This window comes from Rhinolophus sinicus, linkage group LG16 (assembly GCF_036562045.2).
Source record: "Rhinolophus sinicus isolate RSC01 linkage group LG16, ASM3656204v1, whole genome shotgun sequence".
Classification (NCBI taxonomy): domain Eukaryota; kingdom Metazoa; phylum Chordata; class Mammalia; order Chiroptera; family Rhinolophidae; genus Rhinolophus; species Rhinolophus sinicus.
In genome coordinates, this window is record NC_133765.1 from 18,080,518 (window position 1) to 18,224,696 (window position 144,179).

At 45.6% G+C, this 144,179-nt stretch overlaps 1 protein-coding gene, 1 pseudogene and 2 gene segments (V, D, J or C); 1 reads left to right on the forward strand and 3 right to left on the reverse strand.

Moving 5' to 3' along the window:
• Nucleotides 1-913: 913 nt before the first annotated feature.
• Nucleotides 914-87,804, reverse strand: LOC109433834 (sodium/glucose cotransporter 1). Of its 8 annotated transcripts, XM_074321428.1 has the most exons (17): nt 86,860-87,804; nt 62,222-62,573; nt 58,876-58,968; nt 57,875-57,946; nt 53,505-53,609; nt 51,921-51,980; nt 46,643-46,747; nt 44,960-45,065; nt 43,914-43,994; nt 37,554-37,774; nt 30,920-31,055; nt 28,519-28,626; nt 26,904-27,054; nt 11,062-11,230; nt 8,662-8,877; nt 6,251-6,350; nt 915-3,586 (listed from the first exon to the last, which is right to left on the reverse strand). In XM_074321428.1, exons 2-17 carry the CDS (start codon nt 62,459-62,461, stop codon nt 3,342-3,344), a joined length of 2,208 nt encoding a protein of 735 aa, XP_074177529.1. In that variant the 5' UTR covers nt 62,462-62,573; nt 86,860-87,804; the 3' UTR covers nt 915-3,341. The 8 variants fall into 8 exon arrangements, with proteins under 8 accessions (XP_074177533.1, XP_074177529.1, XP_074177530.1 ...); XM_074321432.1 differs by lacking the exon at nt 8,662-8,877 and having other exon boundaries at nt 914-3,586; XM_074321429.1 differs by lacking the exon at nt 51,921-51,980.
• On the forward strand, nt 14,399-19,349 carry LOC141569224 (transcription initiation factor TFIID subunit 9-like; annotated as a pseudogene).
• A 24,556-nt stretch (nt 87,805-112,360) lies between the features above and the next one.
• Nucleotides 112,361-144,179, reverse strand: part of LOC109439166 (immunoglobulin lambda-1 light chain) — a 316,010-nt gene continuing 284,191 nt past the window's right edge. The window contains 2 exon segments of the V gene segment in view: nt 112,361-112,811; nt 117,976-118,012. Of these exon segments, the coding sequence occupies nt 112,492-112,811; nt 117,976-118,012 (357 nt within the window).
• Nucleotides 121,140-144,179, reverse strand: part of LOC109439815 (putative non-functional immunoglobulin lambda variable 1-50) — a 370,373-nt gene continuing 347,333 nt past the window's right edge. Inside the window, 2 exon segments of the V gene segment in view lie at nt 121,140-121,619; nt 123,040-123,076. Coding sequence covers nt 121,303-121,619; nt 123,040-123,076 — 354 coding nt within the window.

Here is a 144,179-nt window from a genome sequence, read left to right on the forward strand (position 1 = left end):
GACACTTCCCAACTCATTCTATGAGGCTAATATTACTCTGATGCCCAAACTGGATAAAGACATCATAAGAAAAGAAAACTACAGATCAATATCCTTTATGAATATAGATACAAAAACACAACCAAAATATTAGCAAACCAAATCCAGCCAACTAAAAAGCATTATACACCATGACCAACTGGGATTTACCCCAGCAATGCAAGGTTGGTTTAACATACAAAATCTATGTAACAAATACATGGAATGAAGCATAGAAACCAGATGATCATCTTAATAGATGATCAAATTTGACAAAATCCAACATATATATACCTATACCGTGTTTCCCCCAAAGTAAGACCTAGCCGGACAATCAGCTCTAATGCATCGTTTGGGGCAAAAATTAATATAACACCCAGTCTTATTTTACTATAATATAAGACTGGGTCTTATAATATAATATAATATAATATAATATAATATAATATAATATAATATAATACCGGGTCTTATATTAATTTTTGCTTCAAAAGACTCATTAGAGCTGATTGTCCAGCTAGGTCTTATTTTTGGGGAAACTCCCAAAAGTCTCCTCTCAGAAAACTAGGAACATAGGGGAACTTCCTCAACAAGATGACATATGCAAAAACTCATAGCTAACATCGTACTCAATGGTGAAAGACCGGATGCTGTCCCTCTAAGAGCAGGAACAAGACAACGATGTCTTTTCCCGCTATTTCTATTCTATGTTGTACTGGAGGTTCTAGCTAGGACAGTTAGACAAGAAAATGAAATAAAAGTCATCCAAATTGGAAAGAAAGTAAACTATGTTTGCAGACTACATGATTTTGAATATGAAAAAAATCCCAAGGAACACACTTAAAAACTATCAGAACTGATGAGTTCAGCAATTTTTTTTTTTTTTAAATTGGGGAAGGGGAACAGGACTTTATTGGGGAACAGTGTGTACTTCCGGGGCTTTTTTCCAAGTCAAGTTGTTGTCCTTTCAATCTTAGTTGTGGAGAGTGCCGTTCAGCTTCAAGTTGCTGTCCTTTCAGTCTTAGTTGTGGAGGGTGCAGTTCAGCTCCAGGTCCAGTTGCAGTTTTCTAGTTGCAGGGGGCACAGCCCACCATCCCTTGCGGGACTCGAGGAGTTGAACCGGTAACCTTGTGGTTGAGAGCCCACTGGCCCATGTGGGAATCGAACCGGCAGCCTTAGGAGTTAGGAGCATGGGGCTCTAACCGCCTGAGCCACCGGGCCGGCCCGAGTTCAGCAAGTTTGAAGCACAGAAGATTAATATACAAAAATTGTTTTTCTATACACTAGCAACAGAAGTCTAAAAATGCAATTAAGAAAACAATTCCATTTACAATAGCATCAAAAATAATAAAGAACCTAGGAATAAATTTAGCAAACAAAGGTACAAAACTTGAGCACTGAAAACAAAATGTTGAAAGAAATTAAAGAGGAGCTAAATAAATGGAAAGATGTCCCATGTTCATAGGTCAGAAGACAATATTGCCAAGATGGCAGTTAAGTATCTTCATGCAACTCAAACACAGCATGTCCCAAATGGCACTCAACTTTCTCCCTCATCTGCTCTTTTTCCAGTGTGGCCTGTCTTTGGAATTGGTGCACCCTTTGCCCGTGTGATCAAGCCAGAGTCACTCCTGGCCCCTTGCTCCAGAAGTCTAATCACTACAGTCCTATTACTTCTAATTGCTGGCTTGATGTCATTCCCTTCTCTTTTCCTCTCTGCCACTAATTAGCCCCATTGCTCTAACAGTCTCCTGCTAGGTGTTCTGGCCTCCCTTTCATTTTTCCAGCACCAGCCAGCAAATCTGATCCTATACCTTCCCTTCCGAAGCTCCCACGGACTTATCTCAAAGCATCAAAGGCCTATAGGTGAGGCCTCTGTGCACCTTGCCCAGCCACTTCTCATGGTTTTCCTGTGCACAGGCCGCGTCTCCGCATTCTCAAGCCTGCCTTGAACTCTTGCCTCATGTCTGCCCACAGGTTGTCCCTTCTGTTCTCCAGCTAACTGACCTCCTTCTGTCACGGGAGGCCTTCCCTGGCCCTGAGGCTAGGTGGGGCTCCCTGAGGTTTACACAATGGGTAGAGGGCCAGTGTGTGGCCTTGGTGTCAGGGAGGGCTGCTTCGGGCCTTGTGCCCACTCCCTATTTACTAGGGTCACTTGCTAAGCCTCAGTTTCCTCCTCTGTGAAATGTGGTTAATTCTAGTCCTTCCACAAGGGTGGTCCTGTGGCCTGCACGTGATAATGCCCTCACCCCAGGCCAAAAACAGCAGGCCACACTAAATGCTGGCAGTCACTGCGAGCGTTTCATTGTATTTCCCTACAGACCATGTGCTCGGTTCATGGCTATTTCTTTGCAGCATCTGGCACATAGTAGGCACTCAAAACTGGCAGCTGAAGGATTAAACCAGGGGTGAGGGGCTGGTCATGTGAGTGTGTCTTCAGAGTGTGAGTTTTGTGAGGCCAGTGGGTCTCTCCAAATCACTTCAAGGCACTTGGAACTTTTTCGAAAGACACAAATCATTTATTTTGGTCTGAGAAGAAAGAGGGAGCCCCTGCAGAAACACAGCCCAGGAGTGGCCTATACTTGACAGCGAAAGAGAATCTAACCCCTGGACTCAACTCCCAGTAATGTCCCAATAGCGGGCAGGCTGGTCGGGGCTGGGAAGGGCTCAGCAAGGGGCATGGCAGCAGCCAGACAGTGCTGAGCAGGGGGGGGGGGGAGGCCTGTTCACTGGGGCAGAGACCACCTAAGCCCCTCCACTAGTCCAGGCAGGAGCTCATTTCCATCCACGGGCAGCTTTGTCTCCAGCTGGCCTGTGTAGTCATTAGTGGGCACAACGCCTGTGGGTGGGAACCCCAGCATGGGCTGGTGCTTACACTAGATGGCACCTTTGCCAGCAGGGCCACATTTTTAAAAAAGAGAACAAGGCAAACGGAGATTGGGTATAGGAAGGAAATGGTTACAATAAAGTAAACACAAGCAAAAATCCCAAATACGTCTAGCGATAAAAAGCCAAAATTAAATTTAAAGTAAAAGTCAGTGTTTATGCCATTCGGAGAAAATGACTCATTTTCTGAAGGAACAGATGTTCTCATTTGCATAGTCTCTGTAATCACAAGTGGACTTCACTGTGTCCCCTCAGCACGCGTGCCCTGCAGCCGGTGGCACTTGATGAGTGACACCGAGGGAGCGATTTCATTAGCGTAATCCTTGGTACCATATCCATGGGCCTCCCGGTAGGAACCCCGCCCCCCAGTGATGAGGGGGTCTGGAAGAGGCAGCAGTTCTCCTGCTCTCCTCAGACGCCCCCGGGCCCCAGCTGCTTTAGTAATAGTAGACGTGGCACAGGACCGTAGTCAGTATCAACAGGAACCCACAGGTGTTGACAATGTTTCTCCAGCATGGCGACTCTGCCATGTCACTGTGCTCTGTCCCTTCCGGTGTGGCACCATGCTCCATTTCCTCCATATTTGCCTTTTCTGGGGCCAGTTTGGCACCTGGCCTTGGCTCCAGGCCACAGAACACGCTGCAGACCTCCTGGAGGCAGCTCTGGGACTCCTTGAATACATCTGGAACAGAGGGAACAGGCAGAGGTCAGGAGGCACAGGCCAGGACACAGACGAAGGGCTTGGTATGGCTCACGTCTCGGCAGTGAATCCAGCAGGAAGGCCAACAGCCTTGCTCCTGATATGAAGAACAGGCCGCAGGCCCTGCTATGGAACACATACTTCCATCCTCAGAGTCCCGGGAGAGTGGGGCGAGGGATGAGGGGAGCATGTGGGGGCAAAGGGGGGCTGCCTGGGCCATGCTTACCTTCTACCAGCAGAGCCTTCAGCTAGGGCGGGGGGGCCCTGAACTGGGTGGCAGACATGTCGCAGGGGCCCCTGCCATCACAGTAGTGTGCTCAGCCTGCCCAGTCTCAGGCACATGGCCGAATACAGCTCTATAGGGCTAGGGAACGTGGCTACTCCTCTGAACCCCCTTTCCAGTCACTACTCTTCAGAGGACGGAGGGACCCCACGGATTTCTTAACAGTCACCACTCTCCTTGGCAACCTCTCAGGGAGTGACTTCTCCAGGCAGGCCCAAAATAAGGCTCTCCAGGCCCTGGAAGGGGAATCACTGGTGCTTTCCAGGAGGCAAAGGACGCAAGTCTAGGAATTCTAGGAAAGTTTCCACTCACTTCTCTAGGCCAAATTTGTGGAAACGCCGAAGTCTGGGGCTGAGCCTTCACTCCTGCAGTGCAGCCTGTGCCGCCCTGTGTTCGGGGCCGGCTCAGACGGTCAGCACCACGGCCAGCACCGGCGCAGCCCCGCGGGCCCCGCGCCGCTGGGATGCTTTCCTCCCTGTGACCAGGCAAGCAGGTGCCCAGCAGTGTGCGCTGTGATGTGCTCTGTGTCTTACCCCGCTGGGCAGCCTCCATGCCAGCTGCACCCTGAGGCTGAGGTGGCACCAGGGATGATGGAACCCATTAGTCAGGGACAGAGGAGCCCCTGATGCTGCAGCCGGAGGACCCCCAAGCCAGGGACACAGACGTCTGCCCCTGGCGCTGAGGAGAAGTCCCGAGAAGTATACTCTGGCCCCGCTCTCTCAGATGCCCATGTTGTCACACCACCATGCTGCTGCCAGGCCCAGATAGGCCGCTGTATGTGAACAGCAACTGATCATTCGATCATAGCCCCAGAGCAGTTTGATAGAGGTGGGATAGGACAGTGGCCAAGAGCCTACACGGAGAGGTCAGACTGCTTGTGTTCAAACCCCAGTTACACTACTGCCTGGTTACCTCTGGCCCCGGGGCAAGTCACTTAACGGTCTAGTGCCTCAGTTTCCCCATCGTTAAAGTGGGGCTAACACTTGTACCTATCGCAGGTGGGGATAATTTAGACAGAGCCTGGCACATACCAAATGAGCAATAAATGTTAGCCACTGTCATCATCACCCACCCGTGACAGTGGAAAGGGGGAGAAGGGGAATTGAGAGGTGCACCAAGAACAGTCACCTGGCACACTGTGGGCACCAATGAGCCAGTCCCTTCCCCACTTCGAGAAGAGAAATTCCCAGGGAGTCCTGTATCCTCCAGGTCCATGGGGCAGCCTTGCTCAGACAGGCCTCTCCCTCGCCCCACGCCTGCCTGGCAGAAGTCCAAGGAACCCACCCAACCTGGGGTCTCCTCTGCAGGTGTCAGGAGGGAGCCCAGGCCTCTTTTGGCTCTGAAGTTCCCTGGCAGGAGTGGAGAAGGCGCCCTAGGATGCTGCGTTCTCCTCAGGCACGCTTTTCCTTCCCTCCCTTCCTCTCTCCTTCTCTTCCCCCCCTTCCCTCCCTCCCTCCTCTCCCTCCCTGTCCTCCTGCTTTCCCTTTCTCCCTCCCCAGCACTCTCTGCCCCAGACGCAGGACTAATCTCATTAGGCCTTTATCCCTGTTTGCGTCATGGCCTGGAGAAGCTCAGGTTACCCTCTCCTATAGCCCTGAAGGCTCCTTTCCTGACTCCATCTGCTGAAATCCTTCCTCTGGGCCCCTGGGCACCTCCAGGGCTCAAGCCTCTCCCTGAACATTCTCTCTCTTCTTGATCAGACTGAAATCTAGTTGTCCTGGGATCTGTCTTGCCCTGGTGCCCTCTTAGGTGGGGTTGCTTCCCCCCTTACAGACTATCTTCAGCTCCCCCATCGGAGAAACCCTCTCATTTTGAATCTCTGTGTAAGGCCTCCCCATCTTCCTCGCCGGTCCACCAGGTTTCTCTCTTCGAGGCACACGATCTCTGTGTGGTGAAACCCACCAGCCAGTTCTCAGGCATCTTTCTTCACCCATCAGCATTTGCCTCAGTGGACTGGCACATCACCCTTCCCACCCCCCACCCCCGATGCCTCCAGGTCACCAAACCTCTGTTTTTGTGCCCCTCACCTGGCTCCTCCTCGTGGCCTGGAGTCGCCCTCGCTTCATGTCAGACCCCTTCTCTTCTCCCCCAACACCTGCCCTCCAGGGGTGCTGATGTCTCCCACATGGGCCTTTTCAGCCCAGACCACTCCCAACGGATGTCCTAGAGTCATCTCTACCTCAACAAACCCCAAATACCCCTAAAGGTATCTTAGGAAAAATGAAAGATGGAGCATCTGCCTGGAAGAACAATTCTGGGAGTGGAGAAGGTAGGGCAGGGGGTGCTGGAGTGGGAGCACAGGCCACGTCCGCCCCAGAAAACTAAACAGGGTCCTCTCCCAAGGCTTTGGCTCCCCCTCTCACCTGGCTCTGCGTGAAACGTAGGTATGGATCTCTTCCCTTGTACTTTTGCATCCAAATCTACCCTTTCTTCTTTTCGTAAACTCCAACAGAACCCGAGGAGCTGGGGGGAGAGCAGGGACATGTCACCACGTAGGGCCCTGTTACACAGGCCAAAGGGTGCCCTGGTTGGGAGCTGGGCATCAAGGCCTTGCTGGACTGAAAAGGGATCTGGTCCTTAGACTCCAACAAGAGACAGAAGGAATGTGGGGGGCATTTCAGTTCTGGCTCGTGTACCATGGGGCGGTGGTGTGGCCTTGGCAAACCATGACGACCTGTCTGGGTCTGTGTCCTATGGCTGCATAGTAAGGGGTGGGAGACAACACGCTCAGTTCTGAGGGTCCAGAAACCTGTGCCCTTCAGGGTGGGAGAGACCACCCATCACCCTTGCTCTGCTCCTTCTGGTAGAGGAGGCTGTCTTATCTGATGAATGGGATAGGGCAGACTGGGGAGCTGCTATCCTTCCAGAAGCCCCTCCTGGTGGCCGGCACAGACAAGCTGACTCAGCCCAGAAGAGGCTTTACCTGCTTTACTTAGTAGCCTGGCCCCTGGCCACGCACAGCTGCTCGAGCTCAATAAGATATTTGTAGGTGCAGAAGGGGAGCGCCCTTCCCTTCTGGTCTGTGATTTTGTTCTCTTCCTAAAAACATTTATGGAAACTTGGGGAAGTATAAAAATCTAGCCAGTTGTTGCTTTCTTTTTTGCTTTTTTCTTTTTCTTTTCTTTTTTTAAGGGTTAGGGTCAGCAGAAACACAACTAAGTGAACATTTCCTTCAAGTCTATCCTGGAATAGGTTTTAATCTATTATTATACCAGCCTCGGTATATTTGAATCTCAGTCCACCCTCCACACCCACCCCCCAACCTGTGGCAGTGATGTGATGAGTTTGGGCTGGGCCCCCTCCCTAGCCAGCCCCCTCTAAGACCTGCCCCAGCTCCACCTCGCGGACTGAAGTGTCAGAACGAAACTTCTGTTATGTTCAACGACAGAGACTGGGTTTAGCCTTGAATTGCTTCCTGATGCTGCCATATGTGCGTATTTACCTTTATACTATCAGCCTCCTGTGGATGAGGTCCCCAGGTGCACTGGAAGAGCCTGCGTTCACCTGCTGTCCCCTATCCCCACCCCATGTACTGCTAAGCAGAGGACCTGGCCTAGTGCCTGGACATTGACACGGATCCATAAACACTAATTTTCCTCTTCATTTCCCCTCCCCTATCAGCGGCTACTTTGTGTTCTCCAGAGCACCTGGCCTACTGCTAGGCCGGTGGGAAACACTCAACAAGTACTTGGCTGCCTCAGAAGCAGGCAAAACCAAACAGCTGACAGTAAGAGAATGGCAGAAAAGAACACAATCTGAATGATTAAGACCTTGAGCAACAGGAAATTAAATCCATCACCCCCATCTTAAGGTGCTACAGCAGGGAAGTCTCCCACTGTCACTGATGCGGGGTGGGTGGGTGCGTGGTGGGCCTTCCCCTCCTGACAATCCTGGCTGTTCTCCCCACTGGCTCCATGCCTCTTCCAGCTGGGCTGTGTGTGCAAGAGAGGAAAGAATCAAATGGAAATTACTGAGAAGTGGGGCGGGGGAAAGCCTCAGGCTGACCTGGGGGGCAGGCTTCTAAGTTCATGGCTTTTAGCCAAACTCCAGGCAAAGGTGCAAGGGAGGTCTTATCTTACAGACCTTTATTCCTTCTGAGCGCTTCCCAGAACCCTTCTGCTTTCTGGCTCAGCCCAGTTCCTGTCCTGTGGAGCCTACTGGCTCTGCCAAAGGAGGCCCCATGGTGGGACCAGGTCAGAGCACAGCCATGCCACTTACCAGTTTTGGTACCTTGGACAAAGGACTTAACATCTCTGAGCCCAGGCTTTCTAATATTCCAACTGTGGTGACTGACACGTGCCTCTTGGGAGGTGGGAAACGGCTGCTCCAGGAGAGGCTGACAGGCACCCAGCCCTGAGCCTGCCCCAGGCAGCTGTCTGAATTACTGTCCCCTCCCCCTTCCTGTTGGCTTAATTCCCTCTGGATGGGTAACAGCTGGGACTGGCCTGATTACATTAATTCATACTGAGGTTAGGAAACTTAACACTTCCAAAGAAAATTTGCATTTTAAAAGCCAAACTTCTCATTCTAAATGAATACCTAATTGGCAGAGGATTGTTGAAAAGCTTTGTAGTTTAGTTTTCTTTTTAAGGCAGGGCACTTTCTGTGTTATTTCCCTATATCTGACCCATTCCGCCTCCCGCCACCCCTCCCACTTTCAGAAAGAGTGCAGGAATGCAGCCACTTTTCTCCAAAGCTAGCAGAGTCAAGTTACTGCTCACTGGGATTAGAAGACTGTTGGTCGACACTTGAATATGGTAACAGCAGCTCTTACGTGCTCATCCGGAATCGGGTCTGTGAGTACGGAGATCCCCAGCATGGTGAGAAGACTGACTATGAAGAGGAATATGGCAAAATAGAGGAAGGGTACGTCGCAGATGATTGGAGGACACTTGTTGTTTGCTGAGCAGCTCTGGGGTCCATAGACAGTCATGGATACCATTCGAAGGAAGCCAATCAGCAGTCCACCAGCCAGCCCCCAGAAGGCACCCTGCCAAAGGAGGGCCCCCGAGAGAGTCACCTGAGAGGAAGACGGTGATGAGACTGACCATCTTCAGCCTCGCCTCCCTGACTAGTTAGAGTTCTAGTTAATCTTGTTATAAAGGCTTCAGATACCTTGCAGAAGCAGAGTGTGAGCACCAAATACCTTCCTGGGCTGAACAAAGACTTGAGTCATTTGCCCTCTGTCTTACGTCAATCAGAGAACTTAAGAAACATTGGAAACACTTTGAAGATCACAAGTAGGCATCTCAAACATATCGTGTCCAAAAAGACCCCAGTTCTCCCCATCGCTGTAAAGGGCACCTCCATCTCCCTGGTTGCTCAGGTTGAAACCCCAGGCGTCATCCCTGGGGTTTTTTCTTTCTATCCTGCCCTACCACCAACCCATCAGCAAATCCTGCTGGCTCTCCCTCTAAAATGTATCCAGCATCCAACCACTTCCCATCTTCTCTATGGCTACCACCTGAATCCCAACCTGCCATCTTTTCTCACACGGGTGCTCTCCCTCCCTGGTCTCCTGGTTGCCCACTGTCCCCACAGAAGCCAGAATGAATGATCTCTTCAAAGGAAGTGACCTTGAATCTGAACCTTGAAGGATGAGCCAGAAATATTAAGATCCAGGAAGGGACCCAAAGGGAGAGAAGGGCAGCAATGGCACCAGGGACCTCAAAACTGCCTGCATACATTCAAACTAAGTCTTCTCCTGCCATCTTGGCTAATGTCCTTGTATCCCCCACCCAACCCCCAGCGCCTGCCCTGCCACCCTCCATGATCCTTTTAAAAAAATCTTTTAAATCTTATCAGAAATTGCTATGCATTCACTGGGTGTCATCTGTCTCCTCCAACTAGACTGTCCACTCTGTAAGAGCGAGGAGTTCATCTTGGCCCTGGAGCTGTAAGTGGAGCTTGATTCAGGAGGAGACAGAAGTTACAGTATGTGAACAAATGTGTTAGAGAAAGCGCTCAAACCAAAGGCCAGGTGATCCACAGGAACCATTTATCAAAGGAGATGTGTAGACAGATCTAGAAACGGAAGGGCAGCAGAAGCCAGGTGAGCATGCCATCTCACACAGGAGAGAGGGTCTGGAGAAGTTCTCTGGGTTGAAGAGAGCACCTACAACATGCTTGTAACCTTGAATCAGTGACAGCGGGAGAGCCACTGCCCAGATCCCCCATTTTCCTTGGTGATAGGCCTTGATCCCTGAAGGCTGGTGTCACAGGTGAGAGGCAGATTCTCCTGACTGTCTGCCCCTCTTGCCCAGGCCCTTCCTAGGGGAGCAAAGAGGAGAGGCTCTGGTAGCGCTCTCTCCCCACATGATCAGTGCTCACTTGAGTCCTGGTGATGTGGGTGGAGCAGGGAGCATAAGCAGGTTGGTCTAGAGGACTGAACACCTGGGATGAGCGTGGGAGGAAGCATCAGCCAGGAGGAGGAGGAAAAAGGTGTTTCTGGCAAGGAGAACGGTCCACGCAAGTGAAGGGAGGCCAGAGAAGTCACAGGCAGTTAGGTAATCAGTCCTGCAAGCTGGTAGGATGGGTGGGGGTCTACGGGCTGTGCACGCAGAAGGCAAGGGCTGAGAGGAAGGAAGGAAGGGGCCAGATCACTGAGCACCTCACTTTGCTCAAGGACTTGTGCAAGGCCCACCCAGCCAGTCAGTGCCATTAGGGGAAACAAGTTCAAATATGACTCAAATAATAAATGAAAATATTCTGGCAAACTGTGCTTTCAAAGTCTTACTGATGAAGCAATTGAACTAGTCACTGGGATCTTTATTTAGTTTTAAGCGTGGCTGGGAGATGGTCCTCACTGCAGGGAAGGTTCCCACGACTGTACATTCCCCGGTGAGTATGAAACCTCTGAGCATGACACATCCATAGAAGAATAATTTCCTACAGCCAGATATGCGTGAGGAAGGGTCACGCACACTTTGCATCGTCTATGGCATGGATGCAAGTGGATTACATTCCAAAGGAAAGAAAACAAATCAGAGCTTGCGTTTATCCCACATGCATAAGAAGGAGCCCGGACCAAATCTGCCCAGGAGGAAATCATCTCTCAGAAAGCAAATGATGCAACACTATGAACCCTTGAAGTAGAAAAGCCCCTCCTAGGGCAATTCTGGCAAGGACCACTATGATGTGAAGGCAAACCATGGCTGTGCCAACACCCACCTACCTGCTCAGTGACTCTGCTGCAAAACATGGCAAGCAGGAAGATGGCAGCAATGGGTGGCACCAGGGAACTCAAAACTGCCTCCATAGTTATAAACAGTTGTTCACTGTGTGTCGTTTCAATGATAGGGACCCAGAAGATGGTGACAACAATTAAGATTATAACAAAAAACCTGTAAATTAAACCAACAGTCAATGGGAGTTTGAAGATTTTTTTTCCTTTGCCAATAAAATATCTGCAAACCATAAACTATTAACTCAATTATTCCTTAGGTTAAATTCAGGTGCCCATTCAGAAGTCTGGGACAGAGGAGACAGCCATGCCCCTAAACACTAATAGGGCCATATGGCTGCAGACATCAATCCTACGAATTCTGAACAAGTAAAACTGAGTGTCTGTTTGCCTGTTACTGGATCATGGATAGGCTTTTACCATATGTGGAGGATGGGTTTGGGGCAGTCAGGCTTAAAATATATAATACATGGAAAATATTAATTTCTTGAAAGGTAAATACATTTTAAAACGTTTCAGACAAATTAGGATGGCACATGATTTTAAACAGTTCAACAAGTTCAGGAACTTATTTTATTATTTAAATTTTGCTGAAAATTTTCAGGAACTAAGTAGAGGTTCCAAACGTCCATTGCCTTTTCTAAGTACAAACATATTTAATGTGTATCCATATATAAAATGACAGCATATCAAATGTCACCCCAAAGGTGAATAAATCTTATTAGTTCTGTGTCAACAAAAGCTTAAAAATGATAGTTTTGAGAGACTGAGGGTAAGTTAGAAAGGACTGATACCTTGAGAGTCAAAGAAGAAGCAAGGAAGTCCTGTCCAGCAATGAACAAGTAGCTCCAGTAATGAAGGGCTAGCGGGCGTGGGACCAACCCTCCCACAGATAACAATGATAAATTCTGGATCAAATATGAAAACAAGGACACTGAAGAGTAGCTGAAAGCAGGCAGAACTGAGGGAAGGGGGTGGGATTCAACCCTTTCAAGAATGAAACTATACTGGGTGCGATCTACATGTATCCAGCATTTCCCCTGCCTTGAGGCCCTCCCTACGTAGTTTGCATGATGTGGGGTGGCTAGAAGTTAAACAGAAAGCCTCACTCTTAGTGGATTGAGGAGTCATCAGGGTGGGGATTCAGAGTGGTTGAAAATGTTTGAGGAAAATTCCAGAAAGGTGGGAGCCCAGAGCAAGGAGGTCTAAATCTATGTATAAACCCCACTTAAACCCTTGGCTGACCCATGAATTATGCCTGTGGGGGAGAATCTCCAAATAGTCCACTAATAAGCAACTGCTGGAAAGCAGAAAAAGATTTCAGCTCCTGCCTACAGTGGGGGAGACAAAAATTGGACTTTGAATCTCATCAGATTAGAGGGGCTATCTAACCACCTCAGGCTTTTCATTGAAACCCCTGAATATCTGTGCCTTAGATACTATATCCCAGGACTAAGAATTTGCTGTAGGACTAGGGCAAGACTGAAACAGACCCACCCTAACAAAGTGTAAAACCAGGCTTCCACAGTTTAAGATGATCAGCTAGTAACTTACCTGCATGCTTGAACAAAAACCAATACTCTTCAGAGGAACATGATATAGAGTCTTTACAATATATTATCCACAATGTTCAGTATACAATAAAATGTACTAAGCATGTGAAGAAATAAGAAAATGTGGCCTATAGTCAAGAAAAAAAGTAATCAATAGAAACTGACCCCAAGATGACTCAGGTATTAAAATGAGCAGATGAGGACCTCAAAAGCAGTTATTAAATCTACATTAAAAGACTTAAAGGAAATGATGATTATGAAGTAACAGATAGGAAATTATGACAGAAAATTGGAAACCATAAAAACTTTAAAAAGAAACCAAGTAGAAATTCCAGAACTAAAATTCCAGTTCTATATATGAAATGAAAATTTCACTGGATGGCTTTAACAGATTGGAAACGGCAGAATAAAGGGTCAATAAACCTAACGACAGGCTGATAGAAATCTAAACTGAGGAACACAGAGAAAATTTTTTAAAAAAATAAACAGAGCTTCACTGATCTGTGGGACAATATCAAAGGGGCTAATATGTTTGTAGAGTCTCCCCCAAATAGGAGAGATGGAGCAGAAAAATATGCAAAGAAATAATGGTCAATAATATCCTCAATTTGATGAAAATGATTAATTTACAGATTCATAACCTTAGCAAACTCCAATCAGGATAAACACACACATGCACACACACTCTTAAGCACAACATAATAAAACTGCTAAAAACCAAAAATGAAGAGAACATCTTGAAAGCCGTACAAAAAAAGATACACTAAGTACAGGGAGCAGTACTATGAATTATGGCTGACTTCTCATCAGAAACAAGAGGACACGAGAAAATGGCAGAGCATCTTTAAAGTGGTAAAAGGAAAATATTATCAACCCAGAATTCTATATCCAGCAAAAATATTCTTCAAAAATAAAGATGGGACATGGGATAGGGGTTAAGGATGGGTGAAAGGGGCAGGGATTAAGAAACACAAATTGGTTGTTATACAGTATTCATGGGCATGTAGGGTATAGCATAAGGAACATAGTCAATAATATTGTAATAACTAGATATGGTTCCAGATAGGTACTAGATCTATCAGGGTGACAGATGGCAATGGGGTTGGGGGTTGGGTAGTTGGTAGTTAATGCAGAATGGGAAATATAATCAACAATGTTGTAAGGTTCATGTAAGGTGGCAGATGGGCACTGGACTTATCAGGGGGATCACATCATAGACTGTGTAGATGCCTGACCAATGTGCTATACACCTGAAGAGCTGAAGTAGAACAATATTGAATGTCAACTATTACTAAATATATAGGTGTATATAGTTACAGTATGTGGAGTACAACATAGGGAAGACAGTCGATGGTATTGTAACAGCTGTATAAGATGTCTGAGGGGTAGTAGCTTGGGGGGTGGGTTATCACTTTCTGAAGGGTTTAAATGTCTATTATGTTGCTTTGTACAACTGAAACTAATAAAAAAATTAAAAGAAATAAAGATGGAATAAAAACATTTTCTGATAAAAACTGAGAGAATCTGTCACCAGCAGACCTGCATTACAAGACATGCTGAAGAAAGTCCTTTAGGGTAAAGGGAAATGACACAGATGGAAACTCAAACCAAAAGAAGGAATAATGAACACCCAGATCATAAAATATATGGGTAAATATAAAATACTATTTTATTTTCTTATTTTAATTTGTTTAAAAAGGCAATTGGCTACTTAAAACAAAAATATATATATACCACTATAACTATATTGTAAGGTTTATAATGTAAATGGATATAAAAACATGACAACAATAACAAAAGATGGAAGGGGAAATGGCATATACTGTTACAGTGTACTTACATTTTACAAAAAATGGTACAATATTAACTTTAAGTAGACTGTTAGAGATTAAGAATGCCTATTGTAATGCCTAGAGCAACCAAAAGAAATTGAAATGGAATATTAAAAACTATTTCCAACCATATTAATGATTCATTAATTTGTTTAAAAAGGCAATTGGTTAGATTAAAAAAATCAAGATCTAACTATATATGCTCTACAAGGGACTAACTTTAAATATATTTATAGATTAAAAGTAAAAGGTGTTACAAACACTAAGCATAAGAAAGCTGGTGTGGGCTTTATGAATAATGAAGTAAACCTTAAGACAAGAAGTATTATCAGAGGTAAAATAGGACATTTCATAATGATGAAAGAGTTAATTCCTCAGGAAGCCATACAAGGATAAATGAGTAAGCACCTAATACCAGAACTTCAATGCATATAAAACAAAACAATAAAACAAAAACAACAACAAAAACAAAACAAAAATGACAGAACTATAGCAAGGGAGAAATAGACAATGACACAATCATAAATGAAGATGTTAATACCCTTCTCTCAGTACAGAATATACTGAGAGTATACATGTATATATATAATCTACACACTAAATATATAACATGTAATAGAACTAAGCAAAACTTAAGTATACAAAAGTATCAATAAATTTCAAGAGGTTAAAATCTCATAAAGTGTGTTCTTGGATCACAGTGGAAGCAAATTAAAATCACTAATAATAATAGGAAAGTGCCAAATACTTAGAAATGTAACAGCATACTTCTAAATAATCCATAATCAAAGAAAAAAATCACAAAGAAATTACACAATATTTTGAAGTGAATGAAAATGAAGACACAACACATAAAAATTTGTGGTGTGCAGCTGAAGCAGAACTTGGAGGGAAATTTATAGCTTTAAATGGCAATAGTAAAAATAGGAAAGGTTTTAAACCAATGATCTGAATTTCTACTTTAAGAAGCTAGAAAAAAGAAGAGCAGAGCAAATCCAAAGTAAATAGAAAAATGGAATAAACAGAAGTGAATGGGAAAAAACCCCCAGAGGAATAAACAAATCCAAAAGTTGGTTCTTTGGAAATATTATTAAAATTGATAAACCCCTAGGCAAGCTTAATTAGAGAAAAAGAGAAAAATCCATAAATTGCTAATATCAACAATGAAAGAGGGATAATTAGTACAGACCCTACAGATATTTAAAGGATAATAAGGTAAAATTATGGGAGGTGCTAGGAGCCATCTCAGTGAGGATGCTTCTGAACATCTTGCTCATTGGCATACGGGGGGTTGGAAAAATCACACTAGGCTAAGAACTTGCAGCAAGATCAGGACTGAAATACATTACTTGGGTGATTTAGCTGGAGAAGTCTGATCACTCCATATAATGCAGGCTACTGGCAAGATGGCTGCTCCCAAGAGAACGCCAAAAGATGTAGAGATGATGGCAGAAAGCCAGAAGGATATGGGAATTACAGAATATGAGCCAGAAGTTATAAATCAGATGTTAGAGTTTGCTTTCTGATATGTGACTACAATTCTAGATGATGCAGACATTTTCCAGGCCGTGCTAAGAAAGCTACTATTGATGCAGATAAAGTGCATTTGGCAAACCACTGTCATCCTGACCACTCTTTCACCTTGCCTCCACTAAGAGATTTCTGTAAAATTAAATATTGCAAGGCAAAGAAATCAAATCCCTTTACCACTGGTCAAGTCATATTCAGGTTGTAGATTGCCACAAGATAGAAATTGCTTAACTGTTCCAAACTAGAGACTTAAGTCTTTACAAAAAAATGTATTTAATCCTGCAGGCAGAATTACAGTTCCACTCGGTTCAGTTACTAGCAGACCAAGTACTCCTGCACTAGGCACAATAATCCCACAAATCATGTCTGTTTCAACTAAAGCAGGGACTCCAAAATCCCCCAGAGGGCCAGGTTAACAGTACAGATGCCTGATTCACAGTCCCTATCTGTAAAAGCATCAATTCTTGCAACATCAGCAGTTCAGAATGTTCTGATTAACACATGATTAATTGGGTCCAAAATCATTCTTTTTTTTTTTTTTTTCCCCCGTGAAAAAAATTTTATATTTAGAAATAGCCAGCTGGACTCAGTTTAGATGATCCCAATTTTGTTGGCAACATCCAAAGCACCATAGTCAGGAGCCAGTGGAACATATGCCTTCTTCTCTTATCAGACCCGATCAGACCTTGGCCACAGTGTCACAGAGCTTCTTCACAGCCTGTTTGATCTGGTGCTCGCTGGCCTTGACATCCATCCACAATGAACACAAGTGTATTGCTGTCTCCTATCTTCTTCATGGCCGACTCGGTAGTTATGGGGAATTGGATGATGGCACAGCGGTCAAGCTTGTTTCTCCTGGGGGTACTCTTCGGAAGATATGTGGGCTGCCTTCAGAGCCGCAGTGTCTTAGCCTTTGGAAGGTGGGTGATGCATGGATCTTCTTTTTGTGGATGCCTTTCAGCACCGTTTTCTTTGCTTTCAAAGCCCTTGCTTTGGCTTTGAGAGGGGCAGCGGCTTCCTGCTTCGCCTTTGGCGTCATCTTCGTGAAAAGCCAAAATCATTCTTATTACCACTAACACAGCATCACCATAAAATAATGCCAATAAACAATCAAATGAATTGAAAAGAAAACAATGATGATGATGATGGCTATGGTAACTTGCAGTTGAGCTTTGATGTATACAACATGTACACTTGGTCTTGAGTCCACTGTACTAAAATTAAACATGCATACTAGATGTTATCAAGTTGTGTTTTAGAAAACTTAAATAGTATTTAATGAGTGAATATAGTTACCGCACTTTTCAAATGAGACGTTGGGTTTTCTTTAATAGGAATAGTAATAGGTTTTCATCAGCCTTTAAGTGTAAAATATAAAGTTGTCATTCATCAAAAAAAAGAAAAGAAAAATTATGAACTAGCAATAACTAACAATTCAGATGAAATGGACAAATACCTTGAAAAATTCAACACAGCCTACAGAAAACCTCAATAGCCATACATCTATTAAAACCGAGTTCATAACATTAATAAAAATATTACCATGAAGAACACTACATATCTACAAAGTTTCATGGCTGAATTCTACCAAACATTTATAAAGAAATAATACTAATCTCACACAAACTCTTTCAGAAAACAGAAGAGTTAGCAATTCTCAAATCATTTTATGAGGGCAGACTAACCCTCAAACCAAATACTGTCAAAGACATTATAAGAAAATTATCAGTATCTCTCATAAATACAGATGGAAAAATCTTTAACAAAATATTAACAAATCAAACCAACTAACATACAAAAGAGAATACAACATGACCAAACAGGGTTTTGCTCAGGTTTATAAGGTTGGTTTAACACTCAAAAATTCAATAATTGAAATTCACTGCATTAACAGCGTAAGAGAGAAAAACATATGATCATTCTAATACGTGCAAAAAAAAACACTGGACACAATTCAACATCCTAGGATATTCTAGTTCACTTTTGGAAGATTTTTGCTTAGCCTTTTAGCCTTTCACAATGCACAGCTTCGGAATTCAACCAAGTCTTGGGGGGGAGCCTTGTGTATGTTTGAGGCCTCTCAATTTGGAGCTTGAGCTCCACGAGACTGCCAAAGGTTGTACAAGTAACTCTGTCTCCTAGTAGTGGCCTTTGTCTGGAATTTTCATCTAGTCCTTGTTGCTTTGGAGTGTCTTAGGAACAGAAGAGAATTTCCTCAACCTGCCTAAACCAGAAACAAACAAACAAAAAAACAACGAAAAACCCTACAGCTAATTATACTTAATGGTGAGAGATTAAACACTTCTCTGAGATTGAGAATAATGCAAAGGTTTACTTTCACCACTTCTATTGAACACTGTATCCAGTCACAGCCAGTGCAACAAAGCAAGAAAAAGAAAATACTTATAGATTGTAAAGGAAGAAGCCTATTTTTATTCATGAAGGTATGATTGTGTACATAGAAAATTCCAAGGAATCTACAAAATATGAGTAGCTACTAGAACCAATAAGTCAATTTCGTAAGGTTCACGGTATCAATGTGAATTAAAAAAATCAATTGTATTTCTTTATACTAATAGCTAACAGTCGGTAATTTATAACAATTCCATCAAAAACAAAAAATTCTTAGGAATAATGTGTAACATCTCCACACTGAAAACTAGAAAACAGAGAAATTAGAGAAGATTGAAGTAAAGAGAGATGTGCCAAGGTCACAGACTAGAAGATTCAATCTTAAGGTGTTCATTCTCGCCATACTGATTATAGATCCAATACAATCCCAATAAAAATCCCCAAATACTTCTTAAAATTGACAAGTTGAGTCCAAAAATTATATGGAAAAGCAAAAGATCTAAAATAGCTAATTTTGAAGAATAAAGTTGGAGGACTCATACTACCTAATTCAAGACTTACTATAAAGAGAGTTTAGTGATGCCAGACATACAGATTAATGGAAATAGAGTCCAAATAGATCTACACATATGTGGTCAACTGATATTAGCCAAAGGAGCCAAAATGTTGGTGAGGATATGGAGCAACTAGAAATTGTCACACATTGCTCATGGGAATTAAATGAGTGCAACCATTTTGGAAAACAGTTTGGCAGTTTCTCATAAAGTTGCAGGATCAAAATCAACGTACACTAACAATGAATTATCTGAAAAAGAAATAAAGAAAACAATCCCATGTACAATAGCATCAAAAACAGTAAAATACTTAGGAATATATTTAACCAAGGAGGAGAAGATCTTTACACTGAAAACTATACTAAGACACGGATGAAAGACATTGAAGATATAAATACAAAGGTATGCTGTTCATGGATTAGATGAATTAATATTGTTAAAATATCCATATTACCCAAAGCTATCTACAGATTCAATGCAATCCTTATCAACTTTCCGAAGGCATTTTTTTACAGAAATAGAAAAAAAAGTCCTAAAATTCGTTTGGAACCACAAAAGACCCTGAATAGCCAAAGCAATTCTGAGGAAAAAAAACAACAACAAAGCTGGAGGCATCAAACTTCTAATTTCAAACTATTACAAAGCAATAGTAATCAAAACAGTGTATTACTGACACAACAACAGATACATATGCATTTCTCTAACAATTAAGTTCTGAACTCATCCTAGAAAAAGTGCTCCCTACCTCATTGCTGAATATCACTACGGTCACCTTCGAAGTTCTCCCCTTGGGAAGCTATGCACCTACACCAGTGCCTAGTCCACCCTTCAAAGCAATTTGGGAACTCTTTTTCTGGAATGGCCATCAGAGCTGTCATATTACCCTTGATGCCCTGAATGTCATCAAAATGTCTTCCTTTCAATATTGCCTTTATCTGATTCAGGTAAAGAAAGAAGTCACTGGGGGCCAGATCAGGTGAGTAGGGAGGGTGTTCCAATACAGTTATTTGTTCACTGGCTAAAAACTCCCTCACAGACAGTGCTGTGTGAGCTGGTGCATTGTCGTGATGCAAGAGCCATGAATTGTTGGCGAAAAGTTCAGGTCGTCTTTTTCACATAGCCTTTTTAGCACTTCCAAATAGTAAACTTGGTTAATTGTCTGTCCAGTTGGTACAAATTCATAATGAATAATCCCTCTGATATCGTAAAAGGGTTAACAACATCATTGCAACAAGTTTGTGAACTTAACTGTCACAGCATCGTAGACCAAAGGAACAGAATTGAGAGCCTAGAAATAAACCCATGCATATATGGCCAACAAATATTTGACAAGGGAGCCAAGAATACTTAAGGGAGAAAAGATAATCTATTCAATAAATGATGCTGGATATTCACAGCAGCAGAATGAAATTGGACTCCTATCTTATAATACTCACAAAAATTAACTTGAAATAGATTAAAGATAAATATAAGACCAAAAACTAAAACTCCCAAGAAGAAAATAAAGAGAAAAAATTCCTTCACATTAGTCTTGGCAATGGTCTTTTTAATTTTTCTTTTAAATTAGGGAATATTGGGGAACAGTGTGTTTTTCCAGGACCGATCAGCTCCATGTCAAGTTGTTTTCCATTTAGTTGTGGAGGGCGCAGCTCAGCGCCAGGTCAAGTCGTTTTCAGTCTAGTTGTGGAGGGTGCAGCTCACTGGCCCATGTGGGAATCGAACTGGCAACCTTGGTGTTATGAGCACTGTGCTCTAACCACTGAGCCAACTGGCTGCCCGGCAATGGTCTTCTTGATATAACTATCAAAAGTACCAGCAACAAAAGCAAAAATATCCAGAGAAATCCAAAACACTAATTCGAAAAAATTTATGTACCTCTATGTTTATTGCAGCACTACTCACAATAGCCAAGACATGGAAACAACCAAATGCTCATCGGTAGAAGACTGGATTAAGAAACTGTGGTACATTTATACAGTGGAGTATTACTCGGCCATAAAGAAGAAAGAAATCTTACCATTTGCAAAGATATGGATGGGCCTAGAGAACATAATGCTAAGTGAAATAAGTCAGATGGAGAAAGACAAATACCATATGATCTCACTTATATGCGGAATCTAAATAATAGAATAAATGAACACACTAATCAGAAACAGTCTCAGAGATATAGAGGAAAAGCTGAGGGTTGCAAGATGGGACGGGGGGTGGGGACAAGGGAGAAGGTGAGGGGATTAGAAAGCACAATCTGTAACCACAAGATGGCCACAGGGATATGAAAGTCAGTTTGGGGAATATAATCAATAATGTTGTAAAGATTTTGTATGGTATCTGATGGACACGTCTTATTAGAGAGACCACTTCAGGGACGATGCAGATGCCTGTAACTGTGCTGTACACCTGAAGCTGAAGCTGAATAATAATGAATGTCAACTATAATTTTGTGTGTGTGTGTGTGTGTGTGTGTGTGTGTGTGTGTATTCACAAGAAGTGGAGTACAGCATAAGAAATAGAGACAGTGGAAATGTAACGGCTGTATGCGATGTCAGAGGAGCAGTAGATTGGGGGAGGGAGGTTATCACTTTGTGATGGGTATAAATGATAATGTCTATCACATTGTTTTGTACACCTGAAACTAATAAAAAGAAAAAAAAAGACAAGAGATAACAAGTGCTGGTGAGGATGTGGAGAAAAGGGAACTCTCCTTTGTATACTGTTGGTGGGAATGTACCATATTTTGCATGTATAATACATTTTTGCCAAAATTTGTGAGGGAAGAATAAGGATGAGCATTATACATGGGTGGTACTAATTCTGTATCTATATAAACGTTTTTAATTCATTTATTTATGCTTATGAGTTAGAAGTGTAACTCTAGAAATCAACAACGATATCCGTATGCAAAATAATACCTTGAATATGTAATTGGTTTTGTTGAACTTACAACAAACTTGCGACAACGAAGAGTTCTTGGCCTTCTATGATGTATAGTTATAAATTTGTTACCGGTACATAAAATTTCTTGTACCTTGTATCTGTTCTTGTGTTTTGTAATTTTTTGCTACATAAAATTTCTTATACCATAATGTTAAAAAATAAATGCTAAACTTCCTTTATAATACAAAAAACAAGTTTCTAAATGTAAACAGATAAAATTTTGAATTAAAAAAATTAAAATGAAGCATTTTTTCCCCTGAAAGTTTGGGCCAAAAACAAGGGTGCGCATTATACATGGGAGCACATGACACAGGGCAAAATATGGTAAATTGGTACTGCCACTATGGAAAGCAGTATGGAAGTGCTCCAAAAACATGAAACTAGAACTACCATACAATGCAGCAATTCCACTTCTGGGTAGATCTCTGATGGAAACAATCACTATCTTGAAGAGATCTGCACTGCTATGTCCACTGCAGTGTTATACACAATTGTCAAGACATGGAAATAACCTAAATGTCCATTGACGGATGAATGGATAAAGAAAATGTGGTATTATACACAATGATATATTATTCAGCCAAAGAAAAGAAGAAAATCCTGTCATTTGTGACAACACGGGTGGACCCTGAGGCCATTATGCTAAGTGAAATAAGTCAGAGAGAGAAAAACACTTATACGTGGAATCTAAAAAAATGGACCTCACAGAAACAGAGCAGATTGGTCATTGCCAGAGGCAGGGGGTAGAAGAAACATGTGAAGGTGGTCAAAAGGTACAACCTGTAAGTTAAATAAGTCCTGGGAATGTAATGTACAGCATGCTGACCATAGTTAACAGCACTGGATTGTATTTTTGAAAGTTGCAAAGAGAGCAGATTTAAAAGGTCTCATCTCAACGAAAAAATTAGTAACTATATGAAGTGATGGGTGTTAAACTAAACTTCTTGTGGCAATTATTTCACAATACAGACACACATTAAACCATTATGTTGTATACCTTAAACTTACATGTTACATGTCAATTAGATCTCAAGAAAACTGGAAAAAGTGATGTCTCTTCTAAGCGTATATAATTGGTTTTATAAAATAGTCTGATAATCTTAACATTTTAGTTCAGAATCCACTCACATTTCATGAAATTACTGATATAAGGTGTGATAAAAAAATAAGGTGAATGTTTACATAAAAAATATTTTTTACAGTAAAAGATACATTGCCATTAATTCTCCTCAAAATACTCCCCCTCGCTTCAGACACACTTACCCCATCGTTCTTGCCACTTTCTGAAGCAGTTCTGGAAGTCCTCTTTCGTGTCTTTAGTTGTGCTGTTGTGGCTTCTTTGATGTCCTGAATTGATACAAAATGTTTACCTTTTATGGTCATTTTGACTTTGGGGACGAGCCAGAAATCGCATGGTAACCAGGTGTGGTGAATAGGACACACTAATGTTTTTATTTGACAGAAACTGCTGTCTACCAGAAGCGATATGTGACATGGAAACTTTCTGTTGTGATCACAAAATATGGTGAATGCTGCTGCTGAGTGCCATCCAACGGAAAGGCAGGGAATTTCAATATGGGAAGTGACGCATCAAACCTTATTAACAGTGTGTGACAAGTTTCAACTTGTTCAGTGCTGTCAGTCAGGTGTGAGCTATGGTTGAGAGAAGCTGTTTTTTTTTAATTAAAGTTTATTGGGGTGACAATTATTAGGAAGGCTACATAAGTCTCAGGTGTACAATTCTGTAATACATCATCTATATATCACATTGTGCTAAGTTGTATTTTAAAGTGTGATGTAAATCCTCCTCCATCCTGACAACACTCCGTGTCACACATCGCTTCTGCAATTTCTGTCAAATAAAAACATTACAGTGTGTCCTCATTCACCTTATTCACTGGATCTGGCGCTGTGCAACTTCTGGCTCTTCCCCAAAGTCAGAATTATTCAGGACATTGAGGCAGCCACGACACTGCTACTAAAAACATAAAAGAGGACTTCCAGAACTGCTTCAGAAAGTGGCAAGAATGATGGGGTGTGTTTGAAGCGAGGCGGTGCATCTTGAGGGGGATTAACGACAATGCGTCTTTTATTGTAATAAATTTTTTACTTAACCACTCACTGTATTGTTTGATCACATCTTGTATATTTGGGTATATGTGCCATCCTATCATTTGTTTTCTATTTAACCCACCTTTTATGTTCTTTTTATCCCCTTTTAAATTCTTTTGGGCTAATCAAATATTTTATTATTCCATATTTTCCTTCTATTAACTGGTTAAACATTCTTGAACTTTTTTTTATTGCTTAGTCTAGAGATTACATGCATACTTGACATATCATAGTCTGGTAGAAGTTTTACTTTTTTAAAAAAAAATGATTTTTTTTCTTTTTTATTGGGGAAGGGGAATAGGACTTTATTGGGGAACAGTGTGTATTTCCAGGAATTTTTCCAAGTCAAGTTATTGTCCTTCAGTCCTAGTTGTGGAGGGCGCAGCTCAGCTCCAGGTCCAGTTGCTGTTGTTAGTTGCAGGGGGTAGAGCCCACCATCCCTTGCGGGAGTCGAACTGGCAACCCTGTGGTTGAGAAGCCGCGCTCCAAACAACTGAAACATCTGGGAGCTCAGCAGCAGCTCAGCTCAAGGTGCCCTGTTCAATCTTAGTTGCAGGGGGGCACAGCCCACCATCCTTTGTGGGAGTTGAGGAGTCGAACCAGCAACCTTGTGGTTGAGAGCCCACTGGCCCATGTGGGAATCGAACTGGCAGCCTTCGGTGTTAGGAGCACAGAGCTCCAATTGCCTCAGCCACTGGACCAGCCAGAAGTTTTACTTTTATTACATCCCAAATAATTCTATAATCAGATAGTAAGTTCCATTTAGTTTCTTCGCATACTCTCTGCTATTATTGTCACATATTTTGCTTTCAATGTTATCTAGCCCATAAACATTTTTTTCTTATTGATATTTTCAACAGTCAATATTCATTTATATTTCCCACATATTTACCCTTTCTGGTACTCTTCATTCTTTTCTGAAGTTCACATCCTCTATATAGGTTGTTTTCCTTCAGTCTGAGGAACTTCCTTTGGTATCTCTTATAGTTGAAGTCTAATGTAATAAATTCTTTCAACTTGCATTTATTTAAAAATATATTTATTTCACCTTTTTTGTGGAGAATATTTTTGATGGTTAATGAATTCTAGGTTGGTAGTTTTTGTTTTGTTTTGTTTTGTTTTTTAGCACTTGAAGATGTCACATCATTATCTTCTGGCTTTTATAGTTTCTGTTGAAAATTCTGCTGTCAGTCTCTTTTGAAGATAATGTGATTTATTTTCCTCTGGCTAATCTAAAGATTTTCTCTTTATCTTCATTTTTCAGTAGGCTTCCTTTGTATTTATCCTGCTTGCAATTTGTTGAATTTCTCAAATCTGTGAATAATTGTCCATCAGTTTTGGGAAATTCTTGGCCATTATCTTTCCAAAATTGATTCTACCCAATTTGCTCCTCTCTTTCTGTGATTCTAATTGTACTCTGTGTGTATCTTTCCTTTTTTCCTTTGGATATTGTCAATGTTCCATTTCTAATCCACTAATTGTGTCTTCTGTTATACCCACTCAGTTGTTAACCCATCCACTGAGTTCTTAATTTCAGATATTTATTTTTCAATTCTAAAAATTTTTTCAATTCTTTTAGAAATTCTAATTGTCTGGTGAAATTCTCAATATTTTCATCTATTTTTGTACATTTTCCCTCTATTTTCTTGTACATATTAATCACGGTTATTTTAAAATCCTTTTCTGCTATCTTCACCTGTGGGTCTACTTTTAGTAAATATATTTTACTTATATGTTGTATATTTATATATTAGTATAAATATAGTTGTAAGGGTGGACATTCTTGCCTTGTTCCTTTCTAGTTTCTTCGTTAAGTATGATGTAAGCTTTTAGATGATATGTACTATATGTTTTGTCATGTTGAAAGGTACCCATTTTACCAAATACCTTTTCATCATCTGTAAAGAGAGACATACGATTTTTCGTTTTTGATCTGTTAATATGTTGAGTTATATTACTACATTTTCTAACATTAAACCATCCTATATTTCTGGGGGGGAAAATCACAGTTGGTAAAGAGATATCATTCTTTTAACATTCTTTTAATATATTGTTGAATTTGTGGCTAATATTTTATTTACAACTTTTGCATTAGTATTTAAAAGTGAGATTACTCTTTAGTTTTAATTTTTTTTCTGTGCTATATTTGTTACGTTTTGGCATCAATATCTTGAGCTTCGTAAAACGAATTTAAGTCTTCATTTTTTTCTATGTTCTATAACACTGTAAATAAAAGTGGTACCTGTTTCTTAAAATTGCTCAGAACAGTGATTTTAAACTATGGAATACTAATCAAAATGTAAAGACAAACTCAAAAGAAGGGCTAGACAAATAGAATAGATGGGCAACATGCACCTTGAAGCAAGACAAAAGAAGCATATGGACACAAGGTAGGCCATGTTACATGTGTGCAGGCTGGATGTGGCGCAAGGGCAGCCAGTGTGAAACCCTATGGAACACAGACAGGAACCACGTTTTACATGTGTATGTATCCCCCCCTCCAGGCTTAGCATGGGATTGTGGCATCATGGTTGACAGCATGGCCCTGAGATGGACAAATTCTCCTGCTTACTGTGCGACCTCAGGTAGATCAATTCTCTTCCCTCAGCCACTTTCCCCCCATTTTCCCAAAGAGAATAAGATCAGTAAAACTTACCTTTAAAGGATATCATGAGGACTGAATGAGATACTGTATGTACATTTCCTCACAAGGACTATTTTGGAGGTACAGTAAACTATACTCATTTTTATCACCGTGATTACTTAATTTTTTTCCCAAATGGAAAGTTTTCTTTGTGATTATACAAGCAATACATCTTCACTGCAAAATGGCAGCAAAAATAATACATCCATACTGTAAACAGGATGATTCTATGTATAGAATTCTAGCCTAAATTTTTCATGTAATACCATTGTGGTCGTTTCATTTGACAGCAGTAACTAATGCAATTAGAGGAATCCTTCACCTTCCTGTCACCATGAGTTCCTTTTCAGTGGCCATAGGCCGCATCTGGGTATAGATGTCCATTGTGAACAGGGCACTGGCACTGTTGAAAACAGAAGTCAGGGAGGACATGAGAGAGGCCAGTAGTGCAGACAGCATCAAACCTTGTATACCTGGAAGAGAAGGGACATTTCCTGGACCTCCTCTGTTCATGCCAGGAGATGCCTTAGGTCTCCTAAGGAACTTTTCTATACACTTAATTTTCTCCTACAAAACATCCAAAGTGTATTTGGAGTGTAATTCCATCTAAGATAGATGCATGCACTACATTTGTCCTGACTTTGTGATGAGGTTTACTAGTTTCCTGCCGTGTCTTTACACAATAATGGGAGCTAAGGTCTTCTGAGTGTTACTCTGTGCCAGAACAGCCCTGCAGGCATCAGCCTGCACGGCCCCTCCCTCCCACCCTGTGAGATGGGCACCACTTCCCTCTCCCCATTTACAGATGAGAAGCCAGAGGCTCAGAGAAGTTTCAGACAACAGGCAAGTGAGACTGTTCCTCGTTCCTCAGTGTCCTCATCTGTAAACTGGGAATACAAGTACTTACCACGTAAGGCTGTTATTAGGATGAAGACAAATTAAGAAGATAGGTTAACACAATTCCCAATACAGAGCAAGCACTCAGCAAATGTTAGCTATAAACATGCCAATCTACTATTATTACCTGAAAGGCCACCATGTGGCAAGGACTTTGCTCTGTCGGGAGATTTCTATGTGCTGCCGGGTAAGGTAACCAGGGCCTGAACTGAAGGTCCACTGCAGCAAGTCCCCACTGTATTCAGCGGGCTCCTTGGGCCAGGCAAAGACTAGTGTCCGTGGCTTTGCCTTCCTTCAGGGGTCCTAAGCCCACTCTCCTTCGCCGCCCTGGGTGCTCTAAGACAGGCTCAGCTGGAAAATCCAGACAACTTCCTTCCTGAACTGTGGGATGGTTAGCAATCCCCTGTCAGATTCCACCTATATAGTATTGTACAGAAAAGTCTCAACTTTTCCAGCCTACTGATTTCCAGAGCTAATGTGAAATTACTTTTGTTAGTTGTACTATCCGTTTGGCCATTTCCATGGGATTTCGGGAAGCAGGTGAGATGAATGCATAAGCTCACTGTCATCTCGCAGTTAAAGCTATTTCACTCTTGGCAAACTGCCCATCTCCTCGCCCACCCCATTGGATGTGAGCTCTTTGAGAGCAGGACTAGGTTTCTCTCACCCCTGTGCTCATGGCTTAGAATAATGTCTAGTACAGTGTGGTGCCCATGTGCAGAACGAAGGAGCAAAGGCATGAGCTAAGCCGGGGAAGTGAACAACACAAGTCGCGAGCACAAGTTGTGCCCCTGCCAGCATGTGCCCTATGAGTGTGAATGTGTGAGGAACGAAGAGAGAGGAGGCCCAGCTCCTTCCCTCAAGGCAAGCAAGCTGCCTTCTACTCAACTAATGTCTTCCACTCCACAGCCTCCATTTCTACCCAGAAGGATGGGCTGACTGGTAGATGAGCCCTCACTTACAGCCTGATGGCACAGGCTCCAATGGGGACACAAATCATGGGGTTTCTATAGCCTTCGATGGCAGGGCCCATTTCTTACCACTGGGCAGCAGCTCTACCACCAGCACTGGGTAGGCCATGGGGCTGCAACCAGCTCTGATGCCACAGTGCTTTTCACATTCAGAAGGTACAACACATGCCACTTTTTCTGCAAAGAGAGATATAGTCATACCAACATGTTGACATTACAGCTCCAAAATCTAGCTCAGGGAAAGGGAAACAAATAGGAGTTGTAGATTCTTAACTTGTTAGATTCTTGGTCTACGGGTGACCCTCTAATTCATGATCACACACCCTCTTCAGGAGCTTGTGGTGGAAGCGTAAGCTAGGAGTTAGGCACCAAGGAGTCAAACGAATTAATGCTTCTACCAATTCATGGCTTGACCCAAAGAAGTCCCCTGACCTCAGCAAGCCTTTCAATGATCCCAGCTACATGTTAAGAAAGCAAACGGGTTCTTCATCCGCCTACTAATGTGTGTGCAACTCATAATCTTATTCCCTTAGCCCTGATAGGGGTGTTGTTTTAGAGTATTTGGGAAGAAATTTCACACAAAGTAAAGAAAGTGAATGTGATATGCCCTTCAAGAGCTTAAATAAAGGATATAAAGTTACCATATGAAAACAAAACAAAAACAAACACAAAACAATAAATCACCATAGACTAGAAGGAGGCAGGATATTGCCTAGGTTTATGTGTGAAACAAATTATTTTAATGGGGACAGTTATCTAAGCTTAAGAAGTGGTCGCCAAACATCCAGAGAAAGAATATAATAACTCAAGGGGGTGGCTACAGTGAACGTCTGTTTTCATCTGCCCACTCTCCTTTCCCTCTGCACTGGGTGACAGGCATGGCTTGGGAGGGGCCCAAGAGCCAGACTTGGCCATTCTGGATATTCCTTCTCTTTGGTCACAATGACTGGCCCTATTACTCAAGTGAGTTCACTAGGACTCATCTGAGATTTCTGTGGGAACTACTGGGAAAGGAAACACCCTGTGGGGACTGTTGAGCTGGTGGCACGGAGGCCTGGTGCTGCTGGTGACAATCTCGCCACCAGATGGCCTGAGGATGACATCAGCTCAGAAGAAATAGGAGACAAGAATGCACATCATTTTCAAACAAAAGAGGCTTACACAGAAAGCCAGATTTGGAGAATCACACCTTCGCAGTGTCTGGTCCCCAGCTCTGGCCAGGGGAGAGACCCAGAATCTAGGGCCAGAAGCACTTAGGTTACTAGGAAATCATATTCTTCCAGGAACATGGGCAGGTGCCAAGCTTTCATGATAAATGGCTTTTTGGCTTTAGATATTTGGCACGGGTAAATGGATCTATGAGGACTAGGGATGAGTGGTTCCGGGCCCTTCTCCACTCCAAGGGCTCTTCCCAGTGCATTCCATGAACTCTATTCACCTCTTAGTCAGAGGCTGGAGGGAATTTGGGTTCCTGAGGCCCATTCCAGCTAGAGGGAGGAGCTATTCCCCGCTCTCCCTCCCCTTCCCTTAGCGGCTTTTAGAAGCCATAATACATGCAATTCTGCCCAATCTTCTTCCTCAGTGAATGGGGCAGTCCATGGTGTGGAGTGTGGGTGGGGAGGCAGGGCTGTGAAGCCCAGGGGACTCTGGCGTCCTGGAAAGCACAGGGGCCTATTTTCTATTCATTGAGGAGGCACCACCCATGAGGCCCAAAAGAGCGCTGCCTGACAACCAAAGACCAAAGGTAGGAATGTTGAAACATCACTCCTTTCTGTTAAAACCGGAAAGGAACTAGGATTAAGAAAAGAGGCATGTCTCAGGGGCCGACTGAAGGATAAATTAGGGTTCGTGATGTCTTCTGTGCATGTTACTGAGCAGTAAGAAGTGTTTACACTCTGTTTGGCCTGCACAGCACTGCAGCAGAAGACTCTCATGGAAGTTGCCAGATTGGCGCAGTGGCTATACCTATCAGAGTATGTGCTCCGTAAAGGTTGAATGAATAAACAAACTGGTACCCCGAGAGACAGTACAGCTAATAAAACTAGGCTGAAATGGGGATGAGATACATCCACAGAATTATGATAGCTCATTAAGGGATAAAGGGGTGTTCTTATAGCATTTAATGGAAAGAATGTGGGCCTCAGAGTCAGACCTACTTTGGGGTTCTACTGAACTCCCCCTCCGACAAGCCCCACCTGAAGATCTCAGCCTTCCTGGGGACAGTGCCTCCACGCTGTGACAGAGACCAGGCCTGGTCGCAGGGAGCACCAGTCGGCTCTTCCCTGCCCAAACTTCTCTCTCTGGAATTTCTCTCTTGCTATCTACCTCCAAGATCTCTGCCAGGCGTCTGTTCAGCTGTAACTCTAATCCAGACCGATGGCAGCAATCTCGGGTACCTCAACACCGGTACGCGGTGGGCAACCTGAGAACCCCACTGCGTGGGGTGAACACATCAGAATCAAGAATTTACCCGGGTACAGGATGCGGCTGATCATTCCGGGCATCACTATGACGAACATGGGCAGCAGCTTCAGGTACCCACAAAGGACACAGCCGCCTTTCACGTGAGACAGATTCTTCCCCGCCAGGCACCTCTGGACAAAGATCTGCCAAGGAAATACAGGTGGGTGAGGGAATGGCTCACCTGAGTGCATGAAGCCTGAGCCGTCTTGGCAGAGATAGGACAACTGTGACCTGCTGCAGCCACCAGATGTGTCCTCTGGTGGGTTTCTGCTAAGCTGCTCACCCCAATCATCCGGGGGCACACACATCTCTGGGGCATCCAAGGCCAGAGGAGATGTGTGTGACCAGTGAGCATGTTTTGCTCAATGCACAGCTGCTGGAGGGGACAGGGATGGAACACACGACCTTGGTCTCACTGCTATCACGGCACATCCAGCACGGCAGCACAGTGCGTACATGCTGTCCCTCTTCAAGGCTATAGAGAACATCTCTGCCGGGCAGAAGGAAGAGAGCCCTGTGACATCAATCAAAGCAAAGGTGGGTCCCTGGCAACAAATGTGTGCACACAACTGGAACCAATTTCATTCATCTAAATTGAGATGAATTAGTATAGACCTTTAAAATGCAAAAATGTCCTGGAAGATGTTTCACAACCCATTTCATGGGGCTCCTGCTGTAAGAGGTAGTGTGCACTCAGGCTGAACAGAATGGTACAGCTGGCAGGTGGAGAAGCACTTAAGAAAGAACATAAAGTCACGGTCCAGTGCATCAAAACAACATAGTATTAAGTATGCACTAAAATTATATTTTTGAAGAACATTTAAATAATGTGAAAAAATGCTCACAGTTTGATGGTAATTAAAATTTCTTCTTAAATCATTTTCTTTACTAGTTAGGATATTCTACTTTTATACTTTTAATAATTACCCTAAAAATTTTTAACATGGGGCAGCCAGATGGCTCACTTGGTTAGAGCGTGAACTCTCAACAACAAGGTTGCCAGTTCAAGTGTACCCCGCAACTAAAGACTGAAAACAGCAGCTGGACTTGGAGCTGAGCTGCGCCCTCCACAACTAGATTGAAGTCCAATGACTTGGAGCTGATGGGCCCTGGAGAAACACACTGTTCCCCAATAAAATTTATGTAAAAATGTTTTTAACATGGATACAACTTCAAGTCTAAAGAAAACCAATAGACCACCCTTCTGTACAATTTAAAGCCAGATTTAACTCCAAACTGCAGTCCAATATTTCAGTTCTGTCCTCTTTTACTTGTGATATTAATAATAATCAGCCAATGCTAATTCATTCAAATCAAAAAAGCCAATGCTTAAGGAGTACAGTCAATAATATTGTAATAACTATGTACAAGGTGTGATCACAAAATACGGTGAACGTTAATTTAAAAATTTATTACGGTAAAAGACACATTGCCATTAATCCCTCTCAGAATACCCCCACCCTCTTTAAACAAACTTATCCCATTGTTCTTGCCACTTTCTGAAGCAGTTCTGGAAGTCCTCTTTTGTGAGTGTCTTTGGTTGCGCTGTCGTGGCTCCTTGATGTCTTGATTCAATTCAAAACGTTTACCTTTCATGGTCATTTTTACTTTGGGGAAGAGCTAGAAGTCGCACGGTGCCAGATCCAGTGAATAAGGTGGATGAGGACACACCGTAATGTTTTTATTTGACAGAAATTGCAGAAGCGATGTGTGACGCGGAGCATTGTCATGATGGAGGATGAAGTAAAAGCACTCATGAAAGAGGACTTCCACAACCGCTTCAGAAATTGGCCAGAATGATGGGATAAGTGTGTTCAAAGCGAGGGGGACTAATGACAATGTGTCTTTTACTGTAATACATTTTTTAAATTTAAACATTCACCGTATCTTTTGATCACACTTATATGGTATCAGATGGGCACTAGATTTATCGGGTAAGTTATATAAATGTATAATTACTATGTTGTACACCTGAAACTAATATAATATTGTATGCCAGCTGTAATCAAAAAAATTTTGAAAAAAGAACCCCCAAAGCCAATGCTTTAGATTTTCTCATGTGCCTGTCAACATCCTTGCTAACAACTCCTTCTTGCTCTTTAGCAGTTCTTTTTTCTATAGGTACATCTTTCAGTCTTTAAGAAAAATAATGTTTTTGTTTTGCCCTTGGTTTTGACATTTTCCTTAGCACTTTGAGAATTTTACTCCTCTACCTTTGGGTTACATTGTTGCTATGAGAAGTCTGTTGTCAGTATAATTGTCTTCTTTTATAAGTACAGGCAATCTTTACTCTCAGGAGGCTTTCAAAATCTCCTTGTCTTCCATATTCTGAAATTTCATTATGATGTGACATTATGTAGATTTTTGCATTATTTCTTTTGAGATTCACTGTGATTCCTGAATCTGATGATTCCTGCTGTTTCTTTCAACAATTGTAAAGATTCTCAGCATTTTCTCTTCAAATATCGCTTTTCTTTTCTTCCGGAACTCCAATGAGATGTATTTTAACCATCATTCTATCTTCCATGTCACTTTGTTTCTCTTTCACACTTTCCATTTTTGTGCTTTCTGGGTAATTTCTTCAGTTTTCTCTTCCAGATTACTGTATTTTTTTCCCTTTAGATTTGTTTAATCTGATATTTTAACCTTTACTGAGTTTTACATTTCAGTAAGTATATTTTTTCACTTCTAGAAGTTTCAGTTTTCAAATCTGATTGATCTTTTTTGATAGAATTGTGTTAATGCTTTCAGTCCCATTCATTCCTTTAAATACTTATTTTATATTTCGTTATCTAATACTTCAATTTTCTGAAGTTTGAGGGTACTAACTCTGTGTCCTGCTCAAGATGGTTTGATTCTTCCATGTTTTCTAATTTTGGATTGGGGGCTCATACTGAGCAGGCATTTATTTATGGGAATCCTACAAAACCTTGGTTAGGGTGCATCCCTCCAGAGAGAATTTGCTGATACTCCTGCCAAGTCGGTATGTAATACTTTTTGGATGAGTTTATGTTCATTTCTTCCCATGGGGTTTTCTTGATCATACAAGGAAAATTAAAAACCCATACATACTGGAACCCTGGTTGAAGTTTTTTTTTTTTTTTTTTTGCTGTTGTTTCTCCTTGCTGGTGGGCAAATTTTTTCCTAGTTTACCCTTTCACTGAGGTTATAACCTTTCAAGAATCCAAGTTCTACATGGAGGTTTCTCTCTTTACCATGCATGAACTCCTGTTCTCACCTGGCCACTTAAACCTAAGGCTTTCAAAACCAAGCTTGGTAAATGCTGTCAGGGCATCGTCAGTGTCAGTGTCAGCTTAGCTCTTTTGATTTCAGTTCTTTCTTTGTTTTCAGCCTCTGGAGATTTTCCTTTCTTAAGAGCTCCTCTATGAATCTAAAAAAAAAATGTTTGTTATATTTTACTCGGCATTCCTAGGAGCTTTGTACTAGGAGGTAGTTTAGGAAATCTAGTTGACCTATTGTCAGAAGTGGAAGTCCAGTGGCAACTTCCAAAGTTATGGTTACAGAAGAAATTGAAAAGGAAAATACCGAAAGATTTTTCTTATCTTCTAGGCAAAATAGCATAATTAAAACACATAATAATAATAAAAAAAGACACAAAAAGAAGAAGAGCTATACATTTGACTTAAATTTTTGCCTCGTAAGACATTCAAAAATGGAAAAAAGAAGGCACAAAATGGGAGAAGTTATTTTCAACACATTTTAACTAAAAATAGGTTAATCGATGTACAGGGAAATTTTATAAATCAATGAATGGTTTATAAACATGAACATTTGCAATAGAAAGGGAACACTAACTTTGATGTTATTCCCCCCAAAAGCATTCCATTCTTCTTGTTATTAGAATTGTATTACAAAAACAAAAACCAAAAACCAAAAAACAAAACAAAAAAAACTGTATTCAATTATTACTATTATACTCTGAATTTCATCAATAAAAGTTTTGTGGAAAAACAACAACAAAACAACAACAAAAAACACACACATAATAAATAGAAGGGAAAGAATACAAATTTCTAGTTACGTTACAGAGAACATCCACGTATTGTGCTCTAGATCTCATCTTGTTTCTTGTCCCTCCATTCGGTATATTCTGAAGATCCATCAGCATTGCTAGGTGTACATCTAGTGCACTGCTTCTCACTGCTGCGTAGTATTCCACAGTATTACCCTGCCCCCATTTCATCTATCCGCTTTATAGCAACTGGCATAATCAACACTGTGATCAGTGTCTTACATATTGTCCCTGGTGAACTCGCATGAAGATTTTTTAGGTATATTCCCAGGAACATCACTGCTAGGTCATAGAGTACAATATACGTAATTTTATTAAATACTGTCAGATTACCTTCCAGAACCGACAGCACCAGAAGTGCACAGGGTTCCTCAACAGCCATATCTCCCCAACACTTGGCATTATCAAGCATTCTAATTTTTGCCAGTCTCCTTGTGACTTTAAATTGCACTTTGCAATATCTCTGGATGTTACGTTTGTTAACATTTACACTCATTTGAATTTCCTTTGCTATAAATTGCGTGTCATTATCATTTGCCCACATTTCTACTGGAGCTCCTTGTTCTTGTGGATTTGCCATTGTCTTTCGTTCGTTACAAACTTTTCTAATACTCTTTCCTAATCTGTCATCTGCCAACTTTGTCCATGGTGTTGTTAAAAAGTCCTTATATGAATGTGAACAAACCGATATGATTTATTCTCCCCTCTGTCTCAAAAACGTTCTCTAACATTAACGTCCCTTAATTGTATACTTTTACACTTCACGTCTAAATCTTTAATCCATCTGAAGTCCACCTTGTATAAATGTTAGGTAGGGATGAAGTTTTGTGACTTCGAATAGTAAGCTGGTTTTCCTAAAAACATCAAAGAGTATGCATCTCCCCCATTGATTAATGGAGCACCCTTGAATATAAATTACTATGAGTACATGAGTCTGTCTCTGAGCTCTTTATTTTATATATAATCTATTCTTGAAAATTTCAAATTGTTTTATTACTGCTATTTGATAGACGTTTAAGTATCTTGTCAGGCAAGTTCTCCCCCTTGGTTCTTCATTTTCAAACTTGAGTTAGCTATCTGTGATATTTTCTTGTTCCACAAAATGTTTAATTGTTTTTTTATTGTAATGTAACACACGAAAGTACACTGTATCACAGGACAGAGCATATGGTATAACCACCATCCAAATCAAGAGATGAAACACTGCAGGTACCTCAGAAGCCTCTCTGTGACTTAAAAAAAAAAAAAAAAAATCAGCTGAAATTCACAAAACATGGAATTAACCATTTAAAGTGAACAGTTCAGGAGCATTTGCTGCATCTCAACATTGGGCAACTACCACCTTTCTCTATACGTTTTCATTGCCCCAGAATACCCATATCCATTCAGCAGCCACTGCATCCCTCCCCCCCTCACCCCCAAGCAAGCACTAATCAGATTTCTGTTTCTATGGATTTGCCTATTCCAGATATTGGGTCATATATAATAGGTGACCTTTTATGTCTGGCTTCTTTCACTTAGCATAATGTTTTGAAGAGTCACCCAACTTGTAGCATGTATCAGTACTTCATTCCTTTTTACGGCCGAATAATATTCCAATGCATGAATATACATTTTGTTTATCCATTTATTAGTTAGTGGATATTTGTGTTGTTTTTCCCCTTTTGGTGACTGAGTAATGCTGCTATGTGTAATTCTTTTCTTAACTTTAACCCCTTTCCTTGTTCCAGAAATGACCACTTTCATGACTATCTTATTTCTTCCTTGCTTTTCTTTATAAGTTTTTTGCCACTTGATTTGTATACCTAAACAACACAACTTAGCATTGGTTGTGTTAAACTTTACACAAATGTGACTATATAGTATCTAGCCTTCATAATCTAGCTTTCATTGGCATCACGCTTTGAAGATTTATCCATGTTATTGTACGTAGCCATACTTCCTTTTTATTTCTATACTGCCTTTTCACTATGTGAATATTTCACAATTTATTTAATGATCTACAATTGAGGGAGAGCCATATAATTTTTAGAATAAGTTTGAGCCTTTAAAAAAATCCAACTGAAATACTGATTGGTTGCATTTAATATATTGACTCAATCGAGGAGAGCTGACTTATTTTTCACATCCAAAAATATTGTGCTTTTTGTTTCTATTTATTTAGTTTTTAAACTTTTATTTATTTAAGTGTGTTTTTCCAGGACCCATCAGCTCCAAGTCAAGTAGTTGTTTCAATCTAGTTGTGGAGGGTGCAACTCACAGTGGCCCATGTGGAACTCAAACTGGCAACCTTGCTGCAAAGAGCACCGTGCTCTAACCAACTGAGCTAACCGGCCACCCCCAAAATGTGCTTTTTAGATAATGACAGGGAAGAAAAAAAAAAGAAAACAGTTCATGTGTTATAGATGGGACTGTGGGAGAAATTCCTTTTAAACAGAATTTCACATAAAGTTATTTGGGCAATAAATAAAGATTGGAAGGGAAACGACCACCGAATGCAGACAGGCGCACAGCTGCCTGCAGTTGCAGAGACTGTAGTGGAGCCTGGAATGCATCTGGGACCACCAGCCCCCAATACAGTCACTTCGGCTGCAAAGTGTCTAATTACCTGATTGGAGCACCAGTAATACAAAGAGACGATGGAGACACCAAAGACGATTCCAGGCCAAGGGAGATCTGCAGTGATGGGATTTCGGAAGATATGGAAAGAATCCAGGCGAGGGAGGTAGCATTCTGGCTTGGCAGTCCAGTTTCCTTCACGGATTATGCTTGGCTTAGCGTTTAAGTAATTATTCAGTAGCTCCCGGTATCCTCCCACTTCCGTAAAGGCTTAAAAACACAGTAACATTTATCAGTACCTTCAAGTGTACAATAACACATGTCTAAAGAACCAAGATTACAAAGTAAGACACAATTTGATTAACTGAATCTAATATAAAAAGTGCACTGGACTGACAATAGTCAAGACTGTATGTGCCTAAGAAAACACACCAATTATTTCCAAGAGAAAGAAGAGTATAGTGGACATTGGTGGCTGTGTACACAGCAACAACTGCTCCTGCTTCTGGCAGCAGAACCCCTCTTTCAAGCTGCATTCCAACCTATGTCGCTTAGGTGGGCCTTGTCAAACTGTCTACCATTCCAGTTGGGTATGTGACCCAGGCCTGTCCATTGGGCAATGACTGATAGAATGGACTTGAGGTCCAAGCTCAGCTAATCAGAATTTGTTCCAGGATTAATTATTTTGCTTAAGGAACCAAAAAAGCCTGCTTCTTTCTTTTGTGGTTCTCAGCTAGTATGGCAGTTTGAAACACTTTTGTCTACCAGGTCCATGCAGAACCCTGGATTTAGCTATGCCTAAAGGTAACGTGCCCCCGGAACTTTTAGTTATGTGAGTCAAGAAAGTATTTATTTGCTTATACTAGTTTTGAACTAAAGTACTATCACAAGTTATTGAAAGAACCTTTTTTCTTAATTTTTTTAAATTGGGGAATATTGGGGAACAGTGTGTTTTCCCAGGACCTATCCTCTCCAAGTCATCCTAGTTGTGGAGGGCGCAGTTCAGCTCCAAGTCCAGTCACCGTTTTCAATCTTAGTTGCAGGGGGTGCAGCCCACCATCCTGTGAGGGAATTGAACCAGCAACCTTGCTGTTAAGAGCTCACACTCTAACCAACTGAGACATCCGGCAGCCCCACTGGATGGTGGACAGCTCGTTGTCTTCAATCTAGTTGTGGAGGGTGCTGCTCACTGGCCCATGTGGGAATCGAACCGGCAACACTGTTGTTAAGAGCTTGCGCTCTAACCAATTGAACCACTTGGCTGTCCCAAAAGAATCTTGACTTTCCTGCAGTGCTAGCAAAACATTTATGAAGTTTCGTATTTTAAATTTTCTTCAGAGCCTGTGACATTTCTCCCTCAGTATCGTAAGTGGTGTAAAATCTTAACATTAAAGAAAAATATTTTCTAAAAGGCACTAGAACACCCTAATTCCACCTACTTAACTGAAAAATACTTTTATTTTGGCAATTAAGCCATGTTCCTTTGATACAGACTTAATTTTTGAAATGGGTTCAGAATCACTTGGAATCAAGACTGGTCAAAACAAGGACACTGTGTGACTATAAAGTGAATTAGATACTTAACTGTATTTCTAAAAATGAATTCCATGTGCATTTTTAAAAAGGTGAAATACAAAACTATAGTTATTAGAAGACAACAGGAGGACGTCACTATGAACTTGAGTTAGGTAATACATTCTTAAACAAGAAACAAAAAGGAAACAGAAGGTTGATAAATTTGACCTCAAAATTTAAAATTCATGTGAACGAAGTCAAGTTAATGTGTTGTTAGACTAAAAGAAGAGATTTACATCATGTAAAAAGGACTCTTATATATCACTAGCCAAGGAAAAACTACTGGAAAGAAATATACTAAGACTATGAACAGGTAATTCACAAAAGAGGAAATACAGATGGCCACTAAGTATATGAAAATATGCTCAACCTAACCAGTGTCTGGAAACTGAGTTAAAACAAAAATGAGACACCTTTTTTCTTCTTTACCTATTGGGCATATTTTTTAAAAGTCTTAAAATATTAAGTGTTAGCTGGGAGATTAGGAAACATATATTCTCGTACATTGTTGAGAATATAAATTAATACAATAGTTCCCCTTTATTAGTGGGGGATACATTCCAAGACCCCTGTGGATACCTGAAATTGCTGATAGTACCAAATCCTATATGTCCTATACATACAATACCTATGACAAAGTTTAATTTAGAAATTAGGCACAGTAAGAGATTTACAATAATAACTACAATAAAATAGAACAATTGTAACAATATACTATAATAAAAGTTATGTGAATGTGGTCTCTCTTTCAAAATATCTTATTGTAATGCATTCACCTTTTCACTTAAAGAAAGCACTTTATGGCTTCTCTTGGTATATCTAAATTGCCAGCATCACTGCTCTTGAGCTTTGGGGCCATTATTAAGTAAAATAAGGGTGACTTGAATACAAGCACTGCAATACCATGACAGTTGATCTGATAACTGAGACGGCTACTAAATGACTAACTGGCGGGTAGTGTATACAGTGGGGATTCACTGGACAAAGGGATGATTCACATCCCAGGTGGAATGAAGTGGGATGTTATCACACTACTCAGAATGGTGTGCAATTTAAAACTTATGAATTTTTTATTTCTGGAATTTTCCATTTAATATTTTTGGACTGCAGTTAACTGCAGGTAACTGAAACCATGGAAAGTGAAACCACGGATAAGGGGGGCTACTCTCTAGCTAGTGTGGAGAAGAATTTGGGATATCTCTTGACACAGCTGTATTTATTCCAATAATGCAAGGTTGAGTTAACATTCAAAACCAAGTCAATGTAATTCACTGTGTTAACAGAATAAACGCAAAAAATAATCATCTCAGTAGATGTGGAAGAAACACCTGCTATGATTCAAAACTTGCTTATGATAAACAATCTTAGCAAACTAGGAATGGAAGGGGACTTTGTTAGTATGACACAGAGTATCTACAAAAAATCGACAGCAAGTATTTTATTTAATGGTGAAATATTCAAAGTTTTCCCTCCAAGATTGGGAATGAAGCAAGAATGTCTGCTGTCTCTACTTCTATTCAATACTGTACTAAAGGTTATGGCCAGTGTAATGAGGCAAGAAAAAGAAACAAAATGTATAAAGTTTGGAAGGGACGGAAACAAAAAACTTCTTGACTTGGGTGCTGGTTAGACGAATGTGTTCACTTTGTGATATTTCACCTAGCTACACACCACTTTGTGCACTTTTCAATAAAAAGTTTATTACAAATAGAACAACAAAACGATGTAGTAGATCTCTATTCACTGACATAGAAATCAGCTTATGATATAGTACCAGAGGTGGAAAAAGAGGCACAAAATTTTGTTTTCATTCTATTAAAATGTATGTCTCATAGATTAAAATGTTTGTATATATAAAGACTATCTCTGGAAGGATAGTCACAAAACTTGTAACACTGGTTGTCTGTGCTGTTGAACTGAGAAAATGAGGGCAACAAGGATTTCACTGTGTACCTTTTGTGTTGTTTATCTTGTGTATATATTACCTACAAATAAAAGTGCATGTGCCTGGGTTCCCATGGTGACTAATTGGAAGGATAACATTCATTTCGATGTACAAGTTCTTGTATATTTTTAAAAGAAAACAATTATGCCATTACTTTATAATAGTTTACTTATCAAAAGAACTAACATGAAAGTCCCAATTAAAAAATCTCATTAAGGACATACAAAAAGCAAATAGACATATGAAAAAATGCTCAACATCACTAATCATCAGAGAAATGCAAATCAAAACCACAATGAGATATCACCTCACCCCAGTCAGAATGGCTATCATCAACAAGACAAATAATAACAAATGTTGGAGAGGCTGTGGAGAAAAAGGAACCCTCATACACTGTTGGTGGGAATGCAGACTGGTGCAGCCGTTATGGAAGGCAGTGTGGAGGTTCCTCAAAGAATTACGAATAGAATTGCCATATGACCCAGCAATCCCTTTCCTGGGTATCTACCCAAAAAAATCTGAAAACATTTAGAGATAAAGACACGTGTACTCCAATGTTCATTGCAGCTTTGTTTACGGTGGCCAAGACATGGAAACAACCAAAATGTCCTTCGATAGATGAATGGATAAAGAAGTTGTGGTATATACACACAATGGAATACTATTCGGCAGTAAGAAAAGATGATATAGGAACATTTGTGACAACATGGATGGATCTTGAGAGAGTAATGCTGAGCGAAACAAGTCAGACAGAAAAAGCAGAGAACCATGTGATTTCACTGATATGTGGTATATAAACCAAAAACAACAAAAGAACAAGACAAACAAATGAGAAACAGAAACTCATAGACACAGACAATAGTTTAGTGGTTGCCAGAGGGTAAGGGGGGCGGGGGGTGGGGGGTGGGAGATGAGGGTAAGGGGGATCGAATATATGGTGATGGAAGGAGAACTGATTCTGGGTGATGAACACACAATGGGATTTATAGATGATGTAATACAGAATTGTACACCTGAAATCTATGTAATTTTACTAACAATTGTCACCCCAATAAATCTAATAAATAAAAAAAAAATCTCATTAAATGTCTCAGGAAATGTCTTAGTTTGTTTGGGCTGCTATAATAAAATGTCATAGATTAGGTGACTTATATACAGCAAATATTTACTTCCCACAGTTCTGGAGCCTGGGAAGTCCAAGATCAAGGTGCTGTCCAATTGGTGTCCAGTGAGGGACCACTTCCTGGTTCACAGACGGCCGTCTTCTACTGTGCACTCACATGGCAGAGGAATGAAGGAGCTCCCTACGGTCTTTTTTATAAGGGCACTAATGTCATTCATGGGGGCAGAGCCTCCCAAAGGCCCTGCCTTCTAAACCATCACATTGAGGGTAAGGATTTCAACACACAAATTTTGAGGGGACACAGACACTCAGTCTATAATAGTAAAGATTATAAAAGTGTTTAGAAATATAATTGCTAACATTAAATGGAATATCTCACCAGCCCCTAAAGTTTAATTGGATGTCATTTTCAACTATTTGGGTGGACTTGGCAGGTTTAAAAAATGTTGATGTTTAATATTAGCACACAATGAAACACAATGGCTCAATGTGTTTTACAGTTTATGGCTGTGTCACTCAAATTAGTCACTGCTTCTCAGCTCATTTAAAAATTCCTTGGATCATGCCTGACATATATTTTGTGTTCCAGCAACACCGTATTAAGTATACTTCATGGCGCACTAATGCTTACTGAATGGTAAGACTGAAGATTGTGTGTTTCTGTTTGAGTCCATCTTTTCTCATTCTATGGGGCTCACAACATGCTCCGTGGAACCGTAATCCTTCAATTGTACTCACATATCATTTCAATACCTGAGCCAAGACCCATCTCTTATCCATGGAGCAGTGTATAACACCAACCTTTAAGGTCACACTCCTAGCGAGTGGAAGGAAACGTCTCTTTTAAGGTTAAGTGTACTTGCTATTACAGGTATTGTAATATGTGAGTTCACATAGTGGGCTTTGGTGTTAAAGAGACTCAGCTCTGAGTCCTGCTCTTGGTGTGTCCTGCAAGCAAGTTCTTTAACTGAGATGCAGTTTCTTCATGTATAAAATGGGGACAACAGTAGTTATGCCTCAAGGCGATTGTGAGGATCACAGAGGCAACACAGATAAAGGCCTACATTGTACCTGATACTCAATTCATATCAGCGATTATTTTCATTCTTATTATTTAATAATTGGTTGGATTCTTATCTTCCTTCTATGGCCCAGTTTCCCTTTACTTCACTTCTTTCTTTTTTTTTTTTTTGATGAATGAATAACTTCCCATGTACCCCCAGCTACACCGTATAAGGGATGGTTCTGGTTCTCAAGAAGTTTTGGATCTGGCAGTGCATGATTTATTCATGTGATACAATCAGTGAACAATCAGTGACACAATCAATGAACAATGTGGCAGTGATGAAAGTCCAGAGAAGAAAGATGTGCAGATGAAATAATCAAAGAATCACACCTTTGGGGATGATCTTCCATTGACCATTTAAATCAGTGACAGACGGATTTAACTGAGTGAACGAAAAGGAGAGTGACTTCTAACTGGAGAGGAAGAGCATGGACAGAGGCACAGAAGGGGGATGAGAGTGGCGGACCACTCTTGACTGCTGTTCTAAAGCACTAGAGCTTGTCATTGCCACTCCTATTCCTTTCTTCTCGAGTGAGCAGAACTTCCCTCCCCAGTTTTCAGCATGACCTTGGATAATGCTCTTGGCTTCTTAGGGCCTCAGTCTCCTCATCTGTGAGGTGAAGGTGCTGAAATGGCCCCAGGCAGCGATCAGATTCAAAGATCCCACCCATAGTGCCCAGTCTTCTCAAGCTTTACTTACCAAAGCCCGTCAGCAGGGCTGATCCTAGAACCATAGTGCCAGCATGTAAGGCATTGGTATAAACCACAGCTGCAAAACCACCTGAATGGGCCAGAGAAAGAAGAATAAAAGCCACATTTGAGTCTTTCCATTGAAAGGTGCTTCAGCATCCTGCTCTACATATTGTTTCCTCCCAGATCTCCACATTCACACCTTTTCTCCCTTAAATTCAGTGGGTCTTCTAACTACTTATGCTTAGTCTCGGGAATCCTGTGTTCTCTCGTTAATATCCGTCACAATCTTTTGTTGGATTCTTATACAACCCTTCTGTGTTCCTATTTCCCTTTACTTTCCATTTTTAAAAAATAAAAACCTGATAGTTTTTCTAAGGGGGAAAAAACCTGGTAGTTTTCCTAAAATCTGTTTGGAAGCAACAGTGGCATCCCTGGCCTCTACCTGCTAGATGCCAGTAGCACTCCCCAGTTGTGACAACCAAAAATGTCCCCTGGGAAGAAAAACCACTCCCCACTCTTTAACACTGAGGACCATCGGTTGAGTGCATTCCATTCCCAACCCTGATTCTCTCCACTAGACTGTGGTGAATGGCCAGGAACACTCACTAGCATCCAAGATTTGTGTTGTGGCTGGAAACAAACATACGAGAGCCCTCACTTTCAAAATCCAGGCAGAGATTGTCTAGGACAGAGCTGCCTTCACAGAAGATCCCATCTAATGACCTGACCAGGTTACTAGGTGATCAGGATGGTCTGAAGTTGCTGCCTCCCCATCCTTCCCTTTGTGCGGAGCTCCCACTCTTTTACCAGGCAGTGTGCTGTCCTCTGGAAAGGCCCCACCAGCCCGATCTGATTTCTAGGGGTAGGACTCCATTTAGGCACCCCTGTCTTGATTATTTTCACTGTTCTCTCCACCCCCAGGCCTCAGGAATGTGATCTACAGACTTAGACAAAATGGTAAAGCTGAAGGCTCCTGCCTTAATATCTGCAAGGACTCCACTAAGTAGAGTTTTTGTGTCAATAGAAATACCTGGGTGGCTGGAGTAACCTCACCTGTGATGGTATAAATGCCAGTAATTGTCAGCAAGACTATGGTGGCCAGGTAAACATCCAACCCCAAAACCATTCTCATGAACATGGCACCAGTGCTGATCTCCAGCTGAAATGAGTACAAAGACAGCAGCCTGCACTTTCGTTTCCAGCTCAATCGACAGCAATTCCATGAAAACACTGATCTTAGAAGCCATTTGTGGTGAGCACATTCACTCCATCACTAGTGGACATCGGGTGAGGGTTACCCAAGTTCTGCTGGGCGATAAGGCTTGTGCCCCACAAGTTCAGCCAAGGTCAGCGCCTTTAGGGCTTGAATTGACCCAAATAATCCAGTTAATACAATGGGGCCTCTTCCTCCCTGGAGCCTCAGAGTGGGGAGTGTGCTCAGAGAGTGAGCTGTTCTGCAGTTCTGCCATTGAGAAAAGGCAAAGGGAACAGTTTATTAAGAGTTAGCAAGCTTTTTCTGTACAGGGCCAGATGGTAAATACTGTAGGCTTTGCAGGCCACACACGGTCTCTGTTTTCTCACAACCTTTTAGAATTGTAACAACCATTCTTAGCTTAAGGACTGTACAAAGCAGAACACTAGGAGGATTGGCCTGGATTTTTTGATCCCTGGCTTAGTTGAGAGTGATTTTGAAGCATCTGCCCTTCATTTAATGGGCTAACTTCTTGCTTTGTTATTTCGGTCCCCAAAGCCAGGGATACAACAGGCAGAGATTCCCCCTACATTCATCCATCCATGTTTTTTACTAATCATGTGATAGATATTTAGTGGGGTTCAGAAGACACAAGGGTTACCAAAATTCAGTCACTATCTTTAAGTAGTTTATAATTAATGAAGGAGACAGAGCCCTAAACAGTTAATTTCCATGCAATGTGATAAGTGACACTCATTCGATCATTCAAGAAAAAAACATTTATTGAGTGCCTTATGTGCTAAACATGTTCTCAGCACAGGGGACAATGCAGTAAACAAGCCAGACAAGGTCCTGGGCCACAAGAAGTTTACACCAAAGTGGAGAAGACAGCTAACAAGCAAGGAAAAAAATAAATTCCTCTCATATGGTGACAAGTATTACAAAGAAAATAAAAAGCCAGTAATGGAGTAGAGATTGAGTGGCACATCTGTGGAAGGCCTTTCCAAGGAAGTGATATTTGAAAAATCTGGGGGAAGAACATACCAGACACGGTATAGAGCAGGTGTCAAGGGCTTTATGTGGGAATAAGCTTGCTGGATTTGAGAAACAATAAGGCAGGCAGTGTGGCTAAAGCACAGTGACTATAGGGGACAAGGCCAGAGAAGCAGGGGCTAGGACAAGACAGTCCTTACCGGTCCTAACAAGGGGTTCAGGTTTTCTTGTAAGGGTGGTGTAAACAATTCCTGGATTGTTTTAAGCAGGGGAGTGACATTACCTTATGATATGACATGAGTAAACACAAGGTTCTCTGGGAATACAGAGGAAGGACCTGTAATCCAGGCTTGGGAGGCAGAGAAGATGCCTCCGCTTTTTATTTTTTGCAAAGTATTATTAAGCTACTTTTTTCTTTACTCTGGTTTAGATAGCAGAGGCTAACAAGTAACTTATGGGGCCCTAGAGTGAACTGCAGGGATAAATCAGCCTAGTCCGGCCTATTGATTTTTGATTGTTTTCTTTCGCGGGCTGGCTTTTATACAACTTACTGAGATATCATTGAAGACATAGAGGAATAAACACAGAAGAGCGAGAAGGAACTGAATCCGGTAGCTACCAAACCTCTTCTTCAAATATTCTGGCATTGTCACCACCTGTATGAGCAACAGGAGAAGTCACTGTCAGACAGAGTGCCAGAGGAGGCAGACCCAAAGGGATGGGCCTTGGTCACACAGTGCTGGTTGTCAGAGATGCAGCTGACGGTGGGAGTGGCCCAGGAAGACAGGGTGCAAGGTCGCTGCCTGTGGCTTTGCATTATATGGCACCTGTTACGATGAGAGAACTAAGAAAGGACAGGCACTACCACGGTCTTCAAGAAGCTTGGCATCTAGCTTCCTGTGCCGTCTTCAGAATGCAGAAGGAAATCCAGCAATTGAAAATGTCTAATTATGACTAATCACTTTGGTGAAATAATCACAGTGCAAAGTCAAATGCTTTATCACATACTACAAATATGACAAGTGCTCAAGATTGACAGAACTTGACTCTGTGTCAACGCTGCTCATGTGCGTGCTGGGGTCTCAAACAATCCTGTTCATTTCTACCTGCATCATCTCAGGCTGTGTGTCCCCCAGTGGCAGGGAGTGTGCCCTCTTTGTTCATTCAATTCCCGGACCCGAGCACAGTGCCTGGCTCAGGGGAGGTGAATAAATAACTGTTAAATGAATACTGTCCCATATGCTGTCCCAAATGGCCTCATATGCTCTTTGTCCGCCTACCTCACTCATGTCTAACTCAAATCCCATCTGCTTTATGAAGACTTCCCTGGGGGCTTGTGAAGACAGGGACCACATGCCCTCTCCTAAATGCCTACAGCTTTTATTATTTTCATCTTTGACTTGGTTTGTAATCATATATTGTCATATACGGCTCACTGTCTCAGTCTGGCTCTAAGCTGTTTTACACTTGCTACTTGAGTTAGTCTGCTAGGGCTGCCACAAAAAAGTATGGCAGACTGACTGAGTGTATTGCCTCACAGTTCTGGAGGCTGGAAGTTCAAGATGTCAGCCTTGTTGGCTCCTTCTGAGGGCCTTGAGGGACGGATCTGTTCCAGGCCTCTCTCCTTGGCTTGTTCATGGCTGTCTGCTCCCTATGTCTTCATATCCTCTTTTCTCTGTACATGTCTGTGTCCAAATGGCTTCTTCTTATAAGGTCTCACTGGATTAGGACCCACCCTAATAATCTCATTTTAATTTCTTTAAAGACCTTATCTCAAAATGCAGTCGCAATCTGAGGTAATTTTCCTGGGATTATGGCTTCACAATTGCAAGTGTTAGGGTGCACGGCAAATAAGTCTCACATTTTTAATGACCTCTCCACAAATATTTTAAACTTTAACCGCTTCAGGAGGCATTATTTGCATACAGTAAAATTCTCTCCCTTGAAGTATAAAGTTTTATGAGTTTGGGAAATGTATACAGTTGTGTAATCACCACCACATTCAAGACATAAAGCATTGTCAATACCCGCACAAAGCCCCCTAAGGCAGAGTCAAGGCCTTCATCTCACCGCTGCTCCCAGACAACCAGTATCAGCTGCTGCCACAGACTTGCCTTTTCTAGAGTTTTAAATAAATGGAATCATGCAGTATGTACTTTTTTATGTCCCACTTTTTTCACTTGGCATGATGTTTCTGAGATTTAGCCACGTGGTTCCATAATTCCTCTTTAGTTTTGAGTAGTGTATCACATCACATGGTGTTTATCCATTCTACTCCAATTTAGATTTTTTCTAGGTTTGGTTATTATGAATAGAACTGCTATGACCCTTTGTGTGCAAATTTGTGTGTGGACATGTGTTTTCATTTCTCTGGGGAAAGTAAATATCTATACCTAGGAATAGAATGGCTGGATCGTAAGGTGTAATTTGTTCAGAAACTGCCAAGCTGTTTTCCAATGTGGCCGCACCATTCTGCATTCCCTTGAGAAATGTATGAGAGTCCCAGTTGCTCCACAACCACTCCAACTCTTGCTAACGTCATTCTTTTTAATCTTAGCCATTCTAGTGAATGAGCAGCGGTATCTTATTTTAAGTAGCATTTACCTAATGATCAATGATAGTCAACATCTTTTCATGTGATTATTTGCCATTTACATATTTTCTTTGGTGAAATGTCTATTCAAACCTTCTTCACGTTATTGTGTTATTAGAGGATTTTTTAAAGAAAAATATATACATATTAATGTATTCTGGATACAAGTCTTTATATTGTATATATATCCTACAAATATTTCCTCTCAGTCTTTATCTTGACTTTTCATTTTCTTAAAAATATGTTTCCAAGAGTTAAAGCTTTAAATTTTATTTTTAAGTCTGATTATATAAATTTCTTCCTTTATGGTTTGTACTTTTGGTCCTAGGTAAGGAACGTTTATCTACTTAATCACCTTCAAAATTTTTTGCAGTAAGTTTTTTTAATTGAAGTAACTGACATATTATATTAGTTTCAGGTATACAACATAATAATTCAATATTTGTATATATTTTACCTTCATTTTTGAAGAATGCTTTTGCTGGATATAGAAGTTTTGGTTGAGTTTTCTCTTTGTTTTGGCATTTGACTCTCATTCTAATGTTTTCTGGACTCCATTGTATCTGATGAGAAGTCATCCATTGACTGTAGGTTTTTACTACGGTGGTTATCGCGAGGCTTACATAAAATATTTCATAGATACAATAGTCTATTTTAAGCTGATAACTCTGCATACAAAAATTCTACCCTTTTTACTCCTCCCAACATTTTATGTTTATGATGTCACAATTTATCTCTTTTTATATTATGTATCCATTAACAAATAATTGTAACTATAGTTATTTTTAAGTTTTGTCATTTAACCTTTAAGCTAGAGTTAAGTGATTAACATACTACCGTATTACAGTATTTGCATATTCTGTATTTGACTATATACTTACCTATACCAGTGTGTTGTATATTTTCATGTTAGTAATTAGCAGCCTTTTATTTCAGCTTGAAGAACTCCTTTCAGAATTTCTGGTAAGGCAGCTATAGTGGTGATGAAGTCCTTCAATTTTTGTTTGTTTGGGAAAGTATTTCTCCTTTATTTCTGAAGGACAACTTTGCCAGGTGAAGTATTCTTGTTTGGCAGTTTTTTTCTTTCATCACTTTGAGTAAATCATCCCACTGTCTCCTGGCCTGCATGGCTTCTGCTGAGAAATCCACTAATAGCCTTGTGGGGCTTCCCCTGTATATGAAGAATTTTTTTCTCTTACTGCTTTAAAATTTTTCTCTTTGTATTTGATTTTAGACAGTTTATTATAATGTGTCTTGGAGAAGATAGTTTTTGGGTGAAATTTGGCAGGGGGGGGGACTTATGAACTTCATGATCTTGGATATATAAATCTCTCCCAAGATTTAGTAAGTTCTCAGCCATTATTTATTTAAATAAGCTTTCTGCCCCATCCTCTCTCTCTTCATCTGGGACTCCAATAATAATGTAGATTGTTTCTCTTAATGGTACCCACCCCATGGTTCACATTGGCTTTCTTCACTCCTTTTCATTCTTTTCTCTTTGTTCTTTTCTGATTGGATAATTTCAAATGACTTGTCTTCTATTTCACAGATTCTTTCTTCTGCTTGATTCAGTCTGATGTCAATGCTCTCTATTACATTTTCATTTCATTCATTGTATTCTTCAGCCTTAGAATTTCTGTTTGGTTATTTTTATGATTTCTCTCTGTTAAACTTCTTGTTTTCCTTATTTTGTTGAATTGCCTTTCTGTGTTTCCTTGTAGCTCACTGAGCTTCCTTCAAACAACTATTTTGAATTCTTTATCAGGTATATCTCAGATGTCCATTTTTTGGGGTCAGTTACTGGAAAATTATTGTGTTCCTTTGGTGGTGTCATGTTTCCTTGATTTTTCACGTTCCTTGAAATCTTGCATTGCTGCCTTTGCATTTGAGGAAGCAGTCATGTCTAGTCTTTACCGACTGGCTTTTGAAGAGAAATACCTTCCCATCAGCCCTACTAGGGATTCTGAGGCTTTCTCAGACCTTTTCTATGGATAAACCTGCTCCACACTTCTTGTTCCCTCATGTGGGGCAATTCTAAAGATAATATGTTTTCTCTTGATACTGCAAAGCCAGGCTGAGTGCTGCCAGCCTCCTGTTTGCTTGCTTTCCCAAGGGTGTTCAAATTTGTGTGCTTTCTCCCAATCCCACAGAGTCAAGCTGGCTTTCTGTGCATGCTCACTACCTTTCTGCAAAGGCTCCTTCTTGCCACCATCAGGGTGGAAGTGTATGTGGGTGAGGCGTGCAGAATGTCGGGGTGCCTATGGACCAGCTGGGGGGATCTGCAGGTGAGAAGTTCCCAGTGGGTCATTGGCAGACTTTCTAATAGTCTGCAGAGCAATTAGAAGGATCCATATTCCTTCGACGCCATCTGAGCGCCCTGGTTGCTATTCTCTCAGCCACTTCCTGCCCCCTAGTCATAGAGCAAACATCAGTATTCTGAATGGGGTAGAAAAACACATCTTTTTGGCAGCACTCTGAACAATGGCAGTAGCCAGGCACTTACTCCATGCTCTCACTTTTTGCCATGGGAGAAATCTTAGGCTGAGAAGGTCTCTTGGTACTAAGCTGTGCCACCTTGGGGGAGAGACGACACAGGCGAAACTCATTTTTTTTTCTCTAGCAGAGCACTAGAACTTCTCCACTTCCACAAAGGCCCTCTCATCTGTGGGTGATAGTCTAACTTGCTGTGTTCTTTGGGGGAAGTCAGTAGGAAGCTCTTATTTTGCCACGTTGATGATGTCACTCCACATATCCCTGCAGTGAGCAGCATGGATGGTCTCTTTGTTCTCCTCTCTCATGTCACTGACATGTCTTTGTCTCCTGAGGAACAGATTGGCAGTTCCTCAAAAATCCTGTTTGGATTTTGTTTGGGATTTCATTCCATTCACAGACCAATTTGGAGAGAACTAACACCTTTAGTATATTGTCTTCCAATCATTAACATTGTTGTTCTCTTCATTTATTTAGGTCTTATTTTTAAATAAAGTTTTAAAATGTTTTCTAAAATAGCCTTAAGAGACAAACTCTTGAGTAAGGTCCACAGTGAAACAGCAGGCAGTTACTGGTGTCTGTTTACCCAAGGTAGATTAATGTTAATCTCAGGATTTAGGGAAGTCAGTACAAGGATCAAAAGGCTGAGAAGTTGAACTTATCTTCCAGGATGTTTTTATGGACAAATGTAATACTTGTAAGAAAAAGTATCGTAGAGAATAGAGTAAATGATAATGGACACTCACCCCAGCCTTAATGTAAATAGGAGAAAATATCCAACCAAGAACACAGAGCAGAAATGGAGCCTGAAACCAAGAACAATTACATCACAGTTCCATCTAGGTCATGCTCCTGAATGAGATGCAAGCTCAGTTACTATCTGTTTTGAGCCTAACTGAGGTATCACTATTGGGAACCTTACAAATAACAGCCCAAGCATCCACCTTCCAGTACAATAAACTTAACTGACAGATACTTGATCTTTACCTATAATGAGGTACATTCTTAATTGTGGTGGGTTAACTGAGACAGTTTTCAAGGTATTTATTTTTAATTTATTGTTTGTTCACTTCCAGATAGGACTGAAGGTGGCTTATAATTAAATATGAAAGATAGTTTAAAAAAAGGAAAGAAAAATCAGAAACCAGATAAATGGGAGAGAAACTATATAAAAATTTCAAACAAGTTATTGAAATTGAGTGAAAAATTGGCTCTGGCTTTATTTACAAAGAAGGGGTAAGGTGAGTTGAATATATGAAGGAGATGCTAGTAAATTCTGAGAGGAAATGGTGGTAAAGACAAGGGCTTCGTATTAGGTTTGGAATTGACTCTGCTAAAAGTATTCTTTATTTTTGTAGTCTATAGGGGGAAAGATGAGACTCAGAATGTAGGGAGCTTTCTGATTTATCCAACCCCCCCAAAAAAAGGCCAGATGATTTATATAGAGATAGGTTAATTAACATAAAACTTATAATTTAGATGAACAAATCCTATAATAAATATATACCACTGATTAAATAAATAACCCATTTTATAAGTTTTATAGTGGAAACTTGGTATTCCTAGGACATCAATTAGGACTGTTGTAGTAGCTAGTTGAATATCTTAATGAGCTCAGCTCAGGTAAGCCCATTCTCAATATACACTGCAAATATATACATATAAATATATATATATATGCATACATGTATATACACACATATTACATACAGATATAAACATATATATGTTTATATATAACAGATATGTTACAGATATATATAACAGATATATGATATATTTATATAACAGATATATATAACAGATATATACAGATATATGTTTATATCTGTATGTATATGTGTGTATGTATAAATACTATATATAAGACCCTATATTATATATTATATTATATTATATTATATTATATTATATTATATTATACCTGGTCTTATATTATATAAGACTGGGTATTATATTGTATTATAAGATCTGGTCTTATATTATATTAAAATAAGACCAGGTCTTGTATTAATTTTTTTCTCCAAAAGACGCATTAGAACTCATGGTGCAGCTAGGTCTTATTTTCGGGGGAACATGGTGTGACCTTTTACATACCTGACTAGTCTCCTAACAGTTCTATGCTTACTGTAGTCCTATGGTCCTTAAAATATAAAATTAATTTACTTAGAAGAAGGAAAACTAGCACAATTTTTTTGAGAAATCAAAGACTCGGTTCCTTTCTTCCATGACTTCTCAAGAAGTCAAGGTTGAAAGCAAGTTTTATGGTTATGAATTTTATTTGGACAATGATAAAGGTGGAGGTTAGTTGTTACAAAGGTATTACTTACATTCCACTCGAAGGCCCCAACAGCAATTCCTGAAGTCACTGCTGTTCCAGCCAGGCCCATTAAGTGGCCAGTGCCAATATTTGAAGCAAAAAGAGAAGTACCTATCTGATAATCAAAAGATGATTCTATATCAGAACATTTAGTCCAAGTCCAAGAATTAATTTTCACAAATGTAAACTCAAACTGAATTTTATAGTTTCTCAAAAGGGATTATTCCCTGGGAAAAATTTCCATTCATGTCTCTTCTACATAAAACCTAACCATAAATTAGAAGCCAAGGGAAGACGGAGAATGTGAAAAAGGTAGAATAGCCATTCTCATGTTGCCACCCTCCACAAGCTCCACTGATTTACTTGCAATTTCCTAATGCAAAAATACTAGCAGGAGTGAACTTCCATAGTATTTAGAAATAATTTTAAAATATTAACACTCTGGTTGTCTATAAGACACTGGTTAAAATACTAAGGTACAATGAAGTACAATATAGCATAAATAAAGAATAAAGAAAATCTATTAAGTAATAAAGATATGGTAAACAATATGTATAATACCTCATTAAAATTTTATGTGTGCACATCACACTTGTGCACATATATGTTTATATACAGGAGTGATGCTGGCAGCATATATAAAACAGAATACTTCTGGGAAGTGGAATTATGGGTATAGAGATGGAATGGGGAGAAAATTTCAAGTTCTACACTTGGACTGTAACTTTTTATTTTTTTTACAACCAGCATCTGTGGCTTTCAAAATAAAAAATCCCAGAGGCATTCAAAATGAACAAAATCCCTCCTAAACCAATATTAGCTTTTTAATTAAAAAGAGACAGCCATTCAATTCCAAACAAAAATCCAACTATTATGCTGTTGACACGAGATACATTTAAAACCAAATCACCAAGAAAATAACAAAGCCTTTTAGGTAAAGACAAACAAAAAAGCAAACAAAAAAACAGCACTGACAACATTAACTTAAGATAAAATAGCATTTAAGACCAAAAGCACTAAGCAAGACAAAAAGGTTTTGTTGTCATAACTATAAAAGGTAAAAGGCTCTAATAAGACATAGTTGAGAACACATGGGCATCAAACATCTTAGCAACAACAAATATAAGGCAAAAAAAATCTTAGAAGAGGCTCATAATAAGTACTCAAATAATGATACTATTGGGAATGTATTGCTATTACTGTTAGGAATGTTCACTGCATTTATCATAATAGTGAAAAATTACATACAACCTAAACTGCCCAATAATATGGCACATCAATGGTGGAATATACATATAATATTATACAATTACACATAAATATAAAATATTTATATCTACCTACCCAAGTTTATATAGACCCAGGGAAGACACTAGTACATTATTAAATGAAAAGATAGGTCAAAAAGTCACCATTCATTAATTCAATAACTATATAAATGTCGATTGCCACCTATGGCCCAGGCACTGTTCTGGGTATTAGGGCTACATTAGTGAGTGAAACAGATAAAAATCCCTGCCCTCATGAAGCTAACATCCTTTTGAGAAGAAGAGAATAAACAAAATGAATAGGGGGTTATTTTCTAGCATAATAAACAATGATAAGTACTGCAGAAAAAAAGAAAGGTGGGAAAGTTAACAGGAAGTGCTAAGCACTTGGGCAGTTGGAGTAGACTAAGAGGAGATCTGAGGAACACCAGAAGAGGCGAGGGAGCAAGCCCTGGGCTCTCTGGGGAGAGCCCGCAGGCAGCTGGAGCAGCAGGAGCAAAGGCCCTGAGGCAGGAGCACAGCTGCCTGTTTAAGGACATTGGCTAGAACTGGAGATGGGTCCTGAAGGGCAAGGCCAGAGAGGTAAGGAGCTGTAGATGATCTGTGGCCTAACGCAGGCCATTTAACAGCTGGGCTTTCATTCTGGGTGACATGGGAGCTCCCAGAGGATTTTAAACATAAAAGTGACATGGTCCAACTCAAGTTTTAACAGGCTCCCATTAGCTGCTTTGTTGAGAATAGATATGAGGAGCAAAGATGGAAGGAAGGAGCCCAGAAAAGAGGCTGTTATAATTAATCTAGGGGAGAGACAATGGCAGCATGAACCTAGAGGCAGAGCTGATCAAGGAGTCAGATTTCAAATACATTTTCCCCCTGATGGACTGGTGTAAGAGAGAATAAAGTCTAACATGACTCCATGCTTGTCAACCTGAGCACTTAGGGTGAAGCTGCTATTCAGGACACAGGGACGAGAGTAGGAGGGGCAGATGTGCAGAGGGAAGTCCAGAGTTCCTTCTGGAGTTGTTCAGTGTGAGACACCTGATACACCTCTCGAGTGCATGTGTCACACAGGCAGTGGGACACACAAGGCTGAAGCTCAAGGGAGAGACCGGGATGTGTTAGCATGTAATTGATATTCAAAGCCATGAGACTAGAGGAGGTTGCCAAGCGTGTGAGTGTAGTTGGAGAGAGGTCAGGCCCTGGCCCTGGGGAACGCTAGCATTGAGAAGCCAGGGAGACACAAATGAGTGACTGGTGATGCGGCAGGAAAGGAGCCAGGTGACAAAACGGGGAGGGAGGGAGGACTGAGAGTGTCAGAGTTTCATCAACGTCAGGCCAGGTAAGATGTGGACCGAGCACTGACTACAAGAATAACAGGAAGGAAGGAAGGGAGGGAGGTGGGGAGGGAGGGAAGGAAGGAAGGGTAGGAAGGAGGGAAGGGAGGGAGGGAGGGAAGGGAGGGAGGGAGGGAGGAAGAGAGGAATGGGGGAAGGGAGCCATGTAGAGGACCCTGACAAGAGCAATTGATATCCATCAGATATCTGCTGATTAACAAAAAGCGCTGGAGTGGCAAAATTATTATTTTATCTCAATTTCCTTTAATAATACCATAATATATTTTGTTCATTAAGCAATAACCCTAATAATGAAAAAAGAAATTAATAAATCATAACATATATAAACATTGGGAGGCCAAAGCATGTTACTGTCATCTGAAAACCATTACAAGTGTCACAGTAATACAAGATAACATGGGCAGCAGATGGCTATTTTTCTGGGTACAGAATACAGAACTTTAAGGCCTAAGAGTGGCTCAGGAAAAAGACTGGGGGCCTCACTCCCAGGGAGAGATTGTGTTGCTAGAATCTTCTTATGAAAAAGAAGCTAAGGTAGGAGGCCCATTGCAAACATTTCTTTGCCACATTCAATCTCTTTCTAAACCAGGTTTACAAAAAAAGAAGATTTAAGCATAATTCAGTGTTAACACCAGGGAAATGTTTGTCCCCAAATCTCTCAGCTAACCGAGGCAAAGCCATTTCTGTTAGGTTGTTTGATCCATCAGAGTTAATGAATGTGCCTTCCTCTTCCCTTTGAATAAAGGCACCTTCTCCTCCCAAGATGAGACTTCTTTCTATAAAACGTTCCCCCAGTGTGAAGGACTGAATCCTTGCCATAGACTGGTTAACATTTGATGACAAAGACTATTTGTGAGTAAGGGCCTGCTACTTGTACAATTCTCTCAGTGTACCTTATATTCCTGTGCAGGAATATATGTATGTTTTTACATAATAAGTTACAAAGCAGCCCTGGCTCAGGCTTAGCTTGGGGCCTCAGACGTAGAGCCCTGCCAGGTTCCCACATCCTCCTCCTTCCTGAGGCAACCCCCCAACCCCACCATGGGTACGTGGCCGTGGACAGGCAGCTGCCTCTGCTGCTGTGGGGGTTTCAGGGCACTGCTCTCAGGTGGAATCGCTTTGTATAATGAATAAATTATTTAATACAACAACCACGAGTTATGTTTCCAGCCCTTAGTCTCTGTGTCCCTCCCTCCAGCATCACGCTGTTCCACACCTCCATGCTTTGGTTACACTGCTCCCTCTGCCTGAAACGACCACACACTCTACTGGCAAACACCTACTCCACCTCCAAAACCTGCTCAAACAACCTCACCTCTGTAAGACCTTTCCTGTCTTGCATCACGTACCACCTCCACCCAGTAAGCCTGAGTTTACCTTTCATCCATACCTGGCCCACGTGCCTCCTATTAGACCTATTGTCCTGCTCTGTGATGTACTCTAATTCATTGGATGCACGTCTAACTCCCATTCTAGATTGTGCGCTTCCAGAGGGCAGAACTGTCTATTTCCTATCTACGTCCTGGGACCCAGAACAATGCCTTGTACATACTAGGCACGTAATAAACGACTACTGAACTAAACTGAGGTACATGGAAACATTTAGGTAAGAAATTACTTAAGAGTTAAAGGAACTACCAACGAAATGGCTTTCCTGATTGAAAAACTTCTAATTATTTTGGGTACGAGACATCTAAATTAACACAATGAAACAAGTTAAATGCCAAAGTGGGTTGCCACATGAAAGGCTCACTCACCTGCCACCATGCTAGATTTCGGCCAGCCAGGTAGAACTCTTCTACAGTCCCACGACTTCTTGACAGTATAGTCTTAAAAAAAGCCAAAGCAAAACAAAAACAAACAAATAAGAAACAATGGAACACAAGAAATCAAGCTGCTTCAGTGACAAAGGTCTCTCAAACGACTCACTTATGGGGTAAATCTCTTTAGCAGAGATGCCAAATCCATTCCCCCCTTCTTTCTTTTTGGGAATAGAAGCCTCTACCCCCTGAATTAGACGAGGGCTCTTGTCTGCCTTGCTGGAGACCAGTCTCTTCCAGCTCTGACATTGCATGGGAATGTCCACTTCTGTACACTCTTGTGAAAATAACAGTTTTATTTTTCCCCCAAATGTTAACCAGTGCCATGGTTTCTGGCAGAGTCTGGGAGGTAAGTGGTTTAGTGAATGAATGGATCAATCAGGAAGGGCAAATTTGAACATGTGCTTGGCTTCTTTCAGGACAGCAGTCATGCTGCCATTATTATGGTGTCTTTCCAGTGGTGTCCTGTCTACACAGGGTCCCTAGCTCTGATTCCTAGCCCCCAGTGTGGATAAAAGACAATCCTGGGGATTTCCTGGGTTGCCTGGGACTAGCACAACCTAAGGATAACAGCTGATTGACAGAAATGTATTTCTGTGGGAAGAGTGAACTTATTATCAACATCTGAGGTATCTGCATTATCATGGGGGTCCCCTTATATCATAAAGCCTTAAACCAAAGAAACGACTCTACGTCAGACACATTAAGTTAGTCTCATTGTATCCTTTCACTAAATATTTATCAAGAACCTACTATGTGCAGAGTTGACCTTTCCTAAGGAAGTTACCAGTGGTATGTAGGAAGAGGTGCATTAAAACTTTTAAAACAAATTTACAAAATGTTCTAAGATGAATAAAATCATCCTCTTTTCATTGAAGAAAGAACCAGACAAGAAGAAGAGATGCTGGGAAGAAGGTGACTTACACACATGTCCCTACCTCTCTTCTCTTCCCTGCTCTCTTTCTGGAATAATACAACAGTGGCAGCCAGGTTGGTAGGGTGGAAGATGCATTCAACACCTTCTCAAATCTCTGGGTGGAGATTGATAAAAAAAATAAAACAAATAATAAAAGGTATAAGTTTTTCCCCTTTAACACAGTGTAAGATCCAAGGCACAGGCAACACAGACTGATTTCCCAGTTCCCTGTGGGTGCTCTGCAGACAGAAGCTGATGACTGCCTTCAGAAAAGGGTCCCATCTGTGCCAATGTGGGCAATTTGGTTCAGTGAGAAAGGGTGGTTGGTTTAATAACTGGAACAAAATGAAGCTAGACTCCTCTACCACATCATATATAAAAGCAAATTCCAGATGTTCTAGAGAGTTACATATTCTTAAATATTCATAAAATATTACAAGAAAATTTAGAACAATATTTGTATAAACTTGGAGTGGGGGAAATTTTTCCTAAGCAAGGCAGGAAATCTAGAAGACGTGAAAAAAAAAGAGGGATAGTTGATTTCTTCAAAGTGAAGAAAAATTCAAATGACAAAAAGACACCACTACCAGAGTCTAGGCCAGTAGTTCTCAACCAGCGGTGATTTTTTGCCCCATCTGTCCAGGGGATATGTGGCAATGTCTGGAGACATTTTTCGTTGTGAATTACCAGGGGCGAGGGATATTTCTAAACATCCTGCAACACAAAGCACAGACCCCTACAACAAGGAATTATCTGGTCTCAAATGTCAGCAGTGTTTAGGTTGAGAAGCACTGGCCTAGACAAATGATAGTTTGGAAAAAATGTATCAGCAATTCAAATGACAGACAGGTTGGTAACAACAAAGTCAAACAATCCAATTCAAAAATGGGCAAATACACTGATTAGTCACAGAAGAGGAGAATCAATGGACAGTAAACTCGTGAAAAGATGCTCAACTTCACAAGGAGTCTAGGAAATGCAAATCAAAGCTACAACGAGATACCACTATTCACCTATCAGACTGGCAAAAAAGCAAACACAAAACCCAACAAGTAGCAGTAATGAGCAAGGCTGGAGAGGGCTTGGGGAAAAGGTCACACTCATGTACTACTTGTGAGAAATGTTAAATCTCAACAATCTTTGTGACTTGCCATTTAATAAAATCTACTAAAATTTCAAGTAAACATACCCTTCTGACCCAGCAACTCCAATTTAGGAATCCATGCTACACAGATTAAAAGCACCAACACATTAAGAGAAAAGGAAAGAAAAACCAACTGGGCAACAATCTAAGTGTCAATAAGTTGGGAAGAGCTGAACAGCACGCGCATTTGGATGAATATTATGCAGCTAATAAAAACATGAGCTAGATCTGTATCTATTGACCTGTACGCCTCTGTCCATCATACAGTAAGTGAAAAAAAAGCAAGCTGAAGAATAATATATGGTATGATCACATTTTTTGTAAAGACAAAACACAAAAACTCGACATATGTGTCCATATATTTGCATAAGCACTGAGAAAAGGAAGGAAGGATACACGGTTATCTGATGAGATATCCCATGGTTATCTCAGAGAGATGGGAATGGATGGGGAAGAAGATCAGCAGATTCTTCAGATATTTATACATCTTTTCGCTTCTTACAATAAGCATGTTATACTTTCATAATTAAAAACAATATATGATTTATAAAAATAATCAAAGGAAGATAACAGTTCAAAGATGGAAAAAGATCAAAACATTCTGGATAACCATGGATGTTTTATGGCTCCAAGAAGAACAGAAGGAACAGCAGGTTTCCCTTGGAAGTGACCAGATGGCTTACTAGTCCTCTGACCTTGGCCAGACCTAGGCCCCAACTGGTCTGGGAAGAAAGCTGGGGTGGGGCTTCCTAATTCAGTAACAGCAACTGAGAGCAGGATCCCAAAACAAGTACTACTCAGAGCTCCTGCCTAGGCCACCTGGAAGGACGTTTTTCATAATTGAGGTCAATTTTAAAAAAATAATTTGTTAGAATGATTTGGAGAAATACCTCAGATTTCTCCTTTACCTTTGGAATAAGGGGCCTCTATTTTCTCTTCTGGTAAAGAATTCTCTCAATAGGGTGGATATGTCTCAATTACTCTATCTGCCCACTAGTAGCATAATATGACTCGTAAGCCCTCACAAGAGTGTCCAATGGTCGTACTTCGAAGGGCCAAATTTTGCACAGTAAGGTCCTGCTTGTGACCTGGTGAGGCACCCCAAAATAAAGGTCACACGAGCATGAAAGCTTCAGCTGGGGGTATGGCTCAACTAGAATGAAAACTCTCCCACTGGGCAGTGAACGGTGGCATTATTACCAGATGCTTCTGCTTGGTGATGCAGGCCAGGCAGAGGCCTTCGATGGTTAACAGTGTAGCTGAGGCACAATATCATGACATCAGCCAAAGCCTTCACACCCATCTGGCCTTTCACTGGAACAAGGGCCATCTCCCCCTGGGCCGGGTCTGGCCCTGAGTGGCATGGTTAAGGGACACCTTTCTGAGCGCTTACATGCTAAGTTCTAGTGGGTGAATGGCAGTAATAGAGACAGGGTCTCTTCCCTATTAAGAGAACCTTGTACTAGAAAACATAAACTCTTTATTCAAATTTCAAGAGCACACTTAGATCCGTAAGTTACGCATGCGTTAACCTGTGAGCTCTTGCTAGCAAGGCAAAGCGGTTAAGCTCACGAGTCAGATCAGGCAGCTCTAGCTTTGCATCTGAACTTCATGATTCCCTGGTTGTTACTTAACTTCTTTGAACTTCCATTTTCTCACCGGTGAACTTGGAGGAACTATGCATAACAGTGTGTGCTGCTTACAGCAGGGTTGTGAGGATGGGAGGCCCCTAAGCACCTAGTCACCAGTAGCTGTCATTCGTATGACCATCATCATGATGATTATAACAACAACTTCTTGTGAAATACTACGTAGGTTCCAGGCAGGAGGCACAGGGTCATTTGACCCAGGCGTTTATTGGGGCGGGGAAAGAAGGTGGGGTTGGTCTGAGGACACGCACTAACTCTTGGCTGGAAGGGTGGGGAGTAACGAGGCAAAGGGAGGGCAGAGAGGTCTCGGCTGAGGGCTGTGCACAGGCAGGAGCGGGCATGAGAGGGTGGGATGAGAGGTGGGGGGACCCGGTAACTGGCACAATTATTTATCGTAGAGTAAGAGTTAGTCTGGGCTGGGGCGAGCGCGAGGCGAGAGGCAGGCTCAGTAACTGTCTTTCCGAGCCATATCGGAGCCCCGGACAACAGGAGAAACCAGTAACACTGCTCCTGTCTTTATTTATAAACCCAGCCTGTGTCCAGCGCCCTGCCGTCCCCTCTGGGCTTCGACGTACCCACAGCCCGACGCCCAGGACCAGCACGACGTACAAAACCATCACCAGGATGTCTACGGCACTGTTGATGGGGAGGCCCACAGGATTCCAGTTCATGGTGATGACCCGGTTCATGACCCGGTAAAGGTCATGGCGCTGCTCCTGGACCGGCTCTTCCCATAGGCGGCGACGGTTTCGATTTTGGCTTTGGCTTTGGTTCCACCTCCGCCGCAGGGCATCCTGGGAACGGCCGCGGGGCATCCTGGGAACGGCCGCGGGGCAGCCTGGGAGTTCCCGTCAGGCACCGTGGCCCATTGCTGCCCTCTGCCCCGTTCCCGCCAGACTGCAGAGACCTCCTTCCTTAGTGGTTACTCTGTTTAGTGAAGAAAACGAAAAGCACGTCTTCACTGCTAGTCCAGGCACGATGCCATCCCTTTGTTGGCCACAATCGCTTTATCCTAGGGTAACAGTTGGTCTGGGACTAGCGTGAGGATACTGTGGCAGGCTCAGTAACTGGCTTTCCCAGCCGTGTTGGAGCCTGGGGAAAAGGAGAAACCAGTAACACTGCTTCTGTCTTTATTTATCATTTTGATATTTTGTTCATTGTGGATTTTGGCATTAATTTTGATTTATTAAAATATTTCATTAGAATATTAGCACCGCCTTAAACTTTGCCCTCAGGAAACTCTCACTTGCCTCACTCTAGTCAATGCCCTGATTACACCTACTGATCACAGAGAGTCCTCCGTTTTTTGCAGTTTGATTTTTATTGGCGATGTGCAAATTTTCAAACAAGGCCAAGTGTTACTCTCCTTGCTGTGTTTCTCTGCTAAATTGTCTTTTTAGAAATCTAATCAGCAATGCTAATAATGGTACTAGTCAACATTTACATCGTTCTTGCTAGGTGCCAGCTCTTCTATGCACTTTGCATATATTAACCCATTTGGTTCTCACAATAACCAATTAGTCTGAGTTTATGACCACAGGACAGGGAGGCTTGACCTTGTAGCCAGTCAGAAGTCTATGGTCTCAGCCTGCCCAGCAGAATTTTGTGGTCCTAGTTCAGTGATGTTCAAAAGAAATATAATGTGAATCACAAATGTTGTTTTTTCCAGCTTTATTGAGGTATAATTGACTATTACAGATTGTATATATTTAAGGTGTACTACGTGATGCTTTGATATATGTGTACATTGTGAAATAATTACCGTAATCAAGCAAATAAACATCAATGACTTTAGTTACCATTTTTGTCTGTGTGTGATGAGAACACCTGAGATTTACTGTCCTAGCAAATTTTAAGTATACGTTATTATTAACTATAGTCACCAGGCTGTACATCAGGTCTCTACAACTTATTCATCTTATAACTTAAAGCTTGTACCCTTTGATCAATATCTCCTCTTTTCCCCAACCCACTAGCTTCTAGTAACCATGATTCTACTCTGTTGCTATGAGTTAAACTTCTTAAAAAAGATTTTACTGTTCACTACATTATTTTTAAAATATTGCATAATAAGTGAGACCATGCAATATTTGTCTTTCTGTGTCTGGTTTATTTCACTTAGCATAATGTCCTCCATGTTTTTCCATGATGTTGCAAATGGCAGGATTTCCTTCTTTTTAAAGGTTGAGTAATATATATATATATATATATATATATATATATATATATATATATGCACACACACAGAGGCTGACAAAAAAATGTATACACATTTTAAGAAAGGAAAAAACTGTATTAAAATTGTAATACAGTTCTCCTTCCATCACCATATATTTGATCCCATTTACCCATGAGGGTACCATCTCCCCGCCCCCTTACCCTCTGGTACCCACTAAACTATTGTCTATGTCTATGAGTTTTTGTTTGTTTGTTTATCTTGTTCCTTTGTTGCTCTCAGTTTTATGTCCCACATATCAGTAAAAAAAAAATTATACAATGAATGACACTAGCATTTATTTGGTTAACAGCACCTTTGAGAAACGTCATACTACACATTGCTACTGTAATTCAATTCAACTTCGAAAAGTAATACATAGATAACATCTCATAAAATGTGTACATTTTTTGACACCCCAGGTATCTCTCTCTCTGTGTATATACATACATTATATATAAATTGTATATATATATATATCATACATGTAATATTGTATATATACTACATATATTATATATATCATGTTTCCCCGAAAATAAGACTGGGTCTTCTATTAATTTTTGCTCCAAAAGACACATTACGGCTTATGTTCAGGGGATGTCATCCTGAAAAATCATGCTAGGACTTATTTTCCGGTTAGGTCTTATTTTTGGGGAAACACTGTGTGTGTGTGTGTGTGTGTGTGTGTGTGTGCGCATATATATGTGTATATATATATATATATATATATATATATATATATATAATAGATCTATATATCTCATAGATCTATATATCTCACATTATCCATTCATTTGTCCATGAACACTTAGGCTCTTTCCATATCTTAGTTACTATAAACAATGCTGCAATTAACATTGAGTGCAGATATCACTTTGAGATAGTGATTTAATTTCCTTTGGATGTATACCCAGAAGTGGGATTGCTAGAGTATATGATAGTTATATTTTTAATGTTTTGGGGACCCTTTATGCTGTTTTTCAATTATGGTTGTACCAATTTACGTTCTAACCAACAGTGTACCAGTATTCTCTTTTCTCCATGTCCTCACCAACGCTTGTTATCTTTTCACTTGTTGATAATCCTAACAGGTGTGAGGTGATATTTCATTATGGTTTTGATGTGTATTTCCTTGATTATTAATAATGTTGAGCATCTTTTCATGTACCTGTTGACCATTTATATGTTTTCTTTGGAGAAGCATCTCTTCAGGGCCTTTGCCCAATTTTTAATTCGGTTATTTGGTTTTTTGCTATTGAGTTGTATGAGTTCCTTACATATTTTGGATATTAACCTCTTATCAGATATATGGTTTGTAAATCTTTTCTCCCATTCTGTAGGTTGCTTTTTCATTTTGTTGATTGTTTCCTTTGCTGTGTATCACATATAATTTAAAAAATTCCAGTAGTCACATCAAAAAAGTAAAGAGGTAAAATTAATTTAAATAATATATTTTATTTAATTGAATATGTCTAAAACGTTATCACTTCAATATGTAATCAATGAAAAAATTGTTGACATTTTATCTTCTTTTCCCCCATATTAAGTCTTTGAAATCTGGTGTATATGTTACACTTACAGTACATCTCAATTCATACACTAACTTTCCATCAGAAATAAGGTATCAAGTTGTTCTAAACATACTTAAAATTTTCCAGTAACTGAATATGGTACCAAAAATTTCATTTTCCTTTAAGTCAATGACAAAACTGGTTCATCTTTTTAGAAGAATTGATTTGATTTTGAAGCAAAAGCATATATCAGTTTCAAAATTGTATCTGTCCAAGTTAACTAATTCACTAACTCTTGATGTCTACTCAATATTATTAAAATCTAAATCAAAGAGGCAATACACACTTTGAAAAGCATTTCTAAATCAATCAATATCACAAAGCATTCTTCAAATTTTTCTTGTAGTTTTTGCCGCCAATTATATCACAAAGACAGTTGCAATTAGAATCTTTGACATATTGACTCATGTTAGGAGAAATGTGTAAAATCATTATTATTGGTTTGTATTATGAAGTTTCAATTTCAACATAAATTCTTATGCTTGGCTAGCTAGGTCACAAATAAGCTCTTCCTGTCTTTGACTATTCAAATTTAGCTCATTCACATATAGTACATATTAGTGAGAAATATTAGTACAGACTGCCATTTTTATCTTTGATTATTAAATATTTGACAACCATTCCTTTTGTTTCAAGAAAATCTTGAATTGCAACTGACATTATAGTAATTCTTTGTAAAATTTCTAACACTCAACCAATGATCATTGGCAAAAGCACATCATTAAATTCATTGCCCTCATTTCTTCATCAGTTCCATAAAATGGTGACTCATATTATTTGCACATATATACCAAATGATTTTAACAACTGAATCCATTCATGATGGTTTTCATAAAGTCTGCTTTAAAAACTAAGCACAAATATTTTTAAATATGTATGATAGGGTGGAATATGCAATATGGAAACATCAATCTCTTATTTTAAAATTATATTTGGAATTTTGACTTAACATAGCTGGAGCACTGTCCATCACGGTAAAAACATTTTTTCCACATTTAGCTGAAATTCTTCTTTGATAAATGTAAAAGGTTAAAGATATCTATGCCACAAATTTGATCTTTTAGGTCATGAATTGGTAACATTTGTTCATAGGTTTGTGTGTTCTATGAGACAAAATATATTCACCGTATTAATGGGGCAGTGTCTCAGCTCATATGACTCAACTAAAGCTAAAGAAAGGTGCCTGCAAATTATGTATTTTTTCTTTTGTTGTTCATGCTTTTGGTGTTGTATCTAAGAAATCGTTGCCTAATCCGAAGATTTATGAGTACTTATGTTTTCCTGTTTTAATTTTTAAAATTTTTATTAAATTTATTGGGGACATTGATTAGTAAAATTATATAGTTTTCAAGTGTACAGTTCTATAATACATGATCTATATATTGCATTGTGTGTCACCATCCAGGGTCAGTTCTCCTTCCATCACCAGATATTTGACCCCCTTTACCTTCTTTTACCAACCTCCTACTCCCTTATCCTCTGCTAACCAATAAACTGTTGTCTGTCTATGATTTTTTTTTTTCGTTTGTCTTGTCTGTTTGTTGCTTTCAATTTTATATCCCATATATGAGTAAAGTCATATGGCTCTTGACTTTTTCTGTCTGACTTATTTTGCTTAGCATGATAATCTCAAGATCCGTCCATGCTGTTGCAAATGGCAGCATTTCATCTTTTCTAATGGCTGAGTAATATTCCAATGTACTCATATACATGTCCTACACCTTCTTTATTCAATCATATATTGAAGGACACTTTGGTTGTTTTCCATGTCTTGGCTACTGTGAATAATGCTGCAATGAACATAGTGGTACATATATCTTTATGGATATATGTTTTCAGATTTTTTTGGTCTTACATATTTTCTTTTAAGTATGTTACAGTTTTAACTCTTACAAGGTCTGACAATTAAGTTTGTGAACTCATCCTAGAAAAAGTGCTACATACCTCATTGCTGAATATCACTACAGTCACCTTTGAAGTACTCCCCTTGGGAAGCTATACACCAATGTCAGCGCCTAGTCCACCCTTCAAAGCAATTTTGAAACTCTGTCTGGAATCGCCATCAGAGCTGTCATCGTATTATCCTTGGTGTCCTGAATGTCATCAAAATATCTTCCTTTCAATATTTCCTTTATCTTTGGGTAAAGAAAGAAGTCATTGAGGGCCAGATCAGGTGAGTAGGGAGAGTATTACAATACAGTTATCTGTTTACTGGCTAAAAACTCCCTCACAGACAGTGCCGTGTGAGCTGGTGCATTGTCGTGATGCAAGAGCTATGAATTGTTGGTGAAAAGTTCAGGTCGTGTAACTTTTTCACGCAGGCTTTTCAGCACTTCTAAATAGTCAATTTGGTTAACTGTTTGTCCAGTTGGTACAAATTCGTAATGAATAATCCCTCTGATGTCAAAAAAGGTTAGCAACATTGTTGCAAGAAAGTTCTCAAACTTAATTGTCAGACCTCGGTACATCTAGTCCTCTGATCTGTTTTGAATTAATTTTGTACATGGTGTGAGGTAGTGGTTCAGTTTAATTTTTTTGCCTGTGGATATACAGTTTTCCCACCACCATTTGTTAAAAAGACTATTCTTTCCCCATTGACTAGTCTTGGCACCCTTATCAAAAATCAATTGATCATAGAAATATGGGAGTATTTCTGGCCCCTTAATTCTGTTCCATTGATCTGTATGTCTATCCCTCTGTCAGTATCACGTTGTGTTGATCATTGTTGCTTTGTAGTAAAATAGGGAACTGTCAGTCCTTAAACTTTTTTTCAAGATTGTTTTGGCTCTTCTGGGTGCTTTGAGTTTCCATATCATTTTTTGAATCAGCTTGCTAATATCTACACAGAAGCCAGCTGGGATTCTTATAAGAATTGGATTGAATCTGTAGACCATTTTGGCGAGCATTATCATCTTATTAAATCTTCCCATCCATGAACATAGGATATATCTCCATTTGGTTAGATCTTCTTTAATTTCTTTCCAAAATGATTAGCAGTTTTCAGAGTATAAGTTTTGCACTACAATTGTTAAATTTATTCCTAAGTATTCTACTCTTTTTGATGTTACTGTAAATGGAATTATTTTCTTAGTTTCATTTTTGGATCATTGCTAGTGTACAGAAATGCAATTAATTTTCTCCCAGCATCATTGAGATATAATTGACAAACAAAAATTATATATGTTTATGGTGTACAGTGTGAAGTTTTGATATATGTATACACTGTGAAATGATTACCATAATCAAGCTAATTATCATATCCATCACCTCACATAGTTATACTTTTTTTGTGGGGTGAGAACATATAAGATCTGTTTTCTTAGTGAAGTTCAAGTATACAATATAGTATTGTATTATGTTGTGCATTAGATCTCCAGGACTTATTCTTCTTGCTTAACTTGAACTTTGTACCCCTTGACCAACATTTCACAATTAAATTTGTTGATATTGTAACCTGCAACTTTGCTGTGTTTGTTCATCAGGTCTAGTAGTGTTTTGGTGGATTCCTTAGGATTTTCTATCTACAAGGTAATGTCATCTATGAATAGAGACAGTTTCACTTCTCTCCTTTCAATCTGGATACCTTTTATTTCTTTTTCTTGCCTAATTGCTCTGGCTAGAACCTCTTTCCCTTACCATGACCATTTGATAAGCTTCACTAATTGCAGCTGATTGTTCTATCTTCAACAATACTGTGGGGACATACATTACTTCATAGACTGACCCAATTAAATTTAGACTCATTTTCAGAGAGAGTTTTGAGGTCAGTGTTTGAGATTTGTTCTGACCCCAGGAGGGTTCTTCTTAGTTGTCTCTTGATTTTCTCTGATAAATTAGGTGGCCTGTGGTTTACTTATATCGAATGAAGCTACCAATCTCCTCTTCATTGCATTTCACCACAAGCTCCATTGTTTTGAGAGCCTTTAGGTTTGAACTTCCTCTTACTGTGTTGCAAAGAAAGTCAGTTTCTTTGGGAAGGGCTTCAACTGCCTTTCCCTTTGTTTCATCCTGCCTTCCTCCCTGGGCAAAATCTCTGATTCATAACTCTGTCGCTGGGGGCTAGTGGTGGCTTCTCTCTGAGTGACAATCCTGTTTTAGGAGCCGGGCACTCATCAGGGGTCCTCTGATCGTCTTGGCTTGCTTCTCTCACTTTACAAATGAGCTTGGGAAAGGGTGATAGGTGTGTCAGTATTTTCACTGTGCTGCCCCCAAGGTGGAGCCTCTGTGTCACAAGTGAAGGTTGAGCAGGAAAGAGCCCCTACCTCTTGCCACACTCACCTGGAATTTAGCCTCTGCTACAGGTAGCTGCGGAGCAGCGGTGCAAGGTATGCACTGGTGGGATGCAAAATGCTGATGGACTGCCTCCCTCAGGAAGATACTATTGCCCTTGATTTGGAGCTGGGTTAAGAGGATGCCGTGTGTTCTTGGCTGTATCTACCTGGAGTGGAATTTCCATCACATTAGGTTGGGGGGGCGAGGGGAGGAAGGGAACAGGTCATGGTTGAAATACTAAAGACTCTCACTGCTTTTGCCAAGTTTTAGTAGACTTTCTTGAATAAATATTTTCGAATCTTCTTCGGTGACATCATAAAAATGGCGGCGTGAGGTGAGCCCCTTGAAATATCCCCTGGAATTTACAACAGATTGAACAACTGTAACTCCACAAAGGATTCCCTGCACAGCAGACAGGCAAGATGAAGGGTCTCACTACTGAATTCACCTAAAGGTAGACGAATTGCGTGAGCGGGGAGGAGGGAAGGGGAGAAGTGCGGAGACAGAGCTGCGTGGGCGCAGGACGCAGACCTAGCTCAGTGCTCCGAGCTCGCTGCATCCTGGAACTACCGCAGCTGCGGGAGAGGGAAGAACTTGGACTGCTAGGGCTCCGTTTATGGCCCACAGGGCTGAAGGGACAGCATATAACACGGCTGAACCCAACGCTCATGGCAGAGACCTCGGAGCAAAGACTGAGGGAAGAAGGCTGAAAACGGTGGTTTAAGCCCTCACTGCCGAGCAGAGAACAGAAACCTTAGGCCCTGAGACTAGCTGCCGCCTCCCTACCCTCCCAGAGCTCGCTCTGCCCCCACCTGCCTGGTGCTAGAAGTGGAACAGTAGCAGTGTCAGATCAAAAGAACAGAATATTTGCTGTTCTGAGAACTGTGGTCCTCAGACACAGATTCGCAGCCCAACTAGTTCCGGCAAAGGGGAGGGAGCTGTGGAAGGAGGACTGGCTGTGGTGGTGGTCGCCACCATTGCTCTGGGCCACCTCTCACAACCCATCCTACCCCTGTACCCACCTATCTGGGTGGATCCCTGCAGGAGTAAACAGAGCTGCTGAAACACACAGACTCTGAACCTGGTGCAGGAAGAGCTTTGGAACTTCAAAAGCTCTCCGCATCCCCACACAGACATGGCACCCTATGACCCAGGTGAACTGTTCACAGAGAAGAAGCCCGCCTTCCAAGGAATCCCCCATTGTGTGAGAAGCCGGAATAGTGCAGAGAAAACATAACACTACAGTGTGAGAGAGAATAAAAGGCTGCAGTCAGAGAGAAAATAGAACATTCTACCAACATACTGGAAAACAAAAGAAAGACCTCTACCTGTCGGCAGAACCCACTCCTGTAAATGTCTAGGAAGAGAAATAATAAATCATTAATTGCCATGAATAACCAAGGCACAAGACAGCTCAGATAGAAAACGAAAAGTCTCAAGAAAATAAAGTTAAAGACATGGAAATATGTGACTTAAATGACAGAGAATTCAAGATTGCAGTTCTGAAAAAATACAAAGAGATGCAAGAAAACACAGACAGGCAGTTTAATGAACTCAGAAACACAATCGAAGAACAAAATGAACATTTTACAAAAGAGATTGAAATTTTAAAAAGAACCAAATAGAATTTCTGGAGATTAAGAACTCAATAGAAGAAATAAAGAATGAAATAGCCAGCTTAGGTAGTAGAGTTGACCAGATGAAGTAAAGAATCAGTGACGTCAAAGATAGAAACCTGGAAATGACATGGATAGAAGAAGAAAGAAACTTGAGACTTAAAAGAAATGAAAGAACTGTACAAGAACTTTCTGACTCCATCAGAAAGAGCAACATAAGAATAATGGGCATACCAGAAGGAGAAGAAAGAGAGAAGGGAACAGAGAGTATATTCAAGCAGTTGATGGAACTTCCCAAACTTGTGGAAAGAACTGGATCCTTGAATCCAAGAAACAAATAGAACACCTAATTATCTCAACCCCAACAGGCCTTCTCCAAGGCATATTGTATAGAAGCTGTCAAAAATTAATGACAAAGAAAGAATCCTCAAGGTAGCCAGGGAAAAGAAGATGGTAACCTACAAAGGGAAGCCCATTAGAATATCATCAGATTTTTCGGTAGAAACTCTGCAAGCCAGGAGGGAGTGGAACCAAATATTCAAACTATTGAAAGAGAGAAACTATGAGCCAAGAATAATGTAGCCAGCAAAGATATCCTTTAGATATAAAGGAGGACTAAAGACCTTTCCAGACAGACAGAGCTGAGGGAATTTTGTAACACGCAACCTGCACTACAAGAAATACTAAAGGAGTCTATTCGATCACCATCAACAGGGACAATCTGTGGCAACCAAAACATAAAAAAGGGGGAGAGTAAAGGCCGGAACCGAGATACGGGAATGGGGAAAGTAAGCATGCTGAAGAAATTGAATACTCTAAATATCAAGCTTTCTTTTACATAAACTTAATGGTAGCCACTCAAAACAAAATTCAGAACTGAAATATATACTGTAATAAAAGAAGAAACAGAGGGAAAATTCACAGTATACCACCACACAGAAATAACAGACAACAACAAAAAGGTAAAGAAACAATGGAGACACAGTCTTACCAGAAAACTAAAGATAGAATGATAGGAAATCCTCACATATCAATAATCACCCTAAATGTAAATGGACTGAACTCACCAATAAAAAGGCACAGAGTAGCAGATTGGATCAAAAAACTAAACCCAACCATATGCTGTCTCCAAGAGACACATCTCAGCTACAAGGACAAGCATAGACTCAAAGTGAAAGGGTGGAAATTGACACTCCAAGCAAATGGTACCCAGAGAAAATCAGGTGTAGCCATACTGATATCAGATGAAACAGACTTCAGGGTGAAACAGGTAACAAGAGAAAAAGATGGACATTTCATAATGGTAAAGGGGACTATACAACAAGAAGATATAACAGTCATCAATATTTATGCCCCCAATCACAGAGCACCAAAATATACCACGCAACTACTAACAGAACTAAAAAGAGAAATTGACCAAAACACAATTATACTACAGGACCTAAATACATCATTGACAGCTATGGATAGATCATCCAAACAGAAAATAAATAATGAAATAGAAGCCCTAAATGACGCATTAGATGAAATGGACATAATCAACATTTATAGAGCACTTCAACATGAAACATCAGACTACACATTTTCTTCTAGTGTACATGGAAGATTCTGAAGGATAGACAATATATTGGGACATAAACTAACCTCAGCAAATTTAAGAAGATTCAAATCATACCAAGCATATTCTCTGATCACAAGGCTTTGAAATTAGATATCAACTGCAAAAAGAAAGCAGGAAAAAACACAAATACATGGAGATTAAACAACATACTTTTAAAGAACGACTGGGTCAAAGAAGAAATTAGAGGAGAGATCAAAAGATACATAGAAACAAATGACAATGAAAATACATCCTACCAAAATTTTGGGATGCAGCAAAAGCAGTTTTAAGAGGGAAATTTATATCATTACAGGCCTATCTCAAGAAACAAGAAAAATCCCAAATAAATAACCTCATGTTACACCTTAAAGAACTAGAAAAAGAAGAACAAATGAAACCCAAGGTCAGCAGAAGAAAGGAAATAATAAAAATCAGAGCAGAACTAAATGAAATAGAGAACAAAAAGACAATAGAAAAAATTAATGTGACAGAGAGCTGGTTCTTTGAAAAGATTAACAAAATTGACAAACCTTTGGCTAGACTCACTAAGATGAAAAGAGAAAAGACACTGATTAACAAAATCAGAAATGAAAGAGGGGAAGTTATCACGGATGCCACAGAAATACAAAGGATCATTCAACAATACTATGAAGGACTATATGCCACCAAATTCAATAACCTAGAAGAAATGGACAAGTTCTTAGAAACATATAGCCTTCCTAGGCTGACCCATGAAGAATTGGAAAATCTAAATAGACTGATCACCAGTAATGAAATTGAATCAGTCATCCAAAACTTTCCCAAAAGCAAAAGTCCAGGACCAGATGGCTTTACTAGTGAATTCTACCAAACCTTCAAAGAGGACCTAATACCAGTCCTGCTCAAACTCTTCCAAAAATTGAAGAGGAGACAGTACTCCCTAACTCATTTTATGAGGCCAACATTACCCTGATACCAAAAAGGACAACACACAAAAAGAAAACTACAGACCAATATCTCTGACGAATACAGATGCAAAAATCCTAAACAAAATTCTAGTAAATCGAATGCAACAATATATTAAAAGATTATTCATCATGACCAAGTGGGGTTCATCACAGGGACACAAAGATGGTTCAACGTATGCAATTCCATCAATGTGATAAAATACATAAACAAAATAAAGGACAAAAATCATATGATTATATCAATTGATGCAGAAAAAGCATTTGACAAGATACAACATCCATTTATGATTAAAACACTTAATAAAATAGGTATAGAAGGAAAATACCTTAACATAATAAAGGCCATATATGACAAACCCTCAGCTAATCTCATAATTAATGGTGAAAAACTGAAGCCCTTTGCTCTATGTTCAGGAACACGACAGGGCTGTCCCCTATCACCTCTGCTTTTCAACATAGTGTTGGAAGTCCTCACCAGAGCAATCAGGCAAGAGAAAGAAATAAAAGGCATCCAAATTGGGAATGAAGAAGTTAAATTGTGACCCTTTGCAGATGACATGATGCTATATATAGAAAACCCTAAAGACTCCACCAAAAAGCTATTAGAAACAATTAACGAACACAGTAAAGTTGCCGGCTACAAAGTCAATGTACAAAAGTCCATTGCATTCCTATATACTAACAATGAAATCTCAGAAAAAGAAAAAAATTCCTTTTGCAATTGCAGCAAAAAGAATAAAATACATAGGTATAAACTTAACCAAGGATGTGAAAGACCTATATGATGAAAACTATAAGACATTTTTAAAAGAAATTGAAGAAGACACAAAGAAATGGAAAGACATTCCGTGCTCATGGATTGGAAGAATCGACATAGTTAAAATGGCCATATTACCCAAAGCAATATGCAGATTTAATGCAAACCCCATCAAAATCCCAATGGCAGTTTTTAAAGAAATAGAACAAAAAATCACCAGATTTGTTTGGAACCATAAAAGACCCTGAATAGCCAAAGCAATCTTAAGAAAAAAGAACAATACTGGAGGTATCACACTCCCTGACTTTAGCTTGTACTACAAGGCTACAATAATCAAACAGCATGGTATTGGCAGAAAAACAGACACATAGACCAATGGAATAGAATGGAGAACTCAGAACTAAAACCACATAAATATGGACAGATAATTTTTGACAAAGAAGCAAAAAACATACAATGGAGAAAAGACAGTCCCATCAATAAATGGTGCTGGGAGAACTGGAAAGCCATGTGCAAAAGAATGAAACTGGACGGCTATTTGTCACTATGTACCAAAATTAATTCAAAATTGATCAAAGACTTAAGCATAAGACCTGACACAATAAACTGCATAGAAGAAAACATAGGTACTAAACTTATGGACCTTGGGTTCAAAGAGCATTTTATGAATTTGACTCCAAAGGCAAGGGAAGTAAAAGCTATAATAAATGAATGGGACTATATCAAACTTAAAATCTTCTGCACAACAAAAGAAACCATCTACAAAATAAAGAGGCAATCAACTGAATGGGAGAAGATTTTTGCAAACAGTGCCTCCGATAAGGGGCTAATATCCAAAATATACAAGGAACTCATGCAACTCAACAACAAAAATAAACAAACAACCCAATTGATAAATGGGCAGAGGACCTGAAGAGACATTTCTCCAAAGAGGACATACAAATGGCAAATAGACATATAAAAAATGCTCAACATCACTAATCATCAGAGAAATGCAAATAAAAACCACAATGAGATATCACCTCACCCCAGTCAGAATGGCTATCATCAACAAGACAAATAGTAACAAGTGTTGGAGAGGCTGTGGAGAAAAAGGAACCCTCATACACTGTTGGTGGGAATGCAGACTGGTACAGCCGTTACGGAAGGCAGTGTGGAGGTTCCTCAAAAAATTACGAGTAGAATTGCCATATGACCCAGCAATCCCTTTCCTGGGTATCTACCCAAAAAATCTGAAAACATTTATCCATAAAGACAAGTGTGCTCCAATGTTCATTGCAGCTTTATTTACGGTGGCCAAGACATGGAAACAACCAAAATGTCCTTCGATAGATGAATGGATAAAGAAGTTGTGGTATATATACACAATGGAATACTATTCGGCAGTAAGAAAAGATGATATAGGAACATTGGTGACAACATGGCTGGATCTTGAGAGTATGATGCTAAGCGAAATAAGTCAGACAGAAAAAGTAGAGAACCATATGATTTCACTGATATGTGGTGTATAAACCAAAAACAACAAAAGAACAAGACAAACAAATGAGACACAAAAACTCATAGACACAGACAATAGTTTACTGTTTACCAGAGGGTAAGGGGGGGAAGCTGTTGGTAGATGAGGGGAAAGGGGATCAAATATATGGTGATGGAAAGAGAACTGACTCTGGGTGGTGAACACACAATGTGATTTATAGATGATGTAATACAGAATTGCACACCTGAAATCTATGTAACTTTACTAACAATTGTCACCCAATAAACTTTAATAAAAAAATAAATAAATAAATAAACATTTCATTTTCTGTTTGCCCTTAGTACATTCCCAGAGACTTGAAATATATATTTAAATAGATTTATTTACTATGTTAAGTCTATATGAAGACTTTAAATATTTATATATAAAGACTATATATTTCTTAAAATTTATATACTTTATACATTTTAAAATTAATATACTATATTTTATGGATTATTGTAAATATACAATTATTAAGTACATAAGCACATATATTTGAGAAATAATTTTCACCAGTTTTTTTTGGGAGTGGGTCTGTGGAGCTCTTCACATTGCCATTCCAGAAGTGGGATTCTCCCTCTCCCCAACTCGTTTTTGAAGCTCTAGATGTGGATGCCCGCTAACTCCCACTGCAGGAAGACTTGAGGATAGATGCTCCAGTGATTCAAACTTTTTACCTTGTTTTTTTATTAAAAAATTTTTTTTGCTGGCCACACATGAATTCGTATGCTAAAACTCTTGTTACCTTGAATTTTAATTTTCTAAGCCCTTCTGAAGGCAGAGCACTCCTAACCTGGCTAGTGCCTAAGGCAGTCCTCTTTTAGGACTGGATCCATGCTCTCCACCCCATCACTGTACAGGGAGACATGAGAAACCAGCTAGTTTTAAGTGCCAGCCCTCTTCCAGCATTCATGCCACCTGGTGGGCAAGTTTTGTGTAGACCACCGTCAGTCTAGATTAGATTTCGTGGTCTCTGGCACCCTCCAGCGATGAAACATCTCAGCCTGGTGGTTAGGGGTAGTTTGACCGCATTTCATTTGTGAAGAAGTGGTGTTTGACCCAGTGAGTATGCTGGCCCTTTACAAGGAAGCAGATTTGGAGCTTGGTAGCTGAGTGGCAAGAGTAATCAACCTGTGTACCAATGCCCACAGGCTGCGGGCTGGCATTTCCCCTGGGGTGAGTCAGGTTTGGACTCCCGGGGAGGGCATTCAACGTGTGTGCTCCACCAGGTCTCTAGCTCAGTATTCCTCCCAGGTCAGTGTCCAGAGGAGCCCCACTGGTTTGGACTCATGTACCCATCTCAGCAGATTTTGGTGGTAGTCACACAGGAGATAATAGGAGCATCATAGTATAGTCCGCCCAGGTTTGCTAGCCAGCAGGGAAAAGATTGAGAAGAGAGGCTGGTTTGGAGTCTTTTTTTTTTTAAATACTTAGACCCTCCAAGGACATAAAGCATCCTTTTCCATCCTTTTCTCTCCCAGATCCTTTCTTCCCCGTATCACTTAGCAATAGGTGATCTCCTCAATGACTTAGAGTCAGTTATTCCCAGCAGACAATTTCCTTCCAGCAGAGAGGGTGTCTACTGGGATTGACCAAATTGCAAACATCCCACCACCCCATCCCTCTATTGGTTGTCAAGCCAAATTGCCTGAATTTGTGACCCAAAGGTGGAGAGGCCTGTTGTCCTTTTCACCACCCGGAATCTATGATGGTTTGTACTCCGGAGCTGCATCCCGTGCTCCATTTAGCTTGACTGGCTGACCAGGGGGTCTAGTTGCTTGTGAAGGATCATTGAGAAAAAACAAAATCCAACCCTCCTTGACAGTAGTATGTCCTGGAATGTTGGTTTTAATTCTTGCAGGCCAATCCTCCCTGCCTTCCGACTTTCCAGGCAATTTCCCATATGAAAAGTCCTAAAACGGGTGGAGAGATGATCTTTTTTGAAGAACATGGCATTGCGGTCCATCCTGTGTGAGGCCATCCCTGAAGTCAGCAGTTGTGTACGCTAAGACGTCATTAGGGATGTGGAAAGACGACAGGGTGACTTCCTCCATCCACAAAACTTGGAGGCAGGGAATGTTTGAAGAGAGAAAGCTGCATGTATAGCCTCACTGTCACCATACGAAACCTCTGGGAGAGGTTCCCTCCTTTTTGACATGCAATGCAGCCTGTATGTGCTCTGGGACACATGACTGGCCCATCGCTTGTTACTAGAACGAGGCCTGAGGCATTTGCAAGAGTGTTTGTATTTGGTCCCAAGTTGTTGTAGCTTCTCAGTCCATTAGATAATCTCAATTTCTTTTATACACTACTGGACCAGCTTCTCTAATGACGCTATTCTGGGATTAAACCTCGCTCATCCTACTGTGTTTCTCCGAAAATAAGACCTAACTGGAAAATAAGCCCTACCATGATTTTTCAGGATGACATCCCCTGAACATAAGCCCTAATGTGTCTTTTGGAGCAAACCTTAATATAAGGCCTGGTCTTATTTTCGGGGAAACATGGTAGTAGACCTTGCCTTCCACAGCTCATTGGAGAGGGGAAGAACATCGGCACCCGTTCTTTGCCCCCTCGCCACAATCGCCATCCCAAAGCAAGCTGCCTGTGTTCTCACTGGCTGACCTATCCCATCCGGTTGAGCCTCAGTTTGGATCAGGCTGACCAGCAGTTGGGTTGTTCGGTCACCACACTCTCTTTCTGCTGTTCCCTGTGGCATCTGCCTGTTTGCATTCTGCAGGACCAATGTTTGGAGGCCTCATCCCTCAGAACATGGGATAAAGTGAAGGTGTGAGCCTGGAAATTTTGATGCAAAATATTGGACTGTTTCCCACCAGTCTCCGATGAAGACTACTCAAAACCAATCAGCCTTGTCTACTACGGAGAAGTAGATTTCTCCCTTCAGCAAATGGTAGTTGATTTCTTTGTACCAGGGGATTGATGTTTGAATTAATCTTTCCCACTCACCCTGCCCTAGGTCCCTTTAGATTCTACCTGGCTACACCAGGCCACAGGTGAGTGAGGTGTATTGATGTACCCTAAACAAATTCCATCATGGTACCTCCCATTTCCTGTCTCCTACTTCTCTCTGAAAGAACACATTTTCATTTTGATTTTGGCTTTTAGATCAATGATCAATGATAGCAACTGGTGGGGGATGACTCCTGTTTCCAGGACATCTTGTGATGCTGTGTTGTGTCAATCGGGGTCGAGTCAAACCAATCAAGTAATTTGAACTGGAAATCTTTAAAGAATTGTTAACCCATGAAGAGGTTAACTTGGTAAAAGGGCTCTGAGAGGTACACTAATGTACCATCTGCTGCCTCTATGCTGAAGGAGGCTGGACATCGAAGGAACTAAGGGCTTAGGAGAGGCTGAGGCTCTGACCTTTTCCAAGAGGGCATGGATTTGCAGGGATAAGCAGCCTGCCAGAGGCAAAGAAATGTGCCCCGTGGGCATGGGCCAGGGCTGGTCCATAGACGTGGTCACCACTGCAGAGGGTGGGAATGGGCTGGGCAGGTCTGCAGGAGCAGCTCCTGGGGTGGGGCGACGGCTGCCTGAGCATGTTGCAGGCACTGGTCTGTATAAGTGGCAGCCAGGGTATTTATGTTTGAATTAATAATCTTTCTCGCATTGCCCCTCCAGGGAGCTGGGAAATGGTGTCCTGGGCTAAGCAGTTGCTTTCTGGAAGAATACTCTGGAAGGGGAACCAAAGCTTTGGTGGTCAGCAATCTGTTGGAAACTTGGGTGGCCAAGGGCTAAGTGTTACAGGGGCTACCCTCATCTCCCCACCCATCCTACTGTAGGTGGGGATATAGGCCTCTGAGATTTGGGAGGCAAGGGTTACGTGTAAAATCAGAGGGAAGTCTTGGAACACAGAAAACCCCTGGGGTACAGGGCCAGATTCCAGGTCTCAGGAGGGAAGACTCTTCATGAACAAGTGCTTCCAGGTGTGCTAGCTGAGTGACTGCTGTCTAGGGGTGCGTGGTGACTGCTTCAAGTTGAAGCACTATTCTGGTAACTCCGTTGGGGTAAGCTGGTGGTTTCTGGGGGTGGTTAAATGTGGGAATTTACTGCCTTACCAGGTCACTTCTTACTCCAACCCAGGAGACACCCCATTCCAGTTCCAATGTGGAGGGCGATCTGCAGGGGCCTCCTTTTTGATGCCCCCAGGTGTTAAATCTTTCTTGCAGATGATGGGCCCCAAAGCTGAACAAGAAAGAGGAGAGAAACCCTGGGGAGGTGGTGGTGGTGTTTCCCACTCCTTTGCTCACATTCTGGGCCCCTGTACGTGGGCTGGGATTTGCTTGGCTTTGCCACTGGGTGTCGCTGTCTGCTCGTATAGCAGCACAGGGAGGAGACATTCCTGCCTAGGCGGGAGTAGTAAAGAACAGGGCAGCTGCAGAGTTAGTGGCATGCAGACCCGACTGCACCAGCTCACGAGAACTAATACTGAATGATCTCTTCCAACTCTGTTCAGTGATACACCTTAGTAGCTTGAAATCAGCCCTGGTGGGAAGTATTGACCCATGGAAATGAAACTGGCAAATGCTACAAATTAGGGCTCCCCCCACCCCCCAGGTTGCTTGTTCAACATTTACCAGCACACCATTGGGTGTAGTGACCATTCAGTGACACCAAACTGAGGCTCTCGGAGTTTACTGAATTAGTGGCAGAACTGGAAAAGAATTCTACTGTGTGTGAAGCACCGTGTGAACAAACCCTTCTCTGTCCAATCTGAAGAGGGAGACCCTACGTGTCATTGCTGTGGAGTCTTCCCTGGCATCTGACACACACGTGGGCTTTGCCTGCATTATTTGAGAGCTACAAGGGAGATTGTAGTAACAGCGTGGGGGTGGGGAATGGAAAAGCCTGACAATATCAAGTGCTGCAAAGACTTAAGGAAATAGGACCCTCACACTGCTGGTGGGGGTGGGGTGTAAATTAGCACAGCCAGGGAGCCGGAAACTGCGAATGTGCCTGCCTTCTGGCTCAGGGGTTCCACCTCTGGGTATTATTTGGAATAGCACTATTTGTTAATTGATGCATTATTTGTAGTAGCAAAAAGATGGAAACCTAAATGTCTAGTATATACCATCCCAACACAGTATATACCATATACTAGTATAGTATATACGTATAACTAGGAATATATATATATATATATATATATATATACACACACACACACACACACACACACACACATATATAGTGGTGTGTATATATATACTAGTATATGGGTGTGTGTATGTATAAATGTATATATATCTTGGTCTCCGGTGATACCTGAGACAGATTTTTCCAGCCTACAAGTCACCCAACCTGGAGAACTACTTGCCTTATGTTGCTCTGATCTGTGTGACAATAAAGACCTTATTATTTAAGCTCCCTCAAATGATACATACATGTGTAAAAATATATATCAATATATAAAATATTTTATATATATATGGTGGTACATGTATATGAGGGGCTATTCAACAATTAGGGTGGATGACCTAGATCTCTATATATTATCATGGCCAGATCTCAAGAATGTTGAGTGAAAAAAAATATAGCCAAATGATATGTACAGCATAAATCCATTCCTATAAATTTTAAAACCTGGAAATAAATTCAGATTTCTTATCACAACTTAACCTGACCTATAATTGTCATTGACGTGCACAAATTTATTTCTTTATGGTCTCTCTCCCTGTCTTAAACGTAAGGCAAGGACTTTGTTGTGCTCCCTTCTGTGGCCACTTCTGTTTCCACACTGTTCGCAGAAAAGAAGAATTGTACATCCACTTTGGAAAACAGTTTGGCGGTTACTTAAAAAGTTAGGCAGCTAACTATATCTACCATATGATCCAGACATTCCACCCAAGAGATAAGACAACATATGTTTATACAAATACTTTACACAAATGTTTGCCTCGCATGTAATAAGTGATCAATAAATACTTGAATGAATGGTTCAGAAAGGGAAAGATGTAGTCTGAGAGGGAAGGCTGTGTAACACCAGGTGGCCTCAGGCAACACGGGTCTGAATCTGACTGGCAGATCATCTAGCCCCTTGCCAGAAGGTGCGGGAGGCTGGGGCTGGTCTTTTACCTGGATGAGAGGTGGACCTGTTGTGGAATTGGCTGCTGAAGTGAGACTGGGCCATCTACACACCAGTCACTGGCTCTTGTGCTCAATAAAAAGGAAAGAAAGCTGGAAAATGAGGGAGGTGCCTTCTTGCCACTATGGCCTTGCAGCATCTCTCCAGCACCCTCTATTGGCAAAGCCTAGCACTGCACCAGCTAGCAAAACAACTTTCCATCTAAGAACACCTGAGGACATGGTGAGGCCAAAAAGGAATATCCACGGAGCCATAGATGGGGGAGTCATACCACTATATTCTCGCTGGCGGCATCCGCCTCTCTGCAATCCACTCTTGCTAGCTCAGCCACCATCTTCTTGTAGCCCCCATTTTTTGCTAGCGTAGCCACAGCAGTTATATTAGTGGCCAATGGCTCACTGGTTACAGCTGACGGCCAACTAGCCACAGCTGATGGCCATCCAATCACAGTTGATGGCCATTTACTACTTGAGCCAGCACTTTTCTATGTGAGGCCGAGAGCCTGGAAACTGCTCTTTGGGGCTCTGTTCCCACAAACGGAGTCTTCAGTAAGCCAGTTCACTTTTAATTAGGCCAGTTGCTTCTGGACAATGGAGTATATGCTAAGACCAGTTAATTCCACGTTGCACTTCCTTTGCTGTGGAATATGTAAATTCCTTGATTGACACAATGCTGTGGACAATTCCATGATAGATGGTGGCTAAGGCATTCTAAGGATCCAGGGATGGTGGTGCTGGAAGAAGCATTACAGGGAAGGAAGGCAAATCCATATGCAGAATTTGTACCCCTTCCCAGATGGAAGAGGTGCAATGGAATCAACCTGCCACCAGGTGGCTGCCTGGTCCCCCAGGGAATGGTGCTATACATGGGGCTCCGCGTTGTTCTCTGCTCTTGGCCGATTAGCCACTAGGTGGCAGCAGTATCTGGGTCAGCCTGGTAAGCGGGAGGTGGTGTCCACCAGTTCACGCCCTGCACCCCTGCCTTCCGCCATGGCGCTTTTTTTCACGAGCCCAGTGGGCAAACACTAGCATGGTTGGGAATGAGGGCCATTGACATTAGGGAGTGTGTCATTTTGTCCACCTGATGATGGAGGTCTCCTCGCAGAGTGTTCATCTGTCATTTGGTGAGATGGGATGTGAATATCTTTACACAGAGTCCATTCCAAGATCATTGATCCTCCTGAGTCCCTGACTGTCTCAGTCAGATAACAAAACACCATAGACTGGGTGGGTTAAACTGCAGACATTTATTTCTCACAGTTCTGGAGTCTGGGAAGTCCTAGATCAAGGTGCTGGCAGATGCAGTTCCTGGTGAGGGTCACATTCCTGGCTTGCAAATGGCTGCCTTCTCACTGTGTGCTAGTACGGACTTTCCTCTGTGCGTGGAGATGGAGATGGAGATGGAGATGGAGATGATGGAGATGGATAGATAGATTTCTCTCTTGCCTTCCCTGACCTCCCAAAGGCCCCATCACCAAATACCACCATAATGGTGGGAAGGGCTTAAACATAGGAATTTTGGGAGGACACAAACAGCCCATAATACTGACCATCTAGCCCAATCACTGGTAACTCCTATGAACCAGTGTAGATCCATATTTCTTGCCATTGCTCAATCCAGGTCAAGCAGATCTGAAACGTACCCCTCAGTCTTCTGTCCCTGGGAGAGTTGTCCTTCACTGCCATCCTTCAGGGTTACCCCTGAGTGAGGCTGTAGTGCTGCAGCTAGCCACCGCCAGGTGGTCCCAGCATATTGTGCAAACCCATGAGGAAACCAGGCTCAAGACCTCCCTCTCTATGTCATGTGCAGGCATGAGACTCTGCTCTAACAGAGCCATTTTGCCTTCTTGAGGGGAAGCCAGCCAATGTGCAAACCAGAGCATGGCAGGGAGAATCCTAGAGAAACAGGGCCAGGGCCTCTGGGTTTCAGGTGGCCCTGAGTGTCCCATGTCTAGATTTCCAATTCCATGAGCCAATAATTCCTTCCTTCTTTGAGGCCTTTTTTTTTTTTTTTCTTTTTCTTTTTTCCGGTGTGTCTCACAGGATCACTGACTGGCACTAAGCAGAGGTCTGCACACATGCTCTGGAAACATGGAGAGGTGCCCAGCACTTCTGCTCCCACCTCAGAGAATGAAGGAAAAGGCCAAGAATTTCCACAATACTAAGGCAATCAAACTATTGAAATATAAGGGGCACAGACATGACTCTTGCACACAATGTAAATGCTTGGTACACATTTCACAAATGAATGTTTCATAATTCTTTATGAAATTTGGAGAAGAGCTCCCTTTCTGGGAATGGTGGGCGAGGTGATTCAGTTGAGTTAAAAGTAACTGAAAAGATACTATGGATGGGAAAAGACACTATGAAGTTCCTATCTCAAAGAAAGCTGGTGTAGGTAGTTATATTGATATCAGATTTAAAATTTTTAAGGTCAAGAAGCATTACCTGAAGCAACCTGAAGCCAATAACAGCAGATTGGAAGACTTCACTGACTTGACCACTTACATCTAGAACATGCATCCAGAGTTACAGTATGTATATTCCTTTCAAGCAGAAAAGGAGCATTGACAATATTGACCATATACTGGGTCATAAAGCAAGCCTAAACAAATTTCAAATCACTGAAACCATTCTGCATATATTCTATAAGCAAAATACTAGAAATCACTGACAAACTAGAAATCAACAACTAGACATCCTCAGATGTTTGGAAATAAAGAAATCTGCTCCCAACAGTTTAGAGAAGTACTCAAATTGGAAATTAGATAACAGTTTTTACTGAGCAATGATGAAATCACTACATAAAACCCTTGTGGAATACAGCTAGTGTAGTACATAGAGGGAAATCGGTAACATTAAAGTCTATATAGAAGTTTCACAGGGAATGAAAAGACTGAAAATTAGTGAACTAAGCATATATCTCAGAAAGTTAAAAAAGAAAATTATCTTAAAGAAAAATAGAATGAAGGAAATAAGAAAGAGAAGAACAAATACTAAAGAAATAGATACCAAAAAGTGGGGATGACAAAGCAAGAAAGCAGAGAGTTATTCCTTTACGATATGACTGACATTGAAAAATGGTTTGGTGAATTTATCAAGAACAAAAGAAAGAAGGCAAAAATCACACATATCAGGAATGCAAAGGGGGACATTTTTACAGACATGAAATACCTAAAATGGATAATCAGAGTCTATTATAATAGCATGATGTCAATCATTTGAGATGAAATGAGGACATTCCTAGAAAACTCTAATCAAACACATATATTTGACTCAAGAAAAAACTGTAAATCTCAATTCTTCTAAAGGAATTGAATCTGTAGTCAAAAATACTCTTTCTTACAAAGAAAACTGGCTCTGCGACCTTCACTGGTAAGCAATTCCAACCTTGTACAAATCCCTCCAGAGGAAAAACAATTCTTTTCGAGAATTAGCAATGTCTACCAGAGGGTAAGGGGGGTGGGGGGTGGGAGATGAGGGTAAGGGGGATCAAATATATGGTGATGGAAGGAGAACTGACTCTGGGTGGTGAACACACAATGGGATTTATAGATGATGTAATACAGAATTGTACACCTGAAATCTATGTAATTTTACTAACAATTGTCACCCCAATAAATTTAAAAAATAAATTAAAAAAATAAACAATGTCTCATTTTTATGAAGCAAACACAACCTCGATTGCAAAACCTGACAAGGGCAGTGAAAGAAGGATTACAGCTCTATCTCACTCAGGAATAGAGATGCAAACGTCTGAACAAAATATCAGCACCCTGAATTCAGCTGTAGTTCAGGATAACACCTAATGGACAAGTCTGGTTCATGCATTCCTAGAATGTAAGTTGGTTCAACATTAGAAAAATCTACACAATTTGCAACATTAAAAGAGAAAAATCATATCAGAAGTTGCAGAAAAAGTAGTGAATAAAATCCAAAAAATTATTTTGAAAAACCCACTTATCGCACAAGGAACACAAGAGAACTTCCTTAATTTGGTGAGAGAATCTTTAAAGAAAACTATAGTAGGTGTCATGTTTCAATTTTTAAATGTTAAAAAACATCCCTTTGTGACAAGGCAAGGATGCGTTCTTCTCTCTATTGTTGCACCTGATACAGAGTACCAGCAGAGGGAGTAAGGCAAGGGAAAGATATGTGTAAGAATTCAGAAGATAACAAAACTGTTATTATTCACCGATGATATTGTTTAAGTATGTGGCAAGTCCCACAGAATGCACAGATAAATTAATGAATCTATAAAAAAAGTATAGCGAGTTTACCTGATCCAATTTCCATATAGGAACTTACTACATCTTTATGTATCGCAAAGGAATAGAAACTAAGATTTAAGAAGGGTACAACTTACAATTGCTATTTGGTATATTACAAAATATAGTTAACTAGAAATTAATCTAAAGAGATGTCCAAGCCATGTGTTTATGGGGAAAACTCTACTAACAACTTCACTGAAAATTATTAAAGCCTATTAATGGGAGAGAGGATAGTCATGAATTGAAAGATTCAATGTGGTAAAGATGCCAAATTTCCCCCAAATTAATTAGTAAATTCCCCCGAGAATTGGTTCAAAGTGCAAAATTCCTGTACCTTTTTTAAGGTCTCAGACGTCGAATAGCTGATTCGAATTAAGAGAAGCTCAGATCCTTTTGACAGAGAAGAGTGCTCTTTTTCCTGGTCGTCTGGGCAGCTTCAAGGTCAGAATTTTCCCCTCTGTCCTTGAGGACCCAGACGCTGAGTCGCGCTGTTCCCAACTGAGGAGGCGACCTGGAGTTTTCCCCAGCTATGGGCGCACCCCTGGCCCAGCTTCTGCCTGGAGCGTGGGTCCCAGGGAGGGGTTCCTGGGATCTCTGTGTTATATCCAGGAGTCGCCCCGTCGGTCCGCCTCTAACTCCAACAATCCCGTCCAGGCTCCCGGACCCGCCTCACCCTCCTCAGCCGCCAGGGGTCTCTCTCCCCTTGCTAGAAGCGCAGGGTGGGGCTCCAGCGCGCGCAGACCAGAGGAGTGGAGACCCGGACCTCGAGGCGGCAGGTTCAGGGACTTTCAAGTGACGCCACGGAACACTGAAGCTAGGGAGTCCAGGGTCACATGAGACTGAGGCAGAGTGGGGATCAGGGCGGCGGGGCTTAGTGACCGCCGAGTGACGCCCTGTGGGATTTACCTGAGTTCTCAATGCCACGAGGGGATGCGTACTCCTGGGAACTGCAAGATCTGAGCGCCAACAACCCAAGGAAGGGCTGACGTGGGAATGGGACCCTGGCCTGTCTCCGGGATGTAAATTAGTCCCATTGCTCCAGAGAGCGGGCTGCAGCTCACAGGAAACCCGAACATAGACTCCGTGTCCCCCAGTTTCCAGGTCTGGTGTGTACCCTCCAGAAGGGCTGGTGTACACATAGGGATGTGTAGGGGTTCCCTGGGCCACGTTTGTGGAAGAAAAACCGGAACTGCCCAAATGTCCACCTACCGGGACCACCCAGTACGGTTCTGTCTGTTCCCACACAGCCATGTAGCTCTCTCTATTTGACGTGGTTGGATCCCAGTGATAGAGACGTATTTGTAGGAAGTTAGAAGGAGTGTGGTTGTGGTGGGGTGTCCTTCAGGTACATTTGAAAACTTGGAACAAAATACAAGGTACTCAGCATGGTGTGCAAGGCCCCACGGACACGCTGGCTTCCTCTCCTGCCTTCCCCCTCTTCCCTGGATCTGGCCACACTGGCCTCTTTGCTGTTCCTGCAACTTGTCAGGCATGTTCCACCCCAGGGCCTTTGCACTTGCTGTACCGGCTGCCAGGAGCACTCATTTCCAAACACCTTCCTGGCTGGTCCCCTAACTCCATCCAGGGCTGGCTTCTCCTGACCATGCGTCTAAACCAGCAGTCACTTTCTCCCCGCTTTAGCCCCTTCTTTTACTAAAGAACTCATCACATCATGTATTGTAGAATAAAGTGTTATTCTGGCCTCTGCCACCCACTGGAACTTTGCTCCAGGACTTGGTCTCTGAGGCCACTGCTATGTCCCCAGGGCCTAAAGCAGTGCTTGTCTTTGAAGCTGCTCAATGGCTGCATGTGGAATGAAAGGCACTAGGTTTCTTCCAGGGAAGGAGGGCGAGCATGGGACTGGGAGTGGGGGGCAGGAGACAAGGGGAGTCCAGCATGACCAATTGTTTATCTTCTCTGCATAAAAGCATCGGAGCTAGTTGACCCAGGTCAGCATTTGTTGCTTCTGTGTGGTGAGTGTGTGTCTTCTGTGTCACTGTTTTAGGCATTTTTTGTGTTTCCATAAAACCCAGCCTCCTCCCCTCCCGGCACCTCTCATCCAGCATGGAGGTGCTCCATCTCAGGGATGGTCTGGTCTGAAAATTGTTCTTCCCCAAGGTACCTTCTTCCACCCTGGGGGCCATGCACCCTGTGTGTGTTGGAGGTGGGGATACAAGACCCCCCAGCTTCTCTGCCCCAACCTCTCCCCTGGGCAGAGGTCATACCTCTGAGTTGTGGCAGGGACTTGAGAGCTGGAATGAGCTGGAATCTGAGCACCCAGGCCAAGTGGGAGGGGGTGAGAGCACTGGCCCGGGAGTCGAGGCCCAGGACTCTACCACTTACCTCCTGTGTGACCTTGGCCAGGTCATATCCCTCCCTGTGAAAGGGGAGAATGATCTTGTGCAGCCAGGATTTCTGATGAACACTCCTGGGGTTATTACTGGTATGTGACCTTTATGAGAAATGACAACAGTGGCCACTAGAGGGCACTGTCAGCTCGAGTGTGCTCCTGTGTGAATGTGACTATGTGTGAGCATGTGTGTGAGCGTGTATGAGTTGTGTGCGCATGCGAGTGTAAATGTGTGTGACTGTGAGGGTGTGAGAGGGTGGAGTGCAGGGACTGTCGGGATATTGGACCAGGAATGCAGTAGAGAACCTGCATGGCCCATGGAAGACAGTGGTGAAGGCAATGACGTCCCTGTCTGGGTGACACCCCTACATGGTACGTGGTGACTGCCTGGCTGGGATCCTGATCACTTGGCCATCCTGCTCCCAGGTCAGCTCCTGACAGGCCGGAGCTGCTCTCCCCAGGTGTGGACCTGAGCCCCTTGGGCTGGGGGAGAGCTCGGGAGTGGGGCCTGGTCTGTCAGAAGGGACCTGGGTTTGTGGGGCGATTGCAGAGTGCAGGGCAGTGGGTTCACTGTGCTCCCTGAGGCCTGAAAATGGGGGTGGCAGAGGAAGACAGCTTCTCCTCTCAGACATTGTATAGCCCTCACGTTCATTACAAACATTTCCGAGGCCCCTCATGGTCTGTCTGCTCAGGGTGGGGCTGAGACCCACTTACAGGGAGGTCACATGGGGCTCCCTGCTCCCAGCGGGCGCTGCCCCTCAGCCTGGATCTTGGTTGGGGTGCAAGGTGGTTAGTGGAGAGACTGGGAAGCTGGTGTTCAGTCTTGAGTGTGCTTCAGATCTGCAGCCCAGAGGAGGGAAGGAAGGTGCTGGGCCTGCATGAGCCAAGCTGGGCTGGGGCCTGGAGGCCTGGAGACCTGGAGGGGGTAGTGCTGATAATCTGGCCTTGACTGTGGACCCTGAGGGCTCCTCAGCTCCGAGTGGCCAATGCTGAATCTTAGGGTGCAGGTCACAGGGCTGGAGCCCAGCCAAGAGGGGGCCCCCTCAGGGTCAACGGCGTGTGAGTACTGTGATGGTGAGAGCACTGGGCCTTGAGTCCCAAATCCTTTGCCGCCTGTGGGCCTCGTTTCTCCTTGGTGAGCTGAGTGGTGGGGCCCAATCTCTAAGGCCCCTTCTAGGCTTCCCCATTGACTCCCCCCTTGCCCCCTCACACCAGCCTCCCTCTGGCTCCTGTAGCAGCCAAGCTTGGCAGGTGGGACCCCTGATGGGCCTGACCACAGGCTCTGAGACTGAGGTCGGGGGTGAGGGTACCAGGCCCTGCTGCTGGAGGTATTGGAGCTGGAGTTCTCCTGACGTATCTCCCACAAAAAGGGCAGCTGCCCCAGGAAGACCCGACTGGGGTCTCTAGCTTCAGAAACTGAGGGGCCAGGCTGTCTGGGGTGGAAAGGACCAAATCTCCTCCCTCGGCTCTGACTGTGGGGACCACCAATAGGGCTTCTTGTGCCCCCCCACAGCCCCACATTTGCAGACCCCCACAGACCCCAGCTCACAGCCCGCATCTCCAGCCCCCGTCTCCTAACACTCACACGTCTGCAGTCCCCCTAGGCAGCCAGAGGCCTAGCTCACAGCCCTGAGCCTTCCTTTCTAAATGGGAGCTGGGGTGAACAGGTAGGGGGAAGGTGGGAGGGGTGCCTGGTGTTGCCAGGGGGACACACAGCGCAACTGTGGTGGGAAGAGGCCTCCAAGGCCTCCCTGAGGAGGGGACTTCTGGAGGGAATTCAGGTCACCTGGTGGTGGGTGCCCTGAGGAGCTGGGAAGAGGCATTGGGGCCCCTCTCTGCCCCAGCCTCAGAGGAGAGCAGGGGTCAGGGTGGGATGGGGAGGGCAGTGTCCTTGGGTACCTCTATGTCCAGCCCATGCCATCCCTCCCTTGGGACCCAGGGGTTCCTCCCAGGCTCTGAGGGGTGTGTAAGGGTGTGATATATTGTCGTGCAGGAGACCCTGCTCACTGCACCATTTGTCGTGTGGGGAGGCCTGCGGGGTCTCAGCTCCCGCTCCCCACATAAGAACACAGGATATGGTGAGGCCAAAAAGGAACACCCAGGGAGCCATAGATGGGGGAGTCACACCACTATATTCTCGCTGGCGGCTGGGTTGGAGAAACAGGAAACAGGAGCCACACAATTCACAACCCTCACTGCGCAGCTTGCTGGCTCAGCCACCATCTTCTTGCTGGCCCCCACTTTTTCTTGCTAGTGTAGCCATAGCAGTTATATTAGTGGCCAATGGCTCACTGGTTACAGCTGACGGCCAACTAGCCACAGCTGATGGCCATGCAATCATAGTTGATGGCCATTTACTACCTGAGCCAGCACCTTTCCACGTGAGGCCGAGAGCCTGGAAACTGCTTTCTGGGGCTCTGCCCCCACATACATGCTTCCCTTTCTGGAAGGTCTGGAAGTTGATCTGTAACATGCTTCCAAAACCTTAGACAGGCACAACCTTTGATCTGTGTGGGGAAGGTCAACCAGAAGTCATTGGTGGGACCCGTGCACAGGGACAGAGGCTGGGTATTGGCTTTGTCCTGTGGGGAACAGTCTTATCTGGACCCAGGACGGTCAGCCTGAGTGTTGTTAGAGCTGCAGGTTCACAGTGTGATGCAGACCCAGGTCACCCACCTGTGTGGGTGTGGGGCTAGTGCAAAGGTAAAATCTTTCTATTATCTATCTGTCAATCTATATCTATCATCTTTCTATTATCTATCTATTTTTCTATCTATTGTCTATCTATCATCTATTTATCCATCTATCATCTGTCTATTTTTCTATCTGTCTATCTACCTATCTTTCATCTATCAGTTGTCTATGTGAAATCTGAGGTCAAGTTTGGCAGGACACACTCCAGATACAACCAGCGCAGATCTATCTGTAGGCTGTGCTGGAAACTTTTCTTCTTTGTATTGTTTTTCTGTTTATTTTTAAAGAATCTTTGTATTTCTTTGTATAATCAGGAAAAAATTAAGCTGTCTCCATTTTTGAAAACAGACAAAGGGCAACAATGAGATGCCCTGGAGAGACCCTCACTCTGGGCTCCAGGCGCAGTCAGCGGGCCTGCTCCGGGGCAGGTCTGCCCAGTGTGGCCGCCGGCCAGGCGCACAGCCGGGCACGGTTCCTCCGTCAGCAGTGGGTGGATATCAGAGACGCAGTGTGGAGAGAAATAAAACACACACACTCTGACTCAATCTATGTGAAGTTCAAAAACAGATGAAGCCTTACACTCTCAAGATCCATGTAATACAGAATTGTACACCTGAAATCTATGTAATTTTACTAACAACTGTCACCCCAATAAATTTAAAAAATGAATTAAAACAAAACAAAACAAAACAGATGAAGCCGAAAAATAGTTGGTTCAAGGGCACACACAGAAGACACAGAACTCCAAGGAAAAGCGAAGATGAAGCACTGGGGCCCCGACCACGTTATCAGCCTGGGAGGCTGCTTGATGGGACGTTCACATTCACGAAGAATTCACCACTTTAAAATCCACAATTCGGTCACCCAGTACATTCTACGAGGTTGTGCAACAGTCACACTTTTCTTAGTACTTTTAAAACTTTGTAGACATATTTTATTTATTTATGTAATGGTTGTTAGAGTTTATAATTAAAGTAGGAGATCTATGAAAATATTAACAGTGGTTCTTCTGGGAGACATGTGAGGGTGAGTTTATTTTCCCCCGTTTGTTTTTCTGTACTTTTCACATTGTTTACAGTGAGCAGTTATTGTTTTTAAACCAAAGACCAAGACCAATAAACTATTTTAAGAGGAACTCAGAAAACAAACAAGGTGATTCTCCCTTATGCTGGGCTGACACCTGTGTCCTTGTAGCTAATCTACACCCTGTTGCCTCCACCTGGGCCTGGAGTTTGGGGCCCTGGAGGCACCTGAACCTCTCTGACAAGATGGCCCCTGAAACAGGAGAGAAATCCCTTCCAGGATTGGTAATTATCTTCCCAGATTATCTGCTCCAAGTGCTTTTGGCTCACTCTGTGTTTGATTAAACTCTATTTCCTTTGTTTGGGCCTCTCGGTTAGTTGATTTTTGTTAGCACAAGCTCATGAACTTAGAAATGAAGGTCCCCTGGGAGACAGGGTCGAGATGTTTTGCCACCAGCCACTACCTCTTTCTCCCTCAACTTTAATGTTAAAGATTTCTTGTAACAAGCTTGAAAGATATATTGAAAAGAAAGTTGAAATTCCCCCCCAATCTTACTGCTCGATCCAAACGATGGCCCCTGCTATTTTCTCTCCTCCCAACTCTTGCAGCTTCTTGGTGCACGCTGCTTCTGGGTGGCGGTAATCCTACTCAGGCCTGGAGTTCCAAGGCAGGCCCCTGCTCCTGGGCAGGCAGGGTTTCCCACGGGGCTGAATGCCCATCCTCTGCTGTCCCCTGGCCCACTGTGTGCTCTTGGACGGGCCTCCTCGGGTCTCAGTCTCCTAAATGAGCCTGTTGGATTAAAGGAGTGTGGTTAACCCTTGCTGCGTCACGGCCTCTTTCTGCACAAAAGCCTGGACCTCTCCATGAAGCACACTTATACAGACACATCGCAGTTTTGTAACTTCTTGAGTTAGAGATCCTAGAACAACCTCCTGGCCTTCAGGGCACTCGACTAGATAAAGAGGTGAGGTTGGGTCTCTTTTTTGTGGCCCCACAAGGCAGACCTTGGATCCATCATGGCACCCCAGCTGGTGCTGTGCTCAGTGCTTTCCAGAATTATCCCCCTGAATCCTCACACAGCCCGAGGCATAGCTGCCACTATCATTACCTCCACATCATAGGGAGGACACAGAGAGGACAGTCACCAGCCCAAGGTCGCACACTTGGAAAGTGGTGGAGCCAGGACTAGAACTCAGGTCTGTCTGGGCTCCAAGCTCAGACTCTTAGCACAAGTCGTGATCCAATCCTAAGGGGAGTCAGCATGACGACCTGCAACGTCCTTCCAATGCTAAGGTGAACCTGAGAAGCATTTCAGGCTTTCTGAAGCATTTTCATTTTGTGTGCCCGTCAGAGTCCTTCCTGGCAGTTTGTGAGGTAGGCAGGGCAAGGACCAGCATCCTCTTTGCCTATGAGGGGACAAGGCTTAGAGACATTAAAGAAATGGTCCAAGGCCACACTAGTCAGTATCAGATCTGGGACTAAAACCCAAGTGTTGGGTTCAGTCCCTCTCCACAGAGCTGCCAGACACCCACGTTCTGTGTTTCTCATGATTAGGACCTACCCACCCACCCAACTCTCTGTCCATCCATTCAGCCATCCAACTACCCACCCCACCCATGTATGCACCCACCAATCTACCCACTCATCCATTTACCCATCCGTCTATTCACCATCCATCCATCTGTCCATCCATCCGTCCTTCCAGCCACTTCTACCCATCCACTCACCCATCCATCAATCATCCAGCTCTCTCTCCATTCTTTCACCCACTCACCCAGCTATTCAACTATCCATTCACCCATATGACTACCCACCCACTCATCCATCCACCCAACCACTCACCCACTCATCCCTCAGTCATTCACCCATGCACACGTCTATCCATCCACCCATCCATCTCTTCCTCCTTCCCTCCCTCCCTCCCTTCTTTTCTTCCTTCCCTCATTCAGGCCATTTATTGACAGCCTTGAAGTTACAGGCACTGGGCTGGGGATGAGATGAAAGGCCTACAGACCTGTGAGGGGCTGCATCTCTTAGGGCCTGCAGCTCTTCCTTTGCCAATGAGGGTCCTGGCAGAGGGAGCTGAGGCAGGAAGCAGACAGGCTGGAGACGTGGCTGAGTTTCTGCCATTTTGGGCTCTAGGTCACAGCTCTAGACTCACTGATTTGTATTAAAAACTTGTATTTTTCTGGGGAGAAAGTGTGGAGTGAACAGCTGAGGTATGGTGTCTGTCTACATGTCACTTACAGAACAGAGTGCTGGCAGTGACCTTAAGTGGAGAGTTTCTTTAAACCGAGATTTTGTGAATATAAGAAAAGAAGTGACATATATACAAGTGACTAGATAGGTAACATAAATAGAATTAGAATTAACAAACTAGGTAATATAGAGTGAAATTCCAGTAACAGTTTCTACCCTGTTTCTACCATTCATTGAACCAGATATTCTGTTAAGGGATTTATGTACATTCTCTCATGTTCCCCATAATGGACGTGAGATGTAGCAACTAATATTACCAGCATCAACTAGATCAGAACATGAGGAGAGAGACTGTCAAGGTAAATTTTCACCTACGTGGTAGAGAAGTTTGTCAGCCTAGGTCTTCCCACCTCCACACATCATGCTTGGACCTGCCACATATTCTCCCTGACCAAGGAACTGGTGAAAACTCTCCAAGCCCATCCTGGTCTAGGCCAGATAGTACTTCCCTTCACAACTTCTGCCAGCCCTGGACTGACCTTGTCCCACGCCAATCTGCTTTATTTGTAGGAGGGTTTTTGTTACTGTTTGCAGAAATGGCTTAAACTTTGGTTTGCAATTACTCACGCTTCTGTTTTTAACTGTGTTTAAACGGAGTTGCTTTTTCTCTAGGCCTCTTTGCTAAATGCCTGCTGCTGGGGACTCACCACCCCTGGAATACCTCTTGTTTACGCCATGGCCCAGCAACTTTCTCTCTGCTTCCTGCCTCTGTGGGGCTGGAGCTGTGAGAGAGTTTCATGGATTTGAACAGGATTAAGACTTAGGGATAAGAATCCATAGTGATGTATTATAGAATTGTGTACTTGAAACCTGTATAGTTTTATTAACCAATGTCACCCCAATAAGCTTAATAAAAAAAGAATCCATATTGGTACTGTAGTGACCTCTCTTCACATGCATTTCTCCCATTGTCCCGCTGCCCAAGAGACAGTTCCGTCTTTTTCATCAGCATAAACCCAGACCTTACACCCAGCCTGTCTTGGATGTAGCAGGCAAACAATACATATTTTTGGATGTTAAATGAATTGGAATAAATATGCTTATGTGAAAAAAAATCCTGCTGTTTTTCATGATTACACAATAAATGCGTAACCATTGTACAAAAATCAGAAAAGTCAAATGTGCAAAACAGAAACCAACATTACCTATAGTTCGACCCCATAGGCAACCCCAGGTAACAGACATGGATAAGGATGTAGATAGGTTATAGCTATAGAGACACACTCTCATATGTCACGTCTTGCCTTGTGACCTCTTTGGGATAACATTATGTTCAAGCCTTTTCAGATGTCCTTCAACTCTAATACATCATTTTTAGGGGATCATTGATCTTAAATCAGTTCATTGTTTTGCGTTCTGATTATAAAAGTAATACATGTCCTTTGAGAAATCAGGAAACAGAATTATAAAGAAGAAATTAAGCAAATGTCTGCTCTCACTACTGTCAGGGTGGATCTTTCCAGACTTTTCTCTGCATACAGTTGAGTCCTTTTCACAAAGATGAGCTCAGGAGAGACCTTCTATTGTCACCTGCCTGAGTCCCACTGTCCCCCACCGTGGAATCCATCCATGGCCTGTCTCCAAGGCCGTGTGGGGCTGAGGACATCAGGCCATCTGTAACGTATTGCTGTTAGAGATGCACTGCAGGGAGCACGTTGTCATCTCCATGCACTGGCCCTGAGATGTCTTCATGACGAATTCCTACCAGCAGGACCGCGGGGGTCAAAGGAGAGTGCCTTCCCAGGCTGTGGACATGGAGGAAATTCCCTTCTGAAAGGCTGGACTGAGTCTCCCTGGGCCCCCTGGAATCACGGGGTCTTGGAAAGTCGGGATGCCTGTGCTCACCTGCTGGCCCACTCACCCACTCTTTCTGCTGTAGGAAGGGCCTAGGCTGGGGCTCCAGAGCCCGGCCCCTCCCTCTGGTGCCCACTCACTCTGTGACCCAGGCCATCCCCTCGCTGAAACCCTGCTGACAGAGGGCCACCACTGGCAGTTCTGAGACCCCTTGAAGTCAGGCCCTTGAGGATTCTAGGACTCAGGATGGAACTCAGGGAGGATGTGGGGAGGCAGCCAGGGGGCAGCACCAAGCCCAAGCCAGGGCTGGGAGGGGTCCATGGGCGGGGGCCATGGGCGGGGGCCATGGGTGGGGATTGGGCTCTGTTACCCCCACCTGTGAGCTGCACAAACATCCGGCTGCAGCTCTGAAACTGCCCAGTCTGATTCCTGGGCCACACCTGGCCCTGTTTGTCACTGGTCCCACGCCCTGCTGGCCATGGGCTCAGTTTCTCTTCCCCTTATTTCTCCCCTTTTGCCACCCTGAGTTCTGGTTTCAGCCAACGCTGGGTTAACTTTAGCCTGGGGATTCCCAGAGGTGGCCAGCTGTAGGCAAGGCTAGCTAACACTCCACTACCCCCCTTTTTGCCCCCACCCCCCACCTGCTCCCACCTCAGGCCTCACTGTCCCTCCAGGCCCAGGGCATTCCTGCCCAAGCCCTTCATTCAGGAACTCCACAGTTTTCCTACAATTTCTGGGCCTCAGGGCCCCTCACCCAGCTGTCCTTGAGCAGAGAGGAAGGCTGGGGCCCAGAGAGGGAAAGGAATTTGCTCAGGGTCACATAACATGTCAGAGGCAGTCCCTTGCAAAGGCTCAGGAAATGACAGCAATGGCTGGGGTCTAGTAAGGGTCACCATGGGCCAGCCACATCACAGGCATCTTCTTTAATCCCCAAGCCCACCTGTGGGGGAGGAAAATAGGGCCCACAGAGCAGAGCGGAAGCAAATCTTTCAAGGTCAAGGGCTGGGAAGGGCTGCGTGTGGATAGGGAACTCTCCCAGTCTGACTGTGGGGTCTGGGTTCCCACCATAGAGTCTCCCCAAGGCCCTTTGCCAGCCAGTTCTCCCTCCTCCCAGCCATAGGGTGAAGGGGTGGCCACTGGGTCCACATTCAGGCCTCCTCTTTGCACCCCCGAAATGGAGTCAGGGCTGGGGGATGAATGGGAGAGGTCACCCCATGTGAGCACATCTGGCGTCTGGCAGAAGGCAGTACTCCTCACAGACCACCCCAGTGTAAGCCCAGGCAGGTCCCATCCTCTGCTGGCCTCAATTTCCATATCCATCAGATGGGAAGCCCTAGGCTGACTCTGTCTTGCTCTTTGGGATGTTAAGCATTTTGAGCCTCAGTTTTCCTACCTGTGAAATGGGACCATGATCCTGGCTGTCAGCTCACAGAAGCTGTGAGTGGCTCAGCCAGATAACTCATCTCCTGTGTTTTACAGATGGTACAGGGACAATAGGCCACTCAGTAGTGTCTCAGGGTGCAGCAACTTTTGGAATCACACATCTGGTCAGTGCTGAGGCCTCCAGGGCCTCTATCCCTAGCCTTGCCCCTTCTGAGTCCCATCACTGCACCCGTGACCCACCTCACCCCTTCCTGTGGCACAGACTTCCCATCTACCCTGGAGAACTCCCGTGTATTCCCAGGGCCCCACCCTGGGCCTGCTTCCCAGTATCCTCTGCACATCCCCTCTCTGCCCGGCGTTGCTGTCTATGTCTGGTTCTCCATCCTCTGCAGGGCAGGGCCTGGCCATGTGGCATAGAATGCAAGGGCTTTCTGCGTGGTGAGCAGGGTGTTGGGCCAGGCAGCATGGGAGACAGGAGTCTGGGACTAGTGAGGGGGAGAGGCCAGGGGTCTTCACCGCAGGCTTCTGTGCATCAGCTGAGGGGCACTGTGGTCGCCCTTTCTGTGCTTTTGCTCACACTGACCCCCCAGGATGCCCTTTTCCTCTCTGTCCCGCAGCCCTAGGGGCCCAGCTCCCAGGCCCTCTTTCGAGTGGCTCAAGTTGCTGCTGCCCCCAGATCACATTTGCTGACTGTCCAGCACCCCAGCGTTGCTCACTCCTTGTCTTTCCCACTAATGCTTGTGGTAGGAGGGTCTCGTCTGTGCCCTGCGCTCTGGGTTGGGAAGAGCGGGGTCTCCCTGACCTGGCTTCACCTCCAGGACATGACCTGGGCTGGCACATGTGGTACTTGTCACAGGGGAGGTGAGGGGCAGTGGGAGTTATCAGCAGTTGATGATGAACAGATTGATCATGGCTTGGGAGAGGGCCGTACTCCCCACGGCTCTTGGGTTGGGGGCACTTACCCATCAGACACTGCACATCTCATGTGTCAGGTGACATGGTGTAATGGCCATGGCCAGCAGGCCTGGCTCCTGGCTTCCTTGGGCTGGGGGAGCTATTAGCAGTGTCCCCTGAGAATGAGCTAGTGAAGTCCCACTGCTAGAAGGGCTTTGTCATCTTTGTGGGTGAACCCAGGAAACTACGGCTGGGTCCTTGGTCCCCATCTCCATTCCCATCAGACCTTTGAATGTCATGAATGGGAGTGGGTGGACGGGCAGCCTCTCTGATTAGAGAAGGGCAGGGAGGCGAGGTGAGAAGGGGAAGGTCAGCCTAAAGGGTGCATCAGAGAGGCCTATAATGTGGGTGCTTGGAGAGTCTGGTGACCACTGGACAGGGGGCCTCAAGCATCACCACCCTGATGCATCCGGCACACCTTCGCTTCCCTGCCTTTGCCCTCAGCATCTAGACCCAGCCTGAGGCAGACTGGGCAGGGAACAGGGACCCTAGGGCCTGATGCCCCCTCCTCTCATGGTGAAGCAAGCACATTCCAGGCCTCACTTTGACCTTGGCTTGGCCAGTCCTGCCTTGCTTGGGAAATGACAGCTGAGAACCCCACACGGACCAGGTCCCCAGCCTGGGAGACTTTGTGGATGGATGGATGGATGAAAGTACGGATGATGGATGAATGGACAGGTGCATGAACAGAAGTACAAATACATGTACGGACAGATGGGCAAGTGACTGACCGATCTTAGGGCCTGTCTGCTGGGGGAGAACCCTGTGAGGTCTTGTGGGGGACAGCTGAACTTCTGGGTTCTTCATTATTACCCCAGAGCCCAGGCTCCCAGGGCAGTGATTGTGAGGGCCCACATTTCTCTCTCCCTTCCCATACTTGGCCCAGACCCCCTGAAGAGCCCCAGGCCTGGGGGCAGCAGGTGAGGTGTGACCCACAGTGTCCCACATCCAGCCACACTGTGAGCTTGGAGTGTTTGATTGTGTCCCATGGTCAGTTGCAGCTCTGTGCCTGGCATTTACAAAAGTTCCAGGGGAGGGGATATGACCTGAACAAACACGAGGTTCTGGGATAGAATTGACTATGATCTCGAGATGCTGCCAGGCTCAGGCCTGGGCACAAGTGCTCGGTGGCCTTGGTGCTGGGATGCGGGCCCTTCTCCAGCTGGGGTGGTGGAAGCTTCCAGAGCTGGAGCCCCCGACTCCACCCCTACCCTGGGGAGAAGGCACCTGCTGCCAGGGCTGGGGCTAGTCGGGGTTTCCTGGCTATTTTGGGCATCATGGACTCTTGGTTTCGCCAGGCCAGCTGCACTGGGGTGAGGGTGAGATGCCTGCGGGAGCCCAGGGCTGCTGGCCTGAGGCCGGCTGGTGGGGAGCAGCCCAGTGATAACGGAAACAACAGTTAACCACAGAAACAATCAAAACGTCCATTTTCCATCTGATCATCCTTCCCTCCAAGGAGTGAGGTTCCATTATTATGAACCCAGCTGTACAGAAGGGAAACCGAGGCCCTAAGCCACCAACCCTAGCTGCAGGCACCTGGCCTCAAGTCAGGGCTCCACCTGGCCCTTGGCCGCTTCCAGCTTCTTGGATGTCACCCCTTGTGAGACCCCTGCTGAACGCTCCCTGGCTCCCCCACTTTATTTTCTCCACGGCATGGATGCCATCCCCTACACACCATTCACTATCTATTGGGCTGATTCCTGTTTTCCCCAAACGTCAGCGCTCTGAGCAGTGCTGAGGCTGTGTTGCCCACCACTGTGTCTCGCACATAGTAGGTGCTCAAAAAAGAGATGCTAAATGGGTGGCTTTGCTCTGGGCAGTGTCTACACCGGAGCGTCATCCACACTGGGCCATAGTGCACACTAGGGCAGAGCCGAAGGCCCTTTCTGACCCAGGATACCTGAGAACAGGGCTCACCTGGCTGGTCTGGGGTCCCACCTTCTCCAGCCTGCTCTGCCCAGGCCCCCTTCCCTCGGAATGCCGCTTTCAGCCACCCAGCCCTTGAAGCCTTACCGTCCTCTGCTGGGAACCAGGCCAGGTCTGACCGCAGCTTCTTCTCTACTCCCAGGACTGTCAGGAGACTCTGACATTTCCCCGCATGGTCTGGGCACCGGGTGGGCAGGGACTGCCCATCCTACTGAGGGCTCATGGGTGGTCCAGGCTCCAGAGCCCAGTGTAACCCTAGGCACAGTGGACACTCAGTGGACATCAGCCCTGACCTGAGACGTCCCCAGGCCAGATGCTAAGGAGCAGGAGGGCCCTGGGCTATTGATATGACCACATGAAAAAGAGAGTGTCACCACAAAGCGGTGGCTTGTGTGGACACAGGAGCATGGCAGGTACCCTGGTGGGTCATGCTGACCATCAGCTACTCTGTCCCCAGAGTGGACATGGAGGCGTCTGATGACCCCAGCTCTGTGATGCTGGCAACAGAAGTGACCCAGCCTTCCCTTGGTCCCTGTTCTGGCTGCTCTGAGACATTTTCCCCGATTTCTGCCAGTTTCCCCAGGGATAAGGGCTGCCCAGTGAACTGGTCCTTTGCTGGTCCCTGCATATACTGTACTGTCCTTGGGTGGGAAATTGTGTCAGGGTCACATATGGGCCTTTCATGGTATGAGCTCACAGCCAGGGGCCCCAGGCAGGGTCTGCAGAGACCTGGAATCCCACGATGACTGCCTGGGTGTGACACCTGGTGAGGCTGCTGGTGCCTCGGTCAAGGTCAGACCCACAGAGCACTAGATGGAGCTGCACAGTGTCTGGCACAGCTGACCACCGGGCCTTGGCTCCCCTTCCATTTTAACCCATTACAAGGGGCATCATTTAGTCACTCAGTTGTTACTCTGAGCTTGGACAACCGAAATTTATTATCCAAACTGGGGCATTTCTGGGAGTGGAAGAGGCACTATTAATAATTATGCCAGAACACAGGCAGGAACTGGGAATGTCTGGGGAAATCTAGGACCAGGTTACCCCAAAAAGTGCACCCTGGGCACGTGTGCTCTGAGGGAGGCCATCACTGTGGATTCCTGGCCCAACAGGATTAGATTTGCTTTGTCCTAAGTGACCAACTTGCTTTTTATAAAACTGCTCCAAAGACTGGCCCTGCTTAACCCCACTTAGCATCACATTGCTGTGTTTGTGTCCCCAAGTCCTGAAGACAATTCCTCAAGGTGAATGTATAGGACAGAAGTTCCCCCAGATCAGCCCAGAGGGACTGAGTCCTCACACTCCCTTGAGTCCTTGCGAACACTCCTGCAAAGAGGTGCCTCTTGGGGCCTTTGCAGAGCAGTGTTTTGGGGGAGACCCAGGTGCCTGGCCCCATGGATGCTGGTTTGGGATGCTTCTGTGTGTGCAGCCAGGGCCCAGGGCAACCAGGCCCTATTCCTCCCACACTTTCCGCTGGGAGGCGGTTGATATGAGATCTGGCCTTGGATAAGCTGTGGGGAGGGGAGGGCACAACCTGGCCAGGGGTGACAGAGACTCTAAGAAGAGGCTGATACGTGGGGAAGAAGGGGGCAAACGAGAGCCAACTCTGAGATATATGATTGTCATTGCACAGTGTCATGTGTCACTAAACCAATGGGCATTGCAGTGGACAGTTGACTGTTTTGTGGCACCCCTGGAAGCTGTATTTTCAAGGTGGCTGGAAACCTGGGTTTGGACCTTTGTGCTGGGAAGTGAGCATACCCAGGCCTGGTGTGTGTTTCCTGGTGAGTGTGTCTCCATGAGACACAGTCTAGGGGCAAAACCCCCTTCTCACCACTGCTGGGCTCAGTGACTACTGTGCTGTCTGGGCGACACTCGCTCAGTGCCTTTGCAGGTCTCACAGGGACCAGGCAGATGGGAAATTCACTCAGCTCTGATCAGTAGAAGCTGTCAGGCCTCTCATAGGTCCCCATCAGTCCTTTCTCTCTTCCTCCCCACCCCCGAGCCATGAACAGTCACTTCTCTTCCCCTCCCCTCCCCCAGGGCCCTGCACAGTCACCTCTTCTTTCTTACCCTCCCCCAGGGCCCTGAATAGTCACCTCCCTTCCCCTCCCCCAGGGCCCCTCTGCCAGAGACTATTCTGGGCTCTGTTTTTTTGGTTGGCTGTGAAGGAAGCCACAGTCCTCCTCCCCCATTTGACTGAATGCCTCCTCAGCCTTGGCCACCAGCAGGAAGGAGGCCCCAGAGGGAGGGTGCTGCTCAGATTGCACAGAGAGGCAGGGCAAGGCCAAGCCAAGCCCTACTCCCTGGCCCTGCCACTCTTATCTATTCATGAGACTCACCCAGTGTCCTGTGGCCATCACTTCCATGGGCTGCCCTGGCTCCGAGCTGGACAGGGCAGCCCCAGCGCAACCCTCATGGTCAGTGTCCCTTCTGTGAAATGGGTGATGGTAGCCATAACAGAGACTTTGAGGGTCCATGAGGGACTGTGCCATGCCCAGAGGGTCCATGAGGGACTGTGACATGCCCGGAGAGGTGCCCAGTGACGGCAGCTGCAAGTGTCTGCCACATGGAGCTATGGGCATCCACAGATGTTTCTGTGGATGAAACTTGTCCTATCTGTGCGGGGAGATGCTCATGCTGCATCAGAAATTCCTGAGCTGGGGGCTGACCCCAAAGCTTGAGGACAGGGGTGAGGCTCAGCAGTGGTCTCCAGGTCTGCTCCCCACAGTGCATGAGCTCATTAGGGCAGGTCATCCTCATCTCTTTGTACCCACAGCCATGCTCACTGAGGGCTGCTGAATGAATGAGTGAATGAATGAATGACATGTCACGCAAGATTGAGCAGCTGTGGAAAGAGACAGGGGGGTGGGGCAAGTCAGCTAGCAACTCACCATGTGACCTGGGACAGCTCCCCATATCAGAGCCTCAATATTCTCATCTGTGAAATGGGGACACAACACCTGCTCCTTCTCTGCTATGTGGACTCAGAGAGTCCATGGCTCCCCTCCTGCCTGCCTCTTGCCCCTACTGAATCAATAAAGATTGAGGAACCTAGGTCCCCCCACCCCACAGAGCCTTAAGGATGCCTCAGATATCCATGTACTCAGCACATTCTCCTGTTCCAGCCCAGGCACAGCCTCCTCATAGTTGGCATCACCTTCTTAGTCTGGCATCCAGGAAGGTAGGGTTGCCTTTGGTTGACCTTGGGTCAGGAGACCCGGTGCCCACCATTCGTATAACACCGATCACTTGTGGGACACAGGCAGGCTACCTCAGCTCCCAGAACCTTTGTCTCCTCATCTGTAAGGCATGGGGGTGTTAGCACCCACCTCCCAGGTGGCCTGGGGATCACAGCAGGTGAAGCATGTCAAACATCAGTGCAGAACTTCCTTCAAGCAGCACTTGGCCAGGTTCAGTATCTTCGTGGCAGGTGAGATAACATCAGAGCAGAGCTGGGAGCAATCCCATTACTGGGCAGAGCAGGGAACAATCTCAACTGGGGATAATCCCACAAAGGGTAGAGCTCAGGACAATTCCATAGTTGAGCAGAGCTGGGGACAACATCACAGTTGAGCAGAGCTGAAGACAAACCCACAACAGTGCAGAACTGGGGACAATCCCACAATTGGGAAGAGCAGGGGACAATCCCACAACTGGGCAGAACTGGGGACAGTGTCACAGTTGGGCAGAGCTGGGGACAATCCCTTCACTGAGCAGAACTGGAGACAAACCCACAGTTGGATAGAACTGGGGAAAATCCCACAAGTGGGAAGAGCTGGGGAAAATTCCATACTGGTAGAACTGTGAACGATCCCACCAATGGCAGAGTTGGGGGCAATGCTACAATGGAACAGAGCTGAAGAGAAAACCACAATTGGACAGAGCTGGGGACAATCCCACAAGTGGGCAGTAGCCATCGAGGGGCTCAGCAATTCCTCGCCCAGCACCCAGTTGATGCTCTGAGGGACCGAGGGAGGTGCAACCCCTGCCCTCAGGCACCTACCATCCTGAGCCCCGTCTGCAGCCCTGGTTGTCAAGCCCAAGACAAGGCTGAGAGACTGGGTGGTAAAGAAATAGGGAGCCCCTTTTAGATCCAGCCAGTTTATGATCTTACATAGACAGAGAAGTAGAGAGCAGCCGATGTGCTGGCTGGCTCCCTTTGTCCCTGAAGGCAACAACAGAACCAACAGATCAGGGAGGACAGAGGATAGAAAAGCAGACCCAGGAGAATGGTTTGAGGGGCTGAGGAGTTTCAAGATGGAGAGGATGGTGCATGGTGCTCAAGTTCAGCCAGAGGTCGACAATGGGGAAGATAGTGAGGGGACTGTTAGATTTGGCCATTTGAAGGCCATTGATTCCTTAGCAAGTATAGGGGAGAGATGAGGTAATGGCAAGAAAGGAGGGGACATGGAGTACCCCAGAGATGTGTTGCAAGGGGCAGGAACGAGGTAGGTGCAACTGGAGAGAAGAAGGTGGCATCCAAGATGGGTTCTGGGTAGGGAGATAGAGTGGGCTTATGGCCACAGGGACAGGAGAGGGTGATAGGACAATGGGTTGGCCCAGATGGACCGTGCTCAAGGGTTGGGACCTAGGGGGTGCCGGGAGGGGCAGCCTGAGCAAACCAGATGGTTTACCCTGGAGTGACCAAGTGCCTTGGAAGCAACTGGAGCTGCCTGCCAACTGAGGGGTGTCAGAGGTCAGAGACCCTGCTGGCGTGTCCTGTGTCCCAGGTTTAGAGTGTCTTCTCCACACAGTCCCTTAGAGGGTTGTTCACATACGTAGTTGTCCCATTGTTTTCTTATGGGGAATAAAATCTTCAAGAGTTTGTCAGGATGAGCCATCCCCGAGTCCAGGCATTTCATGACTTGCAGGTTACTTCTTTCCCGTAAGAGCATGTCTGTGGTCTTATGACGGCCATCGCGCGGAACACTGGTCCTACACATGGACATGTTGAGGTCTGAATGCTGGTACTGGGACTGAGAAACTATCCTCTCATCGAGAGGTAATGGGGGCCCTGAGGTAACCCTGACCACTGGCCAGGGTGTCTGGGGTGGGCCCTCCATGACTGCCACAGTGGGACCAGGCAGGGCCAGGACTGGGCACGCTCAGCACATGGAAACTGCTGCTCATTGGTGGTGGTGGCCTGGGACCTGGATGGGGCCAGTTATTGCTCCAGCCCCAGCATCAGTCTTTGCTCCCAGGGGTCTGAGGTGAAGGGGACTCCAGTGTCGTGCAATAACAGTGATATCAGGGAAATGGGGTGTCTCTGAGATCTCATTGAGGGTCTGGGGGCAAGAGAGGTTTTGAGAGGTGGATTCGAGAGGTAAAGTGCCCCCACACAATGACAGCCTGTACTGTGTGTGCCTCCGGGTGGCTCTCCTTTGTAGGGTGTCTGTCCATCTTGGGGTGTGAGGATCTCAGAAGTCAGGTTTCCTCGGCTGAGGCTTCTGTGCACCTTTTCCTGGGGCTTTGGTGACATCTCAGGGGCAGCAGATGTGATCCTGGAGGAAATGGGAGCCTGGGGGTTTCTTGTTAGGAAGGGCAGGAATGGAAGTAGACTTGGGATTAGGGGTCAGGAGCAGGAAAAAGGGAAGCCGCCCAGTGTTCTCGCTGGTTGGGGTGTGTGCTGTCCTGGCCTGCTCCCTGCGAGTTTCAAATGAGTCAGTGCTACCATTCAGTGGCCAGCTCTGGAGCGCCTGCTGCGCTTGGCTCTGGGCTCCCTTTCCTGGGACCCCTAGACTCACAGCTCTTGTGTTTTTCCCTCAGAGAGCATTCCTGGCTCAAGGTATTGATAAGAATTCCTGCATCCTGAGGGGGAGCAGCTGGGACCAGGGAGTGGGGGGATTGGCCTGGGAAGCCACCTGCCAGGGACTGACCCTCTGGTGTTGGGGCAAGCGGTGACCCTCACCTCCCAGAACCCAGACTGAGGTGGGGTTCCCAGGAAGAGGAAACCTCTCTTGGACCCTCCTCCAAGTGCCCCGACACTGATTTTTGACCCAGAGGAAGGGGAAGAGGCTGAGGAAGCCAGCCACACTGACCTGAGGCCACTGTCCCCCTTGGTCCGTTGTTGACCCCAACAATTCTGTCCCCTTAGGCTATATGTCCAAGGGTGGAGGGGTCTGGGTACAGATAGGCCTGGAAGTTTCTAGGGAGGAAGGTGGATAATCAGAAAAGCCAGACTGGATGGGTAGGACGCTGAGGGTGGCAGGAACATGGGGTCAGGAGCTGAGATCTGGAATCAGGTGGCCATTGCTCCAGTCCCTGCTGTGACTCTGGGCAGGTTCCTCAGGGTCTCTGGGCCTCGTTGTCTCCATCTGTAGACCAGAGATCATAACAGGATCCAAGAGTGGTTTGGTGATTGAGAGGTAAGACCTGAAAGCATTTAGCTGGGGCCATCAGAAGGGAATGCCCCAATGCTGCAGCTAAATTCAATGCCCCTCCCCTGTGGCCCCAGGAGGAGAAGCAGCCACAGGGGACCAGGGAGAAAGAGGGCTGCGTCTGGTCTGGGAAGGCCCCAGGAGTGGGAAACTGGGATATGGAGTCGACTATGGTCAGCCCCACCAAGGGCGTACCCATCCTAATCCCCAGAACCTGTTCCTTATGTGGCAATAAGGATGTAGCAGATGTGATGGAGTTAAGACCCTTAAGATGGGGAGATTATACTGGATTTTCTGGGTGGCCCCATGTAGGGTCTTTTTTTAAAATTAAAATTTATTGGGGTGACAATGGCTGGTAAAGTTACGTAGGTTTCAAGTGTACAATTCTGTATTACATCATCTATAAATCACATTGTGTGTTCACCACCCAGAGTCAGTTCTCCTTCCATCACCATATATTTGATCTCTTGTACCCTTATCTACCATCCCGCTCCCACTTCACCCTTTGGTAACCATTAAGCTATTGTCTATGTCTATGAGTTTTTGTTTGTTCGTTTTGTTCCTTTGTTGCTTTCAGTTTTATATCCCACATATCAGTGAAATCATATGGTTCTCGACTTTTTCTGTCTGACTTATTTCACTTAGCATAATAATCTCAAGATCCATCCATGTTGTTACAAATGGCGTTGTTTCATCTTTTCTTATGGCAGAAGAGGATTCCATTGTGTGTATATACCCCATCTTCTTTATCCAATCATCTATCAAAGGACACAGGTTGTTTCCATGTCTTGGCCACCATAAATAAAGCTGCCAATAAGGAGCTAATATCCAAACTATATAAGGAACTCATACAACTCAACAACAACAAAAAACAAACAATCCAATTTAAAAATGGGCAGAGGACCTGAAGAGACATTTCTCCAAAGAGGACATACAGATGGCAAATAGACATATGAAAAAATGCTCAACATCACTAATCATCAGAGAAATGCAAATAAAAACCACAATGAGACATCATCTCACACCAGTCAGAACGGCTATCATCAACAAGACAAATAGTAACAAATGTTGGAGAGGCTGTGGAGAAAAAGGAACCCTCATGCAGTGTTGGTGGGAATGCAGACTGGTGCAGCCGTTATGGAAGGCAGTGTGGAGGTTCCTCAAAAAATTAAAAACAGAATTACCACATGACCCAGCAATCCCCTCCTGGGTGCACACCAAAAAAAATCTGAAAACATTTATCCATAAAGATATATGTGCTCCGATATTCATGGAGGGTCTTTATAAGGGAAAGAGGGAGGCAGGAGGGTGCCAGTGAGAGAAGGTGATGTGGCAATAGATGCAGAGGTCAGGGAGAAGGGGAGAGAGATGTGAAGATGCTAGAGTGGCTTTGATGTTGGAGGAAGGGGTCCCAGGCCAAGGAATGCAGGTGCTTCTAGAAGCCAAAAAGGCAAGGAACCCTTCCCTCCAGGAGCCTCCAGGAGTGTATCCCTGCCGACAGCTTGATCTTGGCCTGTAGGACTCATTTTGGACTTCCGGCCTCCAGACCTGTGAGAGAATACATGTGTGTTTTGAGCCACGAAGTTTGCCATGATTTGTTACAACGTCCACAGGAAACCAATGCAGGACCCAAGGGAGAGACTTACCCAGGATCTCAGCGTGGCCCCTCCATGGCACCCCTGCCCACAGTGAGGCATACCTGACCCTCTGGCCCTGCCCCCAGCCCCTTCACTCCCCCAAAGTGTGGTGAAGGAGCCAGAGCCCAGGGACCTTCACCCTCAGAGAGACCCTGGGAACGTCACAGCCTCACAGTCACCACACAGGACCTGGCTTTCCTGCTGATGTCCACAATCTGATGGACATGGTTGCCAATAACTAACGCCCCCTGGGAAGCTGACAGGAGCCTTCCCATGCCACTTACCTGACAGTATCCCACCCCCCTTTGCTCCCATGTGGCAGAACTGGACTGTGGGTGAGTAAGGGACAGCTCAGGGGTCCTGGGACACCCAAGGGTGTTTCAGGCAGGGGTGGAGTGGCCTTGGGTTTGTGATGGGTGTGTGTTGTGATTTTGTGTCAAGGGTCCACCCTGGATCCAGACAGAGGAGCTTACTTAGCTGGCTGGGCTACTCTAGAGCAAATCAGGTGACTGTTACTACGTAAACCCCCTACCTCTGCACCCCACAGAAGTGGTGACGTGGTGGTGATGGAGACAGTCCCATGGAGGGCTCTCCGTGCAGCGGCAGCTGTAACCAGATTGTGGTCATCAGCTCATTGGGAGGCTGCAGGGACGTCACCTGATTCCCATCAATGCCGAGGCCTCAGGGAAAGCATGTCCTCACTTATAACTGGTACAAGATGCTTGAGATACCAATTTTCCTCCAGCGAAGGCTTTGTTTAATCTCAGAGAAATCATGAGGCACCGACTTCCCTCCTTGCGTTGGTTCCCGAGGAGCTCAGAGTTTATCTGTGTCACATGCCCGAGCCTCCTGGCAGGCCTGCCTGTCTTTTCCTAGTCCTCTCACACCTCAGAGTCTGTTGCCAGGTGAGGAATTCAGGTGGGCCCCAGATTTAAGAGCCTGTGACGCTGACACTGCTGGAGTGTTCTGGGCCCCATGGGTGGTCCAGCCTGAGGGAGTGGTCAGGAGGGAGCAGGAGCTGAGCTGGGCAGAGGGGGAAGAGGGCACTGCAGGAGGTGAGGGCCAGGAGCAGAGGGAGTCCAGGCTGAGGAAAGAGAGGACATGGGGGTAGGGAGGTGGGGGTTGTAGAAGGTCCCGACCAGGGCAGGGAGGGAGGGCTTATCTGGAGATCACCGGCCATGGCCAACTCCGACCAGGAAGGAGGGACAGAATGGGCACGGCTGTGTCCTGGAGGAGGAACGGGGGTAAGGCTAAGGCAGAGGGACTGAGTGGTGACCAGGTCTTTACGTCCTGACCAGTTTTATCTGAGCCTCTCACCATGGGTACCTTCCCACTGGGTGCCAGAAATTCCCCCCACCCCATCCCAAGAAGGAGTAGAGGTCTCAAATTAAATATGAGGCAAAATAAATGAGTAGAGAGCACAATTTCTGATTGACAATGAGGACACTTTATTGAGAGTTGATGGGTACAAGAAGCAGGGCTGGGGACAACTAGGGTGGGACATGCAGAGAGCCCTACATGTCTGTAGGGAGAACCTCAGCACCCTAATTATAGGAGTTCTGGGCCTCTCTTTGGCCTCAATCTCTCCTCAGGTTCACACATCCTTATAAATTGCCACCCACCAGGGCGCTCCTTTGCTGGCTGGCATCAACCTTGAGATCTTAATACTCCTTAGGGAATCTGTCTGTCCGGGGGCATTTGTCTGTCTGAGATACCCTTCCAGGTTCCTCTCTCCCTGGTGTCTTCCTACAGGGCATCTTTCTGTCCTGGGTTCACGTTCTCCTCTATTTCAGGAGGGGCTGTCTTGCCCACAGTCCCAGATGGTGAGGCCCCAGGATTCTAAAGCAGAGATGTCACACATTATCCTGGAAACCGTTGGGAGGATATTGGAGGTGGACATGCGCCCCCCCCCCAAAAAAAAAGAGTAATGAGCAAGAAGGTGCACAAGATGGCTACACTGGGTCCTCTGCCCTCCCTTCTGTTCTGGAATGTTGTCTGGGTATTTGTGGGTGAGAGTGAAACTCTCCCTCAAAGAAAAATGAGGATTTCTTCTGCCTCAGAGTCCAGAGAAGTTTCTCTGGGGGGAGATTTTGGACTCACAGTGAGGAGGGGCAGAGAGGGGCCCCAGAGACCCTCCCATCCTATACCAACCAGGTGCCTCGGAAGAAACACAGGTTACAGGGGGCTGAGCTGGACAGACAGAAAGGTGAAGGTTACGGAATGCCAGGGTGATTCACATCCCAGCCAAGACTGGATGGGAAGGAGAGAACAATCTACCCAAATTTCACTGTGGACCCAAGGAGGAAAAAAAGGGAGAGACTCACCTGAGACGGTCAGCTGGGTTCCTCCACCGAACACATAACACAGTGACACAGTCTTGAACACAAACCTCCTGTCACCCCCTCCACCCCCTGCCCAGGCCCACCTGCAGCTGCAAGGGAGGCCCAAAGTCCAGCCTCCTTGTCGTGGGGGCTGGTCTGGCTGATGGGAGGGGGAGAAGGGAGGGTCCCTCCCCAATGCAACTTTGTGTCCTTGTGAGTGACCTTCCAGCCCTCCCCAGCCATTGAGGGGGTAAGAGGAAATGTCTAAGTGTCCTGTTATATCCCAGGTATCTTCCAGTCCTGAAAACGGCTGTGTCCCTGGCTCTGCGCATGTGGGAAGTGTCCAGTGTAACAAGTGAGAAGTCCAATTTACAACCCAGAGATGAAAGAGCCTCTGCTCTCTGCCAAGCTGAGGCAGGGTTCTGGATGCCACCAAACATCCTGGACACATGAGCTATGTGGTCATGTTTACAAAAGCATGTGTGTGTGTGTGTGTGTGCGTGTTTGTGCGTGCGAGCTCATGTTAGTGAGAACATGTGCATGCACACACGTGTGTCCTTCTAACACCTCAGACCCTGTTACTGTGTCAGCTCCTAGGACAATAATTTTTCAGGTTTTCAGGTTGCATCTGAGCTGCCAAGAAGATGACTCAGTACAGAGATATATTCATGGTACATTCACAGAATCTGATTCTTTACTTCAACCTCATGGCGACATTGGCCACCAAAGGCCAATTTGACAATAGTGCTTGTGGGAGCGTCAGTGGTAGGCTGGCCTCTAAGGCATCGAAAGACAGCTTAACTGGCACCGTCATCCATGAGCCTAGGATACAGCTGAGACCCCCGAGACACTGGTGGGAGGCAGGGGTCCCCAACAGGGAGTGTAGGGGTGAATAATGAGAGTTCAAGGACTGACAGGTCTGCAGTGAGTGTGACAGTGAGGGCCTAAGATACGGGACACAGGACAGTGTACCTGGAGAGACAAGAGGCGTAGGGGGTCCTAAGGGAACAGGGATGCTCTGGAGATGAAATGGGCTCCATAGCCACAGACAGCCCAGGGAAGGTGAGAACCAGGAGAAAAACGCATAAACCAAAAATGAGCAGGGAGCACGATGTCTGATTGGCAATGAGGGCATTTTATTGAGAGTTAATTGGGTTTAGGAAGAGGGTCGAGGGAGGTTTGGGACGGGTGATCCTCCCGGGGTCCTGTGTCTCCAGCCCCCCGAGGGTGGGGGTGCTCAGCGTCCTAAGAACACGCTGAGGGCTCCACTGTCTTCTCCACGGTGCTCCCATCGTGCGTGACCTGGCAGCTGTATCTGCTCTTAGATTTCCACTTGTCGGCCGTCAGGCTCAGGTAGCTGCTGGCCGCGTACTTGTTGTTGCTCTGTTTCGAAGGCTTGGTGGTCTCCACGCCCTGGGTGACAGGGGTGCCATCTGCCTTCCAGGCCACAGTCACGCTGCCGGGGTAGAAGTCGCTGATGAGACACACCAGTGTGGCCTTGTTGGCGCTGAGCTCCTCAGAGGAGGGCGGGAACAGAGTGACCGAGGGCGCTGACTTGGGCTGACCTGTGGGGTGCGGGAAAGACAGGACCTCAGAGGTCTGGCGTCCATCCTGGGAGCTCCTGACCTTGGTCTGGATGTGGGTACATCTCCTCCAAGTCCATGGCATGGTCCCAATGTGACCCCTGCTTCCCTTTGGTCAGGTCAGGGATGGGAGGTGACACTCACCTCCTGTTGGCAGAATCTCAGTGCTTGATACCTGGGAGTCATGAGGCCCCCTTCACCCACCATTTCTTCCTCAGTTTCACAGGTCTCACTACCCACCATCCCACCCTCTGTTTCCTGTTTCTGCCTGGCAACACCTGGAGATCTCATGTTTCCTCAGGGCTCTGTCTGTCCTGGGGCATCAGTCTGTGTGAGAGTTCTCCCTGATATCTCTCCCCAGTGTCCTCACAAAGGACACCTCTCTGTCCTGGGCTTGGGCTCTCCTCCCTTGTGGGGTGTTTCTGGCTCAAAGTCCCCCTGACACTGTCATTGCTGCCACTGCTCCACTACCCACAGAGAACACATTGGGGCTGCCCAGGTAGGGATGGGTGTCCACAGTTGGGCTGATTTTCAAGTGGTCCACGTGGGTTCCCTTTAGTCTGGGTCTGTGTCTGTTTTGAGGGTTCTCTCAGTCCTGTGATGTTATACTGGGGGAATCTGTCTGTCCTAGGACATCCATGTGCCTGGTAGGGCCTGTCCTTTCACCTGACTCAGGAGCGCAGCCAGCGCAAGTGTCTACTCTGAGGTCTCTCCTCCAGAGTTGATAAGGGTGGGGCAATCTGTGGGGCCTGAGGGTCTTGACACCTGTCCTGTCTGGGGGAGGGTGGTGTCCTGCCTGTCTTGGGAACTGAAGGATCCAGCACACTGAGGCCACCTCATCAGAAATCCTCCTCCATTTCCATCCACCTTGCCTTGATTCTTCCTCTCTCTCTTCAAGTCCCCACTATAGAGATCCTGTCACTAGCCCCTCACTAGCTTCCATCTACTGCCCAGAGAGGACAGAATCCAAAGACACACACACGTCCAGTTCAGCGGATCTCAGCCTCCTTCTCACATCCCCTGGTCCTGGTGCACCAGCCAGAGCCCCCCACTCTCGAGGACTTCAGTCCCTCAAGTCTCCTGAGACCTTAAGGCTCAGAGACCCAGAGGGAGCTGAACCTCTGAGAATCCAGGGGTGAAGTTCCCCTGGAGGGAGAGGTCAGGGTCATAGTGAGGAGGGGCTGGAGGGAATCCCTAGACTTCTCCCATCCTGTCCCCACCAGGTGCCTCGGAAGCAAAACAGGGGAGAGGGGGCTGAGCCAGGCAGATGGAAAAGGTGAAGGTCAGAGAATGAAGAGAGATTCAGACTTCAGTTCTAGACTAACTGAAAGCAGATAAAAATCTACTCAAATTATACTGCGAACCCCAAGGAAGAGGAAGGAAAGAGGGAGACTCACCTGAGACAGTCAGCTGGGTCCCTCCGCCGAACACAACACACTGTGATACAGACTCACACACAAACCTCCTGTCACCCCCTCCATCCCCTGCCCAGGCCCACCTGCAGCTGCAAGGGAGGCCCAAAGTCCAGCCTCCTTGTCACGGGTCACGAACAGGCAGATGGGATGGAGAGCGGACGTGGTCCCTCTACATGGAATTTCAAGTCGATGCAGTTTTAGGATTCCAGATGTGCTTGGCCGTGGGGATGACGTTGGTTCCAATGAGTTGATATTGCACCAGAATTTTTACTAATTGTATCCTTAGGAATGTGCCCTGGTTCAATTCATGTCGTGTTGTCATTGTGAAATTTGTGAGCAGGCATGTTTATCAGAGATGATGGAAATGGGACCCTCTTGTAGAGCTAGGAATCGCGGGGAGATCCTGGAAGGCCCACCATCCTCAGCAGAGGATTAGTGGGTGGGAAAGGGAAGGGTGGGTGGGGGACACTCACGTTTATCCCAGCATGCAGACTCTTCTGCCCGTCCTACTCTGCAGTGTCCCGGCCTCTGCAGGGACAGCCTGAGGTGCATTGCGATGGTCACTGTTTCGTCCTGCTCCTGACCCCATGGGTGCAGGTGCCTCCTGGTGTGGGTGTTTAGGTTAAGTTAGAGCTTGAACGGCCCAGTCAGGGCCCTGCACAGATGGGGAAGTGATCACTTCTGCCAGTCCAGTATTTTCTATGAGTTCTCAGTGTGTGAGTGTCTGCTGTCCCCTTACCAAATGCTGAATTACACGTGTCCATATTCAGGAATGTCACCAGTCAGGATGCTCCCACAATGTGTGACAAATATAGCACCCCTGGACTAAACCTGCCAGGTGGATCGCGGTGGTCACCCATCACCCAGGTGGCTACCTATCACCCAGGGCACAGTCTGCATTGTGTTCCCTGTATGTCACATGCAGAGACCATGCAAGGGATAGCATGCCTGGCATCCCTCTCTCTGACACAGGGTCATGCTCAGCAATCCCTGTGCCCTCATTCCCAGATCTGCCAGCTGTTCCTGGCACATTCCTGGCGGCAAACCTTCTCCTGTGTCCCTGTATCACTCTCAACCTGGACTGGAATGTCCCTGCTCTTTCAGGTGTCCCTGGACCTCTCTGGAAGGCCAGAGCACAGGGCCTGCGGTGACTGGCTTTTCTTTGGTCATGTCCCCTTGTCCCCAAGCCACACCTTCTCCTCAAGCTCTCCCAGAGTCTCTGAGAGCAATGTTTGTCAGTGGATGTGTGTATGTATGAACATCGTGTGTGTGAGTGTATGTTTATGTGCATTTATACTTCTGTTTTGTGTGTGTGTGTGTGTGTGTGTGTGTGTGTGTGTACGTGTAGGGATGTGACAGCTTCCACTTTCCTCTAAGAAGATGATCCTGTTTGCAGAGCAGTCAATAGCCCAGTCCTAGAACCTGACACTTGATTTTGACCTCAGGCCCCAAACAGGTCACCCGAAACAGGTGGACATTGGGTCTCACACTGGGGTCAGCGGTGGGCTGCTCCGGAAGGGAATGGAAAGAGCAGGTCAGTCCTGTCACACAGCTTGGACCTCATGACTCTGTGGCACGGGGTCCTCCGATTGGAGTGTGGGAGTGAGCACCCAGGCTCCAGTACTGTGGATCCTGTAGGGAGTGTGAGAGTTAGGGCGTGGGGGGTGGGGCACAGCACAGTCTGATGAGCCAGGAGAAGCAGCCGCACCCTACGGAAGGGGGCAGGAGTAGCAGTGAGGATGGGGAATGTGAGATGCGCTAGGAATCGGGGAAGACATCTGAGTGCCAGGTCTGAGGAACCCAGTATGGCAGCTCAGGCACTACCCGGGGTCCAGGAGAACCTGGGCATGGTCTTGGAAACTAGACATGGTCCACAAAGAGCAGTAAGGTTAGGGAAGGTGTGGAGGGCCAGTTCCACACATTTTCAAAGGGCAAAAGAATTGTGTTCACCATGGCATGCAGAGTTCAGGACAAAAACGCATAAACCAAAAATGAGCAGAGAGCATGATTTCTGATTGACAATGAGGGCATTTTATTGAGAGTTAATTGGGTTTAGGAAGAGGGTCGAGGGAGGTTTGGGATGGGTGATCCTCCCGGGGTCCTGTGTCTCCAGTGCCCCGAGGGTGGGGGTGCTCAGCGTCCTAAGGACATGCTGAGGGCTCCACTGTCTTCTCCACGGTTTTCCCATCGTGCGTGACCTGGCAGCTGTATCTGCTCTTAGATTTCCACTTGTCGGCCGTCAGGCTCAGGTAGCTGCTGGCCGCATACTTGTTGTTGCTCTGTTTTGAGGGCTTGGTGGTCTCCACGCCCTGGGTGACGACGGTGCCGTCTGCCTTCCAGGCCACAGTCACGCCGCTGGGGTAGAAGTCACTGATGAGACACACCAGTGTGGCCTTGTTGGCGCTGAGCTCCTCAGTGGAGGGCGGGAACAGAGTGACCGAGGGCGCTGACTTGGGCTGACCTGTGGGGTGTGGGAAAGACAGGACCTCAGAGGTCTGGTGTCCATCCTGGGAGCTCCTGAACTCGGTCTGGATGTGGGATCCTGAGGACCCAATCATAGCCCCTAGTTCAGGGACAATTTGCGTCCCATTGAGATCCATGTCAAGAAGGCTGGTTTGAGGCTGTGCCTCAGTGAGCTCCCCTCTCCTGGGAAAATCAGAGCCTCGAGAACTGCTGTCCCCTCTTCTGAAAACATAACTGGTTACTGGCCTCCCACACAGAGGTCTGTCCCTCACCCTCCTTCTCCACCTCATCCTCATGTTCTGATGGGGTCTGATGGGGTCCATCGTCTGTCCCCAGAGAGGATGATGTGTGCTCTGACCACAGTGGGCTCAATCTTGAGACATTTCTGACCTGACATATCTGCTGTGGGCCTATGTTCTAAAGGTCTGTTTGTATCCAAATCTGTCTTCTCTGAGCTTCTCTAATGGGGTAAGAACGTGGCTCATCAGGGAGACTCTGTCTGCCTTCTTGGGTCTCTCCTATCTGCAGAGTTGACTGGAGGTTCCCTTCTGGTACTGGGTTAGCCTGGAGATTTCATGCCGAGGTATCTGCCATCTGTTCCCTCAGGGATTCGTGCTTCTAAGGAGTATAACCCAGATGTCCCAGGATTTCACCTCCCCCCATTTTCCCATTCTCCTTCTCCTAGCTCTTAGCCTCTCCTCCCCTCTCTGTCCTCCCTTTCTCATGGTTCCCTGGGTCCCGGGCTGGCTGAGGACTCTGAATGGCAACCCCATAGAGGCCTGGAGGAACCCCTCCACCCCTGCAATGTTCTGAGCTGTGGATCCCGAGTCCCACAGTCCCAGGATCTTCCCTGAACCTCTGATCTACTTGTCCCCAGGCTTGTCCCTGGCACAAGGGGGGTCTGAGTCCTTGTAAAGTCTCCAGGTGGTAACCCGCAATGCCATTTTTCCCCGGGAGAGGATGTCCGCTAATGACCCCTGAGACAATGGTTGTCCATAGGAGACAGAAAGAACAAGTCTTAGGACCCCAATGTTCTCTTGGCCCTATTTGGTGCCTGGTCCAGTCCCTTGTGTGTGGTCAGAGGTGATGGGAGCAGCTGAGGCAGCAGGAGGATTCCACCAGAGAGGGGAAGAGGCCAGGGCCCCTGGAGCCCCTCTCTGGATCATCATGGGCAGGAGTTCAGGGCAGGTGTATAAAAAGAGCAAAAGCAGCAGAAAATTGCCCAAACCTTGGGGAAAGCAGGGGAGTGGGGAGAAGAAGAGACTCACCTAGGACGGTCAGCTGGGTCCCTCCGCCGAACACATGACACTGTGACACAGACTGGTACAAAAACCCCTCCTTAGGAGGCCCCTGCCCCACCCACCCCCCCAACTGCAGCTGTGATGGAGGAAGCTTGGGCCACTGCTCCAGGCACTGGTGTCTGCTCATCAGGGGGGCCCATATGCCTGCCCTGCCCACCCCCAGCACATAACAGGATGGGTGACCCCTTGTGCCAAGCAGTACTATCCTTGGAAAGTCTGGTCCTGCAGGAAGTTGGCATGTTGGAGATGATTTTCCCACTAATCATTGCCCAGGAATGGAAACGAGTTTATAGGATGGCATTTGCTTTTCTATGGAGTGAAATTCCCTGGAGGAGAACAAGGCTTCTCTTCTATATAGAGTTGGTAGAACATTGACCCATCAGTGAGACCACAGGGCCAGGGTAGGAGGCGTCCTCAGGTGTCCCCAATCTCCCCACAGGAAGGGTGGGTTGCCTTGGAATGGACTGGCCATAAGGTTCTTCAATCTGACCCCAGCTGGGACTCCTTGCATCTCCCTTTCTCCGGCTTCCCCAGTGTTATCCTAGACTGGGATGGGCATCTCTAGGGAGGACTGGTCTGATTCTAGCAGGTAACACCAGCCTCCATCTTCAGGGACTTTGTAGGATCCCCTGTCACCCTTCAGGTATCATCGGATTTTTGGCTGTGTCTGGGATCATTTAATTAGACAGGGAGATGTGAGCTAGCACTTGGATTTTGATCTCTAAATACCACACAGTAAAAGGACCCAGGATACTGGGGGCAAATAGCCCATTCCAGGCCCGAATGGGAAAGGCACAGAATGGGCCTAAAACATGCTGTTTCAGCAGAAAGCAGGAGTCGTTGAGATCTGCTGGGCTGATTCCAGAGGATCCCAGGGCCACCTGAGGAGGCTGTCCGTGGGGAAAGGTAGGAACATTCCTCATCAAGAAAAACTAACCACAGTGGATTTGAACCCATCACATATATTTATATCCTAGAGTTCACCATGATGCTCAATGGTTCAGCTTCAGAAGAGAACAGGGACCAGGTCATCATCTTGTAAATTGTTCTATAAAGGAAAGACCAAACATTTATATGCATCTATATATTTGCCTAAAATACATATTCCTGGGAGAGGAAAGAGCATCTGACAGGCCTCGCTGTGTGGACTAATTGCAGACTTCACAAGAGAAAGGAGGACAGATCTGAAATATTGCACTTGGCATTCCATCCCATCTGATGCACCTGAGATTGAGAATCCAGTGACCTCATTCTACCAGTTATGTCCCCACTGGCACCTTGGATGAAAGTCGCCAAACATCCTAGGAAGGGATCTTATCAAAATGTCACACCTGAACCCTATCAATCCTTTCTATCTCAGAACCACTTTGCAGGAACATGAAGCAGAGAGACCCGCCCTGGTACAGCTCAAGGAGGCTGGGGACTGCATGCTGACTGTGGGGGAGTCCCCGGACCAACATCTCAGCTCCTGCAGCCACTACCTTGCAAGGAAAAGTGGAGCGATTTGGGAGATACAGACCCAACACCTGCCAATCAGAGCGTGAAACCTTATTCAATCTTCATATGTAAATATAACAAACTATGATATTGTTTGTACACCTGAAATGAATTAAAAAAAAACAAGAAGGAAAAACAACACCAAAAAGAAAGCAAACAAACAAAAAATGACCAAATGCAACAGCACCAAAAGTACAACCAAATAAATAAACATAAGAATTATAAGCCATTTGAGGAGAAACTGATTTTTAATATTAAAGAATTATTGATAATTTCTGTTCAAGTTTGATAATTATATTGTAGTTATCTTTTAGGTCCTTATGTTTCAGCACACTAATGAAATATTTACAGATGAAAAGTTATGATAACATATTTGCTTCAAAATATTGCATAAGACAGGAGTCACTCTGTTGTGGGTGGGTCAGCATCACGAGTGAATTGATGACTTTGGATGTGTCTGGTTGATAGAAACAGGGGTCATTTTTATTCATCTGCTTTCTTTTTTTTGTGGTCAATGTTTCCCAGGATAAAAAATGACAAAAGTAAATGGGAGATTAGTGAAGGACAGCATCAGGGGTGGTTAGATTCTGGCGTTCTACCAGCGGGGCCATTGAGATGAGGGAGACGTGGGGGGGGGGGCCCTTCCTTACAAGAGTCCAACATTCAGATGCATGAGTGGGGTCAGGCAGAGGCTGTGGGACACTGAGACCCCTAGCTTCCTTTCACCTCCTAGGCAGAGATTTGGGGCAGAAATGCCTGAAGGCAGCTCCCTGTCCCTGATGAGACTCACACACAGGGAGGCCTGAGAGAGTTGGGGAGCTGTGGACCGACAGCCTGTTGGCCCTGCAACTCTGTAAGGCAACTTTACCTGCCTCAGGGGCCTGGAGTGAGAGTGTCTCTGATACCAGGCTGCAGGTGCACTCGAGGTTGAGCCACAGTGAGTGACGTGGGAGGGGGGCTCGTGGACAGGGGGCTGGGGGCACTGTGTCACCAGGGAGCCTGACCTGGTGTAGCCTCAAGACCACACTCACCCTGCTCTGAGCTAGTCCGATCCCGCCTAAATCCACTCCTGGATTCGCATTGATTTCTCTCCCAGAGATAATCACTGATGCCCGTTCTGTGTCCTGGATGGTGCCCTTTCTCATTGACCCACTTCTGTTTTCCTCCCCCGCACGAAGGCTGAAATCATCTGCTCCATCAGTAAAACAACCATAAACTCTCCCCCTGATCAAGCTTCAAATATTGACATTCTTCACGATTATAGTCCCCGCCTCCAGCGAGGGTGACCTTGAGCCTGACCTTGACCCCACACATCTCAACAGAAACCCACTGACTCTGGGTCTCAGCACAGGACCCTGCTCATTTCTCCCTGATCCCTCCTCAGGGCTCCCGGGTCCCTCTAACTTAAGCATCTCCTGTCCCAAGCGACAAGGACTGCATCTCAGGGGCCAGCACCTCAGGACAAGTTCCTGCTCTGAGTCAGGGCTCCACAGCACTCAGAGCTCACCTGTCCCTGGTGAGGTGGTGGAGTGGACGACAGGTAGATGGAATCTCATGTCATGACTCACCCTTCCCATAATAACAGACCCTTTACCCTAGAGACTCAGCCAGACACAGAATACACATCAGAAATGTGAGATGATAAATGATTAGGTCTTTATTGGGAAGTAGAAGTGGGGAGGCAGGGAGACCTGCCCGGTGTGAGCTGATCCTGGGCAGGGTCTCAGGGGTACAGGGGAGAGCTGGTGAAAGGGGAGGCTGGGTGAGGAATGTCCCCAAGGTAGGTCTCTCAGAGACCTAACAGGCCGAGGGGGTCAGTGTCTTCTCCACGGTTTTCCCATCGTGCGTGACCTGGCAGCTGTATCTGCTCTTAGATTTCCACTTGTCGGCCGTCAGGCTCAGGTAGCTGCTGGCCGCGTACTTGTTGTTGCTCTGTTTTGAGGGCTTGGTGGTCTCCACGCCCTGGGTGATGACGGTGCCGTCTGCCTTCCAGGCCACAGTCACGCCGCCGGGGTAGAAGTCGCTGATGAGACACACCAGTGTGGCCTTGTTGGCGCTGAGCTCCTCAGAGGAGGGCGGGAACAGAGTGACCGAGGGCGCTGACTTGGGCTGACCTGCGGGGTGCGGGAAAGACAGGATCTTAGAGGTCTGGTGTCCATCCTGGGAGCTCCTGACATCGGTCTACATGTGGGTACATCTCCTCCAAGTCCATGGCATGGTCCCATGTGGCCCCGCTTCCCTTTGGTCAGGTCAGGGATGGGTGATGTCACTCACCTCCTGTTGGCAGAATCTCAGTGCCTGATACTTGGGAGCTGTGGCCGCCCCTTTGCCCATTGTTTCCTTCTCAGGTTCTCAGGTCTCATTACCAACCATCCCACCCTCTGCTTCCTGGCACTGACTGGCATCACCTTGACACCCCATCGTTCTTAGCGCTCTGTCTGTGCTGGGTCATCAGTCTCTGCGGAATCTGCCCCTGATCCCTCTCCCCAGTGTTCTCACAACAGAGCATCTGCCTGTCCTGGGCTTGGGCTCTCCTCTCTTTAGAAGAGGGAGTTTCTTGCTCCGAGTCCCCCTGGCATCATCATTGTAACCCGTGCTCCACTACCCACGGAAAACATTCTAGGGCCTCCAAGGTAGGGAGTGCTATCAGCAACAGGGCTGGATTTTCAGGGAGTCCACGTGGTTCCCCCAGGAGTTAACTGTGCTCTTCTTAGTCTGGGTCTGTGTCTGTTCGGAGGAGTCTCTTGGTCCTGTGATATTCTAATGGGGGAATCTTTCTGTCCTAGGACATCTGTCTGCCTGGCAGGGCCTGTCCTTGTCACCGGTCCCAGCACAAGCATCTCTTCTGAGGACTCTGCTCCAGAGTTGATAGGGATGGGACAACCTTTGGGGCCTGAGTGTCCTTACACCCGTCCTGTCTAGGGGCTCCTGCCTGTGTTGGATGATGAGGAATGTTCCAGAACCCTGAGGTCTTCTCATCAAAAATCCTCCATCCATTCTTGTCCACCTTGCCTTGATTCCTCCTCTGTCTTCATGTCCCCGCTATAGAGATCCTGTCACTAGCCCCTCACTAGCTTCCATCTACCGCCCAGACAGGACAGAATCCAAGAGACACACACATGTCAGTTCAGCGGATCCCAGCCTCCTTCCCACATCCCCTGGTCCTGGTGCACCAGCCAGAGCCCCCCACTCTCGTGGACCTTTATACCCTCAATTTTTCTGAGAACCTAGAGCTTTGAGACCCTGAGAGAACCAAATCTCTCAGATGCCAGAGGTGAAGTTCCCCTGGAGAGGGAGGTCTGGTCACAGTGAGGAGGGGCTGGAAGGAATCCCTAGAATTCTCCCATCCTGTCCCCACCAGGTGCCTCAGAAGCAAAACCGGGTAGAGGGGGCTGAGCCAGGCCGACAGAAAAGGCTCAGGTAATGGCAATCTAGAGCCATTCAAACAGTAGTATAGGCAGGGACGGAGAGAAGAGGAAAATTGACCCAAATTTCACTGTGGGCCCTGAAAAGGAGCGAAAGGGAGAGACTCACCTGAGACAGTCAGCTGGGTTCCTCCGCCGAACACATAACACAGTGACACAGTCTCGAACACAAACCTCCTGTCACCCCCTCCACCCCCTGCCCAGGCCCACCTGCAGCTGCAAGGGAGGCCCAAGTCCAGCCTCCTTGTCACGGGTTGTGATCGGCAGAGGGGAGGGGGAGTGTGGGTGGCCACTGCACATGGAATATCAATTCCCTGTGGGTTAGGATCCCACATGTTCTCGGTCATGGAATGGCGTTGGGGAGAATGTGCTGGTAGTGATTCAGAACTTTCTCGCAATTGCATCCTTCTTTGGGAGCTGTGCCCGGGCCCACGTTGTGTTATCATTGTGAAATTGGTGAGCAGGTTGTTTATTGTAGAGTTTGTGGAGCTGGGACGACTTTGCAGAGCTCGGAATTGTTGGGATGTCCTGGATGCCTCAGCATCCTCAGCAATGGAGGTTATTAGAATGAGGGGTGGGAATGGAATGTGTAGGTGGGAGGACAATTACCTTGACCCCAGCATGCAGACCCTTCTGTATGGTCCCGAGGTCCAGTGACCCAGTCCTCGCCTGGGACAGCCTGAGGTACAGTTGCACGGTCACTGTTCATCCCCCTCTGAGCCCGTGGGTGCAGCTGCCTCCTTGCCTGGGTTGAATTAGAGCTGGCATGGCCCAGCCTGGGCCCTGTGCCCAAGGGGAAGCTGACGCCACTCCCAGCGTGGTACTTTTCTATGAGCTCTAAGTGAGTGAGTGTGCGCTGTCCCCTTACGCACATGTTGAATTCCACATGTCCTGGTTCAGGAATGTCACCAGTTAGGGTGCCCTTACAACCTGCGATGCACATTGCATCCCTGGGCCAGACCTGTACGTTGGAGTTGGGGAAGCAACACCCAAGGCCTCAGCCGGCATCCTGGGCCATGTATGTCACCTTGCAGAGCGCTCAAGAGGGTCACACTGGTCTGGCCTCCTTCTCTCTCTGACACAGGGTCATGCTCAGCAATCCCTCTGCCCTCATTCCCAGATCTGCCAGCTGTTCCTGGCACACTCCCTGCGGCCTACCTTCTCTATTGTCCCTTTATCACTCTCAACCTTTACTGGAATGTCCCTGCCCTTTCAGATGTCCCTGGACCTCTCTGGAAGGTCAGAGCACAGGGCTTGCAGTGACTGGCTTTTCTTTGGTCATGTCCCCTTGTCCCCAAGCCACACCTTCTCCTCAAACTCTCCCAGAACCTCTGAGAGCAATGTTTGTCAGTGGATGTGTGTATGTATGAACCCCGTGTGTGTGAGTGTATCTTTACGTGCATTTGTACTTTTTGTTTTGTGGATTTGTGTGTGTGTGTGTGTGTGTGTGTGTGTACACGTGGGAATGTGACAGCTTCCACTTTCCTCTAAGAAGATGAGCCTGTTTGCAGATCAGTCAATAGCCCAGTCCGAGAACCTGACACTTGATTTTGACATCAGGCCCCAAACAGGTCACCCGAGACAGGTGGACATTGGGTCTCACACTGGGGTCAGCGGTGGGCTGCTCCGGAAGGGAATGGAAAATGGAAAGAGCAGGTCAGTCCTGTCAGCCAGGGAATTGAACACAGCACGGACCCCATGACTCTGTGGCACGGGGTCCTCCGAGGGGAGTGGGGGAGTCAGCACCCAGGCTCCAGTACTGTGGATCCTGTAGGGAGTGTGAGTGTTAGGGCGTGGGGGGTGGGGCACAGCACAGTCTGATGAGCCAGGAGAAGCATCCGCACCCTACGGAACGGGGAAGGAGTAGCAGTGAGGATGGGGAATGTGAGACGAGCTAGGAATCGGGGAAGACATCTGAGTGCCAGGACTGAGGAATCCAGTATGGCAGCTCAGGCACTACCCGGGGTCCAGGGGAACCTGGGCATGGTCTTGGAAACTAGACGTGGTCCACCCAAGAGCAGTAAGGTTAGGGAAGGTGTGAGGGCCAGTTCCACACATTTTCAAAGGGCAAAAGAATTGTGTTCACCCTCGGATGCAGAGTTCAGGACAAAACTGCGTTAAACAAAAATGAGCAGAGAGCATGATGTCTGATTGGCAATGAGGATGTTTTATTGGGAATTAATTGGGTTTAGCAAGAAGGTCGAGGGAGGTTTGGGACAGGTGATCCTCTGGGGTCCTGTGTCTCCAGTGCCCCGAGGGTGGGGGTGCTCAGCGTCCTAAGAACACGATGAGGGTTCCACTGTCTTCTCCACGGTTTTCCCATCGTGCGTGACCTGGCAGCTGTATCTGCTCTTAGATTTCCACTTGTCGGCCGTCAGGCTCAGGTAGCTGCTGGCCGCGTACTTGTTGTTGCTCTGTTTCGAGGGCTTGGTGGTCTCCACGCCCTGGTTGATGACGGTGCCGTCTGCCTTCCAGGCCACAGTCACGCCGCCGGGGTAGAAGTCACTGATGAGACACACCAGTGTGGCCTTGTTGGCGCTGAGCTCCTCAGAGGAGGGCGGGAACAGAGTGACCGAGGGCGCTGACTTGGGCTGACCTGTGGGGTGTGGGAAAGACAGGACCTTAGAGGTCTGGTGTCCATCCTGGGAGCTCCTGACCTCGGTGTTGATGGGGGTTCAGCTCCCCAAGTGCACGACAGGTCCCAATCAGGCCCCTGCTCTCCTTTGGACAGGTCAGGGATGGAGGGTAGACTCACCTCCTGTTGGCAGACTCTCAGTGCCTGACTTTGGGGAGTGGTGAGGCCCCCTTCACCCATCTTTTCTTCCTCAGGCTCACAGGTCTCACCACCCAGCATCCCACCCTCTGTTTCCTGGTTCTGACTGGCACCACCTCGAGATCTCATGTTTCCTCAGGGCTCTGTCTGTCCTATGGGCTCCCAGAAGGTGGTTATTCTCTTTTTAGTCTGGGTCTGTGTGTGTTGTGAGGGGCCCTTTGTCCTGTGACATACTGGGGGAATCTGTCTGTTCTAGGACATCTGTCTACCTGGTAGGGCCTGTCCTTTTCTCCTTTCCCAGGAGTGCAGCCAGCACAAGTGTCTGCTCTGAGGTCTCTCCTCCAGAGTTGAGAGGGGTGGGGCAACCTGTGGGGCCTGAGGGTCTTGACACCTGTCCTGTCTGGGGAAGGGTGGTGTCCTGCCTGTCTTGGGAACTGAAGGATCCAGCACCCTGAGGCCATCTCATCGGAATTCCTCCTCCATTTCCATCCACCTTGCCTTGATTCCTCCTCTCTCTTCATGTCCCCGCTATAGAGATCCTGTCACTAGCCCCTCACTAGCTTCCATCTACCACCCAGAGAGGACAGAATCCAAAGACACACACATGTCCAGTTCAGTGGATCCCAGCCTCCTTCCCACATCCCCTGGTCCTGGTGCACCAACCAGAGCCCCCCACTCTCGAGGACTTCAGTCCCTCAAGTCTCCTGAGACCTTAAGGCTCAGAGACCCTGAGGGAGCTGAACCTGTGAGAATCCAGGGGTGAAGTTCCCCTGGAGGGAGAGGTCAGGGTCACATTGAGGTGAGGAGGTGCTGGAGGGAATCCCTAGGAGTCTCCCATCCTGTCCCCACCAGGTGCCTCGGAAGCAAAACAGAGTAGTGGGGGCTGAGCCGGGCAGACGGAAAAGGTGAAGGATACAGAATGCCAGAGCAGTTCAGAGTCTAGTTCTAATCTGAAGTGAAAGGAGAGAAAAATCTGCCCAAATTTCAGTGTGGACCCCCAGCAGGAGGAGGGAAAGGGTGAGACTCACCTGAGACGGTCAGCTGGGTCCCTCCGCCGAACACCCAACACTGTGACACAGGCTAGTACAAAAACCCCTGCTTGGGAGGTCCTTGACCCACCCCCCAGCCCTCCACCTGCAGCTGCTATGGAGGAAGTAGTGATGCAGCCCCAGGGTGGTATCCTCTCAGGAGTGGGTTACACACCCTCTAAGCCCCAATTTATTCCATAACAGGACAGGTTACCTCATGTGCCCAGCAGCTGGATTCTTGGAATACCAAGCTTCGAAAGAATTTGGTGTCTTAGATCTGGTTCTCCTCTTACTGTTTGCAGGACGAAATGAAGTTATCAGATGTGTGACTGAGTAGTGCATTTCCATGCATGTGGTCAGGATGTCTTATTTACGTAAATTCGACATAACTCTGATCATTTGTGCAGACTGTGGGGTGATGGCAGAGGATGTCCTGTGTCCTTGAACAGAGGTAGGTTCTCCTAGAGATCAGTGTGTTTTGAAATCTTCCCACTATATCAACTGGACTCAAAGGGTGTCACCCCAGTTTCCTTGGGCAAGTTCTAGGATGTGATCAGCCTGGCTGGTGAGCCACAACCTGGTCCCTGAGGTGAATGCCAGCTTGTCACTTAGAAACATCCGCCGTCCCCTCCCCCAGTCTGGTCTCATATGCGGGAAGGTCAGGTGGTGACATTGCTGTTCTGCCTTATTCAAGGGGAGACATGAGCAACACCTTGACCTTGGCCCTAAATCCCACCTCCTGCTAAAGAGCACCTGGATCAATAGCCAATTCCAGGCCTGGGGTGGGAAAGTTACTGATCAGCTAGAACATGTTGTCACTCAGAATGCAGGCGTCATTGATGACCCCTGGGGTCATGACGGGCACACAAAAGCCACCTGCTGAGGCTCCCAGTGGACAAATGTCCATCATTTGCAACCACGTTGTCATCATCACTAGAGGACAACTGCAGTGTGTTCACACAATCGATACACTCACATCCTAGAGTTTACCATGGCTTTCAGCAGTAATTATTGCCCAGATCACCATTCTGTAAAATGGTGGACAAAAGGGAAGAGCTTCCGTTTCTTTCTTTTTAGCAGAGTATGAATCACACTACAGGGTGAAGAAAGAGCATCTGAAGGCACTCCCTTCATGGAAACGTTGCAGCCCTTGCAGGAGGAGGGCAGAACTGAAATATCCCATGATGCGTCCCATCCCATCCGATGGACGGAGTTATTGGACATCAAAGCCCCTAATGTCACTCAAAGGAGGTCAAACTGATACGGGTCTTTGGACGCAAAGTAGCTAACCATCCTGGGAAGCAATTTTGCTGAAGTGCAACCTGGACCTCGTTAAGCCTCTGCAGTTAGAACTACTTTGCAGGGACACCAACCAGCGAGACCAGCCCTGGTACAGCTCAGGGAAGCTGGCGCCGCATCCTGCTTGGGGGAGAATCCAGGGACCAGCATGTGAGCCTCTGCAGCCACGTCCTTGCAAGGAAAAGCTGAAACGATTTGGGAGATACTTACACAGCCGACATCCACCAATCACAATGTCAGACCTTATTCAATCCTCACAGGTAAAGAAAATAAACAAAAAAATGACCAAATACAAACCACCAAAAATACAACCAAATAAATAGACTTTTGACTATCATAGGCCATTTGATGAGAAACTAATTTTTGATATTGAAGAGTTATTGGTAATTTTTGTTTAAGTTTGATAATGATGTTGTATTTATATTTTAGGTCCTTTCTCTTTTGACACAAATAAAACATTTACAGATTAAATGATATGATCTGGAATTTCTTCAAAGTATTTCATAAGGGAGGAGTCATTGTGTTGTGCGTGGGTCTGCCTTACTAGCGAAGAGATGATTTTGAGACCCAATTGATGGGGACATGTGGGTGATTATTATTATTCCTCTGTCTCATTTTGTGTTCTCAGTTCTTTATCATAACAGCTTATAAGAACTCAAAAGGAGTTAGTCTTGCTTGGCAGTAGCTTGGAGTGGCACTCTAGCCAGCAGGGCCATCGAGATGGAGACACATGTGTGGTTGCCTCCAGCCTCGGTTCTTAGTCTTCCATTTATCAAATGGGTCCAGGCAGATGCTGAGGGACCCTGGGACCCCTAGCTTCCTTTCACCTGCTAGGCTGAGATTTGGGGCAGGGATCTAGCTCCAAGCCCCACGGTGGCTCCAGAGCTTCCTGTCTTTGCAGACTCTGTCCCTGGCCTATCTCCCTGCTGTCAGCTCTGGTGAAGGCAGCTCTATGTCCTCGATGAAGTTTAGATACAGACAGGGGGTCTGTGAGACCCAGGGCTCTGAGGACTGAGAGTCAGCTGGGCCAGCACCTCCGAGAGGCTGACCGAGCCTGCCTCAGGCCTTGGAGTGAGTGTGTCTCTGACACCAGACTGCAGGTGCCCTAGGGACTGATCCATAGACATTGAGGGGGAGGGGTCCCGTGGGTTGGGGTTTGGGCGGCGCTGAGTCCTTGGGGATCCTGACCCTGCTGTAGCCCCCAGGCCACACTCACACTGACCTGAACTAGTCTGACCCAGGCTAACGCTACTCCTACTTTTGAATCGACTCTCTCTCCTAGGGACAATTATTGATGCCCATTCAGTGCCGAGGACAGTGCCCTTCCTCACTGACCCAGTTCTCCCGTGTCCCCTATCATGCAGACTGACAACATGTGCCCAGTCTGTATGCCAACCATATACTCTCTCCCTGACCCAATTTCAGGCATTAAGACTTTTGATTGAGGTCTCAGGCCTCAGCTAGCATAACATTGGGCCAGACCTTGACCCCACTAACATTTGAACATACACCCACTGCTTCTGGTCTCAGTCACACCTGGGACCCTGCCTGTGTATTCCTGATCTCTTCTCAGGTCTCCTGGGTCCCTCTCACTCAGGCGTTCTCCTTTCCCAGGTGACAAGGAGTACATCCCAGGGGCCAGCACCTCAGGACAAGTTCCCGCTCTGAGTCAGGACTCTACCAGCACTCACATGCCATCTGGTCCCCAGGGGATTATGTGGAGGGACAAGAGTAAATAGGGTCACCTTCTGAACTGTCACCTCCTTTGATTACTGATCTTTTACCCAGAGACCCGTCCCAATGCAGAATGCACAACAGAAATGTGAGATGATAAATGATTAAGTCTTTATTGAGAAGAAGTAGAAATGGGGAGGGATTGAGACCTGCCCAGTGTGAGTGAGTTGGGCAGGGAATCTCTGGGTACAGTGGAGAGCCAGGGAAAGGGGTGTCTGGTTGAAGAATGTCCCCGAGGGTGGGGATGGGATCTCACAGACCTAACACGCTGAGGGGGTCAGTGTCTTCTCCACGGTTTTCCCATCGTGCGTGACCTGACAGCTGTATCTGCTCTTAGATTTCCACTTGTCGGCCGTCAGGCTCAGGTAGCTGCTGGCCGCATACTTGTTGTTGCTCTGTTTCGAGGCCTTGGTGGTCTCCACGCCCTGGGTGACGACGGTGCCGTCTGCCTTCCAGGCCACAGTCACGTCGCTGGGGTAGAAGTCACTGATGAGACACACCAGTGTGGCCTTGTTGGCGCTGAGCTCGTCAGTGGAGGGCGGGAACAGAGTGACCGAGGGCGCTGACTTGGGCTGACCTGTGGGGTGCGGGAAAGACAGAACCTCAGAGGTCTGGTATCCATCCTGGGAGCTCCTGACCTCATTCTGGATGTGGGGTACTGGCTCCTGAGGAACCAATCGTAGCCCCTAGTTCAGGGACAATTTGGGTCCCATTGAGGTCCATGTCAAGAAGGCTGGTTTGAGGCTGTGCCTCAGTGAGCTCCCCTCTCCTGGGAAAATCAGAGCCTCGAGAACTGCTGTCCCCTCTTCTGAGAACCTCTCTGGTTACTGGCCTCCCACACAGAGGTCTGTCCCTCACCCTCCTTCTCCACCTCATCCTCACGTTCTGATGGGGTCCATTGTCTGTCCCCAGAGAGGATGATGTGTGCTCTGACCACAGTGAGCTCAATCTTGAGACATTTCTGACCTGACTTCTCTGCAGTGGGCCTTTGTTCTAGAGGGTCTGTTTGTACCCAAATCTGTCTCCCCTGAGCTTCTCTAATGGGGTAAGAACCTGGCTCATCAGGGAGACTCTGTCTGCCTTCTTGGGTCTCTCCTATCTGCAGAGTTGACTGGAGGTTCCCTTCTGGTACTTGGTTAGCCCGGAGATTTCATGCCGAGGTATCTACTGTCTGTTCCCTCAGGGATTCGTGCTTCTAAGGAGTGTAACCCTGATGTCCCAGGATTTCACCTCCCCCCGTTTTCCCATTCTCCTTCTCCTAGCTCTTAGCCTCTCCTCCCCTCTCTGTCCTCCCGTTCTCTTGGTTCCCTGGGTCCTGGGCTGGCTGAGGACTCTGAATGGCAACCCCATAGAGGCCTGGAGGAACCCCTCCACCCCTGCGATGTTCTCAGCCATGGATCCCGAGTCCCACAGTCCTGGGATCTTCCCAGAACCTCTGACCTATTTGTCCCCAGGCTTGTCCCTGGCACAAGAGGGGTTCTGAGTCCTTGTAAAGTCTCCAGGTGGTAAGCCGCAATGCCATTTTTCCCTTGGAGAGGATGTCCCCTAATGACCCCTGAGACAAAGGTTGTCCATAGGAGAAAGAAAGAACAAGTCTTAGGACCCCAATGTTCTCTTGGCCCTATTCGGTGTCTGGTCCCGTCCCTTGTGTGTGGTCAGAGGTGATGGGAGCAGCTGAGCCAAGCAGAAGGGTTCCACTAGAGAGGGGAAGAGGCCAGGGCCCCTGGAGCCCCTCTCTGAATCAGCATGAGCAGGGATTCAGGGCAGGTATAAAAAGAGCAAAAGCAGCAGAAAATTGCCCAAACCTTGGGGAAAGCAGGGGAGTGGGGAGAAGAAGAGACTCACCTAGGACGGTCAGCTGGGTCCCTCCGCCGAACACATTACACAGTGACACAGTCTCGAACACAAACCTCCTGTCACCCCCTCCGCCCCCTGCCCAGGCCCACCTGCAGCTGCAAGGGAGGCCCAAGTCCAGCCTCCTTGTCACGGGTTGTGATCGGCAGAGGGGAGGGGGAGTGTGGGTGGCCACTGCACATGGAATATCAATTCCCTGTGGGTTAAGATCCCACATGTTCTCGGTCATGGAATGGCGTTGGAGAGAATGTGCTGGTAGTGATTCAGAACTTTCTCGCAATTGCATCCTTCTTTGGGAGCTGTGTCCGGGCCCACATTGTGTTATCATTGTGAAATTGGTGAGCAGGTTGTTTAATGTTGAGTTGATGGAGCTGGGACGACTTTGCAGAGCTCGGAATTGTTGGGAGGTCCTGGATGCCTCAGCATCCTCAGCAGTGGAGGTTATTAGAATGAGGGGTGGGAATGGAATGTGTAGGTGGGAGGACAATTACCTTGACCCCAGCATGCAGACCCTTCTGTATGGTCCCGAGGTCCAGTGACCCAGTGCTTGCCTGGGACAGCCTGAGGTACAGTGGCACGGTCACTGTTTATCCCCCTCTGAGCCCATGGGTGTAGCTGCCTCCTTGCCTGGGTTGAATTAGAGCTGGCATGGCCCAGCCTGGGCCCTGTGCCCAAGGGGAAGCTGACGCCACTCCCAGCGCAGTTCTTTTCTATGAGCTCTAAGTGTGTGAGTGTGCGCTGTCCCCTTACGCACATGTTGAATTCCACATGTCCTGGTTCAGGAATGTCACCAGTTAGGGTGCCCTTACAACCTGCGATGCACATTGCATCCCTGGGCCAGACCTGTACATTGGAGGTGAGGTAGCAACACCCAAGGCCTCAGCCGGCATCCTGGGCCATGTATGTCACTTTGCAGAGCTCATGTGAGGGTCACACTGGTCTGGCCTCCTTCTCTCTCTGACACAGGGTCATGCTCAGCAATCCCTCTGCCCTCATTCCCAGATCTGCCAGCTGTTCCTGGCACACTCCCTGCGGCCTACCTTCTCCATTGTCCCTTTATCACTCTCAACCTTTACTGGAATGTCCCTACCCTTTCAGGTGTCCCTGGACCTCTTTGGAAGGCCAGAGCACAGGGCCTGCAGTGACTGGCTTTTCTTTGGTCATGTCCCCTTGTCCCCAAGCCACACCTTCTCCTCAAGCTCTCCCAGAGTCTCTGAGAGCAATGTTTGTCAGTGGATGTGTGTATTTATGAAACTCGTGTGTGTGAGTGTATGTTTACGTACATTTGTACTTTTGTTTTGTGTGTGTGTGTGTGTGTGTGTGTGTGTGTACGCGTAGGGATGTGACAGCTTCCACTTTCCTCTAAGAAGATGAGCCTGTTTGCAGATCAGTCAATAGCCCAGTCCGAGAACCTGACACTTGATTTTGACATCAGGCCCCAAACAGGTCACCCGAGACAGGTGGACATTGGGTCTCACACTGGGGTCAGCGGTGGGCTGGTCCGGAAGGGAATGGAAAGAGCAGGTCAGTCCTGTCAGCCAGGGAATTGAACACAGCACGGACCCCTGACTCTGTGGCACGGGGTCCTCCGAGCAGAGTGGGAGAGTGAGCACCCAGGCTCCAGTACTGTGGATCCTATAGGGAGTGTGACAGTTAGGGCGTGGGAGGTGGGGCACAGCAAGAGAGCCAAGAGAAGCATCCGTACCCTATGGAAGGGGGCAGGAGTAGCAGTGAGGATGGGGAATGTGAGATGCGCTAGGAATCGGGGAAGGTATCTGAGTGCCAGGTCTGAGGAATCCAGTATGGCAGCTCAGGCACTACCCGGGGTCCAGGGGAACCTGGGCATGGACTTGAGAACTAGACATGGTCCACAAGAGCAGTAAGGTTAGGGAAGGTGTGGAGGGCCATTTCTCCTGGGTGGTGCCTCACCCCATCCCCTGTTCTGGAACATTCTTTCTGCAATTGTGGGTGAGAGTATCTCTCCCTGACCAGGGCAACATGGAGACACTGTCGTCCAAATCCATTTTCAAAGGGCAAAAGAATTGTGTTCACCATGACATGCAGATTCAGGACAAAAATGCATAAACCAAAAATGACCAGAGAGCACGATGTCTGATTGACAATGAGGACATTTTATTGGGAGTTAATTGGGTTTAGGAAGAGGGTCTAGTGAGGTTTGGGATGGGTGATCCTCTGGGGTCCTGTGTCTCCAGTGCCCCGAGGGTGGGGGTGCTCAGCGTCCTAAGAACACGCTGAGGGTTCCACTGTCTTCTCCACGGTTTTCCCATCGTGCGTGACTTGGCAGCTGTATCTGCTCTTAGATTTCCACTTGTCGGCCGTCAGGCTCAGGTAGCTGCTGGCCGCATACTTGTTGTTGCTCTGTTTCGAGGCCTTGGTGGTCTCCACGCCCTGGGTGACGACGGTGCCGTCTGCCTTCCAGGCCACAGTCACGTCGCTGGGGTAGAAGTCACTGATGAGACACACCAGTGTGGCCTTGTTGGCGCTGAGCTCGTCAGTGGAGGGCGGGAACAGAGTGACCGAGGGCGCTGACTTGGGCTGACCTGTGGGGTGTGGGAAAGACAGGACCTCAGAGGTCTGGTGTCCATCCTGGGAGCTCCTGACCTCATTCTGGATGTGGGGTACTGGCTCCTGAGGACCCAATCGTAGCCCCTAGTTCAGGGACAATTTGGGTCCCATTGAGGTCCATGTCAAGAAGGCTGGTTTGAGGGTGTGCCTCAGTGAGCTCCCCTCTCCTGGGAAATCAGATCCTCAAGAACTGCTGTCCCCTCTTCTGAGAACATAACTGGTTACTGGCCTCCCACACAGACGTCTGTCCCTCACCTTCCTGCTCCGCCTCATCCTCACGTTCAATGGGATCTGTCATCTGTCCCCAGAGAGGATGATGTGTGTTCTGACCACTGTCAGGTCAATCTTTGGCATTTCTGACCTGACTTCTCTGCAGTGGGCCTTTGTTCTAGAGGGTCTGTTTGTACCCAAATCTGTCTTCCCTGAGCTTCTCTAAGGGGGTAAGAACGTGGCTCATCAGGGAGACTCTGTCTGCCTTCTTGGGTCTCTCCTATCTGCAGAGTTGACTGGAGGTTCCCTTCTGGTACTGGGTTAGCCTGGAGATTTCATGCCGAGGTATCTGCCATCTGTTCCCTCAGGGATTCGTGCTTCTAAGGAGTGTAACCCTGATGTCCCAGGATTTCACCTCCCCCCGTTTTCCCATTCTCCTTCTCCTAGCTCTTAGCCTCTCCTCCCCTCTCTGTCCTCCCTTTCTCATGGTTCCCTGGGTCCCGGGCTGGCTGAAACTCTGAATGGCAACCCCATAAAGGCTTGGAGGAACCCCTCCACCCCTGCGATGTTCTCAGCCATGGATCTTGAGTCCCACAGTCCTGGGATCTTCCCAGAACCTCTGACCTACTTGTCCCCAGGCTTGTCCCTGGCACAAAGGGGGTTCTGAGTCCTTGTAAAGTCTCCAGGTGGTAACCCGCAATGCCATTTTTCCCTGGGAGAGGATGTCCCCTAATGACCCCTGAGACAAAGGTTGTCCATAGGAGACAGAAAGAACAAGTCTTAGGACCCCAATGTTCTCTTGGCCCTATTTGGTGCCTGGTCCAGTCCCTTGTGTGTGGTCAGAGGTGATGGGAGCAGCTGAGCCAGCAGGAGGATTCCACCAGAGAGGGGAAGAGGCCAGGGCCCCTGGAACCTCTCTCTGATCAGCATGAGCAGGATTCAGGGCAGGTGTATGAAAAGAGCAAAAGCAGCAGAAAATTGCCCAAACCTTGGGGAAAGCAGGGAAGTGGGGAGAAGAAGAGACTCACCTAGGACGGTCAGCTGGGTCCCTCCGCCGAACACACGACACTGTGACACAGACTGGTACAAAAACCCCTCCTTAGGAGGCCCCTGCTCCACCCCCCCCAACTGCAGCTGTGATGGAGGAAGCTTGGGCCACTGCTCCAGGCACTGGTGTCTGCTCATCAGGGGGGCCCATATGCCTGCCCTGCCCACCCCCAGCACATAACAGGATGGGTGACCCCTTGTGCCAAGCAACAGTACCCTAGGAAAGTCTGGTCCTGCAGGAAGTTGGCATGTTGGAGATGATTTTCCCACTAATCATTGCCCAGGAATGGAAATGAGTTTAAAGGACAGCATTTGCTTTTCTAATGAGTGAAGTTCCTTGGAGGAGAACAAGGCTTCTCTTCTATATACAGTTGGTAGAACATTGACCCATCTGTGAGACCACAGGGCCAGGGTAGGAGGCGTCCTCAGGTGTCCCCAATATCCCCACAGGAAGGGTGGGTTGCCTTGGAATGGACTGGCCATAGGATTCTTCAATCTGAGCCCAGCTGGGACTCCTTGTATCTCCCTTTCTCCGGCTTCCCCAGTGTTATCCTAGACTGGGATGGGCATCTCTAGGGAGGACTGGTCTCGTTCTCGAAGGTAATGCCGACCTCCATCTTCAGGGACTTTGTAGGATCCCCTGTCACCCTTCAGGTATCATCGGATTTTTGGCTGTGTCTGGGATCATTTAATTAGACAGGGAGATGTGAGCTAGCACTTGGATTTTGATCCCTAAATACCACACAGTAAAAGGACCCAGGATAATGGGGGCAAATAGCCCATTCCAGGCCCGAATGGGAAAGGCACAGAATGGGCCTAAAACAGGCTGTTACAGCAGAAAGCAGGAGTCGTTGAGATCTGCTGGCTGATTCCAGAGGATCCCAGGGCCACCTGAGGAGGCTGTCCGTGGGGAAAGTTGGGAACATTCCTCATCAAGAAAAAATAACCACAGTGGATTTGAACACATCACATATATTTACATCCTAGAGTTCACCATGATGCTCAATGGTTCAGCTTCAGAAGAGAACAGGGACCAGGTCATCATCTTGTAAATTGTTCTATAAAGGAAAGACCAAACATTTATATGCATCTATATATTTGCCTAAAATATGAAACATATTCCTGGGAGAGGAAAGAGCATCTGACAGGCCTCCCTGTGTGGATTAATTGCAGACTTTCACAAGAGAAAGGAACACAGACCTGAAATATTGCACTTGGCATTCCATCCCATCTGATGCACCTGAGATTTGAGAATCCAGTGACCTCATTCTACCATTTATGTCCCCACTGGCACCTTAGGTGAAAGTAGCCAAACATCCTAGGAAGGGGTGTTATCAAAATGTCACACCTGAGCCCTGGTACAGCTTATTAGAAACACACACACACAAAAAACAAAACAAACAAAAAACTCTCCACTCATACCTCACATCATAACAAAAATGAATTCAAATGCAATCACAGTCCTAAACTTAAAATCTGAAACTATAAAACATCTAGAAAAACATAGGGTCCCTGGTACAGCTCAGGGAGGCTGGGGGCTGCATCCTGACTGTGGGGGAGTCCCAGGACCAGCATCTCAGCCCCAGCAGCCACTTCCTTGCAAGGAAAAGCTGGAGCAATTTGGGAGATACAGACCCAACATCTATCAATCACAACGTCAAACCTTATTCAATCTTCATACGAAAAGATAACAAATGATGACGTTGCTTGTAAACCTGAAACTAATAAAAAAAAGCAAGGAGGAAAAACAACACCAAAACGAAAAGAAACCAACAAAAAATGACCAAATATAACAGCAACAAAAATACACCAAATAAATAGACTTATGACAATCATGAGCCATTTGAGGAGAAACTAATTTTTGATATTAAAGAATAATTGAAAATTTCTGTTGAAGTTTGATAATTATATTGTAGTTATCTTTTAAGTCCTTATGTTTCAGCACACTAATGAAATATTTACAGATGAAAAGTTATGATAACGTTTTTGCTTCAAAATATTGCATAAGACAGGAGTTACTCTGTTGTGGGTGGGTCAGCATCACGAGTGAATTGATGACTCTGCATGTGTCTGGTTGATAGAAACAGGGGTCATTTTTATTCACCTCCTTTCTTATTTTTGTGGTGAATGTTTCCCAGGATAAAAAATGACAAAAGTAAATGGGAGATTAGTGAAGGACAGCATCAGGGGTGGTTAGATTCTGGCGTTCTACCAGCGGGGCCATTGAGATGAGGGAGACGTGGGGGGGGGGCCCTTCCTTACAAGAGTCCAACATTCAGATGCATGAGTGGGGTCAGGCAGAGGCTGTAGGACACTGAGACCCCTAGCTTCCTTTCACCTCCTAGGCAGAGATTTGGGGCAGAAATGCCTGAAGGCAGCTCCCTGTCCCTGGTGAGCTGGAGGCTCACACAGAGAGGCCTGAGAGAGTTGGGGAGCTGTGGACCGACAGTCTGCTGGGCCTGCACCTCTGTAAGGCAACTTTACCTGCCTCAGGGGCCTGGAGTGAGAGTGTCTCTGATACCAGGCTGCAGGTGCACTCGAGGTTGAGCCACAGTGAGTGATGTGGGAGGAGGGCTCGTGGACAGGGGGCTGGGGTCACTGTGTCACCAGGAAGCCTGACCTGCTGTAGCCTGAAGTCCACATTCACCCTGCCCTGAGCTAGTCCGATCCCGCCTAAATCCACTCCTGGATTCGCATTGATTTCTCTCCCAGAGACAATCACTGATGCCCGTTCTGTGTCCTGGATGGTGCCCTTTCTCATTGACCCACTTGTTTTCCTCCCCCACACGAAGGCTGAAATCATCTGCTCCATCAGTAAAACAACCATAAACTCTCCCCCTGATCAAACTTCAAATATTGGCATTCTTCACGATTATAGTCCCCGCCTCCAGCGAGGGTGACCTTGAGCCTGACCTTGACCCCACACATCTCAACAGAAACCCACTGACTCTGGGTCTCAGCACAGGACCCTGCTCATTTCTCCCTGATCCCTCCTCAGGGCTCCCTGGTCCCTCTAACTTAGGCATCTCCTGTCCCAAGCGACAAGGACTGCATCTCAGGGGCCAGCACCTCAGCACAAGTTCCTGCTCTGAGTCAGGGCTCCACAGCACTCAGAGCTCACCTGTCCCTGGTGAGGTGGTGGAGTGGACGACAGGTAGATGGAATCTCATGTCATGACTCTCCCTTCCCGTCATAACAGACCCTTTAACCTAGAGACTCAGCCAGACACAGAATACACGTCAGAAATGTGAGATGATAAATGATTAGGTCTTTATTGGGAAGTAGAAGTGGGGAGGGAGTGAGACCTGCCCGGTGTGATCTGATCCTGGGCAGGGTCTCAGGGGTACAGGGGAGAGCTGGTGAAAGGGGAGGCTGGGTGAGGAATGTCCCTCAGGTAGGGCTCTCAGAGACCTAACACGCCGAGGGCGTCAGTGTCTTCTCCACGGTTTTCCCATCGTGCGTGACCTGGCAGCTGTATCTGCTCTTAGATTTCCACTTGTCGGCCGTCAGGCTCAGGTAGCTGCTGGCCGCGTACTTGTTGTTGCTCTGTTTCGAGGGCTTGGTGGTCTCCACGCCCTGGGTGATGTCGGTGCCGTCTGCCTTCCAGGCCACAGTCACGCCACCAGGGTAGAAGTCGCTGATGAGACACACCAGTGTGGCCTTGTTGGCGCTGAGCTCCTCAGAGGAGGGCGGGAACAGAGTGACCGAGGGCGCTGACTTGGGCTGACCTGTGGGGTGTGGGAAAGACAGGACCTCAGAGGTCTGGTGTCCATCCTGGGAGCTCCTGACCTCGGTGTTGATGGGGGTTCAGCTCCCCAAGTGCACGACAGGTCCCAATCAGGCCCCTGCTCTCCTTTGGACAGGTCAGGGATGGAGGGTGAGACTCACCTCCTGTTGGCAGACTCTCAGTGCCTGACTTTGGGGAGTGGTGAGGCCCCCTTCGCCCATCTTTTCTTCCTCAGGCTCACAGGTCTCACCACCCAGCATCCCACCCTCTGCTTGCTGGAGCTGGCTGGCATCACACTGAGTTCTCACTTTCCTCAGAACTCTGTCTGTCCTGGGCATCAATCTGTGTGAGATCTTCCCTGTGAATTTTCTCTCCAGTGTCCTCACAAAGGGCACCTCTCTGTCCTGGGCTTGCACGCTTCTCCTTTTCGGGGAGGGAGATTCTGCCTCACAATCCCCCTGACGCTGTCATTGCTGCCCTTGCTCCCCTCCCCACAGGTAACACATTTGGGCAGCTCTGGTGAGGTGGGGTCTGCAGCAGGGCAGGATTCCAGTTTTCATGTGGGTTCCCTGCAAGGTGGCTGCTGTTTTTAGTCTGCGTCTGTGTGTGTTCTGTTTTAGTCTGCGTCAGTCCTGTGTCATTATACTGGGGGAATCTGATGTCGTAGGACAGGTGTCTGCCTGGGAAAACCTGTTCTTGTCACCTGTCCTAGAGCGCATCCAGGGCAAGTGTCCATTCTAAGGTCCCTTCTCCAGAGTTAGAGGGGTGGGGCAACCTGTGGGGCCTGAGGGTCTTGACACCTGTCCTGCCTGTCTTGGGAAATGAAAAAGTTTCCAGCACCCTGAGCCTTCTCATTGGAATTCTTCCATTTCTATCTACCTTGCTTTGATCCTCCTGTCTCTATTTATGTCCCCACTATAGAGATCCCCTCACTAGCCCCTCACTTGCTTCTGTCTACCACCAACAAGGACAGAATCCTAGAGAGTCACACACTTGTCAATTTCAGCGGACCCCAGCTTCTTTTTCCCATCCGATGGTCCTGGTGCACCAACGAGAGCTCCCCCTCTCCTGACCCTTTACCCCCTCAATTCTCCTAAGACCCAGGGCTCACAGTCTCTGAGGAGCTGAACCTCTCAGAGTCCAGGGGCGAAGTTCCCCTGAAGTGAAAGGTCAGGGTCACAGTGAGGAGGGACAGGAAAGAGTCCCTGGAATTCTCCAATTGTGTCCCCACTAGGAGCCTCAGAAGCAAAACAGGGTAAAGGGGGCTGAGTTAGTCAGTCAGAAAAGAAGAAGGACAAACAATGCCAGAGGGACTGAGACTTCAGTACTAGACTAAACAAAAGGAGATAAAATTGTACCCAAATTTCACTGTGATCCCATAGGAAGAGGAAGGAAAGAGGGGACTCACCTGAGACGGTCAGCTGGGTCCCTCCGCCGAACACAGCACACTGTGATACAGACTCACACACAAACCTCCTGTCACCCCCTCCACCGCCTGCCCAGGCCCACCTGCAGCTGCAAGGGAGGCCCAAAGTCCAGCCTCCTTGTCACGGGTCATGATCAGGCAGATGGGAGGGTGAGAGTCTGTGGTCCTTCTGCATGGAATTTCAAGTCCATGGAGTTTTTGGATTCCAGATGAACTTGGCTGTGGGATGACGTTGGTTCCAATGTGTTGGTATTTTACCTGAATTTTTTACTAATTCTATCCTTAGGAAGGTGTCCTGGTTCAATTCATGTCGTGTTGTCATTGTGAAATTTGTGAGCAGGCATGTTTATCAGAGATGATGGAACTGGGACCCTCTTGTAGAGCTAGGAATTGCGGGGAGATCCTGGAAGGCCCACCATCCTCAGCAGAGGAGGTCACGTAGAATTAGTGGGTGGGAAAGGGAAGGGTGGGTGGGGGACACTCACGTTTATCCCAGCATGCAGACTCTTCTGCCCGTCCTACTCTGCAGTGTCCCGGCCCTCTGCAGGGACAGCCTAAGGTGCATTGCGATGGCCACTGTTTCGTCCTGCTCCTGACCCCATGGGTGCAGGTGCCTCCTGGTGTGGTGTTTAGGTTAAATTAGAGCTTGAATGGCCCAACCAGGACCCTGCACAGATGGGGAAGTGAACACTTCTGCCAGTCCAGTATTTTCTATGAGCTCTCAGTGTGTGAGTGTCTGCTGTCCCCTTACCCAAATGCTGAATTACACGTGTCCATATTCAGTAATGTCACCAGTCAGGATGCTCCCACAATGTGTGACAAATATAGCATCTCTGGACTAAACCTGCCAGGTGGCTCGCGGTGGTCACCCATCACCCAGGTGGTCACCCATCACCCAGGGCACAGTCTGCATTGCGTTCCCTGTATGTCACCTGCAGAGACCATGCAAGGGATAGCATGCCTGGCATCCATCTCTCTCTGACACAGGGTCATGCTCAGCAATCCCTGTGCCCTCATTCCCAGATCTGCCAGCTCTTCCCGGTGGCAAACCTTCTCCTGTATCCCTGTATCACTCTCAACCTGGACTGGAATGTCCCTGCCCTTTCACGTGTCCCTGGACCTCTCTGGAAGGCCAGAGCACAGGGACTGTGGTGACTGGCTTTTCTTTGGTCATGTCCACCCTTGTCCCCAAGGCGCACCTTCTCCCCAAACTGCTCCGGCGCCAGCGAGAACCGTTTTTGTAAATGGACGTGTGTTTTTATGAACCCTACATGTTTGAGTGTATACATACGTGCATTTGTGCTTGTGTTTGTGCTTGTGTTTGTGTGTGTGTGTGTGTGTGTGTCTTGTGTGTGATAGCTTAGTCTGCCTCCAATAAGATGAGTCTGTTTACGGAGCAGTCAATAGCCCACTCCGAGAATCTTATACTTGATTTGAACTCATACCCAGACAGGTCGCCCGAGAACATTGGGTCTCGTGCTGGGGTGAGTGGTGGGCGGGCCAGTAAGGGGATGGAAAGAGCAGAGCAGTCCTGTCTGCGAGGGGACTTGAACACAGCTTGGACCCTGCCTCTTGTGGCATGGGAGTCTGCAGAGGGGAGTGTGGGAATGAGCAACCAGGCTCCAGGGACTGTGGATCCTGTTAGTGTGTGAGAGTGAGGGCCGGGGGATGGGGCATTGCACAGTCTCTGATGAGCCAGGAGAAGCATGGGCACCCTAGGAAAGTGGGATGGTGTAGACAGTGAGGATGGGGAATCTGAGACTGGCTAGGAGCGGGGGAAGGTATATGAGTGCCAGGACTGAGGAATCCAGGTATGGCAGCTCAGGCACTACCCTGGGGTCCAGGGGAACCTGGGCATGGACTTGGAAACTAGACATGGTCCACACAAGAGCAGTTAGGTTAGGGAAGGTGCGGAGGGCCGGTTCTCCTGGGTGGTGCTGCCCGCATCCCCTATTCTGGAACATTCTTTGCGTGATTGTGGTGAGAGTGAATCCCCCAACTCAGGGCAGCATGGAGACTCTGACCTTTGGCTCCTTTTTCAAAGGGCCAAAAGAATTGTGTTCCCCCTCGGATGGGACTCCATGCATCTCTCTTTCTCCCGCTTTCCCAGGGATATCCTAGACTCAGATAAGCATCTCTAGGGAGGCCTGGTCTGGTTCTCGAAGGTAATGCCAACCTCCATCTTCAGGGACTTTGTAGGATCCTTTGTCACTCTTCAGGATCTCATCAGATTTTTGCCTTGACTGGGAGCATCTAGTTAGATAGGGAAATGGGAGCTAGCACTTGGATTTTGATCCCTAAATACCACGCAGTAAAAGGATCCAGGATACTAGGGGCAAATAGCCCATTCCAGGCCCGAATGGGAAAGGCACAGAAAGCAAGAGTTATTGAGATCTGCTGGGCTGATTCCAGAGGATCCCAGGGCCACGTGAGGAGGCTGTCCGTGGGGAAAGTTGGGAACATTCCTCATCAAGAAAAAATAACCACAGTGGATTTGAACACATCACATATATTTACATCCTAGAGTTCACCATGATGCTCAATGGTTCACCTCCAGAAGATGAGAGGGACCAGGTCATCATCTTGTAAATTGTTCTATAAAGGAAAGACCAAACATTATATGCATCTATATATTTAACTAAAATACGAAACATATTCCTGGGAGAGGAAAGAGCATCTGACAGGCCTCCCTGTGTGGACTTTCACAAGAGAAAGGAAGACAGACCTGAAATATTGCACTTGGCATTCCATCCTGTCTGATGCACCTGAGATTTGAGAATCCAGTGACCTCATTCTACCAGTTATGACCCCACAGGGCACCTTAGGTGAAAGTAGCCAAACATCCTAGGAAGGGATCTTATCAAAATGTCACACCTCAACATGGATGGATCTTGAGAGTGTAATGCTGAGCGAAATAAGTCAGACAGAAAAAGCAGAGAACCATGTGATTTCACTGATATGTGGTATATAAACCAAAAGCAACAAAAGAACAAGACAAACAAATGAGAAACAGAAACTCATAGACACAGACAATGGTTTGGTGGTTGCCAGAGGGTAAGGGGTGGGGGGGGGGTGGGAGATGAAGGTAAGGGGGATCGAATATATGGTGATGGAAGGAGAACTGACTCTGGGTGATGAACACACAATGGGATTTATAGATGATGTAATACAGAATTGTACACCTGAAATCTATGTAATTTTACTAACAATTGTCACCTCAATAAATTTAATAATAAAAAAAAAAATGTCACACCTGAACCCTATCAATCCTTTCTATCTCAGAACAACTTTGCAGGAACATGAAGCAGAGAGACCCGCCCTGGTACAGCTCAGAGAGGCTGGGGGCTGCATGCTGACTGTGGGCAGCTCCGGTGAGGTCCCAGGACCAACATCTCAGCTCCTGCAACCACTACCTTGCAAGGAAAACTGGAGCGATTTGGGAGATACAGACCCAACATCTGCCAATCACAATGTCAAACCTTATTCAATCTTCATATGAAAAGATAACAAATGATGACGTTGTTTGTAAACCTGAAACTAATAAAAAAAAGCAAGAAGGAAAAAC

Bases quoted from the DNA above. Each gene is read 5' to 3' on its own strand.
- LOC109433834 (XM_074321428.1), bottom strand. From the start codon at position 62,461: ATGCCCCGCGGCCGTTCCCAGGATGCCCTGCGGCGGAGGTGGAACCAA. The intron at 53,610-57,874 runs GTGAGTGAGCCT...TTTGATTATCAG, and splicing joins GAAATCTAGCATGGTGGCAG to ATAGGTACTTCTCTTTTTGC. The intron at 27,055-28,518 runs GTAAGAAATGGG...CTTCTCTTCCAG, and splicing joins GGTAGAGCTGCTGCCCAGTG to GTATACAAGGTTTGATGCTG.